At 35.5% G+C, this 144,179-nt stretch overlaps 2 protein-coding genes across 4 annotated transcripts; both read left to right on the forward strand.

The window, feature by feature from the left end:
• Positions 1-25,596: 25,596 nt before the first annotated feature.
• LOC124354907 (facilitated trehalose transporter Tret1-like) lies at positions 25,597-58,236 on the forward strand. Of its 2 annotated transcripts, XM_046805706.1 has the most exons (7): positions 25,633-25,703; positions 50,611-50,698; positions 51,155-51,208; positions 53,311-53,590; positions 54,285-54,600; positions 55,234-55,512; positions 56,166-58,236. In XM_046805706.1, the coding sequence occupies exons 3-7, from the start codon at positions 51,157-51,159 to the stop codon at positions 56,652-56,654; spliced, it is 1,416 nt and encodes a 471-aa protein (XP_046661662.1). In that variant the 5' UTR covers positions 25,633-25,703; positions 50,611-50,698; positions 51,155-51,156; the 3' UTR covers positions 56,655-58,236. The 2 variants fall into 2 exon arrangements, with proteins under 2 accessions (XP_046661661.1, XP_046661662.1); XM_046805705.1 differs by lacking the exon at positions 50,611-50,698 and having other exon boundaries at positions 25,597-25,703.
• Positions 58,237-60,343: 2,107 nt separating this feature from the next.
• Positions 60,344-66,235, forward strand: LOC124354908 (facilitated trehalose transporter Tret1-like). 2 transcript variants are annotated; one of them, XM_046805708.1, is made up of 4 exons: positions 60,344-60,484; positions 60,816-60,888; positions 63,260-63,539; positions 63,619-66,235. In XM_046805708.1, the coding sequence occupies exons 2-4, from the start codon at positions 60,840-60,842 to the stop codon at positions 64,634-64,636; spliced, it is 1,347 nt and encodes a 448-aa protein (XP_046661664.1). In that variant the 5' UTR covers positions 60,344-60,484; positions 60,816-60,839; the 3' UTR covers positions 64,637-66,235. The 2 variants fall into 2 exon arrangements, with proteins under 2 accessions (XP_046661664.1, XP_046661663.1); XM_046805707.1 differs by having other exon boundaries at positions 60,352-60,550.
• The last annotated feature ends 77,944 nt before the right edge of the window (positions 66,236-144,179 follow it).

Raw genomic sequence — 144,179 nt, forward strand, 5'->3', positions numbered from 1 at the left:
GTTAAATAATCTTTGGAAAGTACGTCTATAAATTGTACAATTAACTTTGGCTACACACTGGACAGTTATATTTAAAAAATGATTAAATTTAAAACTAAAAACATTCTAAAAGAACACAACCATTTTATAGTATAAATCAATTATCTAAGGTAAATAAGAAATTAGTAGCTTTCGTAGTACACATTTTTGACGTGGTGTTATATTATGCAATATATAATGGAAAGGCAATGTGACAGGTGTACATATGCGTGGGATGTTAGAAGCACTACAAGAACTATTTTCTAACTGTATACGTGCATTTTAATTGAAAATGCAACATGTTCCGTTGGTTGTTGGTGATAGCTGGAATTAATGACATATATCAGTTTCAAATTAAATCAATTTAAACAATGATAATAAATAAAATACATACAATGTATGTAAATCAGTAAAAGAGAGCTCAGACCGTGTGAATGTGCCCGAATCAGGGAACAAGATTGCTTGGAATATTTAGAGAGTGGCTACCGCATGATAATAACAGCAAGCCCAGACCACCCACCCCCCCCCCCCCCCACCCCCCCCCCCCCCCACCCCCCCCCCCCCCCACCCCCCCCCCCCCCCACCCCCCCCCCCCCCCACCCCCCCCCCCCCCCAACATAGGTGTCGGAAATATATTTCATTAAAAACCAGGCAGTGATCATACACGTGCAACTCCTACTGCATTGCATGCAACGTAGCGTCTACCTGCTGGTGCAGATATGAGAATCAATGTAGTCTAACCTTTACTTTACATTTAAAGTCTGTAATCAAAACCTAAACTAGTTGTCTTTTGACAAAAGTAGTGTTCTCAGAGCTGTATATATATATATATATATTTGTGTTGTGTGTGTGTGTGTGTGTGCTGGCGCGCGTGCGCGCGTGTGTGCGCGTGTGTGCGCGTGTGTGCGCGTGTGTGCGCGTGCGTGCGCGTGCGTGCGCGTGCGCGTGCGTGTGCGTGTGCGTGTGCGTGTGCGTGTGCGTGTGCGTGCGCGTGCGCGTGCGCGTGCGCGTGCGCGTGCGCGTGCGTGTGCGTGTGCGTGTGCGTGTGCGTGTGCGTGTGCGTGTGCGTGTGCGTGTGCGTGTGCGTGTGCGTGTGCGTGTGCGTGTGCGTGTGTGTGTGCGTGTGCGTGTGTGTGTGTGTGTGTGTGTGTGTGTGTGTGTGTGTGTGTGTGTGTGTGTGTGTGTGTGTGTGTGTGTGTGTGTGTGTGTGTGTGTGTGTGACTCAAGTGTCCATAACATATAAGTTTGGTTTGTAAATTTATTCCAAAATATTGAAGGAATATTAAATATTAAAATCTTTTATGTTACATTCCACTAAATGATTCAGGTTTGGATACTTCTATAAACGTGCACTTCTCCATTCTTGAAGCTTACTTGCACTTACTTTAATAAACTGTATTCAAGCGTTGATATAGCGATAAAATATTATAAGGTGTGGAACGAGGCCGATGAAGTAGTGCGGTAAAATAAAACAAACGAAGGCGCTGTTGTCAAATGCACGGAAACGCTCTCAGTATGGAATGTTAAATGTGGGTTTTAACCAGTCAGTTAAAAGTGCCCCTACTTTCTTGAAGCTGTAACACGTTTCTTGAAGTGGTCGCCAACGCAATGAACATCGAGAACTTTCCTTATCATGAGACTTTGTCCCTGTAACGACTAACGAGAGACTCAACATTTATGGTTGCCCTCTCTTACCCTCCTCATCCCTTCTTACAACATCCAGCGCACTTAACTTAACCCCTCACTTGACTTTCCGCGAAGTTATGTCGCGAGTAAATTTTACTTGTATCAACTTTAATAACTTTCTATTTTGTAAACAATACTACCATATCCTTGCAAGTGCAATAATAATTTGTTGGTTTCGTACGTATCATCAGTCTATTACAGCTTCTAACTTGTCAGATAATTCTCGACCGGATACACCACTTGCATAGGACTGCACAATGAGGTCCTTTCGTTTATTAGCGACATTTCATGTGCATGTCTACCGTAGATCTTAGTTATATTATTATAGTTCCAGACAATATAAATGGTATTTAGTGGTAGCTGTCTTAAATGAGTTTCGTATGCCAGCAAGTTCCTTTAAATAATGCTGCAAAAAAAACCCTAAGAGTTTAGAGATGAACAATCGAAATTTCTAACTGTACTCAACTTTTGGTACATTACATTTGATGTTATTGTTTCTTTAATGAGTTTCGATACCACTAACCAATGCTAACCAGCGGTATCGAATCTACCAGTAGAATCTATATTGCGTACAGCAAAATGGATGTATCGTATAAATCGGGGCAACACAAACCACAAATGTCAAAATGTACGTAAAGGCACAGGTCGATAAGTCTAGTTTACTGCGGAAGATGACTGGTGCAGGGCTCCCTTAATGTTAAAGGTTTTTTAAAGCCACTACAAGAGGCAGTTCCTAGTCCGTTTTGACTGGAAAAGAAATATCCTTCCTTTCTTCCGAGGTGAGATAGTACCTGTTATCGCGCCTTATTCCCTGACAGTGGAAGGACCCTATCCCCAACCTTATCCATCCTGAATATCTTGTCCGTAAGTAGCACAAGGGTCCTTTAAGGACTAAGGGCAATAATGAATTTTCTCATATTCGTATCCTGTGTGAACAGAAAAGAAGAAAGTGTAAAAATCATCTCTCATGACACCTAGAAAGTCAAAAGATGTTTTAAATGATGGGTCAAACTATTTAATTATAACATAATGTACCTTACACCTGTATCCTCTTAACCTCTCCGATACCCCAATTAAGTTGGAGAACTATCTAACTTTTTACGTCATGCTAGTCGAAACCCTGCTGCAGAAAGGGTTAACTGTATTTCATTTATAAGTAGAATAGAGGAACAGTTTTAATGATCTTAACAAAAGTACAAGTAGCGTGGCGTCCCACCTTATCCTAACCATGCCTTTGCCACAAGAAATATATCATTAAAATTCAACCATGAAGTCAGTATTCAATATACATAAAAGAAAGGAAAGGACCTTCATAACTACAGGAACAGATTTCATACTTAAGTGTTACTATAGCTGGTTTTATGGCAATTAGAATATAGGAGATAATATAACGGTTTATAGAGAACAATATTTCAAAAAATACCTAGGCTATATATATATATATATATATATATATATATATATATATACATATATATATATATATAATTGACAATATCTACAATAATAGTACTACTGATCTTCGTTTAGCGTCCCTTTGCGTAAGCATACCCAGTAAACTTAATAAGGCTTGAGGACATTATTACCGTTGATAGATACGTGTATAGCAATACGTGATTGTCGCAACAGTACGTGGCATATTTTCTCACGTGTTTCTCAATCCTCTCTAAAACGCAAATTTTTGCATTTTTATGTCCCTCAACTTTTTTTCGTGGATTTTATGACATTTTGATATCAAACCTTTCTTCCGAAACCAGTCAACAGTTCAAAACAGGTAATTTAATTGATAACGCTTGGTGAGAATCTAGAAAAACACACCAATATAAAACGTGTAATGGTTTGGAATTTTCGAATAAAACCTACTAAACTGAAACGAAATTCGTTTAGAATTTAAGTAGCAAACGTTCACAGCAGTTAACTTTGTTAACTATTTCAACTCATTCCACTAATATATCATGCTACTACGAACTACTATTAACAAACTACTAAATCATAAATTTAACACCGATGGATGTAATTCACATTACGTTACGAAAATAGTACATCTTGTAGATATGTGCTGTCCTTAAGGCAATAAAACTTAGTTACTGAATGCGCCTGCTGAATCATACCGAGTCGACAATAGCACTGAAACTGTATGCACTGAGTCGGATATTCCTCCAGTGCCTAATGTGTTTAGTGCATCTTAGAGTGCACCATGTGGTGGAATAATAGGATTTCCCGCGCACGAAAACCCGTGTATAATACATAGTCGCATCTGGCTTTGTCCCCTTGTCAACTCACACATCACGTTATGATTGTACGTAATCGAATTTTGTTCGTAACTTCACTCTCAACAACGTGAATATTTTATTCCATTAATTTCAATTTTACGGAAAATCCACATATTTAGGAACGAAATTGCTTTAAACCGGTTTGTAAAGGCACAGATATTTTTCCTTAACACAAGAATACTACAAGAAAACACCGTTCATTGTACAGTTTGTAAAAATTTAAAATCACTAACAAATAAAAAAGCACACACAACAGAGCTTGATCTTGGCTGTATCGTATGGATCCTATCTAGGTGGAGCATTATAATATATGCATATGCAGATATAAATACATAATTATATGTGCATGAGACGGACTTCTTTAAAAGTTGGTTATTTAAATATTTGTATTTAGCTAAATCTTATTTTTTAAATTATTGTGGATATTATAAAGTAAAAGCTATGCAATCCTTTAATACATTAAACTAAATTTAGTTTTTTATTACATAGGATCGATAATTGTTCGAACGTTCGAAATTCCATTTATCTATAATTCTACGAGGAGCTTATAGAAATAAAGTACTAAACATTGTGCTCTTTTATCTTTCAAAATTAATTTTTGTGAGATTGTAAACTGTTACTGTTTTAGTGTTCAACAATATTACAGCTATTTAAATTTAGTTACAATGCATTTTGTGTACAAAATGTATGCAATTAGGTAAGACAAATAATGTAAGGAATTAAAATAATGCAGCTCAAAAACTATTGGTTTAGAGATTTGAAAGTTAAAACATTCCGACAGAAAGTAAACAACGAAAGATAGGATAAAACCATTAGAGAAAATTATTTGTTTCAATTATTCACTTCTCGAGGTTTTAGACCACCATTTTCAAACGCGGAGTAAATATAATGTTTTAAACTTTACTTTAACAAATTAAACTGTATTGTGTAGGTATTGAGAGGTTTAATAGTAAGTTTACGCGTATTTGCCAAAGAAGAATAAACAAGTATGCATGACGCATTTAAAATATGACTATCCCCAAAAACGAAATAGAGGCGGGCATATTTCACGAGAGTATGGTTATTGTAGATACTGAATGCTGGAAACTGACACAGAAAAACAACTTGTAAAATTAATCAACACTGTTTTAATCAAAAATAAGGCTTGAATAATTCAAACAAACAAATACTTGCTTAAAAACTGTAATATGTACAATGTATGCAACGTTAAACTACGAGACTAATATCCTCCTTTAGACTGGAAGGAGGTGCCTGGAGCCAGTAATTACTGGAGCTGGAGGCATGCGAACCTCAAAGAGCTCATTGCAGCAAGACCAAATATTTGTGTACAAACTTGATTCAGTAACCAACTGTTAGAGCGCGAAGAAAATAATAATTAAATTTATAAGATTTTGAAAGTTTTCATTAAAAAATACAATTATTATTGTTGCAAATAGAGAGATGTATTAATGCACCATCAAGGTTACATAAAAACGTTTTGTGATTAATGATAACGATTAGTCATGGGGCGATCCATAGTATATGTTATTTATGCTGTTGTACATGATTGTGAAGGATCTAGATTGATTTTTATAATACGAGTTCAATAAAGGTCAGATTTTTTTAAGTGTACATAAAACCCCGAATGTACGGCGTGTGTACGGAAAAGTTTTGTAGACTTGACCGTTGTACCTAACTGAGTGACACCTACATTCTCAAATCAGTTCATATATCAATGTAATTACATGATAAGAATCTGTTTATTAGAGCAATAAGGGATGTTTTGCATAAGCTCACCTTACCAATTATGCGACTCACTTACCAAAAAAATTTTCTTACTGGAAAATGCATAAATTTTACTTTTACCTACATAAATATAAAACAAATTACTCAGTTAGAGAATATATTTCATTTTCATATTCATTACGAGCATTTTAATAAGATTAAAGTGTGTATATATAGTGTGTTTCAAACTCAATGATGGTCAACAACAAAGTTTCAACATAATCACTGAAACGTATACTAACATAATCCTTAATAAATTACAATGTCTCTATTAAAATCATCATGTTATAACAATTAAACTTTTACGGGACATTTAAAACATATTTAAATTTTCGGTCCGCTGCAGGACGTATAGCTGGTGTAATAACTGAAATATTTTAATGAGATAACAGTTAATGATATGCATATTGTTTAGAATAACCTTGTCATGTTTTGCAATCAGTGTTACTGCGTTGCACTTGCGGAAAGAATCGTGTTCACAAATCTGCATTATATTTGCATAAACATATAATTTGAATTATTCAACAGAATTTGATGATCCAATAGGCACATAGAAACTGTTCAACTTTATGTTAAAAACCCTTGGGTATAAAAAAAACATTTATATTGAATTTGTTGTTTCGGTTACCACGCAAAAGATTTTAAACTGAATGTGATGACTCAGTAGACATAAAAATGTTCACTCATCAACTGACATAAATGTGAAAATATTTTCCGAGTGATGACAATGATAAAAATTAATAAAATCCGGATTTCTAAAAAGACTTATTAAAAATAGAAAGCTAACGCAATGTTTAGTAAGCGGCTCTAGTACTGAGGGGGTGGAGGTCTGGTAGCAAACATAAAACGTGGAGTCGCTCGTTACCGCAAAGTCGCATGATAAGGGAACTGCTCGGTGTTCATTCCGTTGCCGTCCACTCCAATAAACGTCTTCCTGCTAAAAGTAGTGCGACCTTTACTGACGAATATATCGTTAACCCTTTCTGTTTATAAGAGCGTTCCACATGCAACCTGTGTGCTGTTTTTTTTTTAACTTTCTAAGCTATTTTCAGCCTTGTCACTCTCGCTTTTTTCCATTCAGTAGTCTGCTTAAGCGTGTTAGTACTGCATTCATATAAGAATAAAATATTGGAAGTTAATACCGTTCGAAAACAGACTTCTCATACTTATTCCTTTGTGATGTTTATTATACATTATAATTTACTATATCTGAACATACATAAACCCAAACAAGGGAGCAGAGAAGTGTAGAATGATGGTACTCGGAAATATAACTTTCACTTGCCATTAAAACGTTCAATTTATTAGATTTTCTTCTTTATCACCGCATCCTACGTTCATTTACATTTCTGAATGAGCATATACTAACGAAAGGATTTAATTTTACCATATCATCCATCATATCGTTTTAGATTTAAAATGTAATAAAAACAATTATATTTAGATGAATATTCCGTGATTAATCTTCTATCTATATATATAAAAATGAATGTTTGTATGTTTGTCCTTTATGGAATCGTGAACTATTGGACCGATCATGATGAAAAATTTGTACGTATATGTATTTTTCCCACGGAGAAGGTTTATAAGCTATGCCCAATCCCCTTTCCCGATTCAGGATTCCGCCCCACTGGTTACAGAAATACCCATAAGAAATGCATTGCAGCAAACATATGTTAACGTCTTTTCAAATTTTTAATCAGCTGTTCTTTGTAAACATATATTACACTTATAGTTTTAAAGCATAGATTAAGCTTAAGAGAAACGACAAATTTTTGTTTAAAACTGTTTTTTGCAATCACTGTTAAAACATAGACTTTACTATCCAGATAATACAATTCAAATTTGACGTAAAAAATTCACCTTTAAACTGCAATATTTATTTAATATAAAACCATGCTCATGCTTGATCAGAAGAGTAATGCAGATATCATAATTACTATCTTACGTTTGGCTACAAATATAAAAGAATGTTATAAAATCAACCTTAGTTGTTTTTTTTGACAGAAGTATGGTTCTCAAAACTCCGTGTGTACATATTCTCTCGATCGAGACAACAAAGCAAGCTCAATCGTGGCATCGGAGATATAACTAATTTAATCTAAAATTTATTATAGTAAAAAAAAAATTTACTAAGTAATATAAGGACTTCGGTTCTTAAGATTTTGCGTGCGAAGCCGTGGGTAACAGCTAGATAGAGGTAGGAATATGGTACATACCTTCATAATACGCCCAAGAGGCTCACGATGGAACGACTATCAATTATCTCAGCAATGTTTAGAATGTGATAGAAAAAGAATAAGTGAATATAGTGTACTGTTTTCAACGGGAAATTGCGTGCGAAGCCGCGGGCAACTTTTGCAAAAAATTATTGAAATGCGCAGCAAAAGCGCGCCGGGCCCGCTAGTCTATATATATAAAAATGATGAATGTTTGTATGTTTGTCCTTTATGGAATCGTGAACTATTGGACCGATCATGATGAAAATTTGTACGTATATGTATTTTTTCCACGGAGAAGGTTTATAAGCTATGCCCATCCCCTTTCCGATTCAGGATTCCGCCCCACTGGTTACAGAAATACCCATAAGAAATGCATTGCAGCAAACATATGTTAACGTCTTTTCAAATTTTTTAATCAGCTGTTCTTTGTAAACATATATTACACTTATAGTTTTAAAGCATAGAGTAAGCTTAAGAGAAACGACAAATTTTGTTTAAACTGTTTTTGCAATCACTGTTAAACATAGACTTTACTATCCAGATAATACAATTCAAATTTGACGTAAAAATTCACCTTTAACTGCAATATTTATTTAATATAAACCATGCTCATGCTTGATCAGAAGAGTAATGCAGATATCATAATTACTATCTTACGTTGGCTACAAATATAAAGAATGTTATAAAATCAACCTTAGTTGTTTTTTTTGACAGAAGTATGGTTCTCAAAACTCCGTGTGTACATATTCTCTCGATCGAGACAACAAAGCAAGCTCAATCGTGGCATCGGAGATATAACTAATTTTAATCTAAAATTTATTATAGTAAAAAAAAATTTACTAAGTAATATAAGGACTTTCGGTTCTTAAGATTTGCGTGCGAAGCCGTGGGTAACAGCTAGATAGAGGCAGGAATATGGTACATACCTTCATAATACGCCCAAGAGGCTCACGATGGAACGACTATCAATTATCTCAGCAATGTTTAGAATGTGATAGAAAAAGAATAAGTGAATATAGTGTACTGTTTTCAACGGGAAATTGCGTGCGAAGCCGCGGGCAACTTTTGCAAAAAATTATTGAAATGCGCAGCAAAGCGCGCCGGGCCCGCTAGTTTCTTATAAAAATTAAATGTAGAAGGCGGAGCATTCAGTTCGGGCTGAGAAATTCTTATACGTTGAAGACTTTTGAAAATGTTAGAATTCATTTATATCTAACACTTTTAGGCAGATTTCTATTAATGTTTTATAAATCTGCCTATATTATATCTTGCAAGTAAATCCAAATTAATAAATAGTCTTTCTTAATAAAACCAAAATATATAAAATAAAAAATAAAATATTTATGTGCATTGCTTCACGGTAACTTTATAACCTGCAGACTACGTGTTACCAGGACCGGTATTGACTTATCTAACTTATATTAGTGAAAGAATTCATACAACTCACCACAACTCTACCAATTCCAACAATATAAAATAACCTAAACTAACCACAAAGAGAAATAATATTACTTAGTAGTTTTAACTAAAACAGATTGTAAGAACAAGCGCCATAAATAACAGAGAATCTACGTGAAATGAGTTTTGCTGAGGTCAGGAAAGTAAAACTGGCGCAATTAAACAAAATAAACTGCCCCAGGCGACAGCGGGCAAATACAGCAGTTTCGTGGCGAGCTGATGGACGAGCGTTAGTTGTTATTATTACCGACTTCAACAAATTAATTATTATCTACAAATAGTAGGTTTCAGTACTGGTGTAGAGAATTTGTAACGTATTATATTTTTCACAAATTTTGTATTATTGTAAATAATGTTCAGCCAATATAATATAAGTTGTGATGTAATATAATGTTGGCATGCCACTCAAAAATATCATCAATCGAAAAATGTCTTTAAGAAAGGTAAGAAATTTCTATATCATATTTTACATACTGAGAAAGTCTTGTTTTCAATAATTTAAAAAACGAACAGTTTTAAATGAAGAGTTTAACATTTCAAAAATGGTGTTATACCGTTGACATTGAATCTGCAGTCGACATACTATGCTACGTGTTCAATTCTTTGTTAAACGACGATAAGTTAAAGGGAGTTTATGTGTATCTTGAAAAAATATAACTACATAAGGGACTTCATTGCTTGAAAAAAAAAAACTAAAATAAGCCTTGGTAATTAAATTTGAAAGTTTATCATTACATCCCGCAAAAACTTTAATGGGGCGTCTTACAAACAGGTTATAAGATGTATAAATTAATAACTACGTATTTATTTTTGGATAAGAACGGAATTAAGTTGAGACATGATACAAATGACCACTCTCTAAAAAATGCAATTGCTTAAATTTGGGGAAACTGATTATCAGAACTCCATGATTAATTTACTCCACACTTCCGTCAACAAAACCAATAGTACAGGCTTAAGAAATAAAGAAATGCTAAATACGAAGTCAATATCAATCCAGATAGTATAAACATCAGAGATAAACGTATCTTTAATACTTATTAGAGAAATATGAGAACTAACTGATTAATAAGATATATCATCTCATAAATCACCACACTAATAAATAATACTTCACTAAATCTATAAATGTATACTTAAAAGTGAATTTAGTTTCAATAAAAATAGGTCTACTTCAATACAGTTCTTAAAAAAACAAAAACAAAATTTGAGAATTTCAATTTCACACTAATAAGGGCAGAACCGATTATACATTGCAATCACTGTAGTAATCAATGTCAGACTAAGCCCCCAAATCGTTGCTGATGCTGCGAACTCATCCGATCTCCAATAATTGGCTTATCAACTGACGTCCATAGCTTCCAAGTCTACCTGATTTTCGCCTCACTGTAACACTAGTATATCGATATCAATACTAGTCACTATCGTGCTAAGCCCTCAAATCGTTGCTGATGTTGCGAACTCATCCGATCTCCAATAATTGGCTTATCAACTGACGTCCATAGCCTCCAAGTCTACCTGATTTTCGCCTCACTGTAACACTAGTATATCGATATCAATACTAGTCACTATCGTGCTAAGCCCTCAAATCGTTGCTGATGTTGCGAACTCATCCGATCTCCAATAATTGGCTTATCAACTGACGTCCATAGCCTCCAAGTCTACCTGATTTTCGCCTCACTGTAACACTAGTATATCGATATCAATACTAGTCACTATCGTGCTAAGCCCTCAAATCGTTGCTGATGTTGCGAACTCATCCGATCTCCAATAATTGGCTTATCAACTGACGTCCATGGCCTCCAAGTCTACCTGATTTTCGCCTCACTGTAACACTAGTATATCGATATCAATACTAGTCACTATCGTGCTAAGCCCTCAAATCGTTGCTGATGTTGCGAAGTCATCCGATCTCCAATAATTGGCTTATCAACTGACGTCCATAGCCTCCAAGTTTACCTGATTTTCGCCTCACTGTAACACTAGTACATCGATATCAATACTAGTCACTATCGTGCTAAGCCCTGAAATCGTTGCTGATGCCTGCCGCGAACTCATCCGATCTCCAATAATTGGCTTATCAACTGACGTCCATGGCCTCCAAGTTTACCTGATTTTCGCCTCACTGTAACACTAGTACATCGATATCAATACTAGTCACTATTGTGCTAAGCCCTGAAATCGTTGCTGATGCCGCGAACTCATCCGATCTCCAATAATTGGCTTATCAACTGACGTCCATGGCCTCCAAGTTTACCTGATTTTCGCCTCACTGTAACACTAGTACATCGATATCAATACTAGTCACTATCGTGCTAAGCCCTCAAATCGTTGCTGATGTTGCGAACTCATCCGATCTCCAATAATTGGCTTATCAACTGACGTCCATGGCCTCCAAGTTTACCTGATTTTCGCCTCACTGTAACACTAGTATATCGATATCAATACTAGTCACTATCGTGCTAAGCCCTCAAATCGTTGCTGATGCCTGCCGCGAACTCATCCGATCTCCAATAATTGGCTTATCAACTTACGTCCATGGCCTCCAAGTCTACCTGATTTTCGCCTCACTGTAACACTAGTATATCGATATCAATACTAGTCACTATCGTGCTAAGCCCTCAAATCGTTGCTGATGTTGCGAACTCATCCGATCTCCAATAATTGGCTTATTAACTGACGTCCATGGCCTCCAAGTCTACCTGATTTTCGCCTCACTGTAACACTAGTACATCGATATCAATACTAGTCACTATCGTGCTAAGCCCTCAAATCGTTGCTGATGTTGCGAACTCATCCGATCTCCAATAATTGGCTTATCAACTGACGTCCATGGCCTCCAAGTCTACCTGATTTTCGCCTCACTGTAACACTAGTATATCGATATCAATACTAGTCACTATCGTGCTAAGCCCTCAAATCGTTGCTGATGTTGCGAACTCATCCGATCTCCAATAATTGGCTTATCAACTGACGTCCATAGCCTCCAAGTCTACCTGATTTTCGCCTCACTGTAACACTAGTATATCGATATCAATACTAGTCACTATCGTGCTAAGCCCTCAAATCGTTGCTGATGTTGCGAACTCATCCGATCTCCAATAATTGGCTTATCAACTGACGTCCATGGCCTCCAAGTCTACCTGATTTTCGCCTCACTGTAACACTAGTATATCGATATCAATACTAGTCACTATCGTGCTAAGCCCTCAAATCGTTGCTGATGTTCTGCCGAACTCATCCGATCTCCAATAATTGGCTTATCAACTGACGTCCATGGCCTCCAAGTTTACCTGATTTTCGCCTCACTGTAACACTAGTACATCGATATCAATACTAGTCACTATGCTAAGCCCTGAAATCGTTGCTGATGCCGCGAACTCATCCGATCTCCAATAATTGGCTTATCAACTGACGTCCATGGCCTCCAAGTTTACCTGATTTTCGCCTCACTGTAACACTAGTATATCGATATCAATACTAGTCACTATCGTGCTAAGCCCTCAAATCGTTGCTGATGCCGCGAACTCATCCGATCTCCAATAATTGGCTTATCAACTGATGCCCATAGCTGCCTAGGCTACCTGATTTATGCCTCACTGCAACTCTGGTACATCAACATTCCCAGTAGTAGTCAATATCGTCCTAAACCTTCATATTGTTGCTAACACCGGGAACTCACCGATCTCCAAAAATTGGATTATCATCGCCCATAAGTGCCAAATCTCCCTGCTTCTCACCTTATTGCAATTCTGGTACATCAAAATTATCAGTAGTTCAATATCGTGCTAATCCTTCATATTGTTGCTGATGCCGGGAACCCATCCGATCTCCAATAAATTGGCTTATCATCTAACGCTCATAGGTGCCAAGTCTACCTGATTCTCACCTCATTGCAATTTTTGTATATCAACATTATCAGTAGTTCAGTATAATGCTAAGCCTGCATATTAATTTTAGCTGATGCCGGGAACCGATATCAAATTATTTCCTTATCGTCTGACGTCCATAGCTGCCGTCTACTTCATTTTCATCCCACTGCAACACTAGTATATCGACAGCACTGTCAATGTTAAGCTAAACCCTCAAATCTTTGCTGATGCCGCGAACTCATCCGATCTCCAATAATTGGCTTATCATCTGACGCTCACAGCTGGCAAGTATACCTGTCTCTCGCCTCACTGTCAACACTGATGTTATCGTTTGTTCGTAACAATTAAATAAAGGTATAAACTAAGAATAGCTGCATTTAGGCGTTTTATTAAACACCTTCATTTTATGAGCAACAATAAGTTTAGAAACTAATGTATTAAGATTCTCCCAAGTAAAACATAATATTCTGTTCTACATTTAGTTGTCATTATAATATTAAAACACTGAACGATATTTCCAAGCATTGTAAAAGTACTAAGTCTAAGGGAAAATTAATCCAAATCCAGCAATTTACCTGCGAAATAGAATTTATTTTTAAACCAGACTAATCGATTTTTGGTTACATCAATTTGTTTAGGTTATAAAGTCAACCTCTTTAAAGTTTATAATGGACCATTTATATATTATTTATATGAATTATGTGTACAGAAATTATATTTTTCTAAATACATTTTTTTGTTTCCTGGTATCCCACTTAAGTACCTCTCACATGTCTCTTAATTCAGTCATGCTTTTTATCACAGTTATATCCGTATCTAAATTCGTTGTTCTGCAGGTCTGATTACATGATGTCTCAAAATATGCAGCTCAACACCTAATTCACGAGGTGTTTCTGTTAAAATTTATATTTGTCTGTATGCCTTGAAGAAGATAAAAGCGATCATCGATTTCAACGTGTTAACATTTCCTTCGTTTATATATGTACAGATTCGAGTCATAAAAGAATACGTCTTTTAAATCTTGCAGTGTGTTTTGGATAGAACAAACTCTACAGGACTAAAGATAAAGTAATATCCTCTATTGTCAACCTGTAGCGAGATCTATGAGTTGCCTGAAGCCAGAAATTACTGGAGAGCAGCCTCAAAGACCTCAATGCACCAAGACACAAATTTTTGTACACATCTATTTGGAGACCGCTCAAGCTACACGTTTTTACTAGATTTCAAAAGGTTTTAAAATAATTTATATCAATAATCATTAGTGAAGTCTTATCGTAACTTTCTTAGTCATTGATGATAATTAGTAACTTTGTTATACTTAGGGAATTCGGCAACCAAAAAAACAAACAAACAGATTTTTTCCAAAATTTGGTTGTTGAAGATAGTTAGTTGTTTAGTTCTACACACGTAAAACACAACTTAGTGTATAGTGGTGCATTTGGGCCTAAAAAGTGTTATTACTCAAAGCCCTGAAAACTTGGGCTTCGTAATTTGCAGAGCGCTGTTGCGAGACCTTGTTACTGTCCGAGTGTGGGCGGTCATGACCATTTCTTGTACCAACTATTGCTCATGTTGTTTTTTTCACACCACAATAAGTAAATCAGTTTGTGTCCGTCGTTTCATATAGTACTGTATTCATTTTTCAGTTTCTGGTAGTGGTCTTTGGAACGTTTACTTTTATGCTAAACGTCTATGAGTTGCTAGATCTACTTTTACATCAGTGTTTTTTATGGTACATTGGTATTATCCGGATTCGACTATTTTTGGAGGAGTTTTTCTTACTGGAAAACTTAAAAACTGTATTATAAGGAAGAACAGACTTTATTTGACTTGCTATGAAAAATAAATGTTATTATAACTAACGGTTCTTGTTTTCTGCCAACCAAAAGGAAGTAATGTCGGTTGTTAGATTCAAACCAAATGCGTACGCCTAACCTTGTGCTACCGGTACAACAAACACATAATAATTAGAATAAGAAAAACCTAGTAACCTCCAGTTATAATAAGACTTTAAAAGTAATTACCTTACTGCAACCCTCTTGTTGTACCTCTTGAGTATTTTCAGTCAGAGTTTTGGATATTTTTGTGTTTTGAAATCACTTGGTCGACTAGTTTTCTTTAAGTTAATATTGTGTAAATAGCAGTTCAGGATTTTTTAAATATTTTGTAAGCATATGTTTTTGCCATACTTCCAATAAAGCTACAAATATGAAAATAGATGGAAATTATAAGGATATCAGTATCATTCATTTGAGACATAGAACAAAAAAAATGTAGTTTATTGCCTAGTAGTTTTTTAGAACATCAATTAAAAAATATGTATAATTAAAACATAAACCAATTTTTGTATACAAAAGAATAAGGGAAAATTTTAAATCTTCTTTTGTTTAGTTAAGTACCTACAGTTAATAAAAAGTATTATAAAAAGTTTTAGTCATAAACAAAAACAAACCTTTATTTACGTTTTAACTGCTATACCAATATTAAAATTACAATTATTAATAATTATTGAAGCAGTTCTTTAAGACTGGTTGGACAAAGATACCGAAGATTTGTATTACGATGTTGAAATTGTAATAAACTCCAGTTATTTTTTTAACAAACTGAAAATGGCAAGGATTCTCAAACATATTCCACATACCACCAATGTCAAAATATGAATAACATATAACATATTTCCCAAAAAGTAGTTTTCGAATGTACGAACACTTCTTTTTAAATTTTGCATTAACACGACAGGAATCGCAATTATAACATGTGATGTTATTCCATAACACCATCATGACTCCGGGCCATAAGAGTAATTGACAGTAATTATACTCCAGATTACGCGACTGGACGAGTAGACATTATCTTTGTCCCAAATTATCATTCTCTTCTACTCTGTAGGAATAACCGTTGTTTATAGTCCACTTTGTACTATTCTGTGGTGTTACACTGTTTGTGGGGGGGGGGGGAGGGAGAAATGGACAGAACCAGAATACTTTAGTGTCTTCTAAAGTCAATAACTAACATATCATCTCACTTGTTAGTTCTTCACAATCTATTCTTCTCTGTATGCCACTTTCACGTATGTTTAGTATATTATTAAGTAAAATGAGTACAGGAAAAGTGTATTGCCATACACGAGTAACAAATTCAGTAAATTACATAGAATAGTTAAAACTTATAAATATATCAATAGTCATGAAAACAAAACTGTGATGTTGAAAAAAAGAATTGTTAAGAATTAAGTAACTAATGCCATATTGTAACTTAGTTCATACTGTGATAGCACGTAACAAATAAGACATTGAATTAGAAATTTATAATACACAACATAATTGAATGCAAAATAATAACTCAGAGTAAACATATATTCTAGCATACTCGGAATAGGTAGTAATTTGTTCATGAGTAAATTTTGTTATTCGGAATTGAAATATATGTATTAAGATACATTTTAAGATGTAGCTGTACCAGATTGCCGCTCTGATGACTGCTGAATAGCAATTATGCTAAAATATAATCTGTAAAATATCGTTATCTCTAACACATTAAGAACTTACAAGACTTATAATCAGAGATGTGGTTAATGAAATTTAACAATTTTAAAACCTACATTTTTTAACAAAACAGGTCATAATTAGATTAAAGTTTACAAGTTAAACAGCTCATCAATTCAGATAAATAGTATCGTCACGAAATAACTGAAAAAATGTTAGCTAATAAAAGTATAAACAGCGATCATGGTAAAATCTGTTATTGTATGGACAGATTTTCACGACGCGTTCAACACCATCTTATTTTTTAGTTGGTAGGAGTTATTATGTAAAATTTCTCTAAACAATGTAAAGTAGCCATAGTAAAACCCATTTGTGTGTAAGTGAATTATGTCATAAATTATCTAAGAGTTTTAAAATCTCTTTCAGTTTGCTCTTCCAGACAAAACATTAAAGAGATACGACTGTTCCCATTCAAAAATACACTCGGCACACATCGTAAAACCTGACCGTTTATAATAATAGTATTGTAATGAGAACTGTGGGCATTCATTAAAAAGTCTAATGTAAGTTTTACAATTATATTATGGTTAGCAACAATTAAGAGAAACATTGCAAAAATTAGGTAATCAATTATCGATAAATATCATGTAACCAGCTCATAAAAAATAGCTCTTTTACAAGGTAGCTTCTATAATCTATGTAGCTTACCGCTGTGGGTTTAAAATTTGATTTTTTAAGAGCATAAAAATTATGTAGAATCAGAAATTCTTTCATGTAAAGAATATGAGGAGTTATGATTATGATTATCACCGGGTCTCACAGCAGCCTGATAGGTTCAGAGACAGAAATCATAACAACAACACGCAAACGTTCTCCCATGTAAAGGACGGATACGTGGTAGACGTTATGATTATCACCGGGTCTCACAGCAGCCTGGTAGGTTAAGAGACAGAAATCATAACAACAACACGCAAACGTTCTCCCATGTAAAGGACGGATACGTGGTAGACGTTATGATTATCACCGGGTCTCACAGCAGCCTGGTAGGTTCAGAGACAGAAATCATAACAACAACACGCAAACGTTCTCCCATGTAAAGGACGGATACGTGGTAGACGTTATGATTATCACCGGGTCTCACAGCAGCCTGGTAGGTTCAGAAACAGACATCATAACAACAACACGCAAACGTTCTCCCATGTAAAGGACGGATACGTGGTAGACGTTATGATTATCACCGGGTCTCACAGCGGCCTGGTAGGTTATGGGAAAGAAATTATACCAACAACAAGCAAACGTTCTCCCATGTAAAGGACGGCTACGTGGTAGACGTTATGATTATCACTGGGTCTCACAGCAGCCTGGTAGATTAAGGGACAGAAATCATACCAACAACACGCAAACGTTCACCCATGTAAAGGACGGCTACGTGTCAGAAGTTATGATTATCACTGGTTCCCACAGTGGCCTGGCAGGTTAAGGGACGAGCAATTTGGAAAGTTTAATGGGCAAAGGCTGCCAATACTATTTTGTAATAAACTGTCATCACATTCGACTCCGGTTCTCACAGTGCGTTGCTGAATTTCCAATGTTGATATGCCAATCAATACCTCCATTTAAAAAAGTGCTCCTTTGCATGTCGATTTGATTTTTTTTATAGATCAAATAATGTGTTTTAATGTAATACAAATCTGATTCACGGTTATGTTTTGGTTGTGACTTTCCACCGGCACATGAATTACAAAAGGAAGTGCATTTTATTTAAGTAAATATAAATTATTATTTCTCTTAATATGATAGTTAACCACATTGATCCCGTAAAGTGCCGCCCAAGGCGACGACCGCTAGTGCAAGTTGGGCCTTCCTATCTACTCCGCCAGCCATATAAATATACAATAGATTCTACAGATACTAGAGACAACCCTATATCAACAACTCCCCCAGCCTGACTTGTAAAACACCCAACCGATTACCGGGTACACATCCGGAAACTTGATGAATTAGTAACGTGTAGGCAAATTTACAGTATTTAAATTACGGTAAGTAGGATTTATTCTTCACATATAATCATGTAATTAATAAAGTACAGATTGCAAAATTGTGGTTAAACAAACTAATACACAATATTATCAGTTGATTATATAATTGTAGATCAGTTTAGATCTGTATCTAAATATCTGTATTTTGCTATTCCCATTCTGTAATAATCAACGTTTTTAAAATACGAAAATTACATTGACAATGACATTTTCAAGATGTCCATTAACATTTTCCTAGCTGATAGATATTACAGGGTGATTCACAACTAAACGGCAATCTCTCGGGAGCTTATTCTATAGCTAAAAACAAGTAAAAAAGTTCATATAACCATATGCCCGGAAAAACGCTTCGTTAGCGAGTTACGCCTAGCGAAAGATTTCGCCCGGATTTCAGAACCCTTGGTGAAGTCAGGACGTATAAAAATGGTTAAAGGGTAGTTACAAAGATACCAAATACGATTGTTTTTTATGTTTTTATATCTGACAAATTTATTAAATTCGTCCCCAGAGCTGTAAATGCAATACTTTCAGAGATATCTTACGTAAAACACAAGAATTGGTGCAAAGAAATAACACATTTTTGTGTTTAACGTAAGATTACTTCCATAAATGTTAAATAAAGGTCATTTTTTTCTTAAACAGATTTGTAGAACATTTAATTCTGAAAAAGATTCATGTGAATTACTTAGGAAAAAAATTAATAATTAGGTATTGAAATTTAGCTTTATTTAAAAATAAAACAGACGCACAAAAATGCATATTCTTATCTGCATAAAATATTAACTAATGTTTAGGTTGTGAGTAACAGCTGATCATTTATTCAACACTTTTTATCGTCATATTTTCTTTGCAAAGGTTGGCAATATCAGCTGATCAACAATTAAGTTCATGAAGTAATATTTGAATAACCTTTATGGAGTTTTTTTGTATTGTGGCGTGTGAAGATTGTATTTTGTGAGATCCTGTGATTATTTGGAAATATTTTATACAAGTGTATAACATATTTTATTAAATATTTATTTTTAAAATATTTTTTTAAATATGTTTATAAAAGTGTATGTAATTATCTTAGTAAATAATGGCAGATAATGTAAATGGTATGTATTCGTTTGAAGAGTATACGGACATGATACTGATTTACGGCAAAGTTAACAAGAATGGTTTAGCTGCAGTTCAGGAATATCGTGATACTTTTCCACGTCGAAGAACACCTGATCGCAAAACATTTGAAGCTGTGGAGAGACGACTTAGAGAAACTGGTAGCTTTAAACCGAAGCGAATAGATACTGGTCGTCAACGTAGCGCAAGGAACTATAATAATGAACAAGCAATAATAAATGCTGTAGAATTATCACCAACCACAAGCACCAGACGATTATCACGTCAGTTAAATATTTGCCAGTCAAGCGTATGGCGGACACTTCATGAAGCACAGTTGTACCCATTCCATATAACACGTGTTCAAGACTTATTACCGCAAGATCTTAATAAACGGAAGATGTTCTGCCGGCTGGTTAAGAAGAAATTGTTTACGACATCAGTATTTTCTTCGGCGTATTCTCGTTACTGATGAATCCTGTTTTACTAGAAATGGAATTGTAAATTTTTCGTAATACCCATACTTGGGCGTACGACCAACCCACATGAAACTGCGACGAGGCATTTTCAACATACATTTTCAGTCAATGTATGGCTTGGTGTTCTGGGTGATAATTTGATTGGTCCATTTTTCCTCCCTAATCGACTTAATGGAGTAGCGTACTTAAATTTTTTTAAGAACAAACCTGCCTACCCTATTGGAAGATATTCCTGTTCAAAAACAGAATAAATACATGGTTTATGCACGACGGAGCACCTCTCCACATTTTTCTAATGATGTGAAAAACTATTTAAATGATACATACGGTAGACAATGGATTGGTTCGAAATGGACCAGTAAAATGGCCACCACGTTCTCCTGACCTCACGCCAGCAAACTTTTTCTTATGGGGTTGGATGAAGTCAATTGTTTATTCAAAACGGATTAACACCATAGAGGAGTTACGTAATCGCATTACAGAAGCGGCAGAAACTATCAAGAATGCTCCAAACGTTACGAAACGCGCTAGAAAAGAGTGGATTCGTCGTGCGAAAACGTGCATTGCTAACAACGGAGGACACTTTGAGCAACTATTATAGGTGATTATTACAGTTTTATAAAGGTAAATACATTTTATGTTAATGTTCAGTCTAGAATAAATGATTCAGCTGTTACTCACAACCTAAACATTAGTTAATATTTTATGCAGATAAGAATATGCATTTTTGTGCGTCTGTTTTATTTTTAAATAAAGCTAAATTTCAATACCTATTATTATTTTTTTTCCTAAGTAATTCACATGAATCTTTTCAGAATTAAATGTTCTACAAATCTGTTAAGAAAAAAATGACCTTTATTTAACATTTATGGAAGTAATCTTACGTTAAACACAAAAATGTGTTATTTCTTTGCACCAATTCTTGTGTTTTACGTAAGATATCTCTGAAAGTATTGCATTTACAGCTCTGGGACGAATTTTAATAAATTTGTCAGATATAAAAACATAAAAAACAATCGTATTTGTATCTTTGTAACTACCTTTTACCATTTTTATTACGGCCTGACTTCACCAAGGGTTCTGAAATCCGGGCGAAATCTTTCGCTAGGCGTAACTCGCTAACGAAGCGTTTCCGGGCATATGGTTATATGAACTTTTTTTACTTGTTTTTTAGCTATAGAATAAGCTCCCGAGAGATTGCCGTTTAGTTTTTGAATCACCCTGTATAGAATATGGTCAAGGAAATGGTTCACTTCGTGTGTGCATGTTATCACTCTGAGTATAATTATATCATACTAGTAGTTACCCGCGGCTTCACACGCAATTTCGAAGGTTTTGCACGTGTATGAGTACTTCTGGTTCGAATGGATTATATTTCTGACACCAATGTTTAGTTTACCTTCTTCTCATGATGAAGTAAATACATATTAAAAATGTATATTTATAGTAATCTTAATTTACTCAGATCTTAGTATTTATTGTTTCACGGTTAATTTTGTCTCTTTCCCGATCAAGATAATGTATACACATACACAGTTTTGAGAAGCCTAATTTTGTCAAAAGAACACTAATTTATGTTTCATACCAGACTTTAAATGTATATAGTAAAAGTTAGACTAGATTATCTCTTATATGTGCACTGCTAGCGGTTACCCGCCGCTTTTCTTGCAATTTAGTAGGCGTTGCACGTGTATGACCATTGCTGGTTCGAGTGAATTATGTTTCCAACGCCAATTTTGAGATTTATTTGTTAAAAAAATCAAGAAAATACGACAAAAAGTTTATATTTATGTACTTTGTAATTTACTTCGTTCTTAGTATGTTTTGTTCTATAGTAAATGTTTCATTATTTCCTGATCAACCACAACAAATTTATAAAAATGCGCATGCTACACATGCATGTACTTAATTATAAAGTGGCCTATCACTCAATCTTTAAGTTCACCCATAAATACATTCAAAAGACAAATATACATCATAACTTGGCGCCTTAAAACAGTGTTTGGCTATTTAATACACGCAATTGTGTCGTCAAATCCACTTGAAGACACAAAACATTTCATTAAAATCGGTTCAGCTGTTTAGGAGGTGTTCAGTGACATACACACGCATACAAGAAACGCGCGCGCGCGCACACACACACACACACACACACACACGCACGCACGCACACACGCACGCACACACACACACACACACACACACACACACACACACACACACACACACACACACACACACACACACCACAGATCATAGAAGCCTACATTTGACAAAAGTTAACCGAGGTGGGTCTTAATTTATAGTAAAAGTTAGATAGTAACATTGTCTTTTATATCGAATACTTAATATTTGTTAAAATGACACTACGTCTTGGTTTCCTGAAACTGAAAGAATTTTAGTATTTTAAAATATTGAGAGCTGTAATTGGTACATTACTTCAAAAGCACAGTCCAGCAAACTTTCATCTAGCATAGTTCTTGCCGACTGTTTCAAAGGGATTCTTAGTCGAATTCTCACCATCTTATGTTTTAGCCCATTTTCTAAGGTAGATGAGTACTTATCTAATCGCTGAAATCTAAAACTGCGTTTGAACTGACTGTTTCTGAAACTGTCTGTAAATATAAACAAATTGAAAATAATAAACGATGTTTACACTGAGCAGTCGATTACATTTGATACGCTCAATTAATATTTCACACCTTTACTGACCAAAATGGCATTTTTCGCTACTGTAAATTCCAGTAGGGTGTAGCCCAGAGGAACTCTAGAAATAAGAAAGGCCTATAATCATCGCTGAGACTGTGAGACTGTCTATTTAAAATAACAGTACAATCGGTTAAATAGTTTACGCGTGAAAGCAAGACAAACAACACAAAATCACTCTCGTATTTATGATATTATTAGAAATATAATTACCCTAAACAATGGCACATAACGTTTGTTAAAAGTAAATATAATAATGTTGCTAGTACTCAAATTCCATTAAATTTACATTAGGGGCCTACTTAAACTTATTCTCTACGCAACACATTTTTTTAAAGTTTTATTCACATTAATTAGTTTTAGGTGAGATTAGTAAAATTAATTGTCGGGATTGTTCATAATATTAAATGACGCTGTCAACTTTACATAGTTTTGTGATAAATTAACTCAATTATATGGTCCAACTTAGTGCATGTTACGTATCAGTCAGCACACACCCTCAACACTTGCAGTAGGTTTATAAATTCGTTTCTAAACAAATTTTACTTTATTTTGAGTTCAAAACTTTTGGAAATAATAAAATTATGTTTAGAGGAAAAGAAAGTTGAAAATTACACGTTATAAATTCAAAACTCTTCTTTCTAAAATCGCATTCTTAATAAATACATATCATTATGAATCCAGTATGATCATTGGGAAATGGTATAACTATGTTAATGTTAATAGCCATAGCCTATAACTGCTTTAAACTGTTTTATATCGGTATTTGACTGTTCAAATACACAATAGCAAGTCCAGATACATTTACATGCGAGGTCGGGAGCTAAAACTAAAACAAGGCGAGGTAGGAGAAAATTAAGTAAAACTTGGTTCAGAAGTAGTAATTTGCGTTTTTCATTTACAGGCGTAATAAAACGCCAAAAGCCCGGTTTATGCCGGCTTCTTGTGCTCAACTCAACAGTTTCACTTTTAAACTTGTGGTGTTTTGCTCGTTAAGGCACCAATCTTAGCACTCATTACCATAATCACTACAGCTCGACGCGTAACACCCTAATCACTGACGCTAGTAATGGAATTTACAATTTTAATTCTGAATCCTATCGAAATTTTAGTTGTCCAGGGTCCTTTCTATCAAAACTAATAATCAGCGAAAATTATTTGTAAGCTTGCGACATACTTTTGTGGACGTAAATAATTTGCCTTAAAATTAAATGACGGTTTATTAAATTTTAAATAATTTTCCGTTAATATTAAGAGTATAAAACTCAGGTTAATGGTTTCAGATAACTGCAACTTTTACTAATAATATCTTTTTATAAAAGAGATATTTCCTGAAACAATAATTATATTTTAACACAATATATTAGGGGTGAAATTAAACGAAATTAAAGAAAAAACACCAAATATTATGCAGCTCAGCTGGATGAAATGTCGAGAGTTATTTTAAATAATAGTATTATACATCACGACCCTTTACTTTTTTGATTTTTAATAAATTTGAGTCCATTTTTCAGCAATCTTAAAATAAGACGAGAGCTAAACTAAATTAAAAATAGCTATCGTTCAAAGGCATGACGCGGAGTTTGGAAGTCGCCGTAATTTTCAAATTATATCCCTTTTAAATCTAACAGCCATAAAGATTAAAGCGACAAATTTGAGAAAAAGCATTTGTCTTATTTAGTTTACTCATGTAATTGAATAGGAAAATATCTTTCCTCCATACAAGATTCGATTGTAAAAATACTCCATAACACAAATTGTAAAAATGTAGTTAAAGTGATTATCTCTTAATTAAAATAAATTTTACGGAAAACTAGGGACAAATATTCTTTATACAACAATTTCAAAACACTATGCGAATGATCTGAGTTACTTTCCAACCCATATATCCACCATTCACCAATTAATTTAAAGTAACCGTTACCGGGATTGTAATAAAATCTGAATTAAGATCATATCTACAGGATATATTTAATATACAAGTTGGGTTTGAACCTATTGTACATTATATAGCACATTACAAAACATGTTTATAAGACTTATTGAACATCAAGTGATCTGTGTAAGGCGTAAACTCGCAACATGTAGGCGGGCCTGGGGGTAAACGTCTTCTGCACTGCTAATTATATTTGACAACAACACACCGGTTGCGATCAGTAAACCGCCAAGAATAATCACACACAGAGCGGGTGGGCCGTACAAGTAAACAACCAAATGCGATTGTGCTATAAATACACCTACTGGACGCAAAAAACAATAATGTTTATTGCAAATCTGCGATCAGATCTGGCCCAAATCAACACATTATGAGCACGTATACCAGGGTCGGATCACGTGGACACGGCGTGAAGTGACTACCTAAACTCCAACTCAATTACTATCACACAATCAAACCCAGAAATCTAGCTTACGCAAATACGTGGAAATCAAAGCCACACAAGTTACATAACGGCAATAACAGTCGGCATACCCTTGAACAGTCCGATCACCGATCGATGGCTGATAAGAAATGTTACTGATAAGATGGTTTGTTTATATAGAGACTAGTTCGACTAGGGCTCCTTCTTCGACATGAACTACAACTGACACATACCCCAAAAACTGTGAGTATAAATTACAGAATATGTTACATAGGTACACAGTCTAAACGACATTACGACTAGTTCGTTTTCTCCGATAACATCAGTACGTACTAATGTCTCGTGTAATCCGTGCTAAACGAGGACATACATAGACAAATCCTTACAAAATTACGTTATTTTTATAATTTTTTAGGTTCAAAATTTCGTTTAGCTAGAGTACAATATCTTTACATGAGAATGAAATTTTATACTTTTGAAGTTGAGTAAAAGTGCTACGTGGAGATGTAATGTTTTAAAATAACCCTTAGTGCAACAAAAATATATTACACTACTATATTACTGGTTAATGATGACGTCTTCATTCTACTTAATAACAGGCTTGATTAGCACAAGGTAGGAGTACGCCACACCATGTGTTGAGTAACAGACTTCCCTGAGATTGTATGCAAATGTTGAAGTCTACAACTCTTATTTTACTTGAGATGTACTGCGAGCAGATAATCTTTCCCGGGATATCATGTCACGTGATACATACACATTTTTGTTACGTTCGTTTTTTCAGCGATGTTCAAATAATAAAAGTTCAAGTGAGCTAGGGAGGGAGGGTACTTCAACGCAAGAGAGAGATAGCATTAAATCTTGTGACCGACTTTCAGCATTGACTTCATTTTATTATTTTTCGTTTTACTCTATGAATAAAAATGTCACATATGGCATGTCACAATAAAAATATCACATGACTGTACTCAGTGTTGCTTAATAATTTATGTATTCTGCTATTTCCACGTTGTGATCATGGTTACCCATAAGACTGATGAAAAGATATTCGCTAACTTTCAGTCAAAACCGTACCATACTTCATAACTCAGTGTTCCTCATATACAAATGAAGTTTCATGCAATATTTCAAGTCCACGTGTCAGTTCATTTTCTAGTTATTGTGCGAATGTAGCAGACAGACAGAAATTAAATATATCAAACCTCTCGAGTAATAGTTTCGCTAAAGCCGAGCCAATAATTTCTAACAAAACAACTTTTAAATTGGAAAGAACTTTATTCTGACTGAAGGCAGAATTAAAAGATTTAGCGCACTTGGTAAACGTAGATCATGATTTAAACTTGTTGGAAATAATTTAATATTAGATAATCACCTAAGAATTTTCCAAAGGAGTGTTTATATTCTACATTAAAAATGAAACAATGTTGAGGGGACATGAAACACATTTGAACGGTTTTGCACACTCTATTTGTACTTTTCTGTCCTTCTTTCGTATTCACCTTTAAGGTCAAAGCCTCCATATGGGGCGCTTCATAGAAAACCTAATTTGATCAGCTAGATTTTCCTCTTTCAGCCATTGTTAAACATCATTATGTGAACAGCAACCAGTAACTATTTATAGAAAAAACTATTCATACAATCATTTGAAGCGATTAGATCAATATATTTATAGTGGGATCACAAGACAGCGTCGTTACAAATAGATTAGCCTGTGCAGCAAGTTGTCACACAAGAAGTTGGTCTAAGAAGAACCGGGGTCGGGCAGAATGGGCGGCCAGCTGCGTTCCATCTAATTACAGGACCCCTCTTGTCTCTCCGTCGAGTCACCAGTTTCTTTTATCTACCGAAATTCTCGTGTTGGAATGAAATTCAATGGAAATCTCTCCACGGATTAGGTTTCAACAAAACTTATAAGTAAAGAAATGCCCATTTTGCAAAGATATATTACATTGTATTAAAATTCCATAATGTTTTAATTACAGTTTAGTGATTAAGTACTGCTCGATATGTAAGCATAGCCTTCATAATCTTCTAACGTTTATTCATTTCTTAACCACTTGTTACATTTTAACCAAAGACGTATTCCTTTCCTGTTTAATATAACGCATTTAACCCAAACCTTGGAGTACAAGTATTTGTCCGGTTCTTCGATGCATACTAAACACTGAACAAAAGATTTCCATAGTTATTTTACTTTTTTTCTTCAGAAAGTGCTTTTCTCTCAAGCATTTCAACTTCCTGTTGCAAGAGACTGATACAAAATGTCTTTGCAGATCTCCTAACCAAAGCTTAACATAGAAAGGTAATATTGCTACTGTCACTAACAACTTGTACCAGTACCTAGAACGACAGGTTTAACTAAGCTACATGGTCTAATTATCTTCCACTAATCTCGCTGTTGTCCAGCACATGACACGATCTCTCTTAGTAATTACGTACATAGCATCTATCTTAGTGTGTCATACACCATACCTATAGGGAAATAGTACCAACTGTCACTAACAACTTGTACCAGTACCTAGAACGACAGGTTTAAACTAAGCTACATGGTCTAATTATCTTCCACTAATCTCGCTGTTGTCCAGCACATGACACGATCTCTCTTAGTAATTACGTACATAGCATCTATCTTAGTGTGTCATACACCATACCTATAGGGAAATAGTACCAACTGTCACTAACAACTTGTACCAGTACCTAGAACGACAGGTTTAACTAAGCTACATGGTCTAATTATCTTCCACTAATCTCGCTGTTGTCCAGCACATGACACGATCTCTCTTAGTAATTACGTACATAGCATCTATCTTAGTGTGTCATACACCATACCTATAGGGAAATAGTACCAACTGTCACTAACAACTTGTACCAGTACCTAGAACGACAGGTTTAACTAAGCTACATGGTCTAATTATCTTCCACTAATCTCGCTGTTGTCCAGCACATGACACGATCTCTCTTAGTAATTACGTACATAGCATCTATCTTAGTGTGTCATACACCATACCTATAGGGAAATAGTACCAACTGTCACTAACAACTTGTACCAGTACCTAGAACGACAGGTTTAACTAAGCTACATGGTCTAATTATCTTCCACTAATCCCGCTGTTGTCCAGCACATGACACGATCTCTCTTAGTAATTACGTACATAGCATCTATCTTAGTGTGTCATACACCATACCTATAGGGAAATAGTACCAACTGTCACTAACAACTTGTACCAGTACCTAGAACGACAGGTTTAACTAAGCTACATGGTCTAATTATCTTCCACTAATCCCGCTGTTGTCCAGCACATGACACGATCTCTCTTAGTAATTACGTACATAGCATCTATCTTAGTGTGTCATACACCATACCTATAGGGAAATAGTACCAACTGTCACTAACAACTTGTACCAGTACCTAGAACGACAGGTTTAACTAAGCTACATGGTCTAATTATCTTCCACTAATCCCGCTGTTGTCCAGCACATGACACGATCTCTCTTAGTAATTACGTACATAGCATCTATCTTAGTGTGTCATACACCATATCTATAGGGAAATAGTACCAACTGTCACTAACAACTTGTACCAGTACCTAGAACGACAGGTTTAACTAAGCTACATGGTCTAATTATCTTCCACTAATCCCGCTGTTGTCCAGCACATGACACGATCTCTCTTAGTAATTACGTACATAGCATCTATCTTAGTGTGTCATACACCATATCTATAGGGAAATAGTACCAACTGTCACTAACTACTTGTACCAGTACCTAGAACGACAGGTTTAACTAAGCTACATGGTCTAATTATCTTCCACTAATCCCGCTGTTGTCCAGCACATGACACGATCTCTCTTAGTAATTACGTACATAGCATCTATCTTAGTGTGTCATACACCTTACGGATACAGAATGCTACGCCCTTTTTTTAATAAGGTAAAAGAAAACCCATAATAATTAGTTTTTCTATCACTTGTTATTTATTAACTCTATTTTTACACACGAGAATCAAACTCTTGAATATAACAAAAACTAAAATTCGTGGAACACATTAATTCTAAAGTACTTCAGTAGAAACTGTACTATACCACTTAGGCAAGCTGGGTCTTCATCATTATTTCATAATTTAAACTTAATATCAAAAGTTAAGTGACATTCAACACAAGTGATTGGCCAAGATAGTTTTCCAAAATCAGCAACTTGACGCAAAACATGGACAGAATGTACAATATGCCATTATCCAATACTTGTTTTCGATAGGCAAAGAATAAAAGCGACCATTTAATTTTCTAAAACTGAACAAAACTTACAAATTTAATCAGTTTTACAGTTACTCCCAAAATATTTTTAAAGTGGAGGCAGTCGGCTACTGCACTACTCCATATATTTGTGATAGTGCCAATAAAAGACCTAAGACTATCCAATGTTCTACACTATCCAACTATAAAGTAAACATATGCGAAGAATTTTTTTATATTTATAGGTCTAAAAAGAAAAAGATTTTATATTGTATGCATGTCTGTTTCTCACATTAACAATGGTGACCGTGATTTTCATAAGACTAATACATGCATTCCTTGTAAGTAGATTAATCGATATATTTACGACACATTTACCCGGTTTCTTTATACCACATAGATGGCATCTACAAGGAGATTAAAGTTCAGCTGGTATTATATCCGTAATAAATATATTCAGTATGTCTGGGTAAACAAAAACATATAAATACTACCCTGATAACATTATTATTATTATTACGCCTCATCCACTGACCAAACCTGCTATACTGTACCGACTTTGAACGAGTGTGGGTTAAATATGATTTTGACATTTAATAATAGTCAAGGGGTGGTAATAAGCGGAGTGTAAATATTTGCCCACTGGGATGAAAACCAATGGAAAACTTGGGAACAATTAAACTTACACTTGCCGACATACCTGATGTATCCGGATACCTAGAACATGGATACACCGCTTTACGCAGGTACCAGTTTAAAGGGCGAGTTAGTTTTGTTCAATGATTATTTTCACGAGCGATTTAATACCGGCAAACTCCAGAATGGCTGCAATCGAGTTTACAATGTGTCCGATGGGATGAACGCGTGCACGTCCGAAACGCAATTACGGTAATGACGTTTGCAGATCCCGTATCGAACACTCGCGGGTTTTGGGTGACATTGTACTTTGCTGGCGGTGGACTGTACTTCGCCGTTAGGACACGGACACGGGTTACCGATCTAACAATGACGTTTGCAGATCCCGTATCGAACACTCGCGGGTTTTGGGTGACATTGCACTTTGCTGGCGGTGGACTGTACTTCGCCGTTAGCACACGGACACGGGTTACCGATGTACCAATAACGTTTGCAGATCCCGTATCGAACACTCGCGGGTTTTGGGTGACATTGCACTTTGCTGGCGGTGGACTGTACTTCGCCGTTAGCACACGGACACGGGTTACCGATGTACCAATAACGTTTGCAGATCCCGTATCGAACACTCGCGGGTTTTGGGTGACATTGCACTTTGCTGGCGGTGGACTGTACTTCGCCGTTAGCACACGGACACGGGTTACCGATGTACCAATAACGTTTGCAGATCCCGTATCGAACACTCGCGGGTTTTGGGTGACATTGCACTTTGCTGGCGGTGGACTGTACTTCGCCGTTAGCACACGGACACGGGTTACCGATGTACCAATAACGTTTGCAGATCCCGTATCGAACACTCGCGAGTTTTGGGTGACATTGTACTTTGCTGGCGGTGGACTGTACTTCGCCGTTAGCACGAGGACCCGGATTATCAATGTACCATCCGGTGTGCACATTACCTCTTCAATCCATGTATTCGAAACTGTAAAGAAGTCTTATTTAGGGCCTGGCAACCATAACAGTTAATTACATAATTTAACAAACACAAATGCGTTGGAAATAATTAAATTGTCTATAGGTATTCCAATTTTGTCCTGTAACGTGTATACACTAATGTTTTAGAACTAACCGTATCAACCATCAGAGCCTGGAGCTCTATAAAATCGGTTCATATTACACTTTTCAGAAATTGTAATGTTTACCAGACCTTCTATTTTCATTTATATTCAGCAAAATACACACTAGCTGAAGTTAATTTGGGAAAGCCAATATTCGATCCCACGGCTCAAGCAAGTTCAATATACGAGTCATGTTTGTTCGTTTCCGCCTGGAAACTTGTGTACAAACCGACTTTTACAATATTCCACCACAAACTTAAAATTCGTTGATTTACCAGGGCAACGTAAAAATACTGTTTTAATCTCAAAAGGAAGCCGTATAGAGGCAACCCGCGTTATCTTCCATATTAAATATTGGTTTTCTCACAGTCCAGCGCGACCGCGGCGGCCGTGTTTACCCCAGCATCAGCACACAGGTTGCCGAGAGCCACCCTTCTGCAGGCTTGTTTGCGTAGTGAACAGACACAATTCTGCTTTATAGCAATGCATTTAAATACAATCCAGGCTTATATATTATAACAAACATATGATGTTGTTCCTATTCTATTCTCCATCCAAAAAAGATGTAGCATTCCAGAGTTTGCGCGGTGTACGATGTATTTGCATGGCGATCTAGTTACAAATTAATGTGTTCGTATCATTAACTACACTTAGTATATACATGTAAAGTTTTTTTTTTCTTTTCTAATTTCGATACCACAGTGTTTACTTCACAAATAAATGCTCAGCTTAGTCAATAGTTTTCTACGCAGTGACATATCTTGCTAGGGCGAGAAAGATATTAAGGGTTCACTCACTACAGAAATCCTAAACAAAAAGTTAGGTGTTGTTTAGAAAATAAAATTGAACATAAACTGAAAGCTGAAACTCGGTACAGTTTTGTATCTTTAGATTCAATCAGATAATTACTTTCTGGCGTGCAAAAATGATGTGTCCAAACCTGGATTCAAACATAGGCCCTCGAGGAGATAAGCTAGACACACCAACGTTGGCTAAAAAGATGTCGGGAAACCAACATTAAAAATACAAAGGGATTAATTACAGAGTTAAGAGTTACTCCAGAATTGTACATTAACAATACATACACAAGCGCAAACGAACTCTCAAATTGATATCAATCTTTCTTTGGCGTTGTTAAGAACTCAATTAAGCTACTGTTAATATACCAGAACTGCTGTTCGCCACCCCAGAATATGGTTAAATATGCGTGTACACAAAAATATAAATTGTATACTTCAATTAACGGTTATGGCGGGGGGGGGGGCGAACGCGACGACCTTTCAAACACAACACGTCTGTCTGTTCGCTGTGCAAACAAATAACACACGAGCTGCGAGCCAGCGTAAATAAATGTCAACACTCTTCCACCACACACACTCGGGCTGTGAATATGACGTCACTGGAGTAATTACTTGAGTCAACTGAAAGCAACCGGCTTTGCTGGAGCTAACGATTTTTTTAAAGAATTTAATCAAAATGTTATCAAATGTCCGTACGCTTTATCAGCATGCATTAAATTTTCCATTGTTTCACCTAATGTTTCTCATTCTATAGTATTGCATCAACTAGTTTACAATATTGTGTATTGCTGGTAAGCAACATGTATCAATCCATTGCTCCGGCTGGGAAAAGACGGATTTTTTTACGCAAAGATTGATTTCACCGCACTCAGCAAAAATGAGTTGAATTTGACCTCAAACAAACATCAAAAATCTTACCAATGTTGATTTTGTTTTCATTAATTTATGGAATAAAGGTGTATGTTGTACTAGAGATTAACAGAGGTCACTTGTAAGAAGTTTTATGGCAATAAACCAAGTATGTTACCCGAACACCACTTCTAAGGTGCGATTAATTTGCTACTGTTGCAAGTTTGAAATTAGTTAAAATTTTTCAACTGTTGCACCATCAGATTTAAATCTTAAGGCAACCTAATAAACTTTGTCTAGAGCTTTAATATCTTTTCCAAACATTTGATCTACTATTCATTCAATTTTTGGATAAGGTATCGTCAATTAGTTGATATGTTGTTATCGTTTCTTATTTCCCCACAAAAATTGGGGAACTAGTTTTCATTTCAATATAGATACGTTATCTTCAATTATTTCATATTTTGATAACATAATTTAAATCTTCCAAAACATTTAGACTATTCTCATTTTATTTTAGATAAGTTATCTTCAATAAGTCTTCACAGTCTTTACGTTGTTTTCAAATTTATTTTGTCGTTCCACTAGATCTATATTTCAACTGATCTTTAAGGAATTGTCTTTTTATTGTTATCATTTATCATTCACCGATAATTGAGTTTGGTTTACATACAATTTTTGGGGAATTGTTTTCAATTAATTATTGGTAAATTTAATATCTAAAAGACCGATAGACCTAATTAGTATAAAACCATAACCAAAACTCCAAATAAAAACTACACGTTGCCACGGATCACATTCACTTGTGCGTTTGTGTTCGTACTTCAACGAGAATACCTGTGTTAGCGTATTTAAGTGGGAAGAGTGCCCGTTACCATTACACATATTGTATGTTATATATAGTGTGCGCAACACAGTAACAGGGTATTGGTTTACTATCTGCACTTATTTGTAAGAAGAACATTTTGCTTATAAAACTTTCCTTAATATGCGAACGCGTCATCCCATCCTACGCAAATATTAAACGTCTTAATAAAAACTGCAGGACATTTACACCTAGGTTGGAGACTCAAAGTACGATGGGCTTGTACTTTTTATAGATATAGCTACGCTGAGAATGCATATGGTTAATATTGCAGTGGCGAGCAGGTTTACACATCGGACATGTCCTGACCCGTTCACCTGCCTGATGAATATTCAAGCAGGCTATGACAATTCTGTCAACTACATTTCCCGTATTGATAATGTCTGTGCATTTTAAAATAATCAATGCAGGTTAATTTTGTTTCTATTTATTGTAATTTTCTGTGTCTAAACATCAACTCCAACAAAATTCCCAGAAATTTCAATGTTGCCACCATAACTATAACTGTTATGGTGAAAATGTCAGGTTATCATTTTCTGCAGTGTACAGTAAACTATATGAAAATAAAGATGAATGCATTACTTTCAGGGGTAAAATCCTCCTAATGCACTGAGGGGATTAAAAGTTTTATTTGAGGGAAAAGAAAAGGGAAAATATTACAATAATTCCAGAATCTTTGGGAACTGCGTTAGAGGGAAACATATTACCCTAAGTCACTTGAGCAGACTTCCTTAAGTTGAGCTACAAATCAAAATAATAAACGCGCCGACAAATCCCATTTCTGGGGAGCAAATCCGGGGACAAAGGATCAACACTACTTCTTATGCCGGCTCGGTATACAATTTGTGACGCCACGGCGGAAGAATGCATAAAGCGGGCCAAACTTTCTTGCCGCCACGCGTTGTTGTCACGCGTTTTATACCCTTGGAGAGGAACAAATCTCGGCCACCTCTAGGCATTAGAATGATACGTGTATAGACTATAGTGCTACCCCATCCCGACTCAATACGCACAGTAGCTGTGTTGCTCAAATTCAATCATCACTTAATCAATATACAACTGAAAACTTTGTACGTTTAATAATAATCAATTTTATATTACCTTGGTAATTTTTAACAATTTATAAATAACTATTTGGGTGTTGAGTTTTTAAAGTAAAATATTTCTTAGAATATTTTTGATAAACATTTCTTGAAATATAGCTAAACCCATCACCAAGAGGAAAATTTCTCTTTAAAACCATTATTATCCATTTCATATTTCCATCCTAACATATTTCGTAACTAGTGATATTTTTACAGTGAATCTTGTATTACCTGGGATACCCAAGTAAATTACATTTTTTTGACATTGTTTTTTGAGGGCCAGTGATATGTTTTTATACGTATAACTTATATTCAAAACTACCTACAGACTACAGCCATTTTATTGTGTTAATAAGAAGCACACAATGGAGATACTTGGCGACATTGATATTATAAAAACGGAGGCTAGAATTGGTTAAAGACAATTTTCATATAAAGCTGATAATCTTAACTGCTCTAAAGATCAACATTTTTCTTACTGCCGTTATTTTATATTTACTGTACGATTTAAGGAAAATGTGCAATCTCAAAAATCATAATAGTCTTTTTACACATTTATCATGTAGGAAGCTACATACGATTCATTATTCCACCATTGTAATCAAATACAGCGGTACAATCATAAGAAATGTAAACGAAATGTAATAAAAGTTTGCATATGTATAAATTATACAAGTGTGATAAAGCACGAGCATTTAGGTTTCAAACACTGCATACACATTCCTCTAAGCTACGATTAGTGGGAGTAAAAAATCATTAAATGCTTATCGAATAGAATCAAAGTATTTAATTTCATTACTTACGGTCAACGATAGGGATTTGCGTCACTGTTGACCAATAGCATTCCATTACGTAACATTTGTAACGGACTCTAATACAGGAAAACGAAACTAAAACAAGTAGGTATATTTAGTTTTAGCGTCTTTACTGACAAGGCTTTTTCCGAACGAGACTCACATAACATGGCAAACCATATTCACTTTACAAAAATGTAAACATTGGAAGGTAGTAAGACCAAATTGTCTAAAACATAAAAACTATGATTTTTTTATACAACACAAAGTATGTGTTGTTTGGTTACACTGCACAATTTAAAACAATGTCACTCAATACAGGCTGCTATAACATGTAGTATTCTCATTTCACTACAAAATAATACTCTTCGAACTGTTTGTATTTGTACAAATACTATAGTCACAAAGACTAAAGCATATCGTAGGTACAAACATACACAGTACATAGTGCTATTAGTGAATTAGGTAATTAATAAATTATGTATGTTCGAGTATTGTTCAAAGCAAATTTGTCTAATTAGTTGCTGGTTATGTCAAGATTATTATGGCACAGTAACAATAAATTTTAACGATATATGAGTATGATGATTGCAGGGTAATGGTAACAAGGGTGGGCCGGCTGAGGTACGCTAATGGTATTTTGTAATTAATATTAATTTGTAACTGGGATAGATAGCTTACGTCACAATAAGCGATTACATAAAATGTCATATCAGCTTGATATCCATTCCAATTAATATTCAAAATACATTATAATTAAATTACTTTAAAAATTAATGATACTAATAACAAAATATATTTATTAATGATTTGCTTAAGCCTTAGCAAAGCCTGTCACTCGAGGGAGTCGAAGAACGTTAATTTCTGTTTATCTGTTTATAATTCTGTATGGGTAACATCATGTGCATTGATTGTGCATGTCACATTGGTATTTGGATGAGTGTTAAGAGGTGTTTTTTTAAATATTTTTGTGGGTGGGTAACGAAGATTTCAACGACAAATTGCAACATAAACGCATTCGTAAACGAAATTAGTACAATCATATGAAATTTACATTTGACAAAGTAACACATGTAGTGGGATTACCAAAAACAACTGCAAATAAAGAAATATATCATAGAATAAAGAAATTCTTTTTATACAATGACAAGATAGAGTTCTATGATGGTGCACGACCAAACACAGGACCTTGGCTGGGGTCGATGAAGTCTGTCACTCATTGGTTGATCAAATATATTTTCCCTACCGGAGTGGTGTAACATTTCCGTTTCGGTATCATTCTTGAAATTTTTGATACAACCTCGACGACGCCTGTTACGCAACACGTGTTGTGGCGTACACTTAGCTTCTACTTACCATCAGTCCACATTTATCATACAATTTTTGAAATATATAGTCTTAAAGTGGCGGTGATTTGGAAGGCAGAACATATTATGTATAATTTGGCCTATTATTATACGTAACTGATTATGTAATAAAATATAAAGGGGTGCGACGGGTGGAATACATACAGTAATTGCAGGGTGTATATGGTAAGGGGAAACAGGTAAAATAATATGTTCATGTGATTTGGGAACAAAGTGATTTGTATTTTACACGAAGACCATTTAAATCTAAAGAAATATATTTGCACTCCACATTTTCAATTCTTTAATTTTCTAAGGGATGCCGAAGGGTAGCACTTATACAGCTTACACTATTCCTCTTCTGTCTGTCAATGTGTTAGTTTATTGCATAACATATCGAGATCCAACAGAGCTCTTTAAATATTGCATGTAGCATTCTATATAAGTAGATCGTCGGATGTCATACACTTAATGGCATTCGATACATAAATTGGGTAAAGCCTGGTCCATTATCTAATATACTTGTAGTACAATATAATGTGTTATAGCCCAATACTGCACAGTGCATATAATAGGTGGACTATTGATCCAGCGCGACGCCATATGTGGGTCAGTACACGGTGTAGTGAGGCTGCCCGCGACCCGGTACCATCCGAACTGTGGAGTTCTATCTACAATAAAACATTACTATTAGCACAAAACACAAAGTATTACTTGTTTCGTAGTTACCAATATTTTTAATCATTATGTATGTTTGTATTTTTGTATATATATATATATATATATATATATATATATATATATATATAATTCGACTTTGTGGGGACATATACATTCAGTGGCAAAACACAAACTATGACTGCTTAATTAATTTCAACAAATTAATAAAAAATTATTATAAGATCAATTTTCCATCCAAAATGTTTTTTTAGTTTTCACCACGTTGATACTTTTGTTTATTCATTTATCTTTTTCTCATTTTGTTCCTAATATAAATTTACATTGCGAATGTAATGTCTTTATAAACTTATAAATAATTCAGTCAATGAATGTAAAAATCCCATGTATCACGAACCCAAAACGCCCTGTCTGCCTTTCTTTCCCACCGGATAAAAGCAGTTTTTTTAACTATAACTGATTAAAAACATAATTATTAAACAAAGAGTATATTTTTTGTGGCTCCCTTGTACCGTTTTCAAAGACACGATGCTTTTTCTAGATGTAATAGACATTTTGCCTTGATATTTTGTACCTTGCTAACCGTGCGATGGAACTGTACCGCCGCACGTAGACCTACTGCACGTTTTGAGTGATCACCCAGATAGCCGCAGTGACTGATGTGTGTAAATTATCACGTACACTTGCCCATGTAACAAATGACCAGGGGTAACCGTGCGCGCGACGTGGCGTGTCCAAATCTGATTGCCGAACCGACCCTTTAATTTCTACAAGCGATTGCCAACAAACATTTTAACGTATCGGTTGAACTGTATTTATTGTTGAAACATTTGATTAAGTAGCGCTGCTCATAACGAATAACTGTGTAACGTTATAGCATACATAAATATAACACACGTCTATTACTGTAATTCCTCTAATTTCTACAAGCCATTGCCAATAAACATTTTAACGTATCGGTTGAACTGTATTTATTGTTGAAACATTTGATTAAGTAGCGCTGCTCATAACGAATAACTGTGTAACGTTATAGCATACATAAATATAACACACGTCTATTACTGTAATTCCTCTAATTTCTACAAGCCATTGCCAATAAACATTTTAACGTATCGGTTGAACTGTATTTATTGTTGAAACATTTGATTAAGTAGTGCTGCTCATAATCAATAACCGTGTAACTTTATAGCATACATAAATATAACACACGTATATTCCTGTAATTCCTCTAACACACGATTACACAAGATTATTCTTTTGCGAACAACTGATAATCCAATTTAGTGTTCGTTCACTTACACCAAACGTAACAATGATGTACCAAGAGGTTATAGATGCTACGCTTTAGTAATGAACCGACTGCGACTGTTGGCATACGTCACATATACATGTACTAACCCTACCCTTCCTGCCACCTCCCACCCACCAACAGCACATCACTACTCTCATAAGCTTTTCATTCTTGTTATTGGCATCGCCTTGCCTTTCAAGAATAAACATTTACTAAAGGCCATGCACGCATTACCCTGTAACACTCATTGCTACTACAGCGTTCACTCGACAACTTAAATAATTAAGGAATTTTGTATTCTAAGTTACTTTGTTAGTAACTTAACACTTTGTCTGTCATAATATTCAAGTATTCATAGCTTAACACATTGAAAATAAATTGTAAAATTGTCGAGATTCTTTATAAAAAGAATAATGAACATAAATTATCTCTTATTATGAAAGGTAGTAACCAAATACTTTATCTTGAACTCTATCTTCTCCTCATTTATGTGAGGATGTTATATGAGAAAAGTGCTTTAACTCATATGTAATGAACCACTTGAAAGCAGACTGCAACTGTTTGAAAAACACATCTTTACAAGACATTTAATTTAATACGAGTATGCATTATATAGAAGTTGCGTTCTATATATTACATACGAAAACCAAATTCTAAACACTATATATGATAGAATATCTTTATAGTTACCAAATATCAATATTATAATTAAACATATTTATGAACTTACATAAAACCGGAATAATTGTACGCCAACATTACCTGTAACAAAAATATATTACAGTAATTTTGACACAAATAGTTTATAACACAACCAAAGATTAAACATGGCAGTAAATTTGAGGCTGCTTAAAACCCACTAATTCATTTTAGTATCTCATGATTTCCATTGCCTTTAGTAAAATATACAATGTCGGGGTAGATTAAATATTAATCGATATATATTTTTAATAAATATTGAATCATAGAAAGCCCTTGCTCTGTGTAGACGGGAATCTGGATCTCTCATTTACCAGGCGTGCTACCACTAAATCCTAAAGTCCTTACTTTTTACCATTACATTATTTTGTATTTTTCGTATTACATGTATACGACAGCAGAAAAGCCAAATATAACAAGGAGTGGTGTAACTGAATACCGTAAATATAATTCAAATTATAAATGAGAACCTATACTTTGCCAATTAAATTCCAGGGTCAAGATTCTATAGATTTCAGAACATGTTATTTTAACATTAGTTTTGTATTCAATACAACCACCACTAGCGGCAAATATAGATTTAATCTCGCATAATCAATCTTACTGACCGAATTGAAGCGAATGTTGCAATGGTTATGTCTTATTGACTCTGAAATTTGTTGAACTTTTCAATTGAAAGAATTGTTTGGAAAATAACGTAATTTCAAGTTTTTCTATGTATTCGTTTTGAATTTGGACCAATCCCCGTAGACCCCACATAATATTTCTATCAAATGCATGTTTAGTTTTTTTTCACGAGAACTAGAAAATCTTAGGTACTGAAAATTCCCTCAAAAGGTATAAATCTGCTAAGTTTGAGGAAATGCTATACAAAATTCCGCTTATAGAGTTGCTATAGGCACATATACACTCCGGTCAAAACAAAACATCAAAACATGTTCTGAGTTTAGGGACGATGCTGTTTCACCCTCCTTGACTCAGTATTGGCTTTTGTGTTAATAAATAAATCCGCTTTTGTCAACTTAATGCTATAATAATTGATACAAATGTAAGATATAAATTCTTTGGTAATGAATACCATAAAATGTAATTGATGTTATAACATTGAAGGAAATCATAAAACAATTTCAAGCAAAGTGAAAATCATGTTACATATAAATAATACTACAGAATCAAAACTTAAAATTCCCCTCTATCTTTATATTTATTTTATATTCATAATTATTTATTTTAATTTATACTTTACATCTCAAATTGTAGACAAGGCCTTCATAACACCGTGGCGTGTTATTCGTTCTGTACAGTAACAATTAATAACAAGATGCTAAAGAATTGGAACATGGTATATAGGTTTTTCTTAGTCCAACGAACACACTTATTGCTTTGATTTGCTACACATACGAGTGTAAAAAGAATATATATACATTTTTATTTGTTCCACTATCGAAATATTTTAACTTCTTGTGAAGACTTGCATGCATGGCCGGACCAAACTTTCAATCAGTTTTTCTTATCTGATTTAAATATTTTAAGTGTCTTACTATTTCTTCTTCTAAAAAAACTTTTGTAGACATATGAGTTGAAACGAAAAAAATTTTTTTGTTCATTAATATTAAAAATATTATTTTTTAAATAAAAAGCACACATAGAAAGACAATAGGTAAATGAAAAAAAAATCGACTATTGCTTGCATTTCTCTTTTTGGCTCCTCTTGGTACAGGCCTTACAATATGTAGTGACACCCTGTACTTTCACTACATCTTGATAATTAGAACAGTTACAGCTAGTGTTGTGCTCCGAGATGACTAATTAATGAGAATTACATTTTATGTAGCACATGGTTTATATAATAAGAACTTTGGATTACATCACGTACGAAACAGTAAAAATGCAACACTCTGCAACGAATTACAAAGTAGAATTAGAATATCTGAGAGAATTGCCGAACATCATGTATTGGTCTGGATGTATTCAAGCAATAAACGTTCTTGCAACATTTGACATAAAATAGCACACAGTTATCCGAAAATTAGATTTTACAACATATAATTTAGTCAACGTGCTACATTTTATCAAATACACGTCATTGTTACTGATTCTTAACAATCTTTTAAGAAAAATTTAGGTTTTTAATTTTCACTTCAAAATAGGAAATGTTTAATTTCTTAGGATTGTGATATATGAGATAATACTGTGTTCGTAATCGTGATAATCACGCGCTGACAAAAATACAACCTACAGTATTAAAACCTAGATCTCGTGTCACTCACAGACGGCAACTGTTGAACACGTTTGTCCGTATGCAACAAGACAAACAATATCGAGGAACATCCAACTTCATACGGTTGTATAGTATCCTTATTGTTGTGACAAAAAGTCTTAGGTCATCATTATTAAACTATCTCTGCAAAATGTCATCCAATGACTTCGAATAGTTTACACTTTAATAGACACACCAAGTAATTATTCTAACCACTATTTTCGATGTGCTGGTTTCGTTATGGGAGTACAATAATATAACATACTGTAACGTACATTGGAGATGCAGCTTTTTAATTACAGCACTTTGCTGATGTTCGATAATAATGTATATTAATCGAATAGTTAAAAAGTATGAATGAATAATAGACTGTTGAATTTACATATATTCACACGTAAAGTTTGTAAACTAACGTGTAGTTCACGATTTTAGTCCAGAAGCTATATATGTATCTGTACATTTTGGGCTAGTGTTAACAACGGAAGATTTCTATTTGTGTTAACTGAATAAGGGTGCACGGATTGCACGTTTAAATGTAATACACGTAAGAACCAAGAATATTCTTGGTTACAAAAAGATAAACTTATGATTGGAAACACAATTAATTTAAAATATACTATACGATTCACATATGTTTGTATTATTGAACCAAATTATTACATATTTACTAAATGTAACTCGTTTTGTAGGAGATTTCTTTGCTATGTCAACTGCAACTTTAACTACAAAATAAATATTTTCTAAATTGACAACTGATTTTACAAAATTTATCAAAACAGACTAAAACAAGGATAGGCAGGTTTCGTACAGGTGAGTAGCTAAATGTAACGAGAGCAGATAGAGCTTAGCACGTTACAATATTACCGGCGCTTCTGTAATAATCTTACCGCCATTAGCATATGTCATAAATACACCTGCTCCCCCTTCTACATCCCCACTCTGAATATCTTCCTAACCAGATAAGCTCTCGCGCTTTTATCATCATTCTATTAACAAACATTAGCTTACTTTATAGAATAATTATATAGCCCACACTTTTAGAAATTTCACTGTTTCAGCGTGGAACCAAAATATTAATGGAAATTTCATACACTAGTCTAATTCACAATTTACAGGGCGCCGCACACCGCACGTCCAGTCATCCGCTGGACGAAAAAACGTCCAGTGAATGGATTTTTAAGAATCGCTTGTTCGCGTGTACGTTTTCAGCTGCGCATGCGCACTGCATCACTTTAACAGACACCACTCCACTTGTTCCTCGTCGTGTAGTGTCTATTGGTCGCTGTACCTTGTCGTCCGTGTCATTTGAACCTAACAAACTAATTTTTGCTAATTCTATATTTTAAAGCTACTTGTCGGATTGTGGACATTTTACTTGGTATACAGTGGACTTTTTGTTATTGGTAACAATGTTTTGAAAAGTTTTTGAATTATTTTTAATGTTAATTCCTTAGTACAAGGTGAAAATTATATACGAAATAAGATACAAAAAATATATAATAATACATTTCTTGTCTCTTTTGTAGAAAAAATATACATTTTCAGTTTTTATGAATATATAAAACTATGTTTTTGCCGATACTAACTACAAATATGTTTGGGATTTTGCTGGTTCTTAATAGTTTAAAAAGCCTATCACAAGCATACAGCTAGCCGTTCTCTGCTTGTGATCGATTTCCTATAATTCTTGTCTGTATATCATTCTCTATAAATGTCAAAACCACTTCGAATTGTTCTTTACTTAATCTAAAATGCCGTCTGAACCTCTCTTCAGCTATCAGTCCCCTTCTAAATCAGCTATCAAATAGTGAAATTCACCAAACACTTTTATTTTATTTTTTTTATTAATGAGGTGCACCTAATGTTATCGTTTACTAACTAAATACAATAGGGCTGTATTTTCGTCAACACTGCTGGAACTGTCGGCAGCAATCCATGGTACATTTCTTACAAACACCAAGGTAAACTAAATGCCATTATTTCAATGTTACCCTGACGGAGGTCACAAATCAACTGGAAGACAAGACGCAAACTCATCTGAAAGGATGTTTGCTGAGTGATGTAAGTACCCCGTGGAATTTCAAGGCAAAAAGTCCTTGGATGGATGGATGGACGTTTGGTGTTAGGCGGCCTTACAATTTTTACGTCTACGATCTCCTATATTCCCTTTTAGAACTGAATAACAACTTTTTACTATAATTTATATTTGTTATCATGTTTTGCTTTACTGGAATCGCCGGCTCTTTATTGTTGTTGACATAAAAATCAATGAAGTTTGCTATACAATGTAAAATTTGATAAGAATTTCTTGGTATTTATGTTCGGTTTTAAAGAATCCAATTATTGTGAAAATGTAAGTGTGCATATTCTAATAATTATGAACTAATAAATAGGTAAATCGTAATAATCCTTGCGAAAATAGCCTTATTTCAATCTGGCAACGACCTAGAATTCCTTGGTCGGCAAATGATGGTACAACTAATATGTGTTAATATACTCAGAGTTAATATAAAGAATTGGCAGTTTTAAAGAAAAAGGCGGAGAAATTCCGGTGTCGGATTACTCATATTAAGAAAATACTGAAAATAATCAATTCGTTAATGACTCATCGTCAGAGTAATAATACATGGACGTAATCAAAATACAGTGTAAACAGTTTGCTCCATACACAAAATTAATTTCTACTCCAACATGAAGTAATTAGGGGAAGACTTGAGCACGCCGCACGTAGAGTCGCGGCCATTGCTGCTGGAGCCGTAGCGTGTCGGGTTTAATGAGCGCCCTGTCACCTTCACAAACCAGTCTTCCCAGAAACCTGGCGGCGAACAACTCCTACCATCGTCAAAATTAATGTACAAATAAATACATCCAATCAGAAGTTGTATGTAATGTTTACAGACTCATACCACTGATACATTCATTAAATTAAAAGGATCTAACTACAGTTACTGTTCTTGTGAAACATCCTTAACCTCAGTTTTTTAAATTAAAATACAGATGCAAATTAATGGATTTCTATATCACACTCAATAAGCTTGGATGATCTTGATCCACTGCTAGGTTAATTATATTGAAAGGATTTAACTACAGTTACTGTTCTTGTGAAACATCCTTAACCTCAGTTTTTTTAAATTAAAATACAGATGCAAATTAATGGATTTCTATAACACACTCAATAAGCTTGGATGATCTTGATCCACTGCTAGGTTAATTATATTGAAAGGATTTAACTACAGTGTTACTGTTCTTGTAAAAAAATCTTTGAACGTAAATTTTTAAAATTAAAAAATAGAGACGTCAATTATTGGATTTCTGTAAAACGTTCAATGAGCTTGGATGACCGTGATAACGAGTACTGAATGGATCTTTAAAATAATTTGAATTGATTCCAAGGCCAACAAAATCAGCCCAAGATGTTCATTTTAACATACATGGTCGAGTAAGTGATAAAGGACTTAAAATTTTACGATTCCGTTTTTAAGGTTGAAGCGAACAGCGATCTACGTAAAAATTCGAGCAGCTCTCTCGGAGAGGTATTCTCTCTATTTCCACAGTGGCGTTTCCCTATTCCCCAAACATCTTATCTCCCTTAACCTTTACACTTTCAGACCTCAAGTCATAAAACATTCAATTCCATTTTCTATCTACAATGCAAAACCGTACGTACGTTTTGTTGGGAATGTGTTCACAAACATCGAGTCCCCTTTTCATTACAAGTGACACTTCTAACATAAATGGGATTTAAATTTACTTTAATATAATATTTTACATATAAATTAAATTTGCATATCTATCAAGAAATCCAAATTTAGATATGTTAAAAAGATTGGCGAGTTTCGACCGTCACATGCATGTTGCAATATTTCAAATGTCAAGTTCATGTGTTTACGACCCCTGTAATTTAACGTAAGATAAGCAGTGAATGCAACACGATATACCTGTGCTGTAACACTGTGACTGATGACGTATATTCCATTTATCAGCTGTTTATTTGTAGCTTAACACGAGGCGTGTCCGAGCATGGACATGCAAACATGTTTGTTCTTACTCGTTAATGTTACCTTGTACCGGACGGTGGTATTTATAAACGCTTGGGTTTTATAGCAACGATTTTAAAAGCTAATTCCATGCACCGCTTTGGAAACCATTTGAAAGAGAACTTTGTATTTTATACATGAACGAGAGGTCTTAAACTACAAACATAAAAGACGTGACAGAATTTTTCAGGAGATTAGTCATTTTTCGAGGGTGAAATGTGCGTGCACCTGTGTAATACGCTAAACAAAATAATTTAAGCAATGAGAAACTACAGTAATAAAAATAGGTTTATCTATTCTAACAATTTATAAATCCTGTATTACCAATGATGACCGTTTCTGATTATCTATACAACATTCTGTGTCCGTACAGGCTGTGAAGAAAACGACCGAATCGGTAATAATAGTTTTGATAACAATCGTTGGCCCTTTTGTACAAACCCATGAACAAAAAATTGAATTTTGAATATTATCTGTAGGTAGTAGCAATTGTGACAATTATAACGCATCTATAAAACGACTGTTCCATTGTATAAACTAACCAGATTGTTAAAATTTTAATATGAATGTTGAGTTCAGCTCCATTTAAATTTGTGTTTAGTGCAGCGTCTGAAATCTGACGCTTTCACAGAACGAATCTTGGAATCTGGAGTCAACGTCCGTCTGAATAGATCCATAAAACATCGCCGGAGAAAAGACTCAAAACGAACTCTTTGCATCATTTCGACATCAGAGACACCTGTAGTACCACTAAAAATAATACGCTCTATCAACTTACAATAGCCAGTTTAAACGATCTGTTAATTATATGATATGATACGTTACTTTTGTAGTAGCACTCAAAATGTTACACATCTATCAACTTACAATAGCCAGTTTAAGTAAGTAAAACCTGTTACTTACATAATCTGATGATTACATGAATACGAGTGCCGTCGCGCAGGAAAAGAGGGAGATTTGGAGCGGTGGACGAACAAAAATATTTTTTTTAAATATCAGTTTCTATTTTTTTTTTTTAATAAAGGAGAGGCCGATCCCCTTTTAAATATAATGTGGTACTCTACACCCATTAATTCGAGTTTATTCATAAAACTACGTAAACGTACTTACCATCCCGGAGAGTACAACTTTATGACATTAACGCGTTTCTATATGAATATCGTATGACAAAAAACACATTTTAAAAACAATTCCACTGAAAGAAGAAAACAACTATAAAACGTACACTGTCATACAACAAATACTGGGAATATTGCAACTTGTACAGATAAATTATGTAGTGTAGGTACTTACAATAACTATTCTTATATATTGGAAACTATTGCTCACTTAAACTTTGGAAACTGTAACGGAAAATGAAATAGAAACGTGAATAATAAAGGAGGTCATGGGCAAACATAAATACAAGGACGCCCTCCATTCCAGTACCCATCAGGTTCGACTTTCTGTCAAAGAGGAATATAAAGTTTGGACATAAATGCAGAAATCGTGTTTGACTTTATGTGCGGGCCACCTTGCACGGAAACGCTCCTTGAACACAGTCAGCAGACTGGATCGTTTCAGTGTCCCTAGCAGAGTCAGTTTTATTACGTCACGTAATTGGAGTTGATAAGTTTCACTGTTGTTGTAGTAATTACATAAGTTTTCTTAGCCAGTTTTATAAAAGTGGAGACTTAATTCTAAGCTACAAACAATTTGATATTTATACACGGGTATAAAAACATTATTAAAAAAGACGGATTAATTCGAATAATATAATGTAATTGCTACACAGTATGGAGGAATTTGTAATAACCGCACTAAACATCTTAGTCATAAACAGCCGCTATTTCCAAACTAAACTATTTAGACAAGTTTTCTTTTAGTTCTGTTTAAACGATATTGCATTGTGTTAGGTCATTGTTTTCGCTACCTTAAAAACTAGAAAACAACACGAGGCTTAGCAGTACTACTTAATGTTAAGAAGGTAAAAAAACACCAAAATCATTATTTTACAAAGATCATCTATAATATTACATAAAATTCTAATGGTGTCCGTCTGTGTATTTGTGTGTACGTTACTCCAAACATTACTGGACCGATTGTACTGAAATTCTACATGGAACCTGTTAGGGTCCTTGATTAACAATAGGCTTATTCCCATTCCAAAAATCCACTATGGTCTTGAAAAATTACTTGTTGGCATAATCGGGTCATAGTAAATGTGTGTTTGTAATAAACTGTTCTTTGTAAACATTAGAATGCGACAAAACACAATGATTGAAGAACCTTTTTAAATTTATTTACGTAAATAGTCTGAAAGCCTAGAGTAAGCTTAAATATAGGGACACTTATTATTTCAATCCTTTTTGTAATAACTGTTGAACACAGAGGTTATCCAGACAGTTTCGTAAAATTACACTTTTAACTGTATATTTTAGCAATAATATTACGTATGCAATACTTGATCAGTTGTGTAACACAGATATCAAAGATAAAATTATTAACATACATTTGCTACCGATTTAAACACTGTTATGAAACCCATCTTAGTTGTTGCTGTTTTTTTACAGAAGTAGGGGTTTTAGAACTACATATTAATTTATATGTATTGTATTATGTTCTTGATTGGGCGTAACAAAGAAAACTCAACTATGGTACCTGAATACCTTAAACCGAAAGATAACTAAAATGGACCATTTTTGGCCGAAGTGAGCTTCCCAGAACTGTTCCTGTATTTATATTTTCTTGATCGGGGCAATAAGGCAAACTCAATCATGGCGCTGGAAATATAATTCATTCGATCCGGAAGGTCTCATAGACGCGTAAATCCCAAAATAAATACCATAAGGAATGTAGCTTAACATCTGAAATTTTTAGCCATGAACACTGTTGTAAAAGTTTATACGTAAAAAATGCCTAATAAGGTTTGGAAAAACGTAGAGATCCACCATTTATTACACCATAAGTGTGTCAACCGAAAAGCTAAGGACTTCGACTTTAGGATTTATCCACAATGGGCTAAAATAGTTCAATTGCTACTGAAATTATTGGAGCTATTCATAAAAAGTCATAGCATATTAAAATACAAAAATATGAATCGAGATATTTTATAGGTATTTTTTTAAATGGTTTTACTCTCTGAGTTAAAAAAAATGTTCTTAAACTTGAATCTAAAATGGATAAAGAGAATGGAATATCTTTCAGTAACTTTATCACTTAAGTCAGGATTGTTTGGAATGCCATTTAAAAAGGATATGCTTAGTGTCCCTGTTTTTCATAATGAAATTGAATGCGAAACCGCGAGTACTATATAAATGTAAAACACATAGAAATATAAATGTATAACAAGTTATAATTTATAACATTGGATACAACCGTTATAATGCAAATGTTATTGACTTTTAAATATAATCAGACGTAACATTGTGCGTGCGTGCGTGCGCGCATGTGTGTAAATTTGATTATCTTCAAAACAAAAACAAATTTCAATACTGATTTATTGCTGAATTATATGCATAGTAATAACTAAAGTTATTAAATGAATACGAAATTCTACCTTCACTCTATATATATATATATATATATATATATATATATATATATATATATATATATATATATATATACATATATATATATACATATATATATATATATATGTATGTATATGTACCTATATATATATATATATATGTTAACATATATATAACATATATATATAAGGTTTATGTTTGTAGATCCATACATAAAATGTTACGCCGGGATATAAATTCAAATTTCAGAAAATAACCGAGGATGCTTATTATGGAAACAAAAAACTAGTCGGTCGGCATAACTGACAGGGCGTATGGTGTGGGAGGGGGTTGGGGGGTTATGAATAGTGGATGTAATATAAAGTGAAAGTAATTAAACATGCGATGTATGGGGCGGGCTACATGTTGTATGCGATGCGGTCGACAGTTACAGGAGGCCTGTAATATTCATGCCGAACGGGGTCAAACTCCGAGTCTCTGGAGAGCGTGCCGTGCCGCATCCCATGACCCCGGCCAATACAATGTTACATTGTTTCAGATTACAAGCTCAACTTATCATTTCAAATTTTACATTTTACTTGAAGTATTATTGTAATAATCTGTCTAACACACATCTCATTTTGTAAAGCATGTCTCACTTTACAATGTTAAACCTGTACGTATAAAATGTTCCATTAGATACAATGGTACGATACTGATACCGTCAATAAAGAGACGTTTCAAGTTTTATGAGCGCGAAAAAGGGCAGTTACTTTGTTAACTCCAGATTTACCCGAAAAAATCAATTTCTCCTATTTGAGGTGGAGGCAAAGCAAGCAGAGCTGCACTTCCCTATCCGATACTCTGATACGATAATGTTATCTGTTTACCTACGGACCATAAACTCAGGGTTGATTGACGTGTTTACTGACAGACTCCACTATCATGGACAATGTGTTGTGTGTGCAGTTCTCCGCATAGAATCTATGGGCAGGTTTGGTAGCCAGTGGTAACACAGGATCTACACTTCGCTGGACACTTCGTTCGCAATCCACAGGTATATACTGACAAGTGTTTTGTTTCGCATTAGTTGACAGCCAATCCTACATACTGAATCAGGGACATAAACTGCAGTGATTAACAAGCTACTTGTCGTACCTGATTCAGAGCCGACTCTGTTACCTAACTCAGCCTGGCACGTCATTTACCTCATTTAAGGTATACAAATACAGAAACACTTCTAAACTCGATACTTTCTTTTAGATAATACCAAATCTAAAAGTCACATAAATTTGAGATGAAGATTAATGTAATGTTGATAGTTATATGAAAATGTTCATGCAACAAATGCCAAGTACCAAAACTACCATTTTCCCATTGTCTCATTGATGTTGACCATTGTCTTGGACTTAAAAAAACGAATTTAAACGATGTTCAATGCTTAACATTTATTGGAAACCTCTTGAGAAATAAAGCTAATAAGTTACTAAAATTAATATTTATAACTTTTCAGAGATGGAGGGAAAAGAACCTAAACTTCACCGGCAATGGATTGCGGCAGTTATCGGTAAGTCTTCCTATCTAAATATATACATCTTTAAAAATATAACAATTTAAGATAGCAAAAATAAATTTTAAATATTCAAGAAAGGACCATAAATACATACACCAATGTTAAGAATGGAAACATCGTTATAGGTTGTAAATTCAACGGGAAAACTCAGTGTTTTCCTTGAAGAAAAACTCACTGTTTTCCTGGATGGAAATCTTTCAAGTACAAACACTTGTAAGAGGTCGCAATATCAAAACACCGGTGTATGATAGAGGAGGTTTATTTTCCAATCAAGTTGATACTTTTGGACTTAGTTTTATTTAATACAGAAGTACATGTCACTGTATAAATACCTAGCCAGAATAATTGAATCCTTGTATTGATCGCGATATATATACACACACATCTATATATTATTCAAATGTGTATAAATAGCAATAGCCTTATTTAATTTTTCAATAAACATTGAATCACAAAAAGTACTTGCTCCGCCGGGACTCGAACCCGGATCTCTCACTTGCCGGGTGAATGTGCTACCATTACACCACAGAGCCATCACTTTTTACGATTCAATTATTTTGTATTTGGCCTTTTCTTTCACATATGCGTTTAAATAACCAAACTAACATATGATCGGAAGACCAAATACCTGTCAAACGACTTTTGTTTACATTATTCAAATGTGTATAAATGGCAATAGCCTTATTTAATTTTTCAATAAACATTGAATCACAAACTTTTTGTGATGCAATGTTTATAGAAAAATTATATATATATATATATACACTTATATATACCTATATATATATAAATTACGGGTACTTTGGGATTATACCGACCACACCCAGACATGAATCGTTATTTCACATTTCGTTTCTACTGATTACTAGATTAGCGTAGAACAATATTTCGTCAATATAAAACAGGAATTGTCTTATCGCAAACCCCTCCCCATCCTCAGACAGAGGTCAAAGTCGAGCGTCTAGTAGATAACGTGATTGCAGAGTCTCGCCGCCCGTTCAGCTGGTGCATCGCTTTGTTGTACTTCCGTGTTTTACCTCTACATTTCTCCAAACACAAAAATTCAACAAAAACAAACATTTACCAAACTAAACTCTTTATTAAAAAAACACTAAAAACTTGTTTTTATTCTTGATCACATTCCGCCACCCAAAATGCGAGTGCCTCCGGCCATCAGCGCGGGCTTTGGCAGCACCTTCGGTGCTGCCCCGCGCTGATGTCGACGAAAGAAAAAAACATCCCTCGAGATAGTACCTATCAGTAAAATATCAAATTCTAGAGGGGCTAATCAGAAATATAAATTGAATTGTAATGGAAAGGCAATTATGTACCGTGCAAATCACGTGATGCCGCGCGGTCTGCCGTAATCAGGATTCTCGAGAAAGATAAGATAACAGCGACAACAATAACGATCACAATACCTGGAAATGCTTGTAAGTTTGTAATTTTGTAATTGAAGAGTTGTTTTTTCGTTCTATCATGTTTGTTTCTATAAATTTCTATTTTTGTGTTCTTCATACTAGTGTGGTCGGTATATATCCCAAAGTACCAAATTACGTGTTATTATATAAAGGTAACTTTGTTTAATTGTTAGGGACCTAAATTGTAATAAACACCTATAATAAAAGATTTAATAATAGGCTTTAACTTAAGAAATGTTAACAGTTACTAAAAGGTTTTTAACTGTGAAGGGTGATTGATGGATTGGGTGATTCTCCCTTAGGGATTTTTAGGAAGTATGGCTTCCCAGCTCGTTTACACAGGAAGAAGCTGAAGTAGACATAGTCTCCCTTTCTTCCGAGGTGATATGAGTCGGTCAGTTGCCGAGTCCTGATAGGATCTCTACCCCTAAATAAATTTACCGATTCTAAATATCCTGAAGCAGCACAAAGGTACAGTGAAGGATTTTCTCCTCTTCTTATTCTAAGTGAACAAAACATACCAAAAGAATACAAACTTAGGCATAATAAAAATGTAGCTGACAATTACACGTAATCAGTTCCTCCAAATCCCCATTCAATGATAATTGGATAATACGTATAGAATTTCGGTTCTAACCTACAATGGTTGCCCTAAACAAACGATCGCTTGTCCAGCCACGCTGGGGCTGTTCATGATGGGAATGTTCCTCGGGTGGCCGTCGCCCACGTTGAGGATCCTGAGGTCACCGCAGTCGGAGGTCCATCTCAACGAGGACCAAATCTCCTGGATGGTGTCGGTGCTCTACATAGGCAGCACGCTGAGCCCCGTGCCTACGGGGTGGCTCATGAACTGTGTGGGGCGGCGCACCACCCTCATGCTGTTGGCCACAGTCGCCCTCGCCTCCTGGGTCATCCTGGCTGTGGTGCAGACTCCGACAGGCATATACATCGCCAGGTACTTTATCTAACTATAATTTGATTTGGTCATTACATTCATTAACTGTAGATTTCCTCGTTTAAAGTTCATTTTTGTCGATGAAGGGATTGTGAGGGAAAAAAGATTTTTTCCGGTTTTACCCGAGGAAGAGATTAAATTGCAGATATCAAAATATAGTGCTACTGTTTTTTTGTATCGCTGAGCGCAAATGTTCGGAAAATCCTGTTTTAGATTTTCATTAACGATTTTCTAATTTAACGGAGTGATATATTATAGATAATATGCTTGTGCTAATCATATGTATAACAGGTTTATGTTATGTTATTATTTAATTATGAGCCTATTCCAGCGTAGGCCCACCAGAGACTAGTTTTACTTGACGTATGAAGATCTGGTTTGTTTTATACATATCTCATAACTGACTAAATTTAAGCATACTTCAGTCACTGTAGTAGATTCCATTTTTAAAAGTGCATACAAAGTAATTTTTCTTGGCTCCAGAACATCACTAGATATCTTATGAACATTTCAGGAATTTTATAGTCTAGAGAAGACTGAGACTGTTATAAGATCACTGTAGACATTTTACAATAACTTGGTGCAGAATCTGGAAGTAGCCGAATAGAATTTCCAACTAAGACATTCCAAATTAAGATATATATATATATATATATAGGTCACATTTATTGTTTGTCATGTCGTTGCTCCACAGGTTTCTAGGTGGCATGTGGGGTGGCAGCGCGTACACAATAGCGCCCATCTACCTATGCGAGATCGCCGAGGCCAAAGTCCGCGGAGGTCTCAACTCGCTCTTCATCCTGATGGCGTACGTCGGTATCATGTTCGAATTCTGCATCGGGCCCAATGTATCTTACACCACGCTTAGTGTTGTCTCAGCCTTTGTACCTGCCACCTTCGTGGTCGCCCTCTTCTGCATCCCCGAGTCTCCGTACTTCTACCTCATGAGTGGCAACAGGAAGAAAGCTGCGAAGTCGCTCTCGTGGCTCCGCTGCATGAGACCCGATCAGGTAATTACGGCTTCTTCTAACCTTTAGATAGTTTTATTCATTCATTAATTGTCGTAGCCACGTTATCTATCAGATAAATCTTTTGGTTCGCTCTCATTTCATTTCAAACTCTTTCATAAAGAATAAAAATAGGTATTAATCTTACAACTTTTGTCATATTGTACCTAACAGGCTTGGTATACCGCAGCTTTGGAACACCGCAGTATGTACAATACCTGTAACTTTTGGTGTTGCCTTAGTAAAGTTTGCTGGTGGTTGAAGAACAGGCGTATTTTTGGGGAGAGTAATCTTCGTTAAGAAAGAAACTTAGAATTCTGATCTGACGTAGTGATGTATTTTAATACAGTATTACAGTATATATACATTGTCAAAATTAATTACTTGGTTTGTAAATCAAGATCATGGTTACTCACATTGTTTGTAACAAATATCACAAAATTAAACTATAAATCCAGATATATATATATATATATATATATATATATATATATATATATATATATACTATATATATACTAACAATACCCACACTAGAAGTCAACATTATTGTCCAGTGACTTGACCAACTCTTTTTACCGACTTCTATGGTATCTCAAAGTCCATGTAATCTAACATTGTATGGCCTATCGACAGGTGGAAAGCCAACTGGTTACGATGGAAAAGGCAGTGTTGGCGGATATGCAGAACGAAGGTCACCTGGCCGACCTGGTGTCCACGGCTGGCAACCGCAAGGCTCTGCTCATAACTCTGGTGTTGGCTATCGTACAGCGGATGGCCGGCATTTCCGTCATAATGGCGTACGCCTCCGCCGCCATCCCGCATATCGGTAGCCTCTCTTCAAATGGCTGCGCCATCATCATGTGCATCGTCTGGATCATCTTCGGCCTTTTCTCCACAATGCTCGTTGATTGGGTGCGTTCAGTGAATACTGTTAGATCTCTAGACACGTTTTTAAATATTTTATCTGACATATGAACTTTTACTCCATGTTAACATACCCTTATAAATATGTATTAATACTTCATAGTTCAAACTTCATTTGTCACATTCAAAGCTATGTTATAAAATTGGCATACTTAATTATAACTTATGATTGTGGAAATATAATTCGAACTTCGCGGTTATTATCAATATTATAATACAACAGTATTATTGAAAAAGTTGTTTTAATACAAACAAAAATCTGTTTAGCAATGCTACGAAATAAATTTGGAAGTGATCGCTTTGAATGAAATATTTTTAACTTATTTGTCGGGGTGAAAGGGGTTGGAGGCTTAATCTTGTTTTTCCATATAAATTAATACAAATGTTTTTGGGAATTAAGAAAATCCATATGAGGTGTTCTTTAGGCTTCATCTTGTTTTGCTATTTAAATTAATACGAATCTTTTCGGGAAATTAGAAAAGCTCCGTGACACGTTACATTCTTCAGGCTTAATCTTGCCTTTTTAATAATTATGAATCTTGTCGAGAAGAAAAGCCTCATGAGGCGTTATATGCCAATAATATGAATTCCTATCCGATACTGGTGTCACAGAAACAATGTAACTACAATGTTTGTTGCAGGCTGGGCGCCGATCCCTCCTGGCCGTGTCTTGCGCTGGTTGCGGCCTCGCCAACGCCATGGTAGCCTTGTGGTTCTACCTGGACTCCAACACGGAGTACGACGCCATGCAGATCGCCTGGTTCCCCTTCCTCGGGTTCCTGGTGTACGGCGTCTTCTTCCCGGTGGGACTGGGCTGTGTCCCCAACATGATCCAGGGCGAGATGTTCCCGTCCAACACACGCGGGCTCGCCTCCGGGGTCACCTCTACCGTCATCTCTCTCACGTCCTTCTTCACCAACAAAATGTACGCCCGTATCGGTATATGGGCCGGTCTCTACCTCAACTACGCCGTGTTCTCCGTCAGCTGTGTCTTCGGCGTATGGTTCGCGCTACGCGTCGTCATAGAGACCAAGGGCAAGACTCTGGAGGACATCCAGTACGAGCTTGTCGAACACACCACCTGCCGTCACATCGTCCACGCCGAGGACACTAACGAGACCTTGAAATAATACAAAAAATATACTGAGGACACGATAGTGATCATCCTGTGAAGATCTCATCGAATCTTCGGATAGCGAAAACCTTTTATATTTCTAAGTGAGGACCGAACGACCTTAACAGGAAGTGTTTGTAGAACATTATCGTAAAGAAGATTAGAAAAAACGAACGAACTATTTATCAGAGGTCAAACCTGTCTTGAACCACAAGATAACACTGATCAAGATAAGCTAAAGAGATAAGGATATATAGTTGCATACTACGGTACCGGTACTAACGGGCGTTGAGCGCTCAGGTGGCGGTAGGTGCAGTAGAACTATTTATCAGAGGTCAAACCTGTCTTGAACCACAAGATAACACTGATCAAGATAAGCTAAAGAGACAAGGATATATAGTTGCATACTACGGTACCGGTACTAACGGGCGTTGAGCGCTCAGGTGGCGGTAGGTACAGTAGAACTATTTATCAGAGGTCAAACCTGTCTTGAACCACAAGATAACACTGATCAAGATAAGCTAAAGAGACAAGGATATATAGTTGCATACTACGGTACCGGTACTAACGGGCGTTGAGCGCTCAGGTGGCGGTAGGTACAGTAGAACTATTTATCAGAGGTCAAACCTGTCTTGAACCACAAGATAACACTTATCAAGATAAGCTAAAGAGATAAGGATATATAGTTGCATACTACGGTACCGGTACTAACGGGCGTTGAGCGCTCAGGTGGCGGTAGGTACAGTAGAACTATTTATCAGAGGTCAAACCTGTCTTGAACCACAAGATAACACTTATCAAGATAAGCTAAAGAGACAAGGATATATAGTTGCATACTACGGTACCGGTACTAACGGGCGCTGAGCGCCCAGGTTGCGGTAGGTACAGTAGAACTATTTATCAGAGGTCAAACCTGTCTTGAACCAAAAGATAACACTTATCAAGATAAGCTAAAGAGACAAGGATATATAGTTGCATACTACGGTACCGGTACTAACGGGCGTTGAGCGCTTAGGTTGCGGTAGGTGCAGTAGAACTATTTATCAGAGGTCAAACCTGTCTTGAACCACAAGATAACACTGATCAATATAATGATGTATAGAGTGTCCCGCAACCCTCTGGACAAAGGTATACCACGTTAATTTTATAAAAACATATACACACAGACAGATGGGAAACAAAGCATTAGAGACCTATGTTAATATGGTGAAATATGTTTGTCTTGACCTCAGCAATAACGTGGTATACCAGAGAGTTACGGGACACCCTGTATAGTTGTATACTACGGTACCGGTCGGTACTAACGGGCGCTGAGCGCAGTGGCGGTAGGCGCAGTAACTCGTACTTTTCTAGGACTATAATAAAGGTAAAATAATTTTTTGAAATGTGAAAGACAAACCAATGACGCAACCGTAGGGAGCTCTGCAGGTGATAAATATCTTCCCAAACGATTTATAAAATTAAACCCATAGTATTCAGCATTTTAATTAATATAGTTTTAATGTAAATGTGTTCATACAGCGTTCAATGTCAGTATATTATTATTTTTACTGTTTGTTATTGTTACAGTAATCAATATTAAATCATTGTCACCTAAAGCAATACTTATTATATTCCCTAACGATTAGTAATAAAGGTTGTATATAATGTTAATATGCAAAATCTTGACTGTCTTGCACTCATTTTTTCCTCTGTGAATATGAGGAAAAGGCTCCGAGTTGCCTTTCAAGAGTGATGTTTCTAGGCATAAGAAGGATAACACAAAAATCTAATAGAATTATTAAATTTCTTTCCTCGTTTAAATATTAAACTGTCACGATTTCAATTCCATATTGCGATAAATATTACGTTCCTCATCATGGTTTATGAAACTCGAAACTGATGGTATCCCCATATACTTCCAACAGGCATGTTTTGCTTTGTAAGATAAGTATCGTATAAAAAATCTAAAGAATGTTTACAACGGACACAAAACTTAGTTTCAAGTAAACATATTTACGTTGCATTAAACACAAACATAATTGTCGATTAGTGTACACATTTAAAGCCAAATGCTTTACTTAAGAATGCTTTTCAATATGGCTCTCGCCAGAGGCTCCAGAATATTTGTCATCTGGAAAGGGCACAAAAGCCTACCGTGGGAGTTCCACAACACGGCAAGTGCAGGTGACCGTTATGATTGATAATGCAATATCACAGTCAATATCGGCTAACGTTTAATATTACATATATCATCTCTCTACAAGGAACTCTTCTGGCAGATTAAGGTGCATTAATATTATCTTTCAATAATCGTTCTTTCTACAAAACTAAATGGATATGGCTTTCGTTGATACTATCATTAAGAGCGCTATGAGTTATACTACAATCCAGCCTACCAACCAGAGTCTACCGTGGGAGTTACACAACACGGCAAGTGCAGGTGACCGTTATGATTGATAATGCAATATCACAGTCAATATCGGCTAACGTTTAATATTACATATATCATCTCTCTACAAGGAACCGTAGAGGGAACTCTTCTGGCAGATTAAGGTGCATTAATATTATCTTTCAATAACCGTTCTTTCTACAAAACTAAGTGGATATGGATTTCGTTGATCCTACCATTAAGAGCGAAAGGGCCTAGTACGCTGTGCGTTTTAGTACAATCAAATCCACCCAAAAAATGTAATTACAATATCAGTAATTATATTATTTACATCTTTTTACAGTTATGCGTAAACGTTAAAAACAAATATGCGTATTAATAAATTTTGTTGTAATAACCAAAGTTCATTTGCTGTCGTCTAGAAAATTCTTCACTATTACCGGTACATGGAAATCAAGAATCTTTATTTCCAAATTACATTACAATCATCTGTTAACACACAAATACATCACAAAAGTAGATAAAAAGTCAATGCACAATTCAACAAAAACACTGCTTTAAAAAGCATACAGGCAAAATAAGGTTTAACTAATAAGTTCTACAAAAGCATTTTAATTTGACGTTACGTACAAAAACTTTAATTCTATTGAAAAAAATGACAAATAAATTACTTTGCGAACACTTGAATAAATAGGTCATAAGTGCAACTACCTAATAATCGACCTGTACTTAATACCGTATATTTGATATAATTTACTTCATGATATGAGTAAATATATCATCCAATAACATAAATAATTTTCAAAGCTATAAGGAATTGACTACTACGTTGAGAAAATATTACGTATAATTTAAGAAAATAACAAAACTGTATAAAAAAATTTGATTGTGCTTTACGGCTATATCTAGGACATGAACGGCCAGGACATGGTTAACTGTACTTGTACACTTAGCATACCGGTACACTTGCAGCAGTGGTGTCTTCCAGGGCTAAACTCCAAATGTCAGTTGTAACCTAGGCTACAATCATTAACACAGTATCACGTACCGCCGTATCAAGTGTGCCAGCATGCAGCCATGTGTTCAGTGAAAATGAAAAATACTTTTCATATAAGCTATCTATTTAGCTTCTATATTACGGTTGCTGAATAATAATGTATTGCCACGAAGATATACGATTCAGCGATGAAGGCTAAGTTCAATTATTTATGTATTTCCAGGCCCATTCAAATGCTACGTGGAAACTCGTTACGATGACAACTACTATATTAATATTCGTATCTCTCTAATGGGGTTCTACAATAGATTATTACGTAACTAACAAACGATAAACAGGGCAATAAAATGGGTTTACTCGGTTAATCACGTGTAACGATATCGGCGCTGAAAGCGATTGACAAGATATCGAAGAGAGAGCGTGGGTGAAGTGCGGCGAGAAAACAGGGGAATATCTCCCGACGCTAGTCATGTGATATGTGAGTGGAAGTCAAGTATTCAATGTCATCCAAATATAAATCAGGTCAAACAGCCACACAATAACGGTAAGATCCATACGTTCGAATATAAATTACCATTGGGGAAATTTAAAGTTAATCTGACTAAATTCAGTACTACATAAACACATGTTTAAATGTTGTGTGTGGTTCAATATATAAACAAGTCATTCGTGAGCCTGTGTTTTATTATTTAGTTACATAAAATACATATAAGCCCTAGGATGTTTTTACACCTCATATTACAATAACATATAAAGCCATTAAATGCAAACAGTGATAAATACTAATTATCTCAATATTCTTTGTGTAGGGTGGTGTTAATCTACCAAGTAGAATGACAAAAAATCCGGCACATTTGAGACAATGGATGGCTGCCACTATAGGTAGGTATGGTGTTTATATGTAAAGCATATAAATACATACAAAATACAATAACCTATATTAACTACTTGTTAACCCTTACTTTCTCATATGTTAACTAGGACAAAAAGTGAACAAGCTGAGAATTACCATTATTGGAATGCATGGACTAAGACGTGGACCCTTGCTGTCTACCCCTATTCTACCTCTATTCAGTCATGTGGTATAAATACTGCCCATTAGATGCCAATTTGACCACTGGTCAACAATAACCATAACTCAATCTAAAATCAAATGTGTGGTTATTTAGACTTTCCTAAATAATTTCATGGCACACATTTTCAATGCCAATATAAATTAAAAACAAAATTGATGTTAAGGATATCTGCATGTTTACACTGAAACACAATTAATTATAAAACCAGTATGCACTAATAATAACGGTTTTAAAGTTCCCAAGAACACAACACTAAAGCAGGAAGTGATTCAAATATACCATCGACTGCCAAGGTCCCGAATGTTCCCGGCCAATTATGATTTTCGTTAAAATAGCACAGGATTTTGCTGGTGTTGCTTAGCAAGATTCCACAGACGGTTTACATAAGGTAATGGTTGAGGCCGTTAACAAAAGCTAAGTTCTTATTTTTGCTCAGTCCACCGAAAACCGAGTTTTCTCTCTCATTAAATGGAATAATGAGAGAACCTCAACAACACCTCATTATACAGTCCGAACTGAAGTAGTGTTTTGAATACATTTTCAGACGGTACGATTCCAAAAACCAACAAATATAACGCATTTGATAGAGATTTAAGTTTATAGAAGTTATTTTAGGCAAGTAAATTACATATGTGTATAAAATTGAACTATCTCTTTTTTACGTCCAGTTTAACAAGAGACGTAAATACTAAGCAGATTATTTACTGTGTTCTATTTGGAAAAAGTTTCCTACAAAATTTTAAAAAGGATTGTACAATTTAAAATAAACATTCACTAGAAAAATGTACAATTCAAACAATAGACCACAAGAATTTATGTTTATAAGTCAATACATAAAAATAAATCGATAATGTTTAACATATTATAAATTTGCTTCACTGTCCTGACTAATACAATTCAAGACATCACCAAAACCAGTGTACAAAATATTCTAATCTTATAGATATTTTGATATTTTTACATTATACGGCATTTATAATTTTAAAACATTTTTACGCATTTTTCAATTTAAAAAATTTTAACTTCAAACAACTTGTATTAAAATTGTATAATACAATTGTTTTTTAAAGAGTCTTATGGAACAGAAGTGTGTTAACATGTAAGAAAATATTGTACTTGTAGTCATCTAGTTATATTAAATAACTAAAAGAAAAGTAAAGTAGAGTAAAGATGTCTTATTTTGCCAGGCGAAGTTAGGGCTAAGAAGCCCTGTCTATGAAGCAGCGCTTGCGTTAGCGTTTTATAAGTCATATTATACTACTAATACTACTACATACAATAGTAATAATAAAGTACTATACTACAATGAACAATATATTTATAAAATTTAATTATAACTATTTTAGTTACTACTATTATTTAAGATTATAACATTTACTGTTATGACAACTGAAAATGTTTATATAATAGTTTGTTATAGAAATAAGTCTTCTGCCACACCACACTTTTTTTAAATGTCATCAAATTAACTGTGGATGGATGAAATATATCAAAACAATTTTAATTAATAACGACCTGTTTTATTTGATGTTACTGTTGAACACAGAGCAACGACGAGGGAGCGCGGAGCCCTATAATCTGTCTCGCGGCTGGGTTTTGGAGGGTGTTGTACGACACAAATCATTTGGCGACGCTGTAATTAACACCTTTGTCACATTAGGGTGTGTGGTGTTGGCACCAATGTACTGTCTGGTGTGGCTTTGGTGGCACCACTGTCTGAGCAACATAGTCACCGCAATCCTATTTCTTGTTCTATTTTGTTTCTGAAACTTTGAAAACTTTTTACCAGATTCTATGAACCAAACCACTTCCACAAGTTTTGAGTAATCACTTAATATTTTCTTGAATTTTTTATTATAGGAAGTAAAATATATAATTATGAAATAGAAACAAATAAACCAGCGTTATTTTCATTACATAAAGATGAAATTGAGACATAAAACACTCCCCTGTCTCTAAAACAATGTTCTACAGCTTAAGTAACCCTCTCCACCGGATGGAGATGCCAGTCCCAAAGAATATTGTGATTTAACATTCACTTATCGAAAGAATAGATGATTGTCGACATAGTCCAAGTATGATGGGTTTTGTTTAATTTTCATGAAAGAAAATTCCTGGACAGGTTATAACGTAAAATGACAGTTGAGATGAATTCACATTTGATTGTTTTGGCGCAGCATCCATGAGTCTACTAATTACGGGAATGTTCCTGGGATGGCCGTCACCCACCATATCCAAGCTGCGCGCCCATGACACCCCACTCACTCTGACTGGCTCCGAGGTATCTTGGATGATTTCTTTACTCTACGTGGGCAGCGTCGTCAGTCCTTTGCCAGGAGGAGTCCTCATGGACCGCTGGGGCCGCCACACGAGTCTCCAAGTCTGCAGCTTCTTGGCTCTATCCAGCTGGCTGTTTCTAACCTTCAGTACTGACGTCACATGCCTATACATATCCAGGTGAAGCCCTTAGAGACGCTTTTCAATACCACAGTAATCCACCATGTCTCAAACGTGAAAGCAGAATTCTTTTTTCTAGAATACTGGGAGGTATGTGGGGTGGCATCTCCTATTGTATCACCCCTGTCTACCTGAGTGAGATAGCAGAGCCTCGCATCAGGGGAGCTCTGAACACCATGTTCACACTGATGGTCTACCTGGGCATCATGTTCGAGTACTGCATCGGTCCCGTCATCTCTTATAATTTATTAAGTATTATTTCTGCCTGCATACCCCTACTGTACTTTCTTCTGATGTTCATTATACCAGAATCACCTTACTACTTCGTGATGAGGCAAAGGAATCAAGAAGCGAGAGAAACACTGGTTTGGCTGAGGTGTACACGAGATGTTGATGAAGAGCTAGAAGCAATCAGCAAAGCTGTTAAATCGGATATGAAGAACAAAGGCCGAGTACAGGATCTAGTACGGACTTCTGGGTCACGCCGCGCTCTTTTTATGGCTGAAGTTGCGGCCTTTCTACAGCGCATGTCCGGCAGCAGTGTCATGATGGCATACATATCCACTAGTGTACCCCAGGACGGTGTAGTATCCGGAGACCAATGTGCGGTTATCATGTGCAGCATATGGCTCGTCTTTGGAGTGTGGTCGACATTCCTCGTGGACCGTCTAGGCCGGAGACCTCTATTGGCTTTCTCCTGTATCGGTTGTGCAATAGCCACAGCCGGTCTAACTGTTTGGTTTATCCTGTCCTCCAATCCATCATTGGACGTTACCTCTTACACAGCAGTACCACTTATCTGTTTTGCATTATACGCCCTATTTTTCCCTTTCGGACTCGCCTGCATACCGAGCATCATCCAGGGGGAACTGTTCCCTTCGAACTTGAAAGGGCTCGCGTCAGGTATAACTGCCATTGTGGTCGCCTCGTTGTCTTTCATCAGCAACAAACTCTACCAACCACTTTCTGATATGATGGGCATGTACATAAATTATCTTTACTTCACCATTTGTTCTGCTTACGGTATTTACTTTGCTCTCTGTACTCTGCTTGAGACACGAAACAAAACTTTGCAACAAATCCAAGAAGAACTATAGATTACTTAAGTGTTTCTTACAAGTATATATGTATGATTTGAGTGAGAGAAATGGAAACTAATCTCTCGTCCTCAGACATAGTCATGACCGAGTAAATTCGCCATCTGCTGTTGTAATCTCCTACCCGTGGTTTCCCTCAGCATTCTCTTACCTAATTATCAGTTCAATATACGCAAGTGCAACCTCTAAACAATCGTATCATATTTATTTCGAAATTAATTGTGTGTAAAATATTTCCACAATTATATGAGATCTATTGTAACCAATGACAAAATTATACAATATTCTAATTGCATTCATTGCATATGGTTTTAGTAATCGGTTAGTCTAAAACTTCAATACTATATTACCTATAATATAGTTGCTACAGATACGCTATGTGGCCCACGTCCGCCTACAGGGTAGTCTAACAGATATCGGTTCCCACACAATATTGATCTGTGCCGCCCAACCAGTACCTCATATGTAGTGTTACAGACATCGCCTTTGTAGATAATTCAATTACTATCCTCTATATCGATATGACCAAGAAATTATCTTGGCAATTTAAAATCTTCAAACGAGGTAAATTTCAGATTTTATAAAATAACACTACGTTTTGTTCATTGTATAAACGCAAATCAGTTTTGTATCATATTATACCGCTCATTCATCAGTTTCATAACATACGTTTCTGATAATAGAATTAAGAATAGGAACGTGTTCTAATTATTACCATATTGCTATATGAATCCCTTAAATTGAACATTTTAATACCCTTGAATCCTGCTTCGTTGGTCAAATCAACTATAAATAAAATACAATAAAATTATTTAGTTAAAACATGTTGTCAATGAATTCCAAAATAAATATATTGATATGTATGAAAATGCCTCAGTCTTGTTAGTTTATCAAATGGATTTGTTCAATCTAGATAACATGTTGCAAATCAACTAATTTATTAAATTAATGAAAATCCATTTAAAATTAGTCGCAATATAAGTAGAAACTTTCGTTTTTGAAAGACCTATATGAATTAAATCAATATTAAACCTAGAGCACACTCTAATTTTTAACTTGTATAAGAGGAATAATTTCATTACTAACTTATACAAGTAACCCGAAATTGTGAAATTTACAATATAATAACGAAGGGATGTTTACATTTTGAATTTGCACTGATCTGCAAGTCATTTTGAACAAGTTACCACTCATAGAAAATCTTTGAGTTAATCGGACATCATTATTATTCAAAATATTAAAATGTATAAATGGAAACTTTCCAAGAGCAATTATAAATCATCCACGGTAAGAGTTTCATACAATGCAAGGTTTACATATTTTCGTTTTTAATGAATTTACACTGATGCAAGTATAGTTTACATTACTGATACCGAGATGTTGTATAACGACAAAATGATTGATACATTTCCATCCGTAATACTTTAGATGAATATTCTACTCTTAAAATATAATTTCCAAGCCACAAAAAAGATAACTACGTTTACTGGGTTGATTATATGAACCAACAGCACAAATAGTTTGAAATGTGGAAAACTATATCCTTGTTGAATTTGTAACAATATAAATGATTAAATGACTTTCGATTTCTGTGTCAAATTGAGTTTCTTTGATCGCCATTACAAATTTGTATACAAATGTTATTTACTATCGTAAACGACTCGTTGAAGTGCCAGAAAGCATGATGTCTGCAAAAACCGAGTCGCAAGAACAAGATGAGGGAGGAGAGCAGGTACTTCATGAATATCCTAAGCCGAACCCAACACTCACTTCTCGATGTACCGGAACCGTAACTATTGAATATTTATTAGGAATAGCTTCCTACCGGGTCCAGCCGTCGCGTCGCACCGATTAATAATTCATTCCGAACACGATTCCTTACAAAAACCATTCCGCCACCGACCTCGTACCGTGGAAGCGGCAGCGGTCCGTCAAGAGCTTTTTTCTAGCTCTTAGTGTGGTTCTCCCCTCACGTAGGAAAGAAATCTTTAAAAAGCGATGGAATAAGCACGAAATTCCCGGCATATCATTAGAAACAGCAATAACTTATCTCATCACAAATCCTTAAATCCACAAACACTAAAGTGGGTTGGAAGTTCAACGTAATGTTATAGCCATGCCTCATCATAAAAAAATATGCTATATAACGAAACAATATAATTAAGGTCTTAGTTAAGCAGGAGGATCATTATTACTAAAAACCATACGCACCACTTAATCTGGAGATTAACGGATTAAAGTGGATCATCCGGGCAGACGGACTGAATTACTAGCGTATTCCAGCGATGCGTTAGGACTATAGAGAGCCGATTCGCTTTCTTCTGTAAAAAGCTGTAGAATCCGAGAAGCTATTCAGATATGAGAAAACGACAAAAAAAGGAAAAGATGAAAATTTAGAAATGTCGACTAGCAGCTTAGGCTATAGGAGGGAGTAGGGACTGATCGTGATCGTGGGACTGGAGAGCATTCCCCAGACACATGTTCGTAAGGACAGGTTCGACCTGCGATCACCAATCTAAGGAGTAGCCACGCTACAGACACTGCTTGACTCGGAGGCCATATGATAATCGTAATAAGTTCTAGATCACACAATTTTCGGTCATTAAAAAAATAAAATTCAACTAATAAGAAGCACACTGCCACTCATTCCGTGTCGAATTATTGTAGAATAACGGGAAATATTACAAACTTTTGTCGCTTATTTTGACAAGATCAATACCGAGAACACGTTAAGCTTCTATACGAGGACAGTAAAGTTGTACTGAGACAATAGCAATGCGAGACGGAAGCGTTGGAGGTGCTCTCACGCAGTTCGGGAAGTTTAATCCATCAGATTGTGAGTCAACTACCACTCGAAAGGACAGAAACAGTCATACGCCTCCATTTGTATAATATTTAAAACGAACAGAATCGTCTAAGGAACTAAACGAGCAACCACATTCTACGACCTGTTGTTTCAGCCAGCGACAATGTAGGGAATGCTCGGCACCGTCCCGTGACATCGCGGTATGTCTCAATATTGTTTCAGGGCGGCATGTCCGGCAGTCTGGTCAACGAGTTACAGAAAATACTCCAGTCTCTTTGTTTACAATATTGTTTTTGTCCACAATGTTAAGCCTCTTCGGTATCCGTTTCGGAGACTGTTTCCACTCAATCTTGTTTCATGGAATATTCATTTTAGTTACTACGGAATTCCAATGTAATAAACTGAACAGTTAAAAAATATCAACCCATACAGATATCAATCATTTAAAATTTTAAACTTTTTTGTAATTACTTATACATATAATGAGTAAGAGAAAACACGACTTTCTATGTATAATGTTGTATCTATGGCTATAAAATTTTAACTTTTCTTAGCTCATGGTTGGCAAAAAGTTTTTTTGCATTTTCCAAGAAATACACATGCTTCCTTCTATGTTTTACGAATTTTTAACGCATCACCAAATTGTATTTAACATTTTAATTATTTAACACATACCCGTCCATCTAATAAAATAAAGAATGCTCTGATGGTACGCCATAAGGTGTTTTGTCCAGAAACCCTAAAATGCCGAACATAGTTTATATCTGATTTAATCCAAGGAATCACAGCTACAGTTCTACTACTGTCTCACCACGACATAATAGTAGGTAGTAGAAATCGAACGTATACAATTTACTGATTCTAATTCTAATGTGTAACAAGGTGTTCAAAGTGCAATTGAAGATATTACACAATGGAATTAAATTCAAAGTTACATCTCGTTTTAAAAGCTATTTCGTTAGAGTGTTTTTAGGTAAATTTAAATGCTCTTAAACAAAGAAACCACGTCACCGGACCCAGACCGAGTTAAGACTGCACAGACGCAGTATCGTAGCCGCAACCGGATTCACAGTCTGCCACACGTGCCGTCCCCTTCAGACATATGGTTTCTTGTTTACACCTCGTGTTGCCTTAATATTTGCCTCTTTACACTTAAGAAAACGCATGATTACTAAAATTCCACCTACTCTGGAATTACCGTGATATTTTAACTCAATGCTCTGAATTATGCCGTGCTAAAATAGCAAAGATTCATAACCATTTTGTTTTTATTAGGATTTCTGCAACATATGAACCCTTTAAATGTCTAATGTTTATGTAATAACCACCCACAAAATACATTTTGGTCTACACTAGTAATGAACTCCTCCGCCATTACAGAATTATAACCTTCATACAACTGCAAATTGCTAAAACTCATCAGCCAGCAATATGCTGCAGTGGATTGACGACTTGAGTATGTTACTGTCACTCGATTGCTGTGATGTTCGTAATGCAAGGCAAATTTCATTGAAGTTTGTCCAAGTCGCTTGACAGACGAGAATCTTGAGTATTGCGGGGGTACCTCCCTGAGCAAACATTTCTCAATAGATATATCGTACGGACAAACGCAAACGATATATTTCAGCCACCCAGTGCACAAAGTATGTGCAGTATTATATAACAAATAGAAACAAAAAACTACGCACATTTGCTAATATCGATTATCCCCAAAATCTTCGACCGAGTGAGTGACGCAATTATCGATCGTAATTGCAGTCCCCCTGATTTACCAGACTCCTTCCGGAAGTCACATCGATAGAGGAAGTGTTTCATTTCCTGTCAGAAATAATTTCACCCCAACTAGAAGTTCCTCCTCACGGCGGTAAAGTTGGATACTAACACAGACTCAGGATATTGCAGATGTGTGTTTACCACTTCACTACCTTCATTCGTTATTACGCCTTTCTCAAAGATGTCTGTACGCTCAGGCTACATATCAACTAGAAGTTCCTCACGGCACAGTAAAGTTGGATACTAACACAGACTCAGGATATTGCAGATGTGTGTTTACCACTTCACTACCTTCATTCGTTATTACGCCTTTCTCAAAGATGTCTGTACGCTCAGGCTACATATCAACTAGAAGTTCCTCACGGCACAGTAAAGTTGGATACTAACACAGACTCAGGATATTGCAGATGTGTGTTTACCACTTCACTACCTTCATTCGTTATTACGCCTTTCTCAAAGATGTCTGTACGCTCAGGCTACATATCAACTAGAAGTTCCTCACGGCACAGTAAAGTTGGATACTAACACAGACTCAGGATATTGCAGATGTGTGTTTACCACTTCACTACCTTCATTCGTTATTACGCCTTTCTCAAAGATGTCTGTACGCTCAGGCTACATATCAACTAGAAGTTCCTCACGGCACAGTAAAGTTGGATACTAACACAGACTCAGGATATTGCAGATGTGTGTTTACCACTTCACTACCTTCATTCGTTATTACGCCTTTCTCAAAGATGTCTGTACGCTCAGGCTACATATCAACTAGAAGTTCCTCACGGCGGTAAAGTTGGATACTAACACAGACTCAGGATATTGCAGATGTGTGTTTACCACTTCACTACCTTCATTCGTTATTACGCCTTTCTCAAAGATGTCTGTACGCTCAGGCTACATATCAACTAGAAGTTCCTCACGGCACAGTAAAGTTGGATACTAACACAGACTCAGGATATTGCAGATGTGTGTTTACCACTTCACTACCTTCATTCGTTATTACGCCTTTCTCAAAGATGTCTGTACGCTCAGGCTACATATGAACTCCAAGTCCATAAATCTATTTCCACATGTTTGGTAGCAAATATTGTTGCTACCAAAAATTGAGTTAATATCTACTCCTTATTGCCCAGCAAAAATGTGAAAATGCCGACGCGATGTCAGCCTAAGATAGCGGCGGTGTTAACGCTCCATCCAATAACTTGCCCGGATTGGAGCTCCTTATCGTGGTTAATAGCGCCTTACCGCAATGTTTTCCTACTGTGGAATACTGAACACTTTATGGCACATCGGTGTACTCCTTTTTATCAGATGATAACATTTTTAAATTAAACTGTCTGTTCATTCTGTTGCAAGGTAATTTCTTCCAGACTGTCACAATGGACAGATGCATTAATGCCTAAACACTTTCTTTAAATATGTCAATATCTTTATTATTTCCAAGTGTTCCTTAAAGTACAATATCTTGTATTAATGTCATCTCATCAAGGCGTCAACAACAACTTAGTTTACTATGTGTTCAGGCATTTCACTTCATCACACTTAGTCAGTTATTCTGTTGGTAAAACTGAAAAAGCATTAGGTGTTCTTATGTTTCACCGCACTCAAATATTAAGTGTAAAATTCGTAATCGCAACACAAAACTAAAAAAAAACTTAAAGTGTAAATATCAAAATATGTTTTTTTTTAAGAATGTCAGAGCTTTCAACAATATGACCAAAATTAATCAAGTCAAGTCAAACACGTTAATATATAGTAGACGAAATTTAATTCTGGAAAATATTACAATTTTGTAACGGATGTTGAAAAAATCCTAATTGAGTTTCCAGATAAGACGTAGTGGATTTCCAGCATGACAATACTGATTAAATGGGCCGAGCCATGATGTGCACATCGCGCAGCCTATCTGAGGATGATCACCGACTACGTAAGTGACGTATCACTTTGTGTCTGGAAAATCGAAACGATTCCAACCCTCGTGGCATCCCCCGCCCTCCACCATCACAATCAACAACAGTGATCAGAACGCCATCTTTTCTCGGCTGATATGGTAACGAGGTCTGACGTGTGCTGAACCTGTCGCAGGATAGCCTTTTTATGATAGCTTTGCACTTCGCACACATCGGTAGAAATTATTACAATGGACAGAGTTACGGTGCTAGCACATACGATCTCACATTTTTTGTTAATTCAAAATTTAGTACTATACAAACTCATACTTTTCATGGGCCTCGAAATCTTTACTTAGTTGGTTTTTTGTATTGTATACCATAAACTTTTCGATGAATCAAAATTTGGTGTCTAATGAAGTTCAGCCCTTTTTTACAACTACTTTCTTCCAAAGTGTTTGGGTTAAAATAGTGTCACAAGAGCTTTTGAAGATTTTAATAAGTCAACAAAGTATCAATAGAGATTTTAAAACAACACCATCTACGTGGGATTAAGAATTTTGTCTCATTGTCACCAAGTATTAATATGTACGTCATATCATTTTAAGTATAGATATCCATTGTAATAAAACAAATTTTTCAAGACTTTTCATACTATAAAATAAAACTATGAAGGTATGTACCACTATTGGAATTTTCCACATACGATTTGACTTCAAACGTTTTACCAAAATATTAATACTAATTAAATTAATATATTTTTAATGAGAATTAGATATTCTACCAGCAGACGGTCGTTAATACCTACAAGTGTGAAATAAAAGGCTTATATGACAATGTCTACATAACATGATATTAACTCATTCTATGGTAATGGAAGTTTCTCATTCAAGTTGGAATCTGTTATAAGACTCCAGAATTACCATTGGGTGTGACAGCGAATACGGTAACATCCTTTATACCATACTACAAAGAAAACACTACTGATAAAAAGTTAAAAACTAAGTAAAGTTTGAACGCAAATATACAATATTTATCAATGTTTTAAAACGATGCCATGCAGCGTAAACTAGCCAGAAACATGGAAGAATTTGACAAAAAGCCTTGGCTTATATAATTTCAAACTAAGGGTTTTGTGGAGATACATGGACATCTGGCCCATGAATTCGAAACCTCATTCATAGAGATATTTGGAATTAATCTATTCGGATATTTGTGTTTAAAATTGGGTTTTTCAGAACGACATTTCATCATACTCTTTGTAAATCGTTAAAAAAATCAAGTTAGCAATACAGCACTATATATTTAAACCTATAGGCATACTTACATTTCTGAATGTAATTTTGTATCAGACATTGAAAGTTGTGCATAAATGACTATTGTTCTAAGAATACCAGATGCCATACACACATAAACCTGAAACCCTTCCTGTCATTACATTCGTTACATGGAATCGAAACTATCTTTATCATAAATTTGACCAAAAATAGCCTTTTTGGGTTTTACACAACAATAAAAATAATACTAAAAACAAACTCGTATTACGTACTCTGGATGAACTTCATATTCTGCACACAGTCGGTTGATCGATCCAAGCCAGATACAAAGCAGTTGGACACCCCCTGGCCCCACTTATTACATTCTGCTCGTAAGCCTTTTAATCCAATTACACCTCGTCGTCCCCCAGCTTCATTGCATTAACAGTTTTTCCATTAGAGGCCAATACTGTTTAGTATCCTGCCAATTCCCTAAACAATCTGTAATAAATTTTGGTCACTTCATCGACTTCTATGAAAATTAATGAATTAATACTTAATTTAAAGATTACGTTTACGTGATAATACGTTAATCCGTTTGGAACTTACGATTATTTATTGACTTGTGGGTACGTGAAGTAAAATCCTGTCATAAAAAAATATATTATATACCCCGTACTTACCTAAATTATCTACAAAACAAGTGGAGAATTAACAAGATAGTGTAAACGCAACGCTATTTGTTGAAGCTAACATTATAATCAGCACGTGGCTGCAACAACGATCATGATAGGCTTGCATTGCATGTAGTGAACCTCTCTACTTACTAAACCTCGCTGCACTATAGGCGACATACTGTACATTTAAAGGGTTTTACATACTCTTGAACAGCACATGTGAAAGGACGGTAAAAGTACAGTCACAAAATATATGTTTTACAAGTAGGCTACCAAACTACAAGTCGGTCTAAGACAAATTCGGGTTACATAACTAAGTTCCATATTGTGATCTTTAACTTATTATGAAGTTTAGTTAATGCTTTTCAAATAATACGAGTGCAGTGCGAAAGTAGAAAAACAATCCAATATTCAAAAAAAAGCGAAGAAAAAGAATATAGAAAAGTAAAATGTGGATAGATTTGCAGACTGTAGTACACTCGTTACCAATTACTCAATAAAAAATAAATTCAGTTAATGCTTTGGAGAATTTGGTTCCGAGTGTTTGGGAAATCGGTCCAGTAGAATAAAATAGGATTATCAACGGGGCTGCGGGGTCTCCACATGTTACAGTCGGGTCGCATGTAAATGAAAGAAAAGAAAAACGTCTTTATTACAGAGACGACGTCAGTGCATCAAGTTATCTCTTGTAATAAACCTCTAAAAACAGACATTAAATTTAATCATTCTTACCACAAAATTAATCTGGCATACAGAACTAATTTAAATCTAATTATACATTACATAGGGGGTCTGAAAGCTTTAGATTTGAATATTTTACTTAGTTGTAAATAGTCATATAAATGGGTCTATACTGAGGCTACTATAGTACATCCTTTCAATTACCTCCTATTTATATAGTTTTCAATACCTTTTCTTTACATGTCACAGGTAATGTATAAAAATAAAATTATTTATTTATTGGAAACAACTCCTAGAAAAAAATCTGGATAATTATTTCTTAAAATATAGTAACCTGAGCTAATTAAGTGAATGTGTTGTTAAGTGTACATTTATCAAATTTTTTTAGTCTTTCTGTAAAGTACACGTTAATCTACTTGAATTTTACTTCACAAAAACTAGAGGCTTAGAGACTTTTTGAACATAGTTCAGAACTATATGACAATACAATAATATTCAATAGCAAATATACTTTCCAAAATAATATGAAGTTCGATTAAGGACGAATGGAAAAAAACGGATAGGGTACTGTGAAAGTTAATTATGTGACAATTTTCACCACATTAATAACGCACGTGTTAGATTTGAATACACAGGAACGAACATATTGAGAAATCTAGGATCACACCCATTTCCACTAAGACTTTTATTTTATTATGGTATTTATCGAACTTGTTAATTTATCGTGTTAAGACAAAAAAATAACAAAATAATTTGATTACTCCTTTATTCATATTTTAGTACGATAACTATTAGTTGATGTATTGTTTTTGGAAGTTAAACTAAATTTTATATTTCAATAACGGTAACTCAAAAATAAAAACAAACCTCATTAAAATATTTCTTAACAGACTATAGAGGGTGAAGTAAATTCTCCTACATTTAAACGTGCTTGAAAATTATGATATATAAAAATCAATAAAAAGTAATGATAATATCAACACTCAAGCAAATTCATTGTTTAACACGGCAATGCACCTGGAAATGATGGGTCGGTGAACGTGTCCATCGCGACAAGTTTCTTCCTCCAAGAGGCGTAAACCGTCCGTCCAGCATGTGTGAACATGTGGCCAACGTGTCCTAGCGATTCGTGTTTTGTTAATGTTTTTACTATGTATTTCAGTTTTATTGCGTTGTGTATTGTGTTTTTTTTTTCTATTTTAACCTAAAATGAAACGCTAATGCGTGTATACCTGATGATGTCACGCGTACCACGGATACCACGAAACGCGTCGTAACACCGCAATATTAAGGAACGTCGAATTGTAAATTTATAATTCATAATTCTTAACTAATCCCCAGAAAAATTGAACGAACATCACGAACAACAGTAGTTTCAAACTCTTTTATGTACAGTACTAAGTGACGAAGGCGCATATATACTGAACAGTGGTAAGTTACAAATCTTCATGAATAGCTAAAGTGTAATAGCAATGCAGGGAGGACTGTAAAAGATGTACATCTCGTCAAATCGAAAAGTAAAAACAGTACGTATTCAATGGAACAGATTGCTTATAAAAGTCGAGTTGGGCAATATATCATGTTGAGTTGCCGGTTAGCTGGAACCATAAAAGTACAGCGACACTGACAGTCGTCCCGGTATGGCTGTTACTAACTGTGAGTATCGATTGTGGAGTTTCCGCCATCATTGCATTGTCGACCTACATACACACAATAACATTTTGAGAATAATTCCTAATTTAAATTAACTGATTAAATTACATTTGAAAACAATGTTATGTGTCTTTTTAGAAGTATGCCTTTTCTTAAAGTAAACCAAAATGTTAAATGTGAGCTAAAGTATTATTAAACTGGTATGTCTATTACTTAAAAACTACCATTTGAAATTTAGATAAACGTTTATTTACTAATAATAGAGTGATCATTTGCTAACCCCGGACTAGTTGTGGGAGTGTGCTCTTAGTAGAGATCCGCAGGTTGATTCAAAATTACGATTGTTGCACACACACAAAGTGTAAATACTACAAAACATTCCAGAGCCCAGGGGACTGGCACATTCTTATTTAATGCCAATGTTTCCCTGAAACAGATCGTCTACCAAGTGTGTGTAATAAACATTGTGCAGAGATTACACTGTAAATACTGTAGGAATGCCCAAGCTCAAAGACTTTCTTCTCACATATATTATTTATTACCAATCTTTCCCTGAAACAGATCGTCTACCAAGTGTGTGTAATAAACATTGTGCAGAGATTACACTGTAAATACTGTAGGAATGCCCAAGCTCAAAGACTTTCTTCTCACATATATTATTTATTACCAATCTTTCCCTGAAACAGATCGTCTGCCAAGTATGTGTAATATACATTATGCAGAGATTACACTGTAAATACTGTAGGAATGCCCAAGCTCAAAGACTTTCTTCTCACATATATTATTTATTACCAATCTTTCTCTGAAACAGATCGTCTGCCAAGTATGTGTAATATACATTATGCAGAGATTACAGTATAAATGCTGCAAGAATACCCGAGCTCTGGGAACATCACACATATATTATTTATTACCAATCTTTCCCTGAAACAGATCGTCTGCCAAGTATGTGTAATATACATTATGCAGAGATTACACTGTAAATACTGTAGGAATGCCCAAGCTCAAAGACTTTCTTCTCACATATATTATTTATTACCAATCTTTCCCTGAAACAGATCGTCTGCCAAGTATGTGTAATATACATTATGCAGAGATTACACTGTAAATACTGTAGGAATGCCCAAGCTCAAAGACTTTCTTCTCACATATATTATTTATTACCAATCTTTCCCTGAAACAGATCGTCTGCCAAGTATGTGTAATATACATTATGCAGAGATTACAGTATAAATGCTGCAAGAATACCCGAGCTCTGGGAACATCACACATATATTATTTATTACCAATCTTTCCCTGAAACAGATCGTCTGCCAAGTATGTGTAATATACATTATGCAGAGATTACACTGTAAATACTGTAGGAATGCCCAAGCTCAAAGACTTTCTTCTCACATATATTATTTATTACCAATCTTTCCCTGAAACAGATCGTCTGCCAAGTATGTGTAATATACATTATGCAGAGATTACACTGTAAATACTGTAGGAATGCCCAAGCTCAAAGACTTTCTTCTCACATATATTATTTATTACCAATCGTTCTCTGAAACAGATCGTCTGCCAAGTATGTGTAATATACATTATGCAGAGATTACAGTATAAATGCTGCAAGAATACCTGAGCTCTGGGAACATCACACATATATTATTTATTACCAATCTTTCCCTGAAACAGATCGTCTGCCAAGTATGTGTAATATACATTATGCAGAGATTACAGTATAAATACTGTAGGAATGCCCAAGCTCAAAGACTTTCTTCTCACATATATTATTTATTACCAATCTTTCTCTGAAACAGATCGTCTGCCAAGTATGTGTAATATACATTATGCAGAGATTACACTGTATAAATACTGCAAGAATACCCGCTCAAAGACTTTGGGAACATCTCACATATATTATTTATTACCAATCTTTCTCTGAAACAGATCGTCTGCCAAGTATGTGTAATATACATTATGCAGAGATTACAGTATAAATACTGCAAGAATACCCGAGCTTTGGGAACATCACACATATATTATTTATTACCAATCTTTCTCTGAAACAGATCGTCTGCCAAGTATGTGTAATAAAAATTGTGCAGAGATTACGGTTTGAATACTGCAAGAATACCCGAGCTCTGGGAACATCACACATATATTATTTATTACCAATCTTTCCCTGAAACAGATCTTCTGCCAAGTATGTGGAATATACATTATGCAGAGATTACGGTGGAAATACTGCAGGAATGCCCGAGCCTATTGCACTTCATACATATCTTATTTATTGTCAATGTTTCCATGAAACCAACATCAGATTGCCTGTCTTTTGTAGGTAAACTATTTATTCGCCTTTGCTATTTTTTGAAAACAATACAATTACAGGCATCACATTCAGTAATCAATACATTATGACATTATAACTTGAAACAAAAAGAAATCGAGTTTTCTACCTAAAGTTTAAAAAAATAAGTTTTGTGACCACAAAGAGATTACCTAATTAGAGTATGTTTCCCATTCAAATAACTGTACATGTCAGATAGACTCAAACACGATATGACACTTGATCATCGATTTCAAAATATGCTTCCTAGATTCATAGTCTCAATTTGTCTTTGGTGTTTAACTCCTTGGTATACACCAGATCCTTGACAAAACCTCAAAGAAACAAACTTCACACTGGGTAGTAATAGGTGGTGATTTAGGAAACTAAAATAAGTTTAAAATAAAGTTGTAAAGGTTTTTAATGAGAAATCTGATTATTATAAAAGTCTGATGAAAAAGATTTAATTTACTTTCAGGTTGGCATATTTATTTACATTTCAATTATGTACATACACGATTTGTTTACACAATTCTCGTTTCGTAAGCCGACTTTTTATTATTTTTTAACAAATAGTTTTTAGGAAGAAATAATTTTATATTGTTTAACTTTTAATTTCAACAGTAGCAACGTAGACACATTTGACTTTGTGCCAACACTACAATATAATTCAGACACATCTGACTTTGCTAATATTTACTGTTAAATACTGAGAGATACAATGAAGACGGCGTATGGTTAAGCTTTTGTATCTACGGACTGGCAATCTAACAGCGCAGGAGTAAACAGTGCGTTTAATATAACATTATACACACCTTCACACAAAACCCCAATGTTGGATTTTCAGAATGACCAAACGAGTATCCTACTATTAAAATGTTACATTAACACTTTTACGGATCACGTATAACAGGTTAATAAATAATAAGAGTAAAAATTTTTTTCTTTACAAATAATTTGTAACTTTGAAACATAAATTATTAGCCGTATTATTTTAGATTACAATTATGACAGATTGAACAGAACCGTTGCTGCACCATCCTAATCCTAATAATACATTATAAATGCAAAAGAGCCTTTGATCGTTTGGTTTGCTTTCACGTGTTAACTATTACACCGTTTGCGCTGAACTTTTACATGGACATTCTTACGGTTTCTGGGATGAATATAGAATCCTATTCTTATTTCGAAGATTCCTCTAGGCTCTGCCCTACTGATATTTTCAGTAAAGAAAATCCCAACTTTATCTCTACATCTGTGAAATCTAATTCAAACGGCATGTCTTATATGATCAACTGTTTTGTGTAAACATTGTTTATTATTTTCAATTTGTTTACCTTTATAATGAGTGCATTACCTAATAAATGACAAATATTTTTAAAGCGGTTTAAAATTTCAGCTATTAGGTACATTCAAACTCATCTTTGCAAAAATAACAATATTTTGAAAATCCAGCGTTATGAAGTAAGTTATAAGTAACTAGTGTGAATATTTCAGTTAGATATCTTTAAAATATTTTCAAAACATGTACATTAAGTTTCGAGAATTACCGCGCGGGATGGCAGGAGAGTACTGGCATGGATTTCAACAGCTTCTATAGCGGCACAAAGTATGTTTCACAGACGTCACGATTCGGTATCGTTAAGATTAGATACGAACCTAGCCGGATGAGGAAAGTGGGTTTTACCGCACGGGATGTCAGGAGAGGAGTGGCATCGATTTTAACAGCTTCTATAGCGGCACAAAGTATGTTTCACAGACGTCACGATTCGGTATCGCTAAGAGTGGATACGAACCTAGCCGGATGAGGAAAGTGGGTTTTACCGCACGGGATGGCAGGAGAGGAGTGGCATCGATTTTAACAGCTTCTATAGCGGCACAAAGTATGTTTCACAGACGTCACGATTCGGTATCGTTAAGATTAGATACGAACCTAGCCGGATGAGGAAAGTGGGTTTTACCGCACGGGATGGCAGGAGAGGAGTGGCATCGATTTTAACAGCTTCTATAGCGGCACAAAGTATGTTTCACAGACGTCACGATTCGGTATCGCTAAGAGTGGATACGAACCTAGCCGGATGAGGAAAGTGGGTTTTACCGCACGGGATGGCAGGAGAGGAGTGGCATCGATTTTAACAGCTTCTATAGCGGCACAAAGTATGTTTCACAGACGTCACGATTCGGTATCGCTAAGAGTGGATACGAACCTAGCCGGATGAGGAAAGTGGGTTTTACCGCACGGGATGGCAGGAGAGGAGTGGCATCGATTTTAACAGCTTCTATAGCGGCACAAAGTATGTTTCACAGACGTCACGATTCGGTATCGTTAAGATTAGATACGAACCTAGCCGGATGAGGAAAGTGGGTTTTACCGCACGGGATGGCAGGAGAGGAGTGGCATCGATTTTAACAGCTTCTATAGCGGCACAAAGTATGTTTCACAGACGTCACGATTCGGTATCGTTAAGATTAGATACGAACCTAGCCGGATGAGGAAAGTGGGTTTTACCGCACGGGATGGCAGGAGAGGAGTGGCATCGATTTTAACAGCTTCTATAGCGGCACAAAGTATGTTTCACAGACGTCACGATTCGGTATCGCTAAGAGTGGATACGAACCTAGCCGGATGAGGAAAGTGGGTTTTACCGCACGGGATGGCAGGAGAGGAGTGGCATCGATTTTAACAGCTTCTATAGCGGCACAAAGTATGTTTCACAGACGTCACGATTCGGTATCGTTAAGATTAGATACGAACCTAGCCGGATGAGGAAAGTGGGTTTTACCGCACGGGATGGCAGGAGAGGAGTGGCATCGATTTTAACAGCTTCTATAGCGGCACAAAGTATGTTTCACAGACGTCACGATTCGGTATCGCTAAGAGTGGATACGAACCTAGCCGGATGAGGAAAGTGGGTTTTACCGCACGGGATGGCAGGAGAGGAGTGGCATCGATTTTAACAGCTTCTATAGCGGCACAAAGTATGTTTCACAGACGTCCACGATTCGGTATCGTTAAGATTAGATACGAACCTAGCCGGATGAGGAAAGTGGGTTTTACCGCACGGGATGGCAGGAGAGGAGTGGCATCGATTTTAACAGCTTCTATAGCGGCACAAAGTATGTTTTCACAGACGTCACGATTCGGTATCGCTAAGAGTGGATACGAACCTAGCCGGATGAGGAAAGTGGGTTTTACCGCACGGGATGGCAGGAGAAGGAGTGGCATCGATTTTAACAGCTTCTATAGCGGCACAAAGTATGTTTCACAGACGTCACGATTCGGTATCGTTAAGATTAGATACGAACCTAGCCGGATGAGGAAAGTGGGTTTTACCGCACGGGATGGCAGGAGAGGAGTGGCATCGATTTTTAACAGCTTCTATAGCGGCACAAAGTATGTTTCACAGACGTCACGATTCGGTATCGCTAAGAGTGGATACGAACCTAGCCGGATGATGAAAGTGGGGTTTTACCGCACGGGGATGGCAGGAGAGGAGTGGCATCGATTTTAACAGCTTCTAATAGCGGCACAAAGTATGTTTCACAGACGTCACGATTCGGTATCGTTAAGATTAGATACGAACCTAGCCGGATGAGGAAAGTGGGTTTTACCGCACGGGATGGCAGGAGAGGAGTGGCATCGATTTTAACAGCTTCTATAGCGGCACAAAGTATGTTTCACAGACGTCACGATTCGGTATCGCTAAGAGTGGATACGAACCTAGCGGATGAGGAAAGTGGGTTTTACCGCACGGGATGGCAAGGAGAGGAGTGGCATCGATTTTAACAGCTTCTATAGCGGCACAAAGTATGTTTCACAGACGTCACGATTCGGTATCGCTAAGATAGATACGAACTAGCCGGATGAGGAAAGTGGGTTTTACCGCACGGGATGGCAGAGAGGAGTGGCATCGATTTTAACAGCTTCTATAGCGGCACAAAGTATGTTTTCACAGGACGTCACGATTCGGTATCGCTAAGAGTGGATACGAACCTAGCCGGATGAGGAAAGTGGGTTTTACCGCACGGGATGGCAGGAGAGGAGTGGCATCGATTTTAACAGCTTCTATAGCGGCACAAAGTATGTTTCACAGACGTCACGATTCGGTATCGTTAAGATTAGATACGAACCTAGCCGGATGAGGAAAGTGGGTTTTACCGCACGGGATGGCAGCGAGAGGAGTGGCATCGATTTTAACAGCTTCTATAGCGGCACAAAGTATGTTTCACAGACGTCACGATTCGGTATCGTTAAGAGTGGATACGAACCTAGCCGGATGAGGAAAGTGGGTTTTTACCGCACGGGATGGCAGGAGAGGAGTGGCATCGATTTTAACAGCTTCTATAGCGGCACAAAGTATGTTTCTCACAGACGTCACGATTCGGTATCGTTAAGATTAGATACGAACCTAGCCGGATGAGGAAAGTGGGTTTTACCGCACGGGATGGCAGGAGAGGAGTGGCATCGATTTTTAAACAGCTTCTATAGCGGCACAAAGTATGTTTCACAGACCGTCACGATTCGGTATCGTTAAGATTAGATACGAACCTAGCCGGATGAGGAAAGTGGGTTTTACCGCACGGGATGTCATGAGAGGAGTGGCATCGATTTTAACAGCTTCTATAGCGGCACAAAGTCACAGACGTCACGATTCGGTATCGCTAAGAGTGGATACGAACCTAGCCGGATGAGGAAAGTGGGTTTTACCGCACGGGATGTCAGGAGAGGAGTGGCATCGATTTTAACAGCTTCTATAGCGGCACAAAGTATGTTTCACAGACGTCACGATTCGGTATCGCTAAGAGTGGATACGAACCTAGCCGGATGAGGAAAGATAATATTACCGCGAGGGATGGTAGGAGAGGAGTAGCATCAATTTGAACAGCTTCTATAGCGGCACAAAATGATAAGGTACTTTATCGTAGTGGCGATAATCTCCAGACACCGCCTCCACACATCAGAGCTCGTTACCATATCGTCACGGCACGGTATGGTGCAGCAAGACAAGGCAAGATGGCGCTGTGGGTCTAGGGGAGTTTCTTAAGTGGAAAATACTTTAAAAGAGTCCATATAATTTCGACACCCTTCAAGGCATAAAATAGCAACTGAAAATCAATACGTACAAAAACACGAAATATTTGTATTTAGCCTACCATAATGAAATTGTTATTAACAACAGTTTACGTTATCAATATAATACTAATATAATAGTACACATAAGTTGTGGTGAGCTATAGACAATAGACTACCGCAGTTTCATGGCGAGGAAAGATGTAACCGGTAAGATGTACGAGTAAGATTGGCTCACATATCCAACCAGTATTAGCTCTCAATACCTACAAGGTTAACCATAGATAAACAATTAATTGAAATACAAATAAACTGACATTGTTTATACTTCAGCACACCTAACCAATATTGTTACTTACACTAACAGCTAAATGTGTATTCGCCACTCCAGAAACGCACCTGAAACATTGAAATAACATATTCAATAAGTATAATTACATAAATATAAGTTAACATTATAATACAAACACGCAAATCTGAATTAAAATATTCATAATGCACGTGATTGTTAAGGTTACATCAGCAAGTATCCTGTGTAATTCCATAAGGATATTCTTCTCACCACGACAATAAAACATAAACCACACATTTACGTTGTCATTTTTAAGTTTCTTCTCGTTTTTAAAGTACACAATTTCAAATAGTTCACATAAAACTAAATAATTATAATTTATTTTAAAGGAAATTAAAAAAGTGTAGGTAATTTGTTCTTCACTTATTCAAATCCACACTCACAGGGAGGAAAAGAACCCACGCGTTGAGATGTTGTATGTAAGACGTGGGAGAAGGGATGTAATGATCAGAATTCTGCGAGCGAGAGGAAAACATTGCGGTGATGCGGCCAAAATGGCGTTATTTACCACGATAAGGAGCGGCAATCTGTGCGACTTATTGGATAGATCATTACACCGCCACCGCTATCACGCCGCATCGTTTATGCTCGGTTACGATCGGGCTACTGCAGTAGATTCTTTGTCGAGTAAAGTAAACTGCGACTAGTTTCCTTATAACGGACTAGTTTATTGCATTAATACGGATTTAATTTACTTTAAAATTAATTTTATTTCAGGTTTTATATAGACAAAAAAAATACAAATTAAATTATCTCTTTCAGTGCTATGTATAGATAAATTAAAATAAAACAACGAAATGTTTGTTTCCAAAAGTTTAATAGGAACATAAAAGTAAATTGGATTGTGAAGATTCAAATTGACTCAATAACAAATATTAACATTTTTATTTAAAAAAATAAACAAACAATAAACCTTCAGGTCCAGATACGTTTCAAAATTTATCGGTAGTGAAAACTTAACACCATTACAAGTTGGGGTGAAATTATTCCGACCAGGAAATGAAATACTTCCTCTATCGACGTGACTTCCGGGGTGAGTCTGATAATTCAGGGGTGGATGTAACAATCGATAGTCCCGCCACGGCTGCGAGTTCCCATGGCTAATGGAGGTCCAACAAGCTAGAGTTACAGTTCAGCTTCTATCATCCATTCAAAGTCCGAGTTATATATAAGTTACTGGTCACCATTTATTCACTTTAGCTTTGTGTACAAAACAAATCAAATTAATAATTGCATTATTAGTTAAATATTCATAACTAGATGGATTGTACATAACCATTACAAACAGTAGTAAACAATTCACATGAATTAGTTAATTTATAGAATTAAATATAACGTAACTTAATCATTAGATATTTCGCCGTATCTTAGAACTGACAGGAAATCGGACATTATGATTTCATAATTTAGATTAATACAGTTTGATGAATCTATAGTTTATGCAAAAACTAAATACAACTTAAGTATTAAGTCCAAAAACGATCAAGGTGATACGGCAAGCACTTCAGGGAAGCAATGATATTGTGTTGAACAGCTTCTACAGCGGCACAAAACGATATCGTAGTGGCGTTAATCTTCACACACCGCCTCCGCACGTAAGAGATTGTTACCATATCGCCATTGCATGGCAAAAACAGTTCTGATGAAAAAATCTACATAAAAATTGTCCCCCCCCCACTTAAGCATTTAAATAGAGAACATGTTTCATTTATACTATACAACGAACAATTTATAATATACACAGAGTTACAACAATGAAATCATGAAGCTAATAATATAATATATGGCATGTCAGCAATAAGATTATCAATATAATTTCTAAAGAAATTTCAATGTAATATCTTAAAATGAAACGTACATGCTTAGGTAAATCTGTACAATATAATGTTTAAAGATAATGCCTAATGCAAGGCCGTGAACAACAATGTCATTGCAGTTATTGTGAAGCCTATAAGGTGACTTGATGAATTGGCAATGCTCTTGTGACACTGTCTGGGGCAGGGGAGGGGGGTCCAGGTGGCAGTGTTCGGAAGGGGGAAGGAGGGGGCTGAGAGAAATGAGATAATCAAGAAGTTGGCCGGGACACGACGGCCGCATTAGCTGACGACTATTACGCTAAGAAACTCTACACACTTTGTTCTACCTCTACCATTACCCAAACTTCAACACTACTTAAAGTCCAGAGGCGAAAACCAATTTGCATTGTATAGGATCACAACCTAGGTTTTGTGAAATTGATTACCAGCCGCGCTAGCTTTAATTAGGGTTAAATGAGGGGGTGGGAGAGAGGCAAACTATTAAGATTATGAAATAAAAAATTGTGTATAGGTGACATTATCTTACCTAAACACACTTCAAAGCGTAATACAGAAACCTCAGCGTCACGTAACGAGATAAAGAGGGACATAAAGTTGCTTTTTAACCAAACAGTCCTCTTTATCTTGTTGATTTACGCAGATTTAAATATTATTGATATACCTGCCCGTTATTCTGAAATGTATCAAGTTAAAATAACATGCTGTGAGAACGCTTACCATTTGGTATTTTAACCTTTTTTTTGCTCCTCTATTTAGCACGCCTATCGACTCTCACCAACATTAACGCGACTGTTCCTATACAAGGCAAACTGATTCTCGCCTCGGTGACTATTATTACATTCCGCACACCGAACATTGATCGGTATATTGCGTAATAGTGTGTCAGAGTGTCCAGCTCCACGTATGGCCATACAGTACAGCTACAGTATGTAAAATCTGACGATGCGATGGCTCATGGATAATACTACTTACCACTAGTCAACGTAGTATTCAACATTATTACATTCCAACACACCGAACATTGATCGGTATATTGCGTGATAGTGTGTCAGAGTGTCCAGCTCCACGTATGGCCATACAGTACAGCTACAGTATGTAAAATCTGACGATGCGATGGCTCATGGATAATACTACTTACCACTAGTCAACGTAGTATTCAACATTATTACATTTCAACACACCGAACATTGATCGGTATATTGCGTGATAGTGTGTCAGAGTGTCCAGCTCCACGTATGGCCATACAGTACAGCTACAGTATGTAAAATCTGACGATGTGATGGCTCATGGATAATACTACTTACCACTAGTCAACGTAGTATTCAACATTATTACATTTCAACACACCGAACATTGATCGGTATATTGCGTGATAGTGTGTCAGAGTGTCCAGCTCCACGTATGGCCATACAGTACAGCTACAGTATGTAAAATCTGACGATGTGATGGCTCATGGATAATACTACTTACCACTAGTCAACGTAGTATTCAACATTATTACATTTCCAACACACCGAACATTGATCGGTATATTGCGTGATAGTGTGTCAGAGTGTCCAGCTCCACGTATGGCCATACAGTACAGCTACAGTATGTAAAATCTGACGATGTGATGGCTCATGGATAATACTACTTACCACTAGTCAACGTAGTATTCAACATTATTACATTTCAACACACCGAACATTGATCGGTATATTGCGTGATAGTGTGTCAGAGTGTCCAGCTCCACGTATGGCCATACAGTACAGCTACAGTATGTAAAATCTGACGATGTGATGGCTCATGGATAATACTACTTACCACTAGTCAACGTAGTATTCAACATTATTACATTTCAACACACCGAACATTGATCGGTATATTGCGTGATAGTGTGTCAGAGTGTCCAGCTCCACGTATGGCCATACAGTACAGCTACAGTATGTAAAATCTGACGATGTGATGGCTCATGGATAATACTACTTACCACTAGTCAACGTAGTATTCAACATTATTACATTCCGCACACCGAACATTGATCGGTATATTGCGTGATAGTGTGTCAGAGTGTCCAGCTCCACGTATGGCCATACAGTACAGCTACAGTATGTAAAATCTGACGATGTGATGGCTCATGGATAATACTACTTACCACTAGTCAACGTAGTATTCAACATTATTACATTTCAACACACCGAACATTGATCGGTATATTGCGTGATAGTGTGTCAGAGTGTCCAGCTCCACGTATGGCCATACAGTACAGCTACAGTATGTAAAATCTGACGATGTGATGGCTCATGGATAATACTACTTACCACTAGTCAACGTAGTATTCAACATTATTACATTCCGCACACCGAACATTGATCGGTATATTGCGTGATAGTGTGTCAGAGTGTCCAGCTCCACGTATGGCCATACAGTACAGCTACAGTATGTAAAATCTGACGATGTGATGGCTCATGGATAATACTACTTACCACTAGTCAACGTAGTATTCAACATTATTACATTTCAACACACCGAACATTGATCGGTATATTGCGTGATAGTGTGTCAGAGTGTCCAGCTCCACGTATGGCCATACAGTACAGCTACAGTATGTAAAATCTGACGATGTGATGGCTCATGGATAATACTACTTACCACTAGTCAACGTAGTATTCAACATTATTACATTCCGCACACCGAACATTGATCGGTATATTGCGTGATAGTGTGTCAGAGTGTCCAGCTCCACGTATGGCCATACAGTACAGCTACAGTATGTAAAATCTGACGATGCGATGGCTCATGGATAATACTACTTACCACTAGTCAACGTAGTATTCAACATTATTACATTCCAACACTAAGTTTAGAACGTTCGAACGTCAAAAGCGCCTTTTATGTGATAATTTAGTGATCAATAATGTTGACGAATATTATGAAGTAAAACAGTTTATAATAACATATTAATGTTATTGTTTGACTATTTGTGGGAAAATATTATTGGAGGTTAAAATACAACGCACAGTCGTTCAATTTTTATACATTCTGCTTATAACACAAATATTTAGTTTTAATCCCAAAAAATTTATATAAATTAATTATTATTTTCTAGTTTATCCGTGATAGTTCATAAACAAAGCCCTGAAGACTACTTGGATACCGATAATGGTAGAGAGCAAATTTATAACACATTTAACTTGTGCTGGATTCGTCTTCCCAAACTGCCAAGAGTTTTAAGTTTATTTACTTTAAACAACGACGGAAGAAAAGCTCACTGACGTTGAAGAAGAGCTACGCTGAAAAGTAAACTTGAGTGCTCTCGAAATTAGTTGAAACTATAATTTATAGTTATTACTAGCAGACTTAAACCAAGAATGTTGTGATAAAAGTAACTTATAGCATTTACTTGTTACTAAGTAGTAGTTCGTCGCTATAAAATGAAATTACCACTATTTCTCCGAGCAGACGTTCTGATTCTTGTAATTTTCCCACAATGGCTCTTACCGACGATGAGTTATATGCATTTTCAGTGCCGCGAGCTCTTCCATTCTCCGCCATAACCCCCATCTTATTTTATCTATCCCATCTTCTTCATTGTGTTCACTGAGATTACATGTTATTTTACCTGCGCTGATTTAAGTAGATCATCAGTTCTTCTCTATAGTTGTATATGACTAATTTGGTAAAAACAACGTTTGTTAAACGATTTCAATGGTAAGAAAAGTTAATAAAATTAACCTATTTAAGCCCATGGGGTCAGTATCGCCCCTTTACTTGTACAACCGTATGTTAGAGTTACAGTTTATCTGCTCCCTATTCTGTGTATATATGGGTTATATGTGCTTGTACACTAATACTTTAACCATTACAGTCCCATAGGTTCAGTATCGCCCCTTTACTAGTACAACCGTATGTTAGAGTTACAGTTTATCTGCTCCCTATTCTGTGTATATATGGGTTATATGTGCTTGTACACTAATACTTTAACCTTTACAGTCCCATAGGTTCAGTATCGCCCCTTTACTAGTACAACCGTATGTTAGAGTTACAGTTTATCTGCTCCCTATTCTGTGTATACATGGGTTATATGTGCTTGTACACTAATACTTTAACCTTTACAGTCCCATAGGTTCAGTATCGCCACTTTACTAGTACAACCGTATGTTAGAGTTACAGTTTATCTGCTCCCTATTCTGTGTATACATGGGTTATATGTGCTTGTACACTAATACTTTAACCTTTACAGTCCCATAGGTTCAGTATCGCCCCTTTACTAGTACAACCGTATGTTAGAGTTACAGTTTATCTGCTCCCTATTCTGTGTATACATGGGTTATATGTGCTTGTACACTAATACTTTAACCTTTACAGTCCCATAGGTTCAGTATCGCCCCTTTACTAGTACAACCGTATGTTAGAGTTACAGTTTATCTGCTCCCTATTCTGTGTATACATGGGTTATATGTGCTTGTACACTAATACTTTAACCTTTACAGTCCCATAGGTTCAGTATCGCCCCTTTACTAGTACAACCGTATGTTAGAGTTACAGTTTATCTGCTCCCTATTCTGTGTATACATGGGTTATATGTGCTTGTACACTAATACTTTAACCTTTACAGTCCCATAGGTTCAGTATCGCCCCTTTACTAGTACAACCGTATGTTAGAGTTACAGTTTATCTGCTCCCTATTCTGTGTATACATGGGTTATATGTGCTTGTACACTAATACTTTAACCTTTACAGTCCCATAGGTTCAGTATCGCCCCTTTACTTGTACAACCGTATGTTAGAGTTACAGTTTATCTGCTCCCTATTCTGTGTATACATGGGTTATATGTGCTTGTACACTAATACTTTAACCTTTACAGTCCCATAGGTTCAGTATCGCCCCTTTACTAGTACAACCGTATGTTAGAGTTACAGTTTATCTGCTCCCTATTCTGTGTATACATGGGTTATATGTGCTTGTACACTAATACTTTAACCTTTACAGTCCCATAGGTTCAGTATCGCCCCTTTACTAGTACAACCGTATGTTAGAGTTACAGTTTATCTGCTCCCTATTCTGTGTATACATGGGTTATATGTGCTTGTACACTAATACTTTAACCTTTACAGTCCCATAGGTTCAGTATCGCCCCTTTACTAGTACAACCGTATGTTAGAGTTACAGTTTATCTGCTCCCTATTCTGTGTATACATGGGTTATATGTGCTTGTACACTAATACTTTAACCTTTACAGTCCCATAGGTTCAGTATCGCCCCTTTACTAGTACAACCGTATGTTAGAGTTACAGTTTATCTGCTCCCTATTCTGTGTATACATGGGTTATATGTGCTTGTACACTAATACTTTAACCTTTACAGTCCCATAGGTTCAGTATCGCCCCTTTACTAGTACAACCGTATGTTAGAGTTACAGTTTATCTGCTCCCTATTCTGTGTATACATGGGTTATATGTGCTTGTACACTAATACTTTAACCTTTACAGTCCCATAGGTTCAGTATCGCCCCTTTACTAGTACAACCGTATGTTAGAGTTACAGTTTATCTGCTCCCTATTCTGTGTATACATGGGTTATATGTGCTTGTACACTAATACTTTAACCTTTACAGTCCCATAGGTTCAGTATCGCCCCTTTACTAGTACAACCGTATGTTAGAGTTACAGTTTATCTGCTCCCTATTCTGTGTATACATGGGTTATATGTGCTTGTACACTAATACTTTAACCTTTACAGTCCCATAGGTTCAGTATCGCCCCTTTACTAGTACAACCGTATGTTAGAGTTACAGTTTATCTGCTCCCTATTCTGTGTATACATGGGTTATATGTGCTTGTACACTAATACTTTAACCTTTACAGTCCCATAGGTTCAGTATCGCCCCTTTACTAGTACAACCGTATGTTAGAGTTACAGTTTATCTGCTCCCTATTCTGTGTATACATGGGTTATATGTGCTTGTACACTAATACTTTAACCTTTACAGTCCCATAGGTTCAGTATCGCCCCTTTACTTGTACAACCGTATGTTAGAGTTACAGTTTATCTGCTCCCTATTCTGTGTATACATGGGTTATATGTGCTTGTACACTAATACTTTAACCTTTACAGTCCCATAGGTTCAGTATCGCCCCTTTACTAGTACAACCGTATGTTAGAGTTACAGTTTATCTGCTCCCTATTCTGTGTATACATGGGTTATATGTGCTTGTACACTAATACTTTAACCTTTACAGTCCCATAGGTTCAGTATCGCCCCTTTACTAGTACAACCGTATGTTAGAGTTACAGTTTATCTGCTCCCTATTCTGTGTATACATGGGTTATATGTGCTTGTACACTAATACTTTAACCTTTACAGTCCCATAGGTTCAGTATCGCCCCTTTACTAGTACAACCGTATGTTAGAGTTACAGTTTATCTGCTCCCTATTCTGTGTATACATGGGTTATATGTGCTTGTACACTAATACTTTAACCTTTACAGTCCCATAGGTTCAGTATCTCCCCTTTACTAGTACAACCGTATGTTAGAGTTACAGTTTATCTGCTCCCTATTCTGTGTATATAAATATAAATAATTGTGTAATATAACCAATCATATGTTTAGGCGTGCAAATTATTTACAGAATTACCGAAGAAGACTTATAGATGAACTAAGACTGTTCTTACACAATTACATTGTTGTAATTGTAACTGAATTAAAGTAAGGTTGGAGTAATACTCAAAACGCGTGCGGATTTAAGTAATGAGTTCAAATGTACAATTAACTACGTTTTGTAACATGTTACTCACTTATTGAAATAATCCAAAAAGATTATGGAAAGAAAGAGAAATCTGAAGATATTAATTCATTGAAGGTAAGTACAAGTAACATTGTAACAATGGAGAAACTTAATGATGATAGTCATGTAAAGAGTAACATTATTATGACACGTCGCGTCGTTTAAACTGTTCTGAAGGTACCTGTTACAATTCATGTTTAGAGACAAATGTCTGCTAGTAGCAAAGGCAATCAAGTATTGCATCTATTAATTGGTTTAAAGTTTACCTAAGTGAGAAAAGTAAATTACAGTATGCTATAGTGGTTTTACGATTTACATTACTCGTATTTTAGTGATGTAATACTTTTATAAATAAAGACTCTTAAAATTAACATTGAAATTTAAACAAAATGCATTTTATTATACTTATTTACAGTTCAGGTAAATATAATATATCTTAATTAGGTAAACCTCTGTATTTTATAATCCGTAAAAATACAATTCACATTTTATGCTGCCAATATTCTTTAATATTTGGACACTGATATATGGAAAATCCAACTACCATAAGGTTCAAATAATGTACCCTAGGTCAATGTTCAGATTCAGGAACCAAATCCATTTTAATATGATACACATAAAAGGTATGGTATGTAACCATTGCATGGGTAATGTTAATTTAAGGTTTGCTTTAATAATTTTCAAAGGCTTGGTAGATTTTGTTCTTTTAATACATGAAAATAACAAAATCTGAATCATTCGTGTACCGGTACCCAAAAGTTTGTAACGTCAAAAAGAAGAGTATATGTAATCAGTTCAAAGTCCAAGACGACATATCATATAAATTTCACATTCTAAATTTTATATATTTAATTTAGAAAAATGCCCCAGACTGCTCATTTTTACATTATATTTTTTTTTAAGCAATTATTTAAGATGCGAATCCTCTAAGATTTAATTAAACTATTATAATAAAGAAACAAAAAGTGTATTAATTTCTAATATCTGATTCCTAATTATAAATTGACACCGATGCCAAATTATAGTTCACTCCGACACTCGCTAAGTTGTGAAAGTCCTTGTAATTAAAGTGCCAAGCCCTCAGATGGACACAAGCGTCAGTAATAGCGGCCAATGAGAAATGACTCAAGTTAACCGCCTTACTACTGACTGCTATTATTCTGCGGCCTATTAAAACCGTCCCGCTTCAATATTTAGTAATTCTTGCTTAATCATCTACATTGTCATACAAGTACTAATACATTATGCAATAACAACTCTTCCTGTGTTTTTTATATAACGAATTCGACAAAGCGTTCGATTAATACCAAACATAGACGTTTGTAAAAAAAAAGAAATAAATACGGATCACGAAATTAAAATATTAAAAAACTCAAATTTATAAAACTAAGTGCACACTGTTGTCTATGCCGAATCGTTCTGTCTGCTGTGTTAAGTTTTAACGAGTCAAACATGTACGTTACGTCATTAAAAGGTGCACGCTCATAGTTATGTCGATAGTTACTATTAAATAAGGCATTAGTGAGGGAGTGCGTGAGCACAGGGCCTGGGTACATGTTCGGATAACGTTAATTACACGTCAGTGACAAACAGAAGGATGTGCACGCAGCTTGTTGGTCACGTGACACAATCAGGACCAGAGCTGTGCCATTGCACTACAGCTTTGTATTGGTTTGCAGGTCTGTGTAAACCTCTCAACTAAATTTCATAAGGCTACTAAAATTAGAAACAATGTTCAAAGAAGAGATAAAATCTTCAAATAAGCTATATGGCTTCACTTCAAAACATTGGTAAAATGATGTAACAAAGTAACGAACAATTTTGTAGTTATTTATAAGCATAAAATAGTAAATCATAATATGTGCAGTGGTACGTGATAAGTTCATATGCTGAAGAGCAAACAGAATATTCAATTATCATAGAATGTGATGAATTAATGGTTAAAACCGCGTAGAATTTAATTTACTTTTTTTAAGATGAAAAGGTCGATTCATCAGTTTGAACATTAATCTGCTAACTTATTTGCATGAAACCACTTAATGTCATGCCACAGCTCATTGTATCAGTCATGTCACTTAAAATCGACGGATGTTGTTTATCGACATCATGTTTAGACACAAGCCTACGCGTTGTTATATGCTGGCTATCGTTTATCGGATTGATGAATATAACGTTACTAATTTATGTTTCATCGATAAATTGGCCATTTTTAAAGATCTCTGTAGCGCTGGACGTAGGGAATATTACTTACTGAAACCGAACTAATTGAAGTGCCAAGCTCCCAGATGGAGACAGGCATCAGTAATGGCGGCCCGTTAAGATTGCCCAAGTTAACCGGTCTTCTGCAACGCTGAGCTTTACTTAACTCGTCTCCATTTACTTTTAAAGCCATTATTGATTAATCGTTTAATTGAACTGGTATCATCATACGAATACAGTATGCAATAAAGTGTTCTCTATCCAGAATTAATTATAATTTCAAATGAATAAATTTCAAAATATGATAAAAACGACCATCCTTTCCTTCCCACTGCTGTCCCGCGATAGAACTAGTTTGGAAAATATTTATAACAAACCATTCCATACAGTATAATTCTTGAAGTGAATCTAAGAATATGTGTGTTATTATTCTTGCAAGAAAATGCTTTCAGTTATTTTTCTGGGTTAAAATCATCACACTGCAATGTAGCCAATTTGGAAAACTGGAACAGTCACAAAGCGTCTGTTGTCGTGGCCCAAGCCACTATTCAGCAGTACAATAACGTGCATGAGCGTGACCACAGGTTTAATACATCTTAGGTTAATGTAACTGCACGTCAGTGGTAGACATATGTGCTTGTCGTGGAACAAGCCACTACTCAGCAGTATAACAACGAGCATGAGCGTGATCACCGGTTTAATACATCCTTGGTTAATGTAACTGCACGTCAGTGGTAGACATATGTGCTTGTCGTGGCCGAAGCCACTACTCAGCAGTATAATAACGAGCATGAGCGTGGCCACAGGTTTAATACATCCTCAGTTAATGTAACTGCACGTCAGTAGTAGACAGATGTGCTTGTCGTGGCCGAAGCCACTACTCAACAGTATAATAACGAGCATGAGCGTGATCACCGGTTTAATACATCCTCGGTTAATGTAACTGCACGTCAGTGGTAGACAGATGTGCTTGTCGTGGCCGAAGCCACTACTCAGCAGTATAATAACGAGCATGAGCGTGACCACAGGTTTAATACATCTTCGGTTAATGTAACTGAACGTCAGTGGTAGACATATGTGCTTATCGTGGCTCAAGCCACTACTCATCAGTATAATAACGAGCATGAGCGTGATCTCCGGTTTAATACATCCTCGGTTAATGTAACTGCACGTCAGTGGTAGACATATGTGCTTGTCGTGGCCCAAGCCACTACTCAGCAGTATAATAACGAGCATGAGAGTGATCACCGGTTTAATACATCCTCGGTTAATGTAACTGCACGTCAGTGGTAGACATATGTGCTTATCGTGGCCCAAGCCACTACTTAGCAGTATAATAACGAGCATGAGCGTGATCTCCGGTTTAATACATCCTCGGTTAATGTAACTGCACGTCAGTGGTAGACAGATGTGCACGCAGCTTGTTAGTCACGTGACGAAAGCAGAAACAGAGGTTTGTGCAATTATGTAGCCGCTCTAACAGAGCTCGGAGCTTTGACAGATCTCATGCATGCGGCTACTGTAACTGCGTAGGACAACAGCAGAGGAAACACTAACACATCTTCCTACAACACGATCAAATAAGTAACTATTTTCAACTGTGCTTGCTTGAAATACTGACCACACAGAATGACGTGACTTTACACAGAATAAATATTAACTGTGCAACTCGATGGGAAACCCAGACTGATACGATGCAAAGCAATTGCGGAGATAAAACATGTTGAACTACAGTGCAAGATGGCGTAAAGTGCCCATTTCTAATTTGCATAGAACGATAGTAGGTGTGGCGTCCCTCACACACGCATACAAGAAATTCCGATCAATAACGAAGTTGTTATAAGTTTATATGATTGTTATAACCCACAAAAATCATTTCCGTGTCCAAAGCACTATTCACTTTGTATTAGTGAACTATACAATACATGTAACACACACACAAATCTTTTTAGTCACCGCCTTCAACTCGATTTTCATAGAAATATTATAAATCATACAATGGGTTATGAAATATGTTTAGATAGAATAATCACACAGGAAATAATAATGCTCGTTAGTACGCACGCCACAGTACGAATATTAGCCACGTAATTTATACAGTATACAAACATTTCTTCACAACACTGAACCGTTAAATTATAAATTATGCACGTAATGAAGCGGCCCTTGTAACCGCTATAAACCTAACTTGTGTTATTCGTTGTAAAATAAAACCACCGCTATTTTCCCGCGGCAGTCTGTCTGGTTCTTGTAATTTCCCCACAATGGCTCTTACCTCTGATGAGTGATGTGCCATTTCTGTGCCCCGGGTTGCTCGATTCTCCTCGTCTCCCGCCAACATTTTATAAGCCACCCACTTTATTGCATCGATATGGGTTAGTTCTTGTAACCTAGTATTTTACTTCTCTTTTCATATGAAGGAATCGCACCTCATAAAGTTAAATACTATTCCACGATAACAGCACTCGAATATGGCTCACAACAAATTGTTGTAACAATTAACAACTGTTTCAATATAAGATGAACTTATGAAATAAGTATGAAAACAATGAATTATGAAATATGAAAACAAAAACAAAAACCATACAATTTTATATTATTTGGCTGCAAGTCAATTTTATTTCTAAGCATACGATAAAGGGATTGTTAGGTAAAGATTTATTAAAATATCATTCGATACGGTAGATATAAAGGGCATGAAAGTATATTTAGATCTCACTTGTTTAAAAGATCTCAATAGCATAAATCAAGCTGCCCCTCGTCTAATCCTTGATTACTGGTAACCGCCTCCACTAAGACCCCCTTTATTAGCTCCACTACTTTCCGTACCTCTATCAACCGACTGCTCAACACACAAAGTACAACCTTCTTACCTGTTTTTTATCCTCCAAATCAATTATCTTACCGAGGAAAAAGAAATATTTTAGTAGATTTTCAGTTTATTACGTACATACGAACTCTTTACATCTTTAAACACTCTTTCTGTAGGATATTAAACGTTTCTCACAATGTAATACGCTATATTGATATTCACAAACAAGTAAACTTAATTAAATAAACTGAAGAAAAGTTGAGGAATAATAATGGTGTAAAATTGAAACAACGGTAAAATCCAAAAAGAATAGTTTACTTAACTCACCAGACCAGCACGTGCTGACGTGCTACTTTGTCTCTTTTGCATAAGTTCCTTGGTCTAAAACTGTCGCCATACACAGCCTTTATTCTAAACCGTCATAAGTATGTGAGAAAGGTTCAAGGTAATAATTCCATTCTAAGACCAGGATAGATACGTTAACACATTTCCTTCAGTATCGTAGTGCCTTCCTGACGTAATCTTGGACGCAATTAACTTTTTATTATGTATCCCCGTTAATATTATGTTCGGACACAGTAACCATCGTAAAATTAGTGTAATGCGGCGACAGTAGCCTTAACTGTAACCGTAGTGCCTTTTTAACGATGTCTTGGACACAATTTAATTTCTATTGTATACTAGTAACCACATTGATATTACGTTCGAATACAGTACGGTAACCATCGTAAAATCGGTTGTAATGTAGCGATGGTAGCCATAACTGTAACTGTAGTACCTTTTCAACGATGTCTTGGACACAATTTAATTTCTATTGTATACTAGTAACCACATTGATATTACGTTCGAATACAGTAACCATCGTAAAATCGGTGTAATGTAGCGATGGTAGCCTTAACTGTAACTGTAGTGCCTTTTCAACGATGTCTTGGACACAATTTAATTTCTATTGTATACTAGTAACCACATTGATATTACGTTCGGATACAGTAACCATCGTAAAATCGGTGTAATGTAGCGATGGTAGCCTTAACTGTAACTGTAGTGCCTTTTCAACGATGTCTTGGACACAATTTAATTTCTATTGTATACTAGTAACTACATTGATATTACGTTCGCATACAGTAACCATCGTAAAATCGGTGTAATGTAGCGATGGTAGCGTTAACTATAACTGTAGTGCCTTTTCAACGATGTCTTGGACACAATTTAATTTCTATTGTATACTAGTAACCACATTGATATTACGTTCGGATACAGTAACCATCGTAAAATCGGTGTAATGTAGCGATGGTAGCCTTAACTGTAACTGTAGTGCCTTTTCAACGATGTCTTGGACACAATTTAATTTCTATTGTATACTAGTAACTACATTGATATTACGTTCGCATACAGTAACCATCGTAAAATCGGTGTAATGTAGCGATGGTAGCGTTAACTATAACTGTAGTGCCTTTTCAACGATGTCTTGGACACAATTTAATTTCTATTGTATACTAGTAACCACATTGATATTACGTTCGGATACAGTAACCATCGTAAAATCGGTGTAATGTAGCGATGGTAGAATTAACTGTAACTGCCTTTTTGATGATGTCTTGGACACAATTAACTTTCTATTGTGTACTAGTAGCCACGTTAATATTATGTTCGGACTGTTCGGACACGGTGAACCTCGTAAAACGGGTGTAATGTAGCGGAGGCAGCCATAACTGCCACCGTAGTGCCTTCCTGACGACGTCTTGGACACAATTGTACTTCTATTGTCTTCTCTTGGGAGTGTCCTTCACTAAAGGTTAATTCAACTCAAAAAATTAAACTTACAATATTGTTTAAATGCTTTTACATGTTATTGACGATGATATGATGGGATTTCACTGTTGAAATTAGTAAAATTCTAGGGTTATACGATGTTTTGAGCACCGGATATAATATCGAAAAACTATATTAGATACCATGTAGGATTTTCTCTTTTTCTTGTGGGTTGCCATCAAAATAATAGTGAATATACACTACGTAACAGTGGCTGAAGTAAATTGGCGTTAGCTTTAAATATTTATACATTTGTTAAGCTTAACGATATAACTTAACGTCATGTAATTGTGAACCAATTATTGTTTTAACATATACCACTCTTAATAACCGCTGGATAAAATGGCAAATATGAAATTGTACGGCCACAATACTGTAAAATAAATTAAAAATACATGTAGGTTTGAATTTATACATTGACAATAAGTGATTAAACTAGTAAATATTGGTAAAAATATAATTTCTATTGAATAAAAAGTTCAACCACTGAACAGAAAAAGTTCAGTTTTCTCTAAACAAAATACGTAGTTTTCTGGATACACTGCATTTTATCATGTACATTATGTGAAAATGTCACATCACAAGTTACTAATATGTAACCTATAACTAATGCATTTTTCATTTATCCATTTCGTATGTTAATACAGTAACTATCAAGGTCGTATGCACGATGGAATTGTTGTACTTAACCACAATTAAAATATTAATAGACTGGTGCCGTGTAAAAACAACTTTTGTCTTTTGTCACCATTATCAGGTGAGACTTACTTACAAATAGCAACCAAAATATGTCTAATATTATTCCAAACAACAGACGTTCTAGTATTAGACTTATTGGTACAATGTTCTCAAAAATGATGCTTAAATCCCGAGCAGCAAATTAGAGTTTATTAAAATAGTTTTATTATTTCTCAATTGTTATTCTTCGTTATAACGATTTAATTTATATAAATTATTATTAAAACAGTCTCCCATATTAAAGTCAATAAGAAAAGAAAAGATTCAAAGTAACGAACTTACAAAAATATCTGCATTAATCACAACACATTAACTTATTTCACAAATTATCCCTGTTAGAGAATTATTAAATATAAACGGGTTTATAACACACCACAGCAGGTTTCTTAAAATATCACAAATAAAACATGGTAAATTGCAAAAATTCCTTTAGTGTATTTTTCATTATTTTTTAAATTTGTACTCATGAACCACGTCAGTCACTTAGTGAATAAATTACAAACAGTAGTTAAACTGGATCACATGGGGGACAAAGTAATGTTACATTATAAGTGCTGGTTTATCTACTGAAGCATGCTTCATTATCCATTTACATTACCGCGTCATCAACAACGTTGTATTACACGTGTTACGGTTAGTGTTATAGTCATCACCCACCACCTGATAACAGTCGAAATTACGAAGCGCGTTAATTAAAAAAAAAGATACAATGGATCATTTTATATCACCTATACTAATTAAAATTCAGACGCAAAAGACTCGCGTTATTATATATTACAATATTTATCTCTGGGAATGTCTGGAATTAATTATCAATGGAATAGAAAATATAATTTATTATATTTCTAGTAATATTTCTAGGGCGTATCTGTTCTGACAAAAACAATTGTAAAAATACCAGGACATAAACAATATCTCACTTGATGCAAAGTTTAATCAAATATATTCAAAATCAAAGCTAAACGTCCGATGGTTTGAAATGCTTGAAGTGACGTTAAGAGTATAAATGACTTGTTTTTTTTTCGAAATTTACATGCCGTTAACGAATAAGGACGAATGCGATCACTATTTCTCTCAGTATAACGTAACATTTAACCTGACGGGAGGCTGTGCGGGGAATACCTCCGCTTAGCGACTACAATACGATAAAAGCTTCCCTGCCCCGACACTGGTTTCTCGTAATTTTCCCCACAACGACTTTTACCAGATGAGTAATGTTCCATTTGCCCCGAGCTCTTCCGTTTCTCTGCTCCTTATTTTTGAAAACATTTCATTTCCTTCTTTAGTGTCAACGGTTTCACGTTTGATTACATTATGTCAGACACAATTTTTCCAGGAATTATTTCAGTTAGTTTCTTATTACGTTCTTCTAACACCAATCTAAACCTCACACTAGGGACATTGAAAAATGCTGATCAATATTTTTTAAAGGGATTTAAAATGATAACTTACTTTTCAGTTTTTATATATTCAACTTTATTTTACTTTATACCACTTGCTCAATGTAATCGCCTATTCTTGGTTGATTGAGAACATAATACCTGCTTACGGAGAGTTTCGAAAACAATGTAAATACAAACCAGATTTGAAACAATAGAGTAATCTGAAATAGCAGTATTAAATATTTTCAAAGTTTTCCATTATTTCGTTAGTTAGATATAAATGTAGTCAAACACAAATTTAATTAACTTGAATACAAATTAATTTTTGCTCGATTTTAACAAATAAAAAGTAATGCTCCTGTGGTAGTGGACACGAACGGAGAGAGCAAGCACCTGTCGTCATCGACAACTTACCGATAACTGTTTGCACTTGTGAGTTGCCAGAAGATGAACAACTTCCCTAATCAAGTTGTCACCAGGAGGTGTATCTATCGTGTTTACGATGCCATTTAACAAATAAAAAGTAATGCTACTGTGGTAGTTGACCCGAACGGAGAGAGCAAGCACCTTGTCGTCATCGACAACTTACCGATAACTGTTTGCACTTGTGAGTTGCCAGAAGATGAACAACTTCCCTAATCAAGTTGTCACCAGGAGGTGTATCTATCGTGTTTACGATGCCATTTAACAAATAAAAAGTAATGCTACTGTGGTAGTTGACCCGAACTGAGAGAGCAAGCACCTGTCGTCATCGACAACTTACCGATAACTGTTTGCACTTGTGAGTTGCCAGAAGATGAACAACTTCCCTAATCAAGTTGTCACCAGGAGGTGTATCTATCGTGTTTACGATGCCATTTAACAAATAAAAAGTAATGCTCCTGTGGTAGTTGACACGAACTGAGAGAGCAAGCACCTGTCGTCATCGACAACTTACCGATAACTGTTTGCACTTGTGAGTTGCCAGAAGATGAACAACTTCCCTAATCAAGTTGTCACCAGGAGGTGTATCTATCGTGTTTACGATCCCATTTAACAAATAAAAAGTAATGCTCCTGTGGTAGTTGACACGAACTGAGAGAGCAAGCACCTGTCGTCATCGACAACTTACCGATAACTGTTTGCACTTGTGAGTTGCCAGAAGATGAACAACTTCCCTAATCAAGTTGTCACCAGGAGGTGTATCTATCGTGTTTACGATCCCATTTAACAAATAAAAAGTAATGCTCCTGTGGTAGTTGACCCGAACTGAGAGAGCAAGCACCTGTCGTCATCGACAACTTACCGATAACTGTTTGCACTTGTGAGTTGCCAGAAGATGAACAACTTCCCTAATCAAGTTGTCACCAGGAGGTGTATCTATCGTGTTTACGATCCCATTTAACAAATAAAAAGTAATGCTCCTGTGGTAGTTGACACGAACTGAGAGAGCAAGCACCTGTCGTCATCGACAACTTACCGATAACTGTTTGCACTTGTGAGTTGCCAGAAGATGAACAACTTCCCTAATCAAGTTGTCACCTGGAGGTGTATCTATCGTGTTTACGATCCCATTTAACTTTTCCACCAACTACACAGAGAAGTGTAGCGATCCTGCTAACCCCCGGATATCCTAAAACTATACAAACCTCTTAAATAATAAAACCTTTACAAATTACAAGATTAGTACAAGATAATTTACTTTTGAATATTTTGCTTTAAGTTAGTCAAAAAATAAGTAGATTGTTTGATATAACAGTGCTGTCTATTAAGTACAAATGAATTGGAGATTTGTATTCAGATCTTCATTAGGTAATAAAAAAAAGATAACTTGGTACAATTTTCAAGTAGGATTTTATAAAATATTGCGGTTTTTCGTTTGTTAAAGGAACGTTTCAAAACGGTGGAAATTTTATTCTTAAACTTGATGAACAACTTAAATAGCAAACTTTGCTTTTGGAAAGAAAAGTACTATTAATATTATATTCATTTTAAGAAAATAAAACAATTGATATATCATTTTCTTGTTGTAACTAAACAACGATACGGATAATATAGTTGTTAGAACTATCTTAATAAATACTGTTAAGGACATTATAATCTGAACTTGGGTTTGCGGTTTTTATTAAGACAGAATCTATCGGATTTAACAAGAAGTTTAAACTTGGGTATGTATTCAATAAGATATTTGTAAATATAATTAAAGGAATTCTCATGTACCAATTAATTTTGAAACATTTAGGTCAAAAACGGTGCAAGTATATGAAATAAATTTTAAAATCGTTTCGATTTGGGAAAGTTAAGAATTTAAACTACTGGAAAAAATAGATTAAACCAAACGGTTTAATGTTAAGATAGAAGTACAATATCTGATTAAAATACTGCACTTAAAATATTTGTTCCTCACTGATGTCTATCAATCCTCTCCCCCCCCCCCCACTCTACAAGGAATTCGACGAGTACATTACACGTTATTTGATTTATGCTATGACAATTCAGAATTTCAAGAAAATTTCCGATGTCGTAACACTACTTTAACAATTACTGTGACGAGTTAACTTCAGTTCCGATATCGAACTTTCTGAGACTTGTAAGCGCAGCAAAATTATACATTATTCTCTTAAATTACTTCGCTCGACACCAATATACTGTAAACGTTGCTGGTATTAATACAACTTCTTTTCACGTCGAGAAGCTTTTGTGTTGTTGCACTAAGGTCGACGTGCACATACAGTGTACACAGAAACGATTTATTAATGTAAGAATTCCTAAGAAACGTAAAGTTTGCATTCAAGGTTTTAAAGTTTCTTGAGTGGCCATTATGTTCAGCCTTAGCCTCGGCTCTTTCATTTTTCTGGCTCTACTTACAATGCCACTGTTCAACCCATACGGGCCGGTAAGTGAGGTACTAAAGTACAATAAATTTAGTATTGATAAAGTAGGACAGGAATATACGGAGTGTTTACGAACTCTCAGGAAATAGTTTGGAGATTTGTACTTCAGGACAAGACAAAAAAGAAATATAAATATGAGTCAGAAGATGCTTAATTTACCATTTGTTTGTATGTATATTTTTAGTCCTTATTTTTTATTACAGAAACCAGTATAGATAACAACAAAAATTCGAATTTATTTTATCTAACATCAAGAAAACATCGAATATACATATTACCTTATTATGTTTTAATAAGGTGGACGGTTGAAGTTTTTAAATTGCATTTGTATGTTTAGCGTGATTTAAGCAGTTAAATATTGTATATAGTATGTAAAATCAATTCAATTCAAATTTGAAATAAATGAATAAATGAAAGATGAATCACTCACCTAATCCCAAAAATTTAAATTTAAGTTCATTAGGATAAGATATTTATTTAATGTATACATTATACATCAAAGTGGGTAAGATTTGAACAATTATTGTTTTATTCACAGCACTCAAGTTTATTTTGATTAACAATAACCATATCACAAGTAATTCTTTTTTTAACAAAGGAAACAATTAAGATACATACACATTCAAAACAGAAAAATCAAACAGTTTTAAGTTTGAACAATAACTCATACACTTTATATAACAGCAGTAGTGTGGGTCCATATAAATTTAACAACTAAGTGAATATAATAACCAAAGGATAAAGTTCAACATTCACAAAAAAGTCAGTCTCTCTGATGCATATAGCAAGTGTTGATCAGTGTGCTTGTACAGTGTCGTAACATGGTTTGTGCTTCTTCTGACCACTTTGTACTTTTAGGTATATGAATATATTTTAAGCATTACAAATATTAAAGAAAATTTGTTCAACTATCTAGTTTGAATTTCGAAGTTCGTTGAGCATTGATTAGTTTTAATTTTTGTGCATAATTAACCTTATTTCTGTAGGGATTATTGACATCTGCAGAAAAGAATAGATATAAATCCTGAATAGAATTAGATCCAAAATCCTGTTATCCTTCCCATTACCGCTGCAGTATTAAACTTTCAGCGTAGAATAAAGGCTATACGCGAAATTATAACAACCCACTATCCATTTCTGACTTTCCTTTGTTGATTGTGGACACAAGTATTGTTTATTGGAAACATTACACTAACAGACCGCAGTTACTATCAACATCTGTACTGCCTCATAACTTGTAATTATAACCGGTACTCGGCTTCCACCACCAACGTAACACTGGCGACACATTTACTCTCTGACCTCGTTAGCGTGTAAGCTCTACCGTTGGGAGTGTTTATACGTGAACAGAACGAAGTGGTAAACTTTATAGGACGGAGATTTGTATCATCGACCACTGACATGGAAGTCTAAAACGGTCATTGGGTGAAATCCTAATCACTCAAACCGACCATTAGGTGAACTTGAACCGGAAATTAGTTCACTATTACTGGTAAACGTTATTGGGTGAAATCCTAATCACTCAAACCGACCATTAGGTGAACTTGAACCGGAAATTAGTTCACTATTACTGGTAAACGTTATTGGGTGAAATCCTAATCACTCAAACCGACCATTAGGTGAACTTGAACCGGAAATTAGTTCACTATTACTGGTAAACGTTATTGGGTGAAATCCTAATCACTCAAACCGACCATTAGGTGAACTTGAACCGGAAATTAGTTCACTATTACTGGTAAACGTTATTGGGTGGAGAAATGACTCCCGTCGACTAATCCTGACGCGAGGAGTGGGTTATCAGTATCCGCTAGACATCCGCTTTACCAAAACCAATGATAGTAGTGCCAAGGTTGAATGGTTTAGTACCACTGTTTAAAATAGACATCGCACAGCGGTTTAATTAGACCCATGCACCGCGCCCTCCTTCGCATACATCATATTTCTACCTCAATACTTAAAAAAATACAAAATTCTATGCTCAAGCCTAGGATTCCACCAAGATAAGAAAATTAAAGCCACCTACAAAACAGAAACATGCCGCTATTATGTCAACCACATCAGGAGAAGAATATTATAAGGCAGGATAAAATTGAAGATCTCATTGACTAAACAGGATTTTAAGTTGGTAAAAAGAGCTGCAGTCACAGGCAGGATAGTGTTTAATCAAGCGACTCATCGTTCACTTGGCTCTCAAGACTCTGTCAAAAGTTCGGATCTATAACAGTCAATCTATACCAGAAACAATCTTCACGTATTATCTGTTCCATCCGGGCATCATTTTCACTATTTACACGTTAAATTATGTATTTCTATGTTAATTTTACATCAAATTCATGGCACAAACAAGAAAATGCTTATAAGAGTAACAGACAGATATTATATATAGAGATGTTCTAATGCAAGTTCCAAAAGGAGGGAAGTGAAAGATTAGATCCTATGGTACTGTGAGTGTACGGGGTGAGAATTGACGTCACTGTCTCGTCCTCCCCCCCTGACCACCCTCTCACCGTACAACCCAACCACCCCTCACTGACTCATCAAGAGTTGCAAAGCATCCTCTTGGCTGTAACAGTTCATCCGTACATTTTAAAGTGAATTTAAGGTGAACCATTGTACCGAAACTAAGTTTCTTTCGTTCCGTATATAATGTAAAATTGTATAACTCTATTGCACAAATTCTGATAGCCCCTCTGCAATTGAACATCCATCCTCCATCACATAAAATATGTTTATATTAATATTCTGTTTGCATCTTTGAAGGGACGGACTTGTTTCGAAAGATCGAGACGTAATTTTGCCGTCCATCATAGTATGTAGCCATGGAACATGACTAAACATGACAATCTGAGAATTACGGTATGTATAAAAAGTGCCCAATAAGGAAGTTTCGTAAATTTGTATTGTAGTTCAAAATAAATAAGGAATTATTATTTTTATAAAAATGTTACATTTGGAGATATTTTCAATTTTGCATTTTTATAACGGGCTGTATAGTACAAGACTGCAGACTATATTGAATGTTATAAAACATAACCTCTATGCAGATACACAATCAGGCAGTATTTGTTAACTAGGTTTGGGGATATACATGGTGAAAATTTTATCATGATTATTTCAATTTAGTTGTAATATTTTTAAACACAAATACAAATTTGAAGTTAAACTCATGACATTAGGAGGAAAAAGTTTAAATATTGAAAATAATTAAGTGGTCACCTGAAGATAACGTCACAACATGTAGGAATTCCACTATTCATTTAGTATAACGTTTATAACGTTAAAATACGTAGAAAAACAAGATCATACATGTAGATTTTCCCTTTTATTAAAATTGTGGGTTTCACCAGAGACGGGGGTAAAGAAATAAAAAGAAAACAAAAATTTAAATCATAAAATATATGATTTGACTACTTAATAAAATTCATCTGCATGTTAAATTTCGTTAAAATAGGCCAGCTTGTTGATCACATTTGATAATTCACACTTACAAAAAAAAGCGTATATTTTTACTAGAAGCTCAACTTTTGAGACCATTATAATCTAGGGCTTTTTGGCGGAGCAGATAGATAGGTAAATACATAATTTGGAATAATTCATGTAGTAGTTTAATTATGTATTTTGTAAATGTAGCTTTTTAAATTCTTAAGCCAATATAACTAAATTTCATTTGTTACCAAATACACTTATTATAGCTGTTTTATATGAATCATGTCATTCCACAACATTGTGAAACAGATAAAAGCAGAGCAGTTTAAAATAATGTAAAGTCTTCTATACTCATAGGATAATAATGGTATACTTCACGCACAACAAGTATAGTGTAGAAATGATAACTAGTGACTTGTTAAACTAACTTTAAATAAATAATTGACTAAATAAATAATACTTAATCGTATTGAATCAGTAAAATGATAAGGCTTGTTATGAACAATAACTTACCAAGTATTTAGACAGTCGAATTTGATAAAGTTTCACTTTTGACAACAGAAACAATTAGCATGTAACTATAACACTAGCATAAAGAGAAAAATCTACATTGGTGACACAAAATCCATGGATATTGAATACCACAGTAATTGAAAGATCACAATATGCCTTTTTAATATTTTTCTATTGATACAAACATTCCAACTATCTGTAATGTTTGTATACACCATATAGAATGTGTTCGTTTCAAAACACTTTTGTGTGTTCTTTGCTGTTTTGTGTACGCATTTCACATTTGTTAAACCATTATTGAAATATATTATTTATTTACTCGCAAGTTTAATTATACATAGTATAAAGTACGGGCAGTATTTGTTTTTTGATTAATAAATATTGTTTCAATAACACACGTAAATAGTCATTTAAATACATTTATTCTACGGTATTTGGGTTTTATTGAATTGTGTAGCATTTTTCTTCCTTGAAAATTAAAAAACAGTTTTTGAAAGAAAAACCAATTTTATTTATATAGTATAAAAACAGAAACATGTAATTTAAGTACTAACTAGATATATGTTGAAACAAAACTACCTGTAAAAATCAATTAAGTTTGCAAAACTTCCCACACAAGTAGGTACTAGCGCTGTAAGAAATTCTTGTAGTAATATAAGTTACATTTAGTTCGGACAGGCGTTCATTTGCTGAATTTATTTATTTCGTGTAGGTTATTCAGTCAACATTTCTTAAAAATAATCCTGAGCCTCTGTAGAACGAAGCATGTTGGTAATGCCACTTTTTGTGGTGTACTACATTTAGTCCAAGCTGTAGGCAGGGCCAGTTTCTTGAAACACGCCACTGTCAGACCTTGTTTTGGGACTTCAATTCCGGTAAACTACCCGGCAACTTCAGATGCTCCTTTGGCAACTAGAACTTGGCTAAAGATTTCAATTGTAACTGAACTGTGAAGCTTTCGATATACCCTACGTTTTGTTGTTCATAAGGATGTAGGCAATTCTTTATCAGCAATATAATTGTGAAGGGATGTTTCTGAGCAGCTGTCACAATACCTTCCACCGGGTCTTTCAGTGATTTTGCACGTTTTCTTTCTGTTTTAAACTAATGAAAGCCACCAGAATGCTACTACGTTGTATAGTAAGTGACCAACACTATAGACCAGGTGGTGACAGTTGTACTCCACTAGGAATGATTCTATCGTTACAATGCTTTGGACCAGTAAAAAAACTTACTTATAAAATATCTCTCTAATAAAAAGCATTTCATGTGTTGTGGCCCTTAAGACGTTTTGGAAATGCATGCTTCATTTATGCAATAAAAACATACAGTAATATAATAAATATGTATAAAATATATACAAATGTACATATATTGATATTTATAATTTTGAATTAAAGATTATAATACACAATGTCATATGAATGAGGAGGTAATCCTTCAAAGAATTAGTACATGATATAATTCTGAATAGGGAACGCCTTAGTGTCGGCAAGGCACGCAATACATCAGAATACACGCGTCACATACTGGTATAATCGGAAGGCGCACACTGCACATAATACAAGAATCGTTTTAAAACCATGTTACATAATAATAAAATGAGCTCTCAACTGAAAATGTACTTTATCTTCCTGCAACAGGCTACATATGGCAGATTTTATACAATAATACAACTAGACATTTATATCCCTCCAAAGTCCACAGCCTGTAAACATCCAATAATAAAAACATAAATAAACTATTTATAATTAATAAAATAATAAACTGGCTATAAATGTGTAAAAAGTTACACTTTCTCAGCTTCTAAGGCTAAAATCGGTTTAGTTCAACCATTAGTGTTTGATATTTCACGTCATTACAGTAAAAAAGAAAACGTTGGTATTTTCTGTTTTTTATATTGTAATTTTGCTACGAAAACGAAATTATGATAAATACTTATCGAATCTTTAAAGGGTTAAATGACTAACTACAATCATGTAATTAACTACTCATGCCTAATAGTAAATGTATTGGGATAAAAAGGGAAACTATACTGCTATGTTGAAAATTGACAGATAATGAGTTTGAGATGTTTACTGACACAATGCGATTATAAAATTAGAACCATACGTTTGATTTACCACGATAATTGGCCATTATGGAACGGCAATGGCGACTCAGCGTTCCAGGTACTGTTGTTGCTGCTGGGGAAAAGGATTTCTCTCTTGTTTTCAGCATTTTCACAACGCAGAAGACGAAATCCACATTAGAAACGAGGGAAGGCGGATGTGAAAAGCCGGACACACAAGTATCGGTTAGCACAAAACGAGTTTGAAAAGAGTAATTTAGCTACAAAGCGTCGCAACGTATCTAAATACGGTTTATTAGGTGGGTGACAAATTGAGATTAAATGGAACAGCCCGCATAGCCTACATACGATGCGGGATCACATCTTAACCGTACTGTACATTGGTGTGGATAGAGCAAACATAGACAATCACAGGTCTGACCAATGTCGGTAAAATTACGATATGCCATTGATATTTCCAGAAGCTCCTTTTATACTGCTGTGTGTTAATGTCACGCCTACATTTACAGCTCGTTATTTTAAGATTTAATTTGTTCGATGTTAATTTTAGACTTGCATAATTTTTAAATTTTCTTACTTATTTGCTTATTACATAAGATGTGTACGTCAAACAATTCATAAGTATTTTTAAAGTGTACTCGGTTTATATTTATTCAACCAAACTCTCCAATAATATAAAGTTTTTATTTTTGTGAGGCCTTTCGTACTCAATGAGTACATCTTCGGACTCACACAACTGAATAAAAGTAATAATAACAATAGTAACATAAACAATTTTGTACTAAATAAAAACATATGTCATTAAAAATACAAAGAGGTAATCTTCTATGACAGATTCACCGTTACTTTATTTGATTTAACTGAATATAAACTTTATTTTTATATATACATATAACATATTGTGCTGTCATAGAAGATTACCTCTTTGTATTTTTAATGACATATGTTTTTATTTAGTACAAAATTGTTTATGTTACTATTGTTATTATTACTTTTATTCAGTTGTGTGAGTCCGAAGATGTACTCATTGAGTACGAAAGGCCTCACAAAAATAAAAACTTTATATTATTGGAGAGTTTATTTAAATTAATATATAATTTCCAATAAGACAAGAGCTTCAAGAATGTACTCGGTTTGTTTAAATATTTATTACAAACCACATTCTACATCCAAATATTATTGAAAAATACTCTCTAGTTGTTACATCAAATCATATATCTTTTTAAATACAGAAAATCGAAGTATCTAGGCAGAGTAATAATAATATTAAAACCATTACGCAGGCCATTAATTGTAATCGTGAATCGATTTTGGGGAAACTCTTAAAAAACTCAAACACTATAATTCATAAAATATTTTAAAACTTGAAACATACTGTGCGGACTAGGATATATGACATGCTGAACATAAGGAATTGTTGTTGTAAAGGGAACAGGGCGAGGACCGTTACCCGTCTCCAAACTTGGGACTGGATCAGGCGCCACGTGCAATTTGCCCAAAGTTTCCAAGAAACTAAAGAGTGTGCGCGCGACGGCTCCTGCATATCTGAGACGGGACTGAGCTGAATCCAAGATGACTACAGAGTTTTTACGTCCGCGAATTTCTGCCATCTCCGAGAGGCGGCTCAGAGTCGAGCTTCGATCCGCGGATAAGTGGGAAATATAAACCCTCTGTCCCAGCTGCACGGCGTCTAGTCATCGACGTACAATAGAGCCCAATAGTTAAGGAAAGCCATTCCTACCGTTGGACACACTTCCACTAGTCTTGATCAATTAAAATTTAAATACCTCGCTAAAGTTTTAAAACATATTAAATGAAAAAAGGGTAGTAGAAAAGAGTGAGCATGATATAGATGGTGGTACTTACAATTGGTTTTGAAGTATGGTCTCAAAATGGTTTTGATTGTGTTCTCTAACATACCTGGAACAAAAAACCAACGTTAATACGCCATATAGATGATTACACACAGTTAAAAGTCAAAGCACGCAATCCCCGTATTGAATAGCTGGAAACAACAAGACGCAGTTTATTTTGCTCCGGTATTACAGAAAGTGGTCTAGGTAACAATCCAACAATGAAGTTGAGCCTGGCGCTAGCGAGTCGGTACGGCCCGAACAATACTGCAGGGATCGCCAACAGACATGTCTAATCTCACTGGGTTCCTGGCCAACTGCACTTAGGAGTTACAAATGGACTCCTACACACAATATACATACTTGCTAGCTAGTTTAATGTTATCGGACCTAACTACGTGATTTATACCTTGTGTTCACGTTATCTTTACTGCATATTGTGTATTAGTTATGTTTACGTTTTAACATGTTCTTCCAAGTGTGAGCTGAAGTTGATTGTCTGTTTGTTGATCTAGTTTGCTAATCTTGGCACATAATTTTAGTTTCATGAACAACTATTCGCTTTTTGTTGCTTATAACTTTACTAATTTGCATTCTTATATGACATGCACATGCAGTACTTGGCACCTAACTCGTTGGCTTGCACTTATTTTACGAATAACAAAGTGATAAGTACGTAAAACAAAGTTAGGTGTGTGGATAATAACTTACTCGTATATTATAATATACTGAAATATTAATATTATAATATATAAAATATTAAGCAACAAAAATAATAATATTTAATCGTCAGTAGTCGTGGGTGATTTCATAGAAATCTACCTAATGCAATCGCGCTCATGAGGGAATTTCCAGGACATTGTTTGGATTTTGTCCGATCATGACCCCCAAAATTCAAAACAACCATAAACCGAAAATGAACGTAAATACACATGTATAAAGGGTTTTAGATGACTATTCATGATACTAATATAAAGATAGCCCTGTAATGTGGAGTTAATAACACGTTATTATCTATTTAAAGTTATAAAAGTATACCTTTGAACCGCTATAAGTAAAAATGTTTACAAACATAATTTCGAATTAATTCCAACTAAATAAAGTTCACGTTTTACAAAGAAATGTGAATAGATATAAAAGGTTTTCTCCAGTGAGGTTTCAAGACAATGAACTTTCTAAATGCTTGGAAGTGTTACGGCTATATTAATATGCCGTATATTATTACTTTATTATATTAATTGAGAGTTGATGTTACATCAGTGTTGTGCAAATCAACAATCTAAACTAATATTGCATCTTCAGTTTTACATGTCGGAATGACGGCTTCATATGATATAGTCTATCTTCCGACTAAGCCGACCGGGATATTTTACGTTGTTTTCACTTTGTTACGATGGCGTCAGCTGTCGGAATAAATCGACACATGTCATATTGATTGGAAAAAATAAAACAGATAAAAAGATGATACATAAAAATTGACAGTGCTAACTATTATAACAGGGATTTTGTCAAATCTAATACACAAACAAAACTACAACTAATTTCAGTTGGTTTTAAAATAATATTCTTACATTATTTAAACTGTATAAGATATATTATTAGGAAAGTATCGTAATAGTTCTCTGAGGATTATAAAATAAACATGTCTATAAATAAATAAAAGAGATAATTAAAATTAAATAAAACAACAAAGAGTTTTCAATTCAAAACAGTTATTTTATTCCAGTAAAACATTATACAACTAATTAGTTAAGCAAATACTGACAAACCGATGTATATAATTTTTAAATATACGGCACAAATTAAAACCTTTTAAGTAAATATACATGTATACGTGTAACAATTAATGTTTTATAAGTTGTTTACTCTGTTGTGTGCCACTAGGGATGGGATGACACTGATGCCTATTTACACTAGACTATCTGTATTAACCGGTGATATATATATTACTACTCTATGTACGAGTTTATTTGCTCAATGTACCGTCACTGCACCACTACGTTACATAAATATAGTTCCTATCAAAAGTGCATAGTGTAATTCAAATCAGTTGCCTCTGCAATCGTCCCAGTGTTACAGAATATAACATTCTGACGAATCCCAACGGATTAATGCAAGGGCAAATATAAAATTATTCTTTTGTTTTGTTAAATTTTCCCCGAAACTATCTGAAGAAGGAAACACTCGTATACGGAGGTTGGTGACGTCACTCGCTGCGCATGCGCCTGACGGTGATCCCACGTACAAGGGAACGCACTTAGTCGCCGCTCACCTCCATCTATCTCGCACCACCGTGTAATCCCCGCGGCAATAGAACGGCTTACGGCGGCGATTTGCCTCCTTAACCGCGGCATTACAAGGCCCATACGTCTCGCGTAATCCGGGCACCATGTATTATTCATACAAACAATAAGGAGCGAGGCATACACACCACCCTGACATCCGCTTACCAGGGTAATTATTTAGACGGGGACGCTAATTATACTTACACGTTGACTGTGAGTTTGTTTTTAAGCTAATACAAGTTAATAGATTTATAACGTTAGTAAACAGCTGTGTGTACCAGAGCTTTGTGTATACAGTTTTGGTAATGCTATGCCTCGCTTATAAGGATAATCTCCTCCTTAGACCCAGTGTACACTTTTTGTAGTGTACATGTGTTTTTCACTCAGTTGAGACCAAACTGATTGTAAGTAACCAAAAAATTATTTTATAGTTTAATATGATTGCACTGACCTTAACAATAAACAATCATTCATGAAAATATAATTATCACTCTTATCAGTACTGTTATACAGTTACACTATAAGTTACACTATACTGGATAAAATTCCATAACTATTTTTATGGTAATATATTTTTTAATACAAGGATGTGGCATTTCTATATACAGAAAATTGATTAAACATATTAATCGGTTCTAAATGAAGCTTTGACACAAGTGTGAAAGGATGTATCGGAGATGTTTATATTTTGCTACATTTCCAGGTTAGCAAAATATAAACACTGGTCATCAGCACCAATCGTAATGTTGTCCAGTATAATGTACACTAAAATAACTTGTGTTTACAACAGATGGTAGAAACAGATAACACAATTCGTAACTCCCCTAGAGTTTACATATTCAAAACATATGAAAGTATATTGAAATATACGCTCATAAATAACTATAAAAACATAAATAAAGACAACTGCCTGAGTTAAGTTGAACAACAGTTGAGAAGGTTATAAACAAATAGGCTGAGCTAGTTCCAGTACTCACTACCAGGAAGAAGCAGTAAATACAACTGATGTCTAAGGTACATAATGGTATACATTGTTAGTTTCTTGATTAATAAATACTTTCACAACTGTAAAAACATTTGGTTTTTCGTGCATACAGGAAATGTTATCCTGTATTATCTTGAAATTTTGAGTGAAAATAATTTTAAAATAAGGTCTGAAGACGATAAAGCGGCATTGCATTTTCGTGCAAGTTCTGAATTATAATTATAATAATACAAATATTTAAATTTAAGTTACATTACGTTAAACACTAAAATAAAATCCTTTATAATTCGTCCCTTGTTTGCCGGACTCGTTTCTATTGGTTCCTTCAGCATCGCCAAGTACATAAGCAAAAGTCTATAATTCCCTTTTATTTTAAATGTTATAGGCAAGTGACGAATAGAGATTAAATTTATAAGTATTAACACAATACCTACATTTACAACGTAAGATGGTTTGTTAAATAATAGTTTGAATTAGGATTGCTCTTATATTGCAAATTTTCATTTTACTTAGTAATCAAGGAAGTTGAAATTTTGTTTGGGACACACCTACAGGCTACAAGTAAAACAACGGTATACATCAAAATCTACTTAGGTAACGTTTCATTGTTTAAGCTGGGTTTCCATATTTCTCATTTGTTTGCATGTATTTTCGTAGTTGTCCATGTATTAAACATGGAATTGTTATCTCCATTACAAACGAAATTAAATGAATATAAACTAAATGGGAATAGGTGAATATAAATACAAAAGAATAAATTACATTGCTCTCTGTTGGTAACAAAAATATATTTGTACTTTTGAAACAGTATAATGAAAAAATATGCAAACTGTTTAAGCAAAGGGAAGGCGAGCAGCGCTTCATGTCAACAGGATATAACAATTTGCGGACAACAACCAACTTACTAGAATATAACAATTATTGTACATGCATGTCCGTAACAGTAGTTTCTGAGTTGACTAACCGCTCAGCAAAATACAATTCAAATTGAAGGAAATACTTATGTATTCACTGCATATTGTCCGTAGATTTAAATTTTGTGTATTTGAAATAGTTCATATACATTAATAAATCAACATGTGAGGTGTGTTTCAGTGACAATCCCGCTCTGTTCAGTCACGATATCATCTTGATAATTGTAGTATGAATGTACAGTAATGGAAAGGTCTGGGAAAAGCTGGATTAAGGTAAATGGATTTGTGTTCCCGTAGTTCCAAAAAAAGAAGATGAATTATTATCTCGTGAAGGTAGAGCCAAGATAGAAGGCCTGCTGGCGCTCATTCCGGCAGTAAACCAAATAAAGAATACTTTGAATTTTTATCCGGAATATATTGTTATTTTAAATGAAATGAAGTTGCTTCGTCCAGAAAATAAAAACTTAAAAGTTGAACAGAAGGAAGTCAAGGCAAAGCAGTAGATTAGTTATGTACCGCTGAAAAGGATCTGCTGAGTAAGTTAGCGAAATAGAACAGTATGGCAGAAGAGTGAATCTGGAGATTTATGGAATATATATGAGAGGCCCCAAGGTCGAAGAAGAGAATACATATGAAGTTGTGAAGGAATCATGTAAAATTAACAACGTTCCCTTAGTATCAGAGAAAATACGTCAACTTCACAGGCTTCAGAATAGGAAATATGTAAATCCTGCTATTATAGTAGGTCTACAGTTATTGTTCAGTGAAATGGGAGATATATAGCTTCCAACAGGGAATAAATTACTACTTTTGGATCGGGCTACAGGTAAACAGGTGCTCATAAATGAAAACCTATCACTCTAGTACAAGAATCTGCTGACAGACACCGAGGCAAGAGCTAGAACCTATAACTATAAATTTGTATGGTTAAAAAATGGGAAGGTATTAGTTAAAGGGGGTGAAGAAAGTGAGAAAGTAATTGTTATCAGAAGGTTGGATGATATAATAAAATAGGCGTATTAGAAGTTTTAGGATAGCCTAGAAAATTTTAGTCATATTGCATAAAATTATGGAAATTATGGTCTTCTAACAGATCTAAATAAAGATATTACGTTTAAAAATTACTATATGGATGTTTACAGTTGGTTTTATGATACTTTGATGATCTTGAAATACTTATAATGATAAAACTTCCACTTTAATATTAGGTCAAAAATATAACTGGGATGCCTTGATGATTTAGTTGCACAATTTAATTCAAAAATTGAATATCATAGTTCTGTCGGATATAGCTTAATCATGTGACGAAACACAAACATACATACACGATACAACGAAATAAGCACGGGTGGGCCGCACACATACTGCACCGCTGTACCATGATTATGTTTACTATAAGGTTCCTTTCAGTTCTATATTTTAATTATTCTACTCCTTTTAATGTATTGCTATGGTAAATAAATTTGTCTGTAAATCAATACAATGTTGTACTAATTTATAATATTGAGTGCAACAAATTCGATTCACCTCAGACGCACATCGACGCAATGTCACATACTAGGTAAAAGTTGCTTGTGCGTTGTGCTATATGGATTAATGGTTTATTTATAATAATACGCCTCTTATTGTAAGTTAGGAGACGCTCGTGATATACCGTAACCGGTCTTTCTATCACAAACTTTTTCTATACACATCGCAAAGTCCAAGATGATATATTTAGGCTTCAGTACAGACCAGATTTAATAATGTGGATTTCAATGTGTGAACAAGCGAGAAGTCCACGTTCCTTCGATATACGAGTATTCTTAACATCAGAAACCCTTATTTAAGTTTATTATCGATTGTTTCTTTTAATAATTGCATGTATACATTGATCACTTTAATATATATCGTGTTTATTAAATATACTCAGTTTTATATAGGCTACCATGTTTATACCAGCGAACAATCTTTTACATTGACGTCCACAGGCGTACATGTAATTTTTATATTTTTATGTTTTGCAAAGTGGTATTTCAAAGTAATTGAATTAGACGGATTTAAGAAAAATTCATTTAATTAAGATTATAACATACTGATGCCCTATCTTCAAAATCTCATTTCACTATTCACAAATAACAAAAATTAGGTTATTTACGTTAGGCCACCTTATTGAGAATTAGCAAGTGAAGTTGACACGAACAACCTCCAGTTATTCTGCTAAAAGGTAATTTAAGAACAAAATGACGGCCAACAAGTCCACTTTATGAACCAGTTCTCTAATTGTGATTGCATTCACCAAACACGAATGCATAATAACCATAATAACGGTTCTTAGTCAACCAGTAATTCAGAGCGAATCACAGTACAGTACATATTAATAATTAATATCACCCCTGAAATTGTTCATTAAACACGATTCGAACTCTGTGCAGAATGCATAATGAAATGAAATATTAATAAACTTGGTAATGACATTGCCCTGACAAAATTTAATCTCCACTAATTTGTCTACCACGTAGACCGCTGATGAAACAAAATGAAGCAAACCTTGGTTTCAACATTGTTCACTGTATTTAACTCTGTTTCTTTTCGGTTAATTACTTTTATAAATAACGCAGTACAGTCGACGTAAGTTTTCTTTTAGCATATTCAACATAATAAATCAATTTAAAACAATTTAAAGTGATAAATAACACCAAAATTGTATACGAAACAATGCTACCTATTTTTTTACAGAATAGCGTATAACCAAAACAGGATGGAATGTAAAAGAACGGGATGAATTTCATCGATCGAATGAGCTTACAAAATAATACATTCGGGCAGGTCGAACGCGGCCGTTCTGCGAACACAATATTTAGGCTCGGTGAATCCCAATTACGGGAAACCGACGTGTAAGGGGGAAATGTAATTATAATTGCGGAGGTTAATTAACAGGAATGGCCAGTGCACTGCGCAGAAACAGGTGGAGTCGAATGGGAACAAATGGAGTGCGGACGCGACCTGTAGGCAGGATAAAATTAATTTAATTCTAGTTGTGTTGTCAGGAGCAGAGGTTGAGCCTAAATTGTCTGTCACTCAAGTGGCTGTCGAGGGGGGGGAGTGCTCATCTCGGCCGACCATCTGCAGCTACAATGTTATCCAGCGACAGACTTCTGTACAGTTGAAAATATATTGGAACCCTACAATTACTGTACTTAGTCTAGCAGGAGAGAGCCAACTTGCATAGAACAAGCAAACAATCTCACTTTTTTCAAATCGATATACGAAGTTTCCTAAGAACTAAATATGTAACAGCTGTCCCAGTGTGAGTGGGAGGTGAAATGGAAGCGTATCAGAAGTGTTTTAACAGTACAACAAAACAATTATCACATCGTATATATTACTAGCTTTACTAACCATGGTGAAATATTATGGTGCAAAGCAAAATTATTATTTGATAATTTGCACACCCTTTAATAACCTCCCAATATATATATATATATATATATATATATATATATATATATATATATATATATATATATATTACCACCAACACTAGCGGAGATAACGGTAAATTTCTTTCTCAAATAAAATTCTTGTATTAATTTCACGAAAAGGAATCGTAGAGATAGTTTGAGTCACGATATATTACCAACTTTCGTTACAGTCCGGCAATTTGGAGTATGGGATTTCATTGCTCCTGGAAGTATTCTTGGTATTAACTCAATGTCTGCTGTCTGGATACTAGAGTGCATCCACCATATGTGCATGATTTTCACTAACGTGGCAACTCATGGGGTGGTTCAGGACTGTGACAAGAAGCTAATGTTCGCTAATAGTAATGAACTATATCAACAATTTTAATGACACCAACAGACCTGTTGACGGCTCCACACAAACATGGCAGCCATTCCAGTTTTGAGTGCCAACTCTACAACACCGTCGTATGTTACACACACAAAAAAGAACTATTGAAACTAAAATTACCTATTTTTATTTTTGTTAATACATACCTTTATTAATATTATTCAATATTAAGTATATACAATACATCAAGTGGTGTTCACTGTTGAATGATATACGAGAAATATTTTATACAAATTGAAGCAAATTATTGCACGAGCTGTATACGGTGACCAAATATCATTTACATTGGCAGAGCGGACAAAGCTGAACAAATGTATTATATGTTTAAGTGAAAAATCTGAAATGTGAACGGGAATGGCTTTCTCAAAAGTAATTTGGATTTATACATCTCACTAAGTGTAGTAAGTAGGATCAAACAACAGAATTCGCTAGTGATGCACTACTTGTTAGTGATGCACACTATGTTCTGCTAATGGAAGATCCTGGGTAGATCCGATGAATTGGACACGTGTGTTCTACCTTTCTTGCGGTATTCACTGATAACAAAAAGAACATGTATAACTGTCATCAACACTGATAAACTCTGTTCCTCTCATGGGAAGAATTAGCGTTCAAAGCTGCAGGAGCAAGAATTTAGGCACTTCCACCAGTTTAATCTGCGTGACAGTCTAGTCAATTACAACTTAATCCATATATTCTTTGTCCCATTGTTTCACTACGTGTAGCTGAGAACTAGACAAATATCCTTACTTACCTCCTGTTTGCGACTTTCTACAAAAATATATAAGACGCTTCGGAGGAAAAGACTTACAAGGTAGAATTTGATCTAAAATATGCATAAGCAAGTAGTTTATCAACCATGAAATACAAATAAATCAACGTATATGAGTAAATAAATAAAGTAAGTACCTTTTAGAGTTTAAAAAATGGCATACACTTCTCAGTTAAGCTTTTGAAACCAGTTGAAGAACATATTCACATAAATTATGTATATATAAAAAACCTTTATTGTATACGCGCGCGCGCGCGCGTGTGTGTGTGTGTGTGTACGATAAAAGTTATTTCTAGAAATGATAATACTGCGCATCAACAAAATTCGACACATAATGCAACGACAGATCTAATCCAACACCAAGGACAATATGAAGCCGAGAAATTAACAACGGATCCCCGGGGGCGGCTAATAAAACAATTCACACTTTCCTAATCCGACGGCACGGAGCGCAAATAAATCGTTAGACTTAAAACAACATTTTATCAGCGTCCGATGATAATCCCGGGTACAGTTACCGAGCTGATGGCGACACGGCGGGGAGTAGGGGGAGAGAAATTAATTGAATCAGACAAACAGCCGGTTTCTTTATGCAAATTGGCGGAACAAGGTGAACTATATGATTAACCATTAGCCGTGGGGACTGGGGAGCTAATGGCGAGTCCTGCCCCGGGCAGAGTCGATACACCCCCGCATCATTAGGAGAGCCTGTCCAGATGTCTCCGTCTAGCGCCCCTTCATTCAAAAATTTACTTTGAACTCATGTTTCATCAACGAGAAAGTAACCTATTTAACAATTTTCGGGGTACACTCATTACTCATTTCCACGTTGCCAAGACAATAGGCACATAAGATGCAACCCGCGCGCAGCTACTCGCTGGTGTCATATACCTGGTCAAACTACAGTGCTGACTACAGTAACTACGTGTCTGATGTTTGCAGCATTGTACTTACCATTGCTGTACTACACTACAGCCTGGCCTCTACTGTTGCTGTGAAGTTGGAATAGTAAGTAGATAAGATATAGGAGCAACTAATAGCTTCAACTATATAATTATTTAGACATCTTAATACATTTTAAATAATCTAACATATCGAAGAAACAACGATTTAATTTTTATGGCCTTGTCTTTATTAAGTACCAGAATTACATTTTACCAATTCGGAGTACACTTAAATCTATTTCTACGCTTTTGAATTTATATTTAAAAATAGTTTCACATCCAAAAATATAAAAGTGAAAATATGCGTCATTGTTAAAAAATTATAATATTCTGGTATGTGTTTTTTTTTTATTATTGATAAATTACTTACGATTAATTATTGACCATGTTTAAAGAGACACTATTAAACTGTTGCTACAGAACGAGATGGAGGATCGACGTGTTTCACAGAGGTGTAACTACCTGAGGATGCTGTCAGATAAAGGGGCTCAATTTGGTCCGCTCTCGACACATAACAGGGCTTGGCTTTCAGGAGCATTTACACTGTATACATGCAGCCATTGGAAATGCGAGAGTTATTTTCAAAGCCATAACATGTAAAGAATTAATCTTTTAGAATATAATGAGTTAAAATCATTTAGAGGCATTAAAACCAATCATGGAGAATTGTTTAACATCGTTAATATTTCTAGTAATATAAATTGAGTAGAATTTATGGCCATATCGTTCATTCCATTTAATGTATTATGAATATTAAATATTTAACGGATTACTGTAAAATATTGAACGAAGAAATTCGAAAATTAAGACAGCATTACTATCCAAAAACCTCTTTATCATCGATGTAGTCTTTGATTTGAATTATTCCTTAAAAATGAACGCACATATTTGTTTTCACGCGAATTGGTTATTGAATTAATTTTGGAAGGTCGGCCGCCACCTCTTAACGCTGAAATTATTTATTCAATTAAAACATACGGACCATACCAATATAGCAAAATGTTCATTGCAGTAATATTGATTACCTTAAAATGAGATTTGAAAACATGTATAAACGATCTAAACTATGAAAGCCTTTAAACTACCACGAATCATCCTATAATCCTAATATTATAAATGCTACAGAGCCTTGTTTCTGTTTTGCTTTCACGCGTAAACTATGCACCTCGGCGAATATAGTACACGGATAACTAGCTCTCAAGATTTAAACTGGAGTTGAAACAAGAACTGTTACACTGATAAAATTCGTTACATTAATATTTGTGCAAGAATGATAAGATTTAAGTTGTAAATTTAAAAACAGTAACTATGTTGCCTGTAGAAAATGTAAAACTCGTCACGTTTTTATTTTATAAATGCACATACATATAAGTTTGTATAATAATTCTACTTAATATAGCAAAATTCTTCAAGAGTATAATCTTCAGTACTTCGGTGTTCACTTTTGTTTTAGATTGCCTTATTGGAAGTTGCGTGTTACAGTTATGTCCGACTATAACACTCTGTTCAAGAACCAATATTACTAAAGACTTGATATTTGTAGTAGTTGTGTTTATTTCTAACAAGCGACTTTAATATTGGACAACTTATTCGTATTACATTAAACTAGACTTTACGGGATAGGCTGAATTCGTCTATTTATTAGTGTATGGAAAATATCGTTTGACACATCTCATTGCCCGTATAAGGGATCAGTTAGTACTAAGCAATAAGAAAGAAGATATAAGTTATACTGTAAAGTTAATTTATGTCAACAGCTTTAAAACCACTCACTACAGTGTATATATTGGGATTACTTATAAAAAGAAACATACTTTCGAAACGAGATCATTATTTAAGGCTCTCTTGACGAAAAGAAAATCAAATAATCCCAGACAATGAAACAATCGTTAGGCATAAAGCCCCTTAATTCCACCGGTGGTAACTCTAAGAGGCGGTGAGGGGAAATATTGGACCGAGAGAGCTGAACGGTATTGAAGTAGTTTGAAGTTAATTGAATCAGACGTCTGGCCTTGCATACAAAACTTGCAAGAGAAGTTGGTATGCAATATGACGGCTTGCATAAGCGCAATATGACGGCAATAAGTGGGGTATTTACCTGGGATCAAAGTTTTATATCCACTTGTAAAAGTTTACGCCGGGATACAATGTGTTACTATTGTCGTTATATTTACTGCCAGTCAATCTCACTGGATTACACTATGTCCAAGTTCTTAATAATTTGTACTTAAGTGTTTGTATTGTTAACGTATTTTATTTATAGTAATAGGTTTTGAATAGTACTTCACTACAATGTTCGTGTGTCCTAGTTAACTACTGCCTCAGATTATAGCCGCTACAGCGACATATCACATGTACAAGTATATCGCCGGCCTCTGAGCACTGGTGGTGGTATTTCACGACGCAAATCCCGCTCCAGTTTATCGCCATGTCGCCGTTCTACCTATAACTCCTGCATCGCCTCCCTTCTCGGCCTGAGAGCACTTTATCCACAACCGTTCACACTAATCTTGCGAGTTGGTTGATGCAATACTCCTGCTTTTATGGGAATACAAAAACCCAACACTCTTATTCTGTGATCCGATAATATTTCTTAAATCCGATTCTTTATTTATATAAAATAAAATTCTGTTTCATCAATACCATTATTGTGGAAAAACATTAGACATAAAGAGTTATATACAATTTAAAATACCGCTGACAAAGTATTAATCTGTACAATGAGAATCGGATCCTCAGCGTATGACTGAAACAACAGGAATTTGAATTAAATGTGTGTGTACGTATGCGCGCCTCTCCAGAGACATTCTCGTAATCGTCTGACTAAAAATGGTGGCTTTATGTATGAAGTACGTTTTCTACACGAAAAAATACTAGCAATAGGATTATTGAATTATAGGTTTCTGACATCTCTAACAGACGGCTGGTGGATAACACAGGAGAAAATAGTTAGGCACGAGTTAAGTTTTACATACATTTTAACGTGAGCTACATTGTATATACATTTTAACATTTTGAAAATACAAATAAACGAGAAAAGTGAAGTTTGGAATATTTTTATTTGAACACGGTGGAATACTACATGAACAAAACACCATTATAAGGAGAGAAATTGCTTGATCCTGGATTAAAATAGTGATTTAAAAATCTTATAATTCATAAAAAAGGACAACATATTGAATGTTAAACAAACCTAATGGAATTCTGTACTATTAATGTACTAGAGTTACTTACGGTACAGTACTGCATGTATAAAGTATATCTATATAAGAATATTTTAATGGTTTTACCAAAACTGCAATTACCTAAATCCAACGTTATTTTCAAATAATTAAATTTAAAAAAGAGATTCGTATTTTTTCTCGATGAACAGATCACAGACCTTTGAGCATACACCAAAGTTATCCGATGACGATTCCATTCAACTCAAAATCTTCAAGTGACAACTTTCTCGCCCATCGTGGTATATTATTTCAAAAATAGCAGAAGAATAAGCATTTTGTCCTATAGAATACAACCGCATCCATACACAAATAAATAGCATATCCTCATTTATTTATACTAGTATCGAACATTTCAATGAGACCTATAAACCTAATTATAAATCTGAGTTAAATGCATAAAAGAGGGAAAACTATGAGTAAGACAAAATTTTAATCTTAATCAAATAAACAGAAACTGCTCTGTATTGAAATCGGAATCTTAATATAGCACTAAATGCACATTGATTATAAAAACATCGATAACATACAAACTTTATGCTTGCAGTGTTCAAGTGAAGGGAATTGTATGGAATAGAACCCTCACCTTCCGCAGCACGGGTAGATAGACGATCAAAATTCAAAAGTGGTATATCATTTTACTATAGGAACATTAAGGACATTTACAACAAGTTTTCCAAGGTCAATGCCTCAGAATTACGTAGATTTCATCGCCTTAACTATGGAGTTCCAGCCATAGAACATAAACTATCGATGAACATTTCTTTACTACTTTGAATGTACAGTGAGATAATACATTAATTATGAAGATTTCTATATTATTTTTATAGAACCAGTTGAGTGTGCACATACAAAAACCAAATTTATAAATCAATCTAAATTGTTCGGGGTAAAACAATAAAATAACTGTGCACATTTTAGAAAGCTGAGGATCCCTCTCGTAAGAGAATTTTTTTCTCAGCACACGACTATTCAATTTAGTGGCTGTTTTATGCAAATGCAGCTCAATATCGGCACATTCCCGGCTATCGGGGTTTATATAGTGAACTCCCGCGTCAGCGCCAGCGTCCGTGCTCAGTAATAACCATTAGAGATAACTGGACTACAAACATCGGGCGGCGAAATTGAGCCTGTAATTATTATTGCTAATGTGGACCATCACGGCTTTAGACTCTCTCAAGATTTCCACAATATCTCTTGTATTAAAACCATATTAAACTGAATTGAGTATTATACACAATTAAATATTCTCGTTTAAGTATCATAACACATTTTGTGCCTAGTGTTTACATTTGGGAACGGTCAACTCGAATAGCTAGTGCACTTATAGTCTCACTTTCTTATTAATAAAATAAGCTTATATGGGTTATTAACACTATTTAATTGTCAGTTTGAAGTGTACCTACATGTCTTGATTAATCTTAACAACAGGTTATAAAAAAATACCAAAGTTTACAGAATCGGACATGTCGATAATAAGTGTGTGCAAGGATGACTATCAACTTTTTCAGGTGTCCAACAAAAATACATGGTATTTTATCATATTGCACGTGTTAAGTGGTTACATTTCTTAATATTTCACTAAGGAACTACAATATGTATACTAATAATTTTAATTTACCAATAGTTGTTAATGAACATTATTCAAAGTCTACTTCCACTTCCCTTAAGAAATATGTTATGTTATGTTTATTTTCATTCCAAATCAACAAGGAAAGTGCTCTGTCAGCTAATGTTCAAACACAATGCCTGTCATTGAATTAATTAACAGTACAATACCATAAACAGGTAACTACGATAAAACTCATTCATATAATATTGGTCATACATTATCTTAATTCACCACGACAGAAAACAAGCGACACTAAATCAACAGGGAACTAAATCTGAAAATTACATCCCCTTGTTATTTAGTAGAATCGATAACCGCGTTGAGCAGCGGCGGATCCACGTAAGAAGCTGTGACACAAATCCCACTCGAGTTTATCGCAGTTTGCCTTGCAACCGTAACCTCTCATAGCAACGTGACAAATCCGCCCAGACGCCACTCACGTGTTGATCTCGTTCGGTTTATATACGATTCTCCCATAGACAACAGTTAAGCTCACCACACTTGTGTACGCGTGTGTAAGCGTGCGTAACTGTGATGTAGTGCGGGTACAGATGGGTTATACAAGTTCCAGCACGGTCGAATTGATGTCCTTCAGGCTATAACGCGTCTATCAAGCACTCCCCGTTGTCATGTTTCTGTTAATTTTATCGATATTGTACGGTAAGAACATATCGGTTGTAGTCACCTATTATACCGTGTTCCCAGAACATTTTAAAGAGAGCTACAACTCGAAGCTGCACGTACAAAAGTCTTTGTTATGCAAAAATGCTCGAGCTGCGTTCCTGTATAATTCACCCCTGCAGTGTAGCACTTTATTGGATAGCAGTTGGCTGTCTAATCTACCTCTAGTTACTGTACATCCTTTACTGACTTTCCACTGCATTAATTCATTAATCCTTAACATCCAATTTAGATATTTATTACTCCACATCCCCTCAGGATACAGCGGGAGCTACGAACTGAAAGGGTTGATTCCTGATATTCATGTATGACACATGCACAGAGCGTGTTCCGTAACTGGAGGATCCAACGTTGTGAGATGTTTTGGAACATCACTTTCAACATTAAAACCCCAAGTGGTCCTGTTGTTAAAAATTGTTGATAGTTACTTAACTTTTTGTAATATTCACCACGCACATTATGATGCCAACAAAACTTTTCTAATCATACATAAAACTAATACTTCTTGTACCATTATGACTAAACAATACTCATGAATACAGCAATAAATAAATTTATTTTAATATACACAGTTTATGTAGTACTAACATAAACGTACTTTAAAATTGCAACGATTTATCAATTTTGAAATGTATACCTATATTTAAATGAATATAATATTAAGTAGAATTAGTTAATAAATTTATCCACTATCATAATAAATTCTCTTATTTTATCCAGAATAAAATAATTTTTTACTGTACTATAGGCACACACCTATGATCATTTACCGAATTGCATATCTTTGTGGACAGTCCAATAATAAACATACTGTTACATGCAGAGAAGTGGCCTGGAAAACAGGTGAAGAGTTCGATGTAATGACCAGCTATTACGAGTGGCGTGACAGTAAAATGGAGGGCCTTTCTCGCATCTTGCGGACATCCTTATTGCATAATTTAACTATTATACCGCCTGCTCTTTAACCTGACACAATCTTTAAGTAATATATCACAACTCCATCTGAGCTACATTTAATTTGAAAACGCAAATCATCGCTAAATAAAACTTAAAACATTTTTAAAACAAACCCCTTTTCAACAGGCAGTAAGTAAAGAATCCATTTCATTAATGTAAAAATGTAATTGATAACATGTAAACTGCCGACATGGATACGGTGATCAGGGAACAGCAGAACACTCGCAGTATCGGTTAAAAAGCAGGAGTGGGGAGCGGCAGGGAGGGGAGGGATGCGTACTTGGCTAATTTTTCACAAGACCTAATTGGATGAGTTCGCCCCAATTATTAAAACGCCGCTCGAAAACGACCTGCCGCTGTTGTTCCACTGGTTATCAAATTATCTCTTTTCATAACAATTTTCTACGCTCACACTCGTCATTTCGGCTGTGCAAAAATAATTGCTACAGTGTTCTCCGAATGTTAACAGAGATTTGTTCTCATTCCGCAATTTGTTTGGAAGAATTTTCGCTGTTATTCGGCTCGTTAATTGCTCATTATTCCAAGTAAAGGGTTTGTTTGAGATGGACGTTATTTTCACATTTTTATCCAGTTAAAAATATTTAAAATAAGTGCTGAAGATAAAAATAACGTTTAAATGTGACCGAAATGTTTTTTACGTCTTTTAAAATATCACATAGTAATAAGTCATTGTATCAAGGCCATACTCCGCAGATAAAAGGACTTGGTGGCCAATATGACACGGTATAAAACTTACAGTATTTAGTAGCTTGTACAGTGGCATTTCCACAATTATTGCCAAATTCCTACAAAGCACTTAGTGGCTCATGTGACACAGTAGAAAACGTACAAAATTTAGTAGCTTGTACAGTGGCATTTCCACAATTATTGCCAAATTCCTACAAAGCACTTAGTGGCTCATGTGACACAGTAGAAAACGTACAAAATTTAGTAGCTTGTACAGTGGCATTTCCACAATTATTGCCAAATTCCTACAAAGCACTTAGTGGCTCATGTGACACAGTAGAAAACGTACAAAATTTAGTAGCTTGTACAGTGGCATTTGGACAATTATTGCTATATTCCAACAAAGCAAACCATTGGATCAAGACCATAATCAGCAGATAAAAGCGCTTAGTGGTTAATAAATATGGCACAGTAGAAAACGCACAAAAATCGTGGCTTGTACAGTGGCATTTCCATATTTAATTTCATTTTCACCTTAAATTACAGTCATATATTTAATATTACCCGCTACGAAATTTAATATACTAGGTGTTTGCGTAGACTTCTGACAAGGTGTTGACAATATTAGACTTCTATCATACCTGTGTCTGTTTGCACCTTTCGAATGAATTAGTTGTAATTAGGGTTGAAACTCTAAACCTAAAACTTCAAATTGTAAATGGTACATATCGGTCCACCGGGATTCGCTCCGCGGAGTAGGATATTTGCAGGCGTTTAACCATTTAGGGTCACTTGAATAGCTGAAACTATAGTTTTCAAGTTTTACTATACAAAATTAATATCTCAGTTAGAGGATCTAGAATGTTTAAAAGCGACTCCTCCGATCTTCTACCATTAGAAAATGATATTGATTGTACGAAAGGGAGCATTATTGTTTTTTTTTATTTCTCACACTGATCCTGGAAGTATGATAATTGATAGCGTGTTGTTTTCTAGACCAATCTGTCTCACTTCTGTCGTAGCAGTAGCATAGCGTGCTAGCCAGGCGCGGTGTAGCGCGGCGAAACATCTTTGATGGCAATATGTGCGTGCTAATAAAAACGCGTTACAGTCCAATATACATATTTTAGCACAACACCTCTGTCTTGCACACGACGTATCCGGCTGAAACTTTCACAGCACGCTTTTGCCAGTCTTGCTGAATATTATTGTATTCATTCGGCAAAGTATCAAATGTTCGACAACGCCCAATGTAATAGAGAAACCAATTAAGTGTTTTGGTTACACCATGCGTACACACGTACCAACGGTCAAGCATGCACAAATTTTAAAAGAGAAAACCTACACTTATGAATAATTCACCTTGCTGGGATATACGAGTAGTTCCCTAAAGGCGAGAAACATTGCTAAAGAATTACGCAACCGCGTTCATATTGGATAAAACAAACACAAACACTCTACTAATTTTTCATGAATCAACTCCACGGTAGAGTTAATTGGTGGAGTTTAATTTCCAATAGTATAGCAACTGTTGGCGGGTCTTTGCTGCACATTACCACTCAAGCTACGTTGTTAACACCCCATATGTTAAAGTGGGGCTGGGTGTGAATAGCGCCTTAAACCGCCGTACCGCGCCGCCTCGCCCGCAACACACACCGTGGTGACTTATTGTATACAGCCTTGCAACCCTTGCCGGCTCTAACTGCTTCATATATTACGTTGGCATGGCTACAAAATACACAATGTTTTCAGCGCATATACCGTACAATTGTACAAGTCGAGTTAAAATTAAATTAATTAACAATCCTACTAGGGAGAAGGTATGTGGATACGACTTGAAATAACGAACTCAATAAACTTCCTGCGTCAGTTGAGTTATGCGCCTGTGAATTCAAAGCAGGAAAATTACGAAATAACAGTTATTGATTTTATTAACCCATAAAAAATAAGACAGAATTCACCACTAGCGGAAACAGCCAACACGAATATTTTGATATTTCAAAAGATACGTGGGTTAAAGTGAATCTTGCGTGGTATAATTTCTTTACAAATGAAATATATATGAAATACTCATGAATTTATTTATTAAATACCACATGTAAAAATTGTAATTTATTTTATTGTAGCGAACATTGAACAGTTTTCCTTACTTTTTCAACGAATATTCTTCTTTAGAAGTGTAAAATTGTATTAATTAAAATTTTAATTAATTTAATTATATATTTTTCACTTTTTAGTGGTATCATTATTTTCCTCTCTGGAAATGAACCAATAACATTATCTTTAAATACGAGACAGGACATTATACACGGTCTTACGTACATTTAATTTCATTTAAATTTAACCAACAGTTCAAGATTATTTTTCGCAGAAAAGATATCTCGTGTAATTTGTGAATGTGTCACGTGGCACGGTAACTCGAGAAACATTGTATCAATAGAATATAAATTGCATTTATACATAAAAATTTGGATGCATGTTTAATCTTGAAAATTGTTTGAGGGTAATTTTTGTGCGTCAATGTCTGTTCTGTAATTGTGTATGTCTATCTGGCCACAGGGCATCTCGAGAATGAATTGAGATATAGATTTGAAATGTTCCATGCAACCTCAACGAAGCTTGTTACAAGACCTGTGGTGCGGCCTATTATTATCTTGTTTAGTTATAAACAATTACATCACTTCAGGAATTTTGCTAAGAATCCATAACAATAAATAACAAACCACTGAATTTACATAGAAATGAACAATACAAACACTAGAAAGAATAAATATAAATATACATGTGTAAACTTTGAATTTTTTAACGTAAGAAAACTGCTGTAACAAATACCTAAATACAAATCCACATGTCTAACCAGCCCACGCAGAGTCAGGTGTACCCAAAATGCTACTAGAAGTAACCAACTCACGATACGCTGTGGTAAGTATATGAAGAAAAGCATCGCTACCAACACATTACAACACAGTAGGACATGTATTGAGAAATGGCAACCAACGCGGACAGTTCGATAAGAAAATGTATTCTCTTTCTTCTTCTTTCTTAAGGTTGTAAACTACTTTATCTTCCTGAGTGATTGAGGATGATCGAGTGATATCGCAGTGGAAGGATAACAACCACTGGGAATTCTACCGGCTAAGTAATCAATCACGTCGTACCATCTCTAAACTGTAAAACCTGCCAATCTTAGTCTATTCTACATTTAACGGCGCAATGTATAAAGGTTGTAAACTACTGTATCTTCTTGCGTGATTGAGGATGATCGAGTGATATCGCAGTGGAAGGATAAAAACCACTGGGAATTCTACCGGCTAAGTAATCAATCACGTCGTACCATCTCTAAACTGTAAAACCTGCCAATCTTAGTCTATTCTAGATTTAACGGCGCAATGTAGAAAGGTTGTAAACTACAGTATCTTCCTGAGTGATTGAGGATGATCGAGTGATATCGCAGTGGAAGGATAACAACCACTGGGAATTCTACCGGCTAAGTAATCAATCACGTCGTACCATATCTAAACTGTAAAACCTGCCAATCTTAGTCTATTCTAAATTTAACGGCGCAATGTATAAAGATTGTAAACTACTGTATCTTCTTGCGTGATTGAGAATGATCGAGTGATATCGCAGTGGAAGGATAAAAACCACTGGGAATTCTACCGGCTATGTAATCAATCACGTCGTACCATCTCTAAACTGTAAAACCTGCCAATCTTAGTCTATTCTACATTTAACGGCGCAATGTAGAAAGGTTATAAACTACTGTATCTTCTTGCGCGAGTGACGTCGCAAAAAGAAAATAAAATTTGGCGAGCTAAGAGCACAAGAGGTGTGTACAAGCGATGTATACAAGAATGTGTATTATAGAGTGTACAGATGTGTAACGTTTGGGTCAGTGCACTGTATAAGAGAAGTGTACGGATATATGTACTACCCCTCGCTCCTGGTTTAATTCACTTGTATATTGTACACTCCTAGCAAATAATTACAATAAAAGTTATTGTCATAGTTGTATAGATCACGGCAGTACAGTATAATGTGCACTAGAGAGCACTGCTGTGTCCGGTATATCATCTAAGTTTCCCGGGGGAATTGTGGTGGCCGACAAATTGCTCGGGATCCATCGTGTCTCTGGGGGCCCTGGGAATCGCCTCACTATATCTGGACTGACTCGCTATACAGACTCGCTTACAATAGTCCAGATATATCTGGTACTAACATATTATAAATTAACGTTCTACCTTGCATAGAGAAATTTAAATTGAATAATACGTCCTACTATTCATTTCAATCACACCAATTGTTAATATTTAAAACGATAAACGATTAATATACCAATAACTTCAATAGTAAAACATGTGTACAATACCCTCTAAAAAAGGCCCAAGTGTGTCATTAACCCCCGGTAATATTAACCCCCCCCCGGGGATTTCCTGGTATGACCTGATAACCTCCTGTACATTCAACCCCTGATGTGTTAACCCCCCTGGTAACATTAAACCCCCCCCAGGGAATTTCCTGCCATGACCTCATGTCCGAATTTTACCAGTCACCAAATCTCTTAACCCCCCCCCCCCTGGGAAGATCCTGGTATGACCAGATAACCCCCTGGAGACTTATCCCCCGGTAACGTTAACCCCCCCTGGGAATTTGTTCATATGACCAGACAATATCCTGACGAATTAAAACCCCTCTTGTCTTAACCTCCTTAACATTAATCACCCACCCAGGGAATTTCTCGCCTTGACTAGATAGTCTCCTGGTGATATTAAACCCCCTGTTCGACTTAAAATACTGCCTTGAGGTCGGTTTTTATTATGTTTATACTAAACAATTCAAGATAGCTGACCCGTGCAGACTTTTCTCCCGAGCTCATTTCTGGCTAAACCATAGGTCGTAGATCAGATCTGAGGGCACAATCGAAAGACAAAATTAAATTTCCAACAAGAAAGGTCCAGTCACTTTTTGTCGTATCTCTAACGGTTTAACCGCAAAATGCCCTCAAAGTCAAAAGTTTTTACGAATCCGGAAAAAAATCTATGAAAAAGGTCAATTTTTAAATCCCTTGTCATTTACTTAATGTCCGGACTTAACCAGTCACCGAATTCCGCTTATCCCCGAATTTGCAAGCGTTTACTTTGGGGGCCTGGGGGCGTAGCCCCCAGCGAGCCGAAGGCGAGTTAAATTGTATAACTAGACACAATTTTGGATACTAAACAATAAGTATTTAGAATAAACTATCAATATTAGAGGTTCGAGATGGCATTAGACTTTTCTCAAGGTAATCTCCAGTTCACCCTCTAATTCATCCAAAATTGTATGAGGGGAATAGACTTATTACATCAAACGAGTTTGCTTAAGGCACTTGTGTATATATATGCAAATAACACTAACAGCCAATTATGCTATACATATTACATCATCACGTGACATAATTTAAGCCACTTGAAGGTTTTTATTTGAGAGGCACCCTCTAAAGTCAATCCGGCTCTTACACAGCTCAATGACGTAAACCTCCCGGCAATTATTTATAATTCAAATGCTTCCTGATAGAAAATTAGCAATCCCACACTTCAATGGACCACTAACAAAATTAGACCAGAGGGGTCGAAGGTTTGACTAACTAACACTGCTTGTGACATACGATCCTATCCTATAAGTTGTCTGCAACAGTAAACTGGTACTAATTTTGAGACTTCCTCCCGACCGCAAATTCCTTTACAATTCATTTAACATATCTTCTTTTCTTTTACTAATAATAAACCATAAACATATCTATTTATACCAATAAGTCACTTAATAAACAAACAATGCTTGCTATCGTACCTCAGTAGTACTCTCGCTTTTAGAAAAGAAAATTAATTTCTAGGATAGTATAATTTATGTAACATAACATTATTTAAGCCCCAATCTGCAATTAAGGTAACCCAACCGTCATTTTGTTACGGATCTAAATATATTCTCTCACGACAAGAAAAATATTTTAAAACCTTCGTGATCGCGCAGAACTAAAGGCATTAAAAGTAGAATTTCTAAAAAACAGTTTGTAACCAGGTCCAAATAAAAATGTCTGAATATAAGGATGTGACGTTTTTACAATTAGGTAAATCAATTATAACTTCAGAGAATTTCATGTTATTTAATGATTTATGATTTAATTAAATAATATGATTTAATGAAATAATATATTTTAATAAAATATACTCAAGCAAATTACAATTTTACAAATGGAAAAGTCGTTATTTCATTTAGTAACTTTGCATATACACATTCTAGCCATTTTTTATCTGGTCCTAATATTAAGATGTTCACAAATATTACTTTAAATACTTGATTGGCATAAAGTTTTTACCCGTCTTAGGGAAGGCCCAACTAAATTTACGGCGGAAAAAGGCTGTCAATAAAATATAAATTAAAAATTCTATGTGATAGCTGAATATACTACCGCAATTAGATTTTATAAATAAAATAATGAGGACAAAAATTATTAAATCACTTTATAAATCGTAAATACTTTTAATAACAAATAAATATTATATAGTCCTACAATTATACAGAACGTAAAAATAAAAAATATATAAAATTTGTATTAAGTTTTAAAAAGACCATTGCTTCAAATATTACAAAATAATAATGATACTAAGGTAATAAGTTACGTGAAGTAGCTTTGTTTTTATATTATAGAAATTGTACTCTAACATACAATTATTTATTATTGTTCACAGGTTCGGAATTTTGAAATTGTTAGTATATTATTTTTATTTTTAATGTGTTAAATAGTAAGTATAATTAGAACCACGGCCACTTGTTAATATAAATGTTTGAACAGTTAAAGTTTCTTCACCGGGAGCACCCCAAGATCTCTTTGGTGTTTGACTATTTTTATTAAATTATGAGTATAGAGAAACGAAATTAAAATTGGAATTAGGTTAGAACAAACTCAATGATATGTGTGGAGTCATCAACTTTTTAATATCATTGGTTATTAATTAACATTTAATAAAACAAATTACAATATTTACTGTACGATTTTATATCTTTTTGGGTTCCATAAATAGACTTAACTTCAACTTGTTAACTAAATTGCGACTACCAGGTTAGAAAATGGTTAAAAATACAGTTTGAAGATGCATTGTTTTTGCGATTAGGCTGAAATTCTATGTGCAAAGTAGATTATCACACGAGTGCATTGTCTCTAAGTGTGTTGTCATTGTGATTTCGTTAAACAATAGCGGGGATTTCTCGGCCAGTGGTCGGGGAGAGTGACCGGCCGCTGATAATCTGCGGGAAGCGACATGTGTGTAGTCACATTGTATCTCACTAATAGGATTCGTGGACAATGGCTCAGCTCGTTCTCACCATACACAATACACTCTGCTTTATACACAACACATGCGAACCTGCAAGTTGATCTCCACATCAAATGAGTCGGGAAATCCGTATATTACTTCTAGTTAACCAATAGCGAGTATTTCTCGGCCAGTGGTCGGGGAGAGTGAGTGACCGGCCGCTGACAATGTGCGGGAAGCGACATGTGTGTAGTAGTCACATTGTATCTCACTAATAGGATTCGTGGACAATGGCTCAACTCGTTCTCACTATACACAATACACTCTGCTTTATACACAATACATGCGAACCTGCAAGTTGATCACCCCACCAGATGTGTAGGTAAATCCGTATATTACTTCTAGTTAAATAATAGCGAGGAATTTTCGGCCAGTGGTCGGGGAGAGTGACCGGCTGCTGATAATCTGCGGGAACAACATGTAAGCTACAAACAAAATAGAATCTGCATTATACACAGTATATGCCAACTTACAACCTGCTTTCCCAATCATATTTGCAGGTAAATCCATAGATAATTTCTACTTGACAAATGCGTATATAATCTGAATGGTATTAACTTAGATGATTGTTGATGAAAATGTACACGGACTCTCTCAAGAGCACTTTGCTCACAGAGCCATTAGGAGTGAGGGTTAAAATTCAGGTCGTGAGATGTCCGCTGCAGGAGATACTTACAAAACTTAGTATGTCTGAAACTATTTTTAATGTTTATATTTATATAATTTAACTTTTTAAAGCAGCTTAAAAAATGCATTAACATTACAACCTATATCTTTCAGCTTTCAGTAGAAGCCTCTCTTTTTTGGATCTGTATTATTAAAACGGTTAAATTACCACAGTTACAGCATAACATTTAGATTACCTTTTTATATGAAGATAGTCTGAATTTATGGTTGAATTTATTTCTAGTATGGTACAAATTACAGTGAATACAAAATGGTATATATTTCAGCGTATTGAATTTTTTAAGCTATTGAAAAACGTCAATAAAATATCAGTATAATTAGAATGAATTATTATAGTCTTTGCCAACCATGACAACTACAACAAAATTTATTCTAGTTTAATATTTGCTTCATTTTAAAGAATTTTGAAATAACTTTATTTGACCTGCTTTAATATTCGGAATACCTTTTGAAAATATTTTAATATTGATTGAATATATGTTTCCATTTCATAGTTTTGTATAGTATCTGATCATATTTTCTAATATCCAAATAAAAGTTTTACTGGACGTTAGTCTTAAAACGATTCTGTAAATATTTCATTAAGTGTAGTAAATACTATTCCACATGGGCTTGTGTAAGTCACTTGCTAAAAACCAATTAATACCATTCATTAAATAATTCACAAAATAAAACTTGGAAAAACTGTGTACAAATTAATTGTGAAAGTGTGTAGTGTGAAAGTCACGCACAATGTAAAATAAGTGCTTTAAGATTGAGTAAAGCGCAGTGATTTAGGTTATATTTCAAATTCTATATATTTATGCTGCAGATGACAGTCTGGCTGCAAATCGCCCAAGTTCTGGAGCTGAAGTAAAACTCTCAAAGTGAATCGTTCACAATCGATCGCATTCTGGTTGAAAAATGCATTTTGCTTGTGTCACCTTACTCTTTGTTCCAGCAATGTTAGACAATTGAGTGTCATCGAAGCCGCTAGTTGAAATAAAATAGAAAATTAATCCTTCTTGAATCTCCCACAATATTTGAATGTAACGATTTGGCTTCATCTTCGCAACGACTCCGGAGACCATGAACATTGACGACCATAACAAACTGTAGCTTTTTAAATGTTGCAACGTTTCACAGTATAAAATTTAAAAATTCTAGCAAGGATCATTTTCAACTGCGCGGCTGCTTTTATGTATGTAAGATACATTTTGTACGAGATAACGAATTTAGAGAGCCGGAAGAATATAGGCAATCGTCTAAGTTGTAAATTATTACTAGGACGATTACTTTGTTAAATACGCCCCACAGTGACTTCCAATTGTAGCAATCCAGTTTCGAGTGTATCCAGAGGAACCATATTAAACTCAGGATCACTTGAAGTTACGCGCAGCACGAATTCTCCTCGGCAACAGCATGTACACACAGCTGTATAACGTCGAGCTCGAGCTGAACATATGGTAGAAACGTCCAATAACGTCTAAAGCTTTTGTTATGTAAAACGCTACTCGCCTGCTGTACCTTTTCCCGATATACGTTGGGTGAGTTTTAGATGCAAACATCTCGCAACGAACGAGATCGCAACACATTATTATTTCAGACTATACAAAGTGAATGACTGCACATCATTAGTTAATGTCTGCAGATACAAGACATTCTGTTTGAATGAAAAACGCTTGAATGTGAAAATATCACAATCTTATTTCGAGCGTAAAATAGAGATGAACTGTGGCATAGCATAAAATATGACTAAAATATAAATCAACCTTTGGGCATGGATTGTATCAAATTTTCAGACAATACTAAAACACTAGCGTGAGATATCTTGGCCGAATCTCCAGTTTGTGGTCAAGTGAAGATATAGTGAGGCGATTCCCAGGGCCCCAGAGACACGGTGGATCCCGAGCAATTTGTCGGCCACCACAATTCCTCCGGGAGACTTAGATGATATACCGGCCGCAACACTGATCTATACTGTATACGGTTCCGGCATTGTGTCTGTAATATTCAAGAGTCATTGTCTATTTTCAGCCAATTAAACTTTTGTCGTCAATTATTATAAAATGATTCTATCGATTACTTCTCTCCCTATGCGATACCATTTAAAATTATGAATATCTTTTAGGGATATATTTATTGACATTAATGAACCTTCTTTGCAGTATACAATTCATATCCTTCCTTAAAACATATACTACTCATTTAAAACAAAATCAGCATTCCAACAATAGAGACTAGTTGTAAATAGTAATGGTCAAATAAAATTAAGGAACGCAATCCTCCAACTATTTAATTTTTCCTCATATACTTCTACTTTTCTTAATCCACCCGTTCTGAATTCGCCAAGCTGCTAACATTCACGCCCTCGCCCCCTTTTGCAACTGCAATTTATAGTGGTTTTAAATGGGGTTGAAGGTATTCAACAGCCAGGGTGTATTCTAAGGTTTGAACGCGTAGACAATAAGTCACCCTAACTGTACTTTGTGTTGCGGTGCCACAACTGTGCTACGTGCTATTCACGCCGTGCACCACAATACCTGTGTTGGGGTTAGGGTACCACAAACGCTACTTAAAAGGCCACAAATGCATTTAATCTACTTTAAAACAATTCTTTAAAAAGTCCTTAGACAAATCATTTTCTTGATTTACAGTTATTATAGAGTTCACACCAATTATTTTAAAGGCAAGAACATCCTTCAACAATACGTACTTGCCAACTCTGTGCAGATATTTTGGGAAAACTTTTTTATACTCACTCTGTTATAATATAGAAGCACATTCTCACCTGAAACATTGAAATCAAATTTTAACATAGTTTCAACATTATCAAATCTAAGTAATTTTAAAACTATTTATTACTACTTAAATTATATTAAAAGACTCTATTTTACTTATCATGTTATTTATTATTTATATCTATGAAATCTATAATTCTCACTAAACTTTACAATATACTAGAATAGTTTTTATGCCAAAGTGGAAACCCAAAAATGTTATATAAAAATAATAAATATAGTAAAAGTTATTACCTATGACTGGTGATGATGCACGGCGATGCCTCAGCAGAAACCGTGGTGCTACAATATAAACCAACCCAGAAAGAACTTCTATGACCGAAGTCAATATTAAACATAAGACTCCCCTCATGTGGCAATAAGAGTCCTGTCATCTCTACGCTACATGCTTCGTCACCGGTCCATCCGCGTTTCTCACGAATCTGAAACTACTCCTCAGCTTTTTCCTGATCAGGAATAGCTAGCTACTCAGCTGTGTCTACCGCTCCTACCTCTCTTATATCTGTAGATCCAGCAATGAGTTTGTCTCCCTTACTGGAGACATCAATGTCCAGTAGCATTAATGGCTCTAACTCCAATCATACAGGAGGTGCTAGCCAGGGTGATATGAGACTTTCCATAAATCAAAGAACTCAAACAATGTTTCAACGTGGTTTTTGAAATAATGGTAAAAACATTCATTAGGACAACTTGAACATTTAACCAACCTATCTTTTCACTAGGGAACATATCCCTCGCCTCTCAAAATTGCAAAAGTCATCCTAGTTTTCAAGAAGGGCGACCAAAATTATCCAAAATTATCGCCCTATCTCAATGCTGCCGGTTTTCATAAAGATTTTCGAGAGATGTTTTATACTATGTGTGCACAATTTTTAGGAAAACTTATTATAAACAAACTACTATATACAATATATAGAAACTAATTCGGATTCCCATGTTGACAACCGTTGACGCAATCATATATCTAGTCGATATGATAGTAAAAGGTAGTGAAAGTCGAAGGAGCACTTTAAGTGTATTTCTCGACTTATCAACCTGGCACCTGGGATTGGCACGTAGACAGTGTTTGTTCTAACTTATGAAATATTTATGTTTTGAGGCTACTGTCAGTATATTGCCCAACTCAGGTGCTGATGATGATGGCACATTATGGACACCATTGGGAGATCGTAGAACTGGAAGACCAACCGGATGCTAGAGTGGAATAATTCGAATAATTGCTGAGATGAATGAATGCAGAGATGATATGTTTGAAGGAGATTCAGATGTAAAAATTAATGAAAAATGTTAGAGTTATAAATATATTGCGATTTCCATACATGTAAGAAATGTTTAATGGAATAAAACTTTTATGAGTATTACCAATTGTATACAAAACTTACTATTTATGAATAGTAGCAACTAAGGAAACTATGGTACTGTGGTTTGGCGATCTTAATAACGAACTTAATAAAAATTATACTAGAACAATTTCAACAGTAAACGCGGACTCCCTCGCCCCTTAATGATATCTTTCTACATAAAATTGAACAGTACAACCAACACATTGCTATGTGAATACAGGGCGTCTTTTTTAAATGGGCCTCCCACTTTGTTCCTTCTTATGGACGAGCACAATGGGTTCTCCTTATAGAACACCCAGTATTTTATTTTTATTTTCAAAATGAAAAGTAATTTTAGGACATATATTTTGACGCACACAAAGTTGGATACCATATTAGAAAATTACAATAGTTTTAAAAAGTATGAAAAACTTATAAATGCGTTTATAAAAGTTTCCTGTTTATAAAAGTTTCTTGTTTATAATAGTTTTCAAGGCCCATTTTGGAAAGACACCCTGTATAATATTGTGTTGTATAAAGAATATATAGAACAGTAGCATTGTTTTATAAACCAGCTAACCGAAGCGAATAATCGACGTTTGGATAAAAGCTGGATACATTTAGTAAAATGAAACTCTACGACCTAAACTCAATTCACTGATGGCCGCTGTAGTTGTGTTGGGACAGAAGTGGGTGTAAACTGAGAGCCGAGTTAATGAAAACAATAACACATGAGTTGACTGCAGTGTGGCGCTGCTATGTGTGCCCCGGCACCGGTCTCTAAGTAATGAAAACAACACATGAGTTGACTGTAGTGTGGCGCTGCTATGTGTGAACCGGCACCGGTCTCTAAGTAATGAAAACAACACATGAAATGACTGCAGTGTGGCGCTGCTATGTGTGAACCGGCACCGGTCTCTAAGTAATGAAAACGATAACACACGAGTTGACTGCAGTGTGGCGGTGCTATGTGTGACCCGGCACCGGTCTCTAAGTAATGAAAACGATAACACACGAGTTGACTGCAGTGTGGCGGTGCTATGTGTGACCCGGCACCGGTCTCTAAGTAATGAAAACGATAACACATGAGTTGACTGCAGTGTGGCGGTGCTATGTGTGACCCGGCACCGGTCTCTAAGTAATGAAAACGATAACACATGAGTTGACTGCAGTGTGGCGGTGCTATGTGTGAACCAGCACCGGTCTCTAAGTAATGAAAACTACACATGAAATTGACTGCAGTGTGGCGCTGCTATGTGTGAACCGGCACCGGTCTCTAAGTAATGAAAACGATAAACACATGAGTTGACTGCAGTGTGGCGGTGCTATGTGTGACCCAGCACCGGTCTCTAAGTAATGAAAACGATAACACATGAGTTGACTGCAGTGTGGCGCTGCTATGTGTGACCCAGCACCGGTCTCTAAGTAATGAAAACTACACATGAATTGACTGTAGTGTGGCGCTGCTATGTGTGAACCGGCACCGGTCTCTAAGTAATGAAAACAACACATGAGTTGACTGCAGTGTGGCGCTGCTATGTGTGAACCGGCACCGGTCTCTAAGTAATGAAAACGATAACACATGAGTTGAACATGTGAGTTGACTGCGTGTGTGTAATGGTGCTGCAGTGTGGCGGTGGCAGTGACCGGCACCGGTCTCTAAGTAATGAAAACGATAACACATGAGTTGACTGCAGTGTGGCGGTGCTATGTGTGACCCAGCACCGGTCTCTAAGTAATGAAAACTACACATGAATTGACTGCAGTGTGGCGCTGCTATGTGTGAAACGGCACCGGTCTCTAAGTAATGAAAACGATAACACATGAGTTGACTGCAGTGTGGCGGTGCTATGTGTGACCCAGCACCGGTCTCTAAGTAATGAAAACGATAACACATGAGTTGACTGCAGTGTGGCGGTGCTATGTGTGACCCAGCACCGGTCTCTAAGTAATGAAAACTACACATGAATTGACTGCAGTGTGGCGCTGCTATGTGTGAACCGGCACCGGTCTCTAAGTAATGAAAACAACACATGAGTTGACTGCAGTGTGGCGCTGCTATGTGTGAACCGGCACCGGTCTCTAAGTAATGAAAACGATAACACATGAGTTGACTGCAGTGTGGCGGTGCTATGTGTGACCCGGCACCGGTCTCTAAGTAATGAAAACGATAACACATGAGTTGACTGCAGTGTGGCGGTGCTATGTGTGACCCGGCACCGGTCTCTAAGTTATGAAAACGATAACACATGAGTTGACTGCAGTGTGGCGGTGCTATGTGTGAACCGGCACCGGTCTCTAAGTAATGAAAACGATAACACATGAGTTGACTGCAGTGTGGCGGTGCTATGTGTGACCCAGCACCGGTCTCTAAGTAATGAAAACGATAACACATGAGTTGACTGCAGTGTGGCGGTGCTATGTGTGACCCGGCATAAGTCTCTAAGCAACGAAACAGCAACAAACTGCCTCTTTATCGTTCCTGTACACGATAGATGTATTAATCTACCAAAGAAGACAACGGTGGTAACGTGGCTACATTTTGTGGAACAAAGTACCTACAATATAATTTAAATGTAGTTTTCCTTTCATTCATTGCACAAGAGAAATACATAAAAATGAAAACTTAAAAGAAATAGAAACAACATTGAAAAACCGGGTATTATCATAATACAATTGTCCAGCTGCTGTTGTTCTTTTTTTAACGAATAATACTTCTTAAAGCTTTTTGTCTAAAATCCAATTCGATTACCAAAAAAAAACCTTTAACAAAAAGGAATATATCAGCTTTGCATTACAATGTTCACTAATTTTGAAACGATATTTTTACGGGAAATGTTTATTTTACATTGACAGCATCAGTAATATACATTATTAATAACAAATTATATACAACTTATAAATATCAGGCAACACCTGATAAATAACTATTTAAAACTAACTCCGCATAATTAATAAGACGACAAAATAGTTAGTAATATATCTAGGTGTTATATAAGAGTCATAAGGTCATACACATTCCCAACCAGTCCGGAATGTAAATAAGTAAAACCTGAATTATTTGCGTAATAAAGAATGATTTCGACTCTGGCTAGGAACTAAGTATTCCCAAAGAATAGGAGAAGATCAACTAGGATGTCACTGTTATCTCCTTTCAATATTGGCATAGATGCAGAGACGCAAGTCCTCGTCTGTCAACATATTTAACACTTAAGATTAACACAATCAAATGGGCGTTAAGGTAAATCCCCGCGGTTATACATTCAGCCATGTTAGAAAGAATAGTATGTTGGTGAGGTTGGTATTGGTGAAGTGTCCCAACTTACCACAGCTCGCAGCTTTGTATAAGTAATTTCTATTCAACATATATCTGTCACTTGCTTTGTAACGATGACGGTTTTCATATTTTATGCTGTAAGTTGCCGGGTGAAATGTGGCAACTTCAGTGCTTCGCTTGCAGCGCTGTCGACCAAATCGTTACCAAGAATTGCTTCATCCCCTAGTATCGTTGTGAGAATTACCTTCACATTTCTTCTCGCTACATTGTGTACAGCATCTTAAATCATGAACACAGAACACGGTGTTTCTCATTGTCTATACAAGTCGGAGGACGACCGGCCACCCCGGTCATGGGACATAAGAGCCCCCCCCCCCTTTAGATAGTTATCAATTAAGCTGTTTACATTGAAGATATATGATAGAGATAGCTACTGATCTATTCCTGTTAATTAGACGTCCCAGTAAAAGAACTCATTCAAGGCAAAATTGTATGTCAATTTCG

The sequence above is a fragment of the Homalodisca vitripennis genome, chromosome 2 (assembly GCF_021130785.1).
Source record: "Homalodisca vitripennis isolate AUS2020 chromosome 2, UT_GWSS_2.1, whole genome shotgun sequence".
Lineage (NCBI taxonomy): Eukaryota > Metazoa > Arthropoda > Insecta > Hemiptera > Cicadellidae > Homalodisca > Homalodisca vitripennis.

Excerpts from the sequence above, each read along its gene's own strand:
- LOC124354907 (XM_046805705.1), top strand. The coding sequence starts at position 51,157 with ATGGAGGGAAAAGAACCTAAACTTCACCGGCAATGGATTGCGGCAGTT. Across the intron at positions 54,601-55,233 it reads GCTGCATGAGACCCGATCAG|GTGGAAAGCCAACTGGTTAC; the intron begins GTAATTACGGCT and ends GCCTATCGACAG. Across the intron at positions 55,513-56,165 it reads CCACAATGCTCGTTGATTGG|GCTGGGCGCCGATCCCTCCT; the intron begins GTGCGTTCAGTG and ends TGTTTGTTGCAG.
- LOC124354908 (XM_046805708.1), top strand. The coding sequence starts at position 60,840 with ATGACAAAAAATCCGGCACATTTGAGACAATGGATGGCTGCCACTATA. Across the intron at positions 60,889-63,259 it reads ATGGATGGCTGCCACTATAG|CATCCATGAGTCTACTAATT; the intron begins GTAGGTATGGTG and ends GTTTTGGCGCAG. Across the intron at positions 63,540-63,618 it reads ACATGCCTATACATATCCAG|AATACTGGGAGGTATGTGGG; the intron begins GTGAAGCCCTTA and ends TCTTTTTTCTAG.